At 35.0% G+C, this 106,614-nt stretch overlaps 9 protein-coding genes and 4 long non-coding RNA genes across 24 annotated transcripts; 4 read left to right on the top strand and 9 right to left on the bottom strand.

The window, feature by feature from the left end:
* Positions 1-5,444: 5,444 nt before the first annotated feature.
* Mitofilin (inner membrane mitochondrial protein mitofilin) lies at positions 5,445-47,042 on the bottom strand. 3 transcript variants are annotated; one of them, XM_085488629.1, is made up of 15 exons: positions 46,694-47,040; positions 46,258-46,340; positions 45,754-45,825; positions 45,291-45,503; positions 45,170-45,213; positions 44,788-44,895; positions 44,488-44,698; positions 43,992-44,403; positions 43,710-43,844; positions 35,026-35,254; positions 16,951-17,097; positions 14,640-14,743; positions 14,101-14,288; positions 7,112-7,307; positions 5,445-6,554 (listed from the first exon to the last, which is right to left on the bottom strand). In XM_085488629.1, exons 1-15 carry the CDS (start codon positions 46,736-46,738, stop codon positions 6,546-6,548), a joined length of 2,196 nt encoding a protein of 731 aa, XP_085344755.1. In that variant the 5' UTR covers positions 46,739-47,040; the 3' UTR covers positions 5,445-6,545. The 3 variants fall into 3 exon arrangements, with proteins under 3 accessions (XP_085344755.1, XP_085344756.1, XP_085344757.1); XM_085488630.1 differs by having other exon boundaries at positions 5,445-6,551; positions 46,694-47,039; XM_085488631.1 differs by lacking the exon at positions 44,788-44,895 and having other exon boundaries at positions 46,694-47,042.
* Positions 46,567-48,720, top strand: mRpL35 (mitochondrial ribosomal protein L35). Its single transcript, XM_029315591.2, has 4 exons — positions 46,567-46,906; positions 47,840-47,999; positions 48,131-48,271; positions 48,414-48,720. The coding sequence occupies exons 1-4, from the start codon at positions 46,849-46,851 to the stop codon at positions 48,643-48,645; spliced, it is 591 nt and encodes a 196-aa protein (XP_029171424.1). The 5' UTR covers positions 46,567-46,848; the 3' UTR covers positions 48,646-48,720.
* Positions 48,721-49,254: 534 nt separating this feature from the next.
* LOC114940859 (oxaloacetate tautomerase FAHD2B, mitochondrial-like) lies at positions 49,255-55,777 on the top strand. 3 transcript variants are annotated; one of them, XM_029315618.2, is made up of 8 exons: positions 49,255-49,324; positions 49,385-49,583; positions 50,704-50,865; positions 51,280-51,315; positions 54,141-54,357; positions 54,786-55,120; positions 55,205-55,292; positions 55,380-55,777. In XM_029315618.2, the coding sequence occupies exons 2-8, from the start codon at positions 49,435-49,437 to the stop codon at positions 55,440-55,442; spliced, it is 1,050 nt and encodes a 349-aa protein (XP_029171451.2). In that variant the 5' UTR covers positions 49,255-49,324; positions 49,385-49,434; the 3' UTR covers positions 55,443-55,777. The 3 variants fall into 3 exon arrangements, with proteins under 3 accessions (XP_029171451.2, XP_029171450.2, XP_029171453.2); XM_029315617.2 differs by having other exon boundaries at positions 49,295-49,583; XM_029315620.2 differs by lacking the exon at positions 51,280-51,315 and having other exon boundaries at positions 49,295-49,583.
* On the bottom strand, positions 53,438-56,129 carry LOC114940862 (uncharacterized). Its single transcript, XR_003821546.2, has 2 exons — positions 56,038-56,129; positions 53,438-54,443 (listed from the first exon to the last, which is right to left on the bottom strand). It is a non-coding gene; the product is annotated as an uncharacterized LOC114940862 (long non-coding RNA).
* A 522-nt stretch (positions 56,130-56,651) lies between these two features.
* LOC114940860 (oxaloacetate tautomerase FAHD2A, mitochondrial-like) lies at positions 56,652-61,450 on the top strand. The gene is given in 8 exon segments (XM_029315621.2): positions 56,652-57,227; positions 57,333-57,769; positions 58,311-58,472; positions 59,817-59,940; positions 59,942-60,034; positions 60,438-60,772; positions 60,872-60,959; positions 61,050-61,450. Coding segments are annotated over 7 exon segments (870 nt in total). The 5' UTR covers positions 56,652-57,227; positions 57,333-57,764; the 3' UTR covers positions 61,113-61,450.
* Positions 61,451-62,019: 569 nt separating this feature from the next.
* On the bottom strand, positions 62,020-63,504 carry LOC114940861 (nucleolar protein 16). Its single transcript, XM_029315622.2, has 3 exons — positions 63,276-63,504; positions 62,304-62,622; positions 62,020-62,234 (listed from the first exon to the last, which is right to left on the bottom strand). Exons 1-3 carry the CDS (start codon positions 63,386-63,388, stop codon positions 62,109-62,111), a joined length of 558 nt encoding a protein of 185 aa, XP_029171455.1. The 5' UTR covers positions 63,389-63,504; the 3' UTR covers positions 62,020-62,108.
* A 171-nt stretch (positions 63,505-63,675) lies between these two features.
* Ranbp16 (Ran-binding protein 16) lies at positions 63,676-75,215 on the top strand. Of its 5 annotated transcripts, none has more exons than XM_029315614.2 (15): positions 63,676-63,811; positions 65,720-65,975; positions 66,095-66,261; positions 66,352-66,576; positions 66,664-67,534; positions 67,630-67,915; positions 67,985-68,129; positions 68,258-68,405; positions 68,497-68,656; positions 68,797-69,199; positions 69,546-69,684; positions 70,913-70,990; positions 71,112-71,299; positions 71,442-71,569; positions 71,666-75,215. In XM_029315614.2, the coding sequence occupies exons 1-15, from the start codon at positions 63,797-63,799 to the stop codon at positions 71,760-71,762; spliced, it is 3,306 nt and encodes a 1,101-aa protein (XP_029171447.2). In that variant the 5' UTR covers positions 63,676-63,796; the 3' UTR covers positions 71,763-75,215. The 5 variants fall into 5 exon arrangements, with proteins under 5 accessions (XP_029171447.2, XP_029171446.2, XP_029171445.2 ...); XM_029315613.2 differs by having other exon boundaries at positions 65,540-65,975; XM_029315612.2 differs by having other exon boundaries at positions 65,510-65,975.
* A 587-nt stretch (positions 75,216-75,802) lies between these two features.
* On the bottom strand, positions 75,803-79,581 carry Rlip (Ral interacting protein). The gene is made up of 9 exons (XM_029315616.2): positions 79,257-79,581; positions 78,905-79,043; positions 78,153-78,403; positions 77,800-78,061; positions 77,533-77,713; positions 76,964-77,278; positions 76,497-76,872; positions 76,181-76,422; positions 75,803-76,092 (listed from the first exon to the last, which is right to left on the bottom strand). Exons 1-9 carry the CDS (start codon positions 79,339-79,341, stop codon positions 75,991-75,993), a joined length of 1,953 nt encoding a protein of 650 aa, XP_029171449.2. The 5' UTR covers positions 79,342-79,581; the 3' UTR covers positions 75,803-75,990.
* An 8,460-nt stretch (positions 79,582-88,041) lies between these two features.
* On the bottom strand, positions 88,042-98,993 carry LOC114933687 (odorant receptor 10-like). Its single transcript, XM_085488469.1, has 5 exons — positions 98,853-98,993; positions 98,253-98,607; positions 97,754-98,122; positions 97,351-97,485; positions 88,042-88,398 (listed from the first exon to the last, which is right to left on the bottom strand). The coding sequence occupies exons 1-5, from the start codon at positions 98,991-98,993 to the stop codon at positions 88,190-88,192; spliced, it is 1,209 nt and encodes a 402-aa protein (XP_085344595.1). The 3' UTR covers positions 88,042-88,189.
* Positions 89,135-91,042, bottom strand: LOC114934433 (uncharacterized). Of its 3 annotated transcripts, none has more exons than XR_014926065.1 (6): positions 90,634-91,042; positions 90,354-90,504; positions 90,008-90,206; positions 89,662-89,860; positions 89,316-89,514; positions 89,135-89,168 (listed from the first exon to the last, which is right to left on the bottom strand). It is a non-coding gene; the product is annotated as an uncharacterized LOC114934433 (long non-coding RNA). The 3 variants fall into 3 exon arrangements; XR_014926067.1 differs by having other exon boundaries at positions 90,651-91,042; XR_014926066.1 differs by having other exon boundaries at positions 90,721-91,042.
* Positions 91,528-93,251, bottom strand: LOC114933688 (uncharacterized). The gene is made up of 5 exons (XR_014926075.1): positions 93,186-93,251; positions 92,819-92,969; positions 92,473-92,671; positions 92,128-92,326; positions 91,528-91,981 (listed from the first exon to the last, which is right to left on the bottom strand). It is a non-coding gene; the product is annotated as an uncharacterized LOC114933688 (long non-coding RNA).
* On the bottom strand, positions 94,289-95,849 carry LOC114933690 (uncharacterized). Of its 2 annotated transcripts, XR_014926073.1 has the most exons (6): positions 95,693-95,849; positions 95,561-95,600; positions 95,281-95,431; positions 94,935-95,133; positions 94,589-94,787; positions 94,289-94,446 (listed from the first exon to the last, which is right to left on the bottom strand). It is a non-coding gene; the product is annotated as an uncharacterized LOC114933690 (long non-coding RNA). The 2 variants fall into 2 exon arrangements; XR_014926074.1 differs by lacking the exon at positions 95,561-95,600 and having other exon boundaries at positions 95,693-95,847.
* A 2,700-nt stretch (positions 98,994-101,693) lies between the features above and the next one.
* LOC114936180 (uncharacterized) lies at positions 101,694-103,232 on the bottom strand. Its single transcript, XM_029309282.2, has one exon. It carries the CDS (start codon positions 102,973-102,975, stop codon positions 101,950-101,952), a length of 1,026 nt encoding a protein of 341 aa, XP_029165115.1. The 5' UTR covers positions 102,976-103,232; the 3' UTR covers positions 101,694-101,949.
* Between the last annotated feature and the right edge of the window lie 3,382 nt (positions 103,233-106,614).

Here is a 106,614-nt window from a genome sequence, read left to right as displayed (position 1 = left end):
AAAAAAAAAAAAATTATTGAATTCGAATAAACATTTATTTCAATACTGCCTTATAAATCATTTATTTGAAACTGATAATATTGATTTAACGTAAAATATATTCAATTGATATAAAAAAAAATCCTTTTCAAAGCAGATAAATATTTATTAATTTAATAATTTTTTTCAGTGCAAGAATTATATCTTCAAAAAAAATTAGTTCAGCAGATGTGTCGAGAGATTTTCTTAATACAATAAAATCAAGTACCTTCCGCTGCCATAATAAAGACTCCGCGAGATTTTTGCGCGCGATGACAAAAGAGACTCCGATCGATCTTTCAAAGTATAGCACCGATTCCCGTAAAAACTCCTCTCTGCAACCCTCCGTTATTTCACACCTCCGTGGCGGCTGTCGCGTTGCGGTGCTATTATATATCCGGAAGCATGCCCCAGAATGATCGCGCGCGCGTGCATTTTCCGCAGCGTGTTCCGCAGCATATCGCGACTCCTTTATTACTTTACGGATCGGTGCATTCGACCCGCCGCAAACTACACCCCCGAGGAATTGTCGAGAGGGTGCACGTTCGTGTACTTGCACCCTCACTCGGCCTTCGTCGGTGTACGTTTACCTTGGCATCCGCAGAATGGACGCTTCGCCTGCGCGCTCGATCCGGGAATTCCAAACGGTCCGTTCGACAGACGCGAGAGACGTCTCTACGCGAGAGAGTCCTTCCGCTACAGTAATTATTCCTTGGACGATATATGACGCGCGCCTCGACACTACGCCGTTCCACCGTGAAATTGCGTCGTTGTTATTTCGATTTGTCGTCCTCGTCGTCGACCAGATAATATCTGTCGCTACGTGGAATGTCGAATGAAACGATTTTCTTACGGATAGATGTGATGAATGTACGCTAGAATCAGAAATGACGTAAGACTCGCTTGTTCGTTATTAAATAACGTATGAAATACGAGAGAGATCTTAAAATGCTGATTAATATTCTAGGACGTTTTTATTTTGACGACGTGGATGTAATGTGACGTTACGTGTTAAAAATGCTTCTGTGAAAAATGTGTAACCATTTTTTATGTATCTGTCTGGAAAGCTTTATTTGAGAGCGTATAATAGAATTTTTATTTTATCTTATACTGAAAAAAAAAATTATTGAATAAACATTTGTTTCGATACTGCCTTATAAATCATTTATTTGAAACTAATAATATTGATTTGATGCAATGTGACGTTGTTACGTGTTAAAAACGCTTCTATGAAAAATGTGTAACCATTTTTAATGTATCTGTCTGGAAAGCTTTATTTGAGCGTGCAATAGAATTTTTATTTTATCTTATACTGAAAAAAAATTATTGAATTCGAATAAACATTTGTTTCGATACTGTCTTATAAATCATTTATTATTGGAAACTAATAATATTGATTTGAGATGAAAACATATAATAAAAAAATTATTATATTTCATTACCTCCCTTTAGCAGAATTATTTCATCTTATACTAAAAAAAAAAAAAAAATATTGAATTCGAATAAGAAAATTCTTTTCAAAACAGATAAATATTTATTAATTTAATCATTTTTTCAGTGTAAGAATTGCATCTTCAAAAAAAATATTATTTCAGCATTATATAATATGTTTGAACTTTTCTCATAAAGTTCCATCTTAATATATAATAAGAAACAAATTCTTTTTGCACGAGTATCAAAAAAGATAATAAAACGCGAAAAAAATTATTACATATTAAAAAAATATACAAATTAAAAAATCTGAAAAAAAAAAACAATTTAAAAATTGCAAGAAAAAAATGATAAAATTCAGAGAAAAAAATGAACCAATTAAAATTGTAATCTTTAATCTTCCTAACACTTTGGAAATATTATTATCGCGTAAATGATTGCTTCCACAATCGAATCGCTCATTTGCGTGAATGTTCGAAAATGCACACTGCGATGATTTCGTTCGATGGGTGTGCCGATATTTTCCGGTGTCGAAGCAGTTCTATCGAAACAATCGTTGTAGCCTGGGTGTCACGGGTCACCTGGTGAATTCCTAATTCGGATTGGATCGACAGCGACCAGTTATGAATGTCAATGCAATTGTTGCCGACGATGGGTGTCACGAAAGCGCCCGCGACACAGATTAAATTCGCATCGAACTCGACATTACGGTGGCATTACAAAGCTATGGCTATTATCCTAAATACGCAAATGGCAAACTGATTTTATAAATTGACATCGGCGCAACCCGATACGCATCACCTCAATCTTACGAGATTACGCAACGTTAATCTGAATATCGCGTCCGGTAAAAAATTTTTTATATATTGTATAATTATATATAAATAATTATATAATTATACATATAATCATAAAATTATATGTGAAATATGTCCATTTTTATACATAATTGTATAAATTATAAGGGTTCATATATAATCATGTCAAATTATATATATTTACAATAAATTTATATAATTATATATAAAAAGCACTTATGTATGCCTAAACCTAATTATGTATGCACATATTTCATATATAATTTTGCGATTATATATATAATTTTATGTATTTCTATATATATTTTTATATTATTTCTATATATTTTTTATATATTTTTATATTATTTTTTATTTTATATTATTTCTATATATTTTTATATATTTCTATATATTTTCTTATCTAATTTTTATATTATATTATACAATTTTTTGGCGGGGCAGGAAAAATTTCCCAGAAAAATTTCGACGTGTCCGCTCCGAAACAATTCATCACCAATTCGAATTTGACATAAAATAATAAATATGTTTGCTAAACAAAAAATATATTTGTTTTCGCAAAAAAAAAAAAAAAAAAAAAAAAAATGTCACTGTTCGAATTCTAGGGCGCATTTTAATCCATTTGTCGAATCAAGTTCGCGATACACGGAGAAAGAATCGTGCAAATCTGTCGGTGATTTTTTTGCATGTTCCGAATGAAATTTACGACATAAAGAACCTGCATTGCGTCTTTATATGTCGGACGGTTTTTAATTGAACCACGCTTTGTGTCGCGCGATGAAACGTTCGTAGGAGCGCTCATTCGGCCGAGGTATAAATCTTTTTTTCCCTCCCTTTCCTCGACAGATTGGCGTTGCCCGAGGGACAAGCGGGATGATTATTCCTTTACAATGCGGACTACCCGTTATTAGATTAAAGTGGAGCGGCCGCGAGTGTCATTAACGTTCCCAATTAGCGCGACCCCTGGTTGTCTTTGCGCGCGCATTTTATCCGACCTGACCCCTCTAGATCTTTATTTGCCGCAGCAAAACAACGCAAAGCGATGTTTTACGCAAAAATACGTCGCTTGCGGTGGCTCTATTATCCCGCAGGGATACGAGGACCCAAAGGCGCATCCCTCTCTAAATTCGCATGTAACGCTCAAACGAGAGGAAATCATGCTTGTATATGTGCAGAGATGCGGTTTCAGGGTGCACGAATTTTTTTATTCCTCTTTAAAGCGCATTATTTCTGTTTTTTTTTTATTCTCCGTAAATTTGAGTTGCATTTAAATAATTAAAAAAAATATTTTCAATCAATTCCAGGTACAAATTAGTTGATCACGAATTTTTTATTCCTCTTTAAAGCGCATTATTTCTGTTTTTTTTTGTTCTCCGTAAATTTGAGTTGCATTTAAATAATTAAAAAAAATATTTTCAATCAATTCCAGGTACAAATTAGTTGATCACGAATTTTTTTATTCCTCTTTAAAGCGCATTATTTCTGTTTTTTTTTTGTTCTCCGTAAATTTGAGTTGCATTTAAATAATTAAAAAAATATTTTCAATCAATTCCAGGTACAAATTAGTTGATCACGATTTTTTTTATTCCTCTTTAAAGCGCATTATTTCTGTTTTTTTTTTGTTCTCCGTAAATTTGAGTTGCATTTAAATAATTAAAAAAAATATTTTCAATCAATTCCAGGTACAAATTAGTTGATCACGAATTTTTTTATTCCTCTTTAAAGCGCATTATTTCTGTTTTTTTTTGTTCTCCGTAAATTTGAGTTGCATTTAAATAATTAAAAAAAATATTTTCAATAAATTCCAGGTACGAATTAGTTGATCGTATCCACGTTTTTTACGCTCATCCTATATTCCACGTATATATGCGAGATCTCGGGTCATAGTTTGTACCTTGTTTCACCCCGACACATTCTGTAACGAAGCTCCAAGCCGTCGTGTTCTTCCACGAGTGCCATTAGCGCGTCGTTAGTTAGTTAACGCAATTATCCTTGCTCATTCGCGGTCACCGATCTCTCTCTCTATCTCTCTTTCTCGCTCTCTACCGCACGACCCAACCTCCAGAATTATTATTTGTATCACAAAACAAAGCTGGAGTGTGCTAAATACTTTGCGATAAAAACTTGGCGAAATCTTCGATATTCCAAGTGACAAGAAGTTTTTTCGCAGCACGGCTATTATACCAGAATATTATTATCGTTGTTAATTAACGTTATGGTCGCGAAATTATGGAATATATTATCACAGATAAATATATTATATACATACCTCTCTCTGTAAATGAGCATCGTTCGACCTAAATTAGCAACCAAATTAAATTATCACGTTGCAATATTATCTGACATTAATATCATATCAACAATTGTTGAAACAAAAAATCGCACTCAATTTACTACAAACAAGAGTTTCTAAAGTTTAAATCAATACGTGAATGGTAATTAATGTTGCTGGAAAAAATTTCAAAAGTTAGATTAAGATCGTTATTTACTTTCTCAACAGCAAAAAAAGTATTATTCGAAAATCGAACGTGGCTGCAGCGAACAAGATTACTCATCATTATACTTCGGATCCATCTTCGAGTTTTCCAGCGGATAGATGTATACTTCACCGTCGCGATGACCTATTAAACCTAGTCAGACGACTAATTACGAGCGACATAATAGCGGCCAATGATATTTCCGTGAACTGGCAAACGTTATTTCGAGGCCATTTACGACCTCTTTCCTCGAGCAAACGATTCAATATACCGATCTCTTCTTACATCGTTCGTTACTTCGGAATAATACCGTTGCTTTTTTTCAATTGAGACAAAATTCGAAGAAATGTATTGATCTGTTTTTAAAACAACAAGTAAAATATTTCTCCGAATGCTCGACTCGCGTCTATTCATCTTCATTCGCCCATTAATGTCACAGAGATATGCTAATTCGCTTTGCGACTGTGACTATAATAATCGTCCAATTTAAAATAGAAAAAAAAAAATTTTAATTATTAATCGAAAATATTGCACTTGGAACAAACCTATAGACCTATTGACAGAGGGTAATAATACGAATTAAGATACAATATTGTAAACATATAATTTTTCCGAAAATGCCGTATCTGACTTATTGTGGAAGGATTAGAACGGTGGAGGCGGTTACCTCGGTAATTCGCAGATCGATCAACACGACACATTCGTTACGTCACGAAACAACTTTATTTTCCAATTTTTACAATAATTCCTAGCACGCTTCCCCGTCCGAAATCGCGAAGGTTTCGTACGGGAGAAGCGAAAGTCGAGGTAACGGCACGTGACACCGATCGATGTGATTCGGGAGTTCGGGAGAGTAATATCCGGTTATAAAGTAAAAGGTACTATCGAGATGGATGGATGGCTGGATAGATGGGTGGGCAGATGGATGGATGGATGGATCAGGATGAGAAGAGCTCGGCTCAACAAGCCGTCGAACGTGATTATCGAAGTTGCAGGCACGACGCAATTCCGAACGAATGCGTGCACTGAACACAAATATGATAATATTTTGAACCTTGCATCTTTTCTTCACGCTGCAATAAACGTGGGACGCGCTTAAATGCTTTCTTACACCGCCTCCGATATTTACACTGCATGTATGTAAGGTAACTTTCTGTGTACTCACCTTCTCCCGGTCACACACGATTCGCTGTTGGACGGAACAGTGATATATGTATATACAAGTAAAAATTAAATTAATTTAATTTTTTTACCGATTTTTATATTTCTCAGTTTCCCTCTATATAAAAAGCTGCAATATAAAGAAACTGAATTTTGTTATGTAATCGAAAAAAATATTTATCGAATAAATTATTTCATATCACTGTCCCATTCAAACTCGCCCGAAATTTCTGCACACCCTGACAGATATTTAAAAAAAATGTTTAAAAAAGCGCACCGTTAATACATATAAAATTTGAGCGCGAGAGTATATATTTCCGTTCAAAGATCGCGTATGAGGATATGGGTGGTCTCCTCGAGGACTGGCAAAGAAAAGCACTGTATTGTGTGTATTGCCTCTCCCGGCACACAATATATTCCTATATATCTTTTAATTGCTAGAAAAGACATTGTTGTAACTATAGAAGGCTGGCAGCGATTTCTCTCGGCGTTCCTCCTTTTCTCGTTTTTCCCTTCGGTTCTCGTCGTCGGTGCGATCTGTCTCTCCCTATTCTCCTCTGTCACCCTCACCCCAGGTTCTTCCACGGACATTCCCTCGTGTGTGGCTCGAGACAGTCTCCTCTGCGATTTTCTGTCCGTTTTACTTCTGCTGGAACAATTCGAACAACGTCGCAAAGAAACGTAGAGACGCTCTCGCGAATCCCCAGATCACAATAAAGAACCATCAACAGCGAATGGATGCGCTTGCACGTGCGGATATAAGCATTGGAGTAGCATCAAATAAATTAATCGATATATGTACATATGATAAAAGAATGCATAAGATAAAAGAATTTCAAGAAAATTATAGCCAATCGACTTTTAGTAGCTGAAAGAAAAAAGAAAAGACATTCCGTTCTATATCGATATATCGTGTGCGCGCAATAAATAAATGTCTCGGTGACAAATAAATATAATCAATCTTGTTGCTGCAATTGCTATCAGATCACTATGTGCATAGAAGCTATTTGCTATACGGGAAACGTGCCGTTTAATAAGCGAGCTATCGCTTGTCCAGGGGAAAGAGAGACAGAAGCGAGAAGATAGATATTCGGGCCGGCTATTAATCAGTGGAAACGTGGCGGTTTGCGCCGCCACGTTCGTGGTCGTGAGACCGTATCTAATCGCGCAGCTTGTTTAAGAGGTTACGTAACTTAGTGCACTGACCTTGGGCGGATCTCCAGCGCCGAGATATACGAGGCCGGTCGCACCTGCGTACGCCAGCAGGGTGTCGATCGCCTGCTGCGTCTCCAGCAGGATCCTCGTCTCGTTCATCCAGTCCCTGGCGATGCTTCTGGGCGCGCCCTTCAGCAGATTCATGTATCGCAGGGTCATCTTGAAATCGCCGCGGTCCAACCAATATCTGAGACATATAGAAGCAAAGTGTCTGGTAGCGCGACGTACATGTATGTCAATATGTACATACATACATAATACATTTTAGTGATAGATAAAAAGGCCAACTTTTGTTCTGTCAAATAAAATTGATTAAACATTCTATATTCAAACTTAAGCGAAAATTACAATTATTATAAAATAAACGTTTCAACCGCACGCGGTCTTCCTCGGTATTATATTACGGTAATTATTAAAAAATACAAAATCATACAAAAATTCCACATAATATCGAAAATTAATGTTAGTTCTTCAATGAGAGTCGAGAATTTATAAGCAGTTAAAGTGTGTTTCAATCCGTCATATCCAATAAATGTTCGCCTCGATATGATCTTTGATTTTAATCAAATCTCGAAAAGTTTCATCGTTAATATGCGAGAAATTAATACGTTCCGTAGGCGTTGACATCGTCCTTCTTGACAATTTTAACCACGTTTTTTTGAAAAAGTTATTGAAGATGACACAAGACAAGACCAACAATATAAAAAGACACCTTATTTCAAACCTCATTGAGTTAATGTATAGAATGTTTGTAGCTTTTACATAATGTTTTATGTTTAGTTTATACATGGAATAAATTTTATTTGACAGAACTCTAATAATTGCTCGATAAGTTGGCCTTTTTATCTATCACTAGTTGTATTTACAATATACGAGCGAAACTTTGTATCAATTGATTTATAATACATTTTGTTATACATAGTAAAATCGAACATGTTTTATGTTTTATTGCGGTAGATTATTCATATTTTTTATTGTGATAAATACTGTTCAGAAAAATTCTTATAAAATTCTTCCAACATCATAATGTCCCACGATTACCATGATTTTCAGGGAGGAGAAAAGTATCACTGTAAATATATAGTCAATACGATGCATGTGGATTATATTTTCAAGTACTAATTTATATTTAATGTTTTCATAATCAGATGAGTTGTGGTCTATTTTTCTGAATATTTATTTAATATTCAAATTCGCGGAGTCAATATATCAAAAAATTTGACAACCAAAATCTTTCATTTTTATGCGTTTAAAAGATTATCTTTCAAGCGCATTTATAAAATTAAAATATATACGTAGATATCATTTACATACACACGCGCACACTCGTAAAAAATTTAATATCTACCACAACAAGATATAAAATACGTTCGATTAATTTTACTATACGCACATATCAATATTTTTTATTGCGATATAAATATTAATCGGATAAACTCTTATAAAATTCTCCCAATATATCATATTGTCCCACGATTACCATGATTATCATTTAAGAGAAAATTCTCTCCGTGTATTTTTTGATATATGTAAAAGGCGTGATTACCCTCTCTCTCTCTCTTCATTGAATAAATTTATATCGTTTATTAATTTCATCGCATAATAGAATGCTGGAGAAACAATGAAGGATGGTCGTTATTTGCGGGCAACAATCGAGACGCAGGGCAAGATTTGTCTATGACCGAACTTCTCTATGGTTATTCAACACGGATGTTGGCCACTTTGTTTCGGAGTTTCGAGACAAATGTCGAGAACATACCTCCCGTTCTCTCGTCGCTTTCGGAGAAATACCTTCGGGGAGACCGCGATAGTTGTATATAGAGAAATAGTTGGCGACATTGGATACACACAGTCGCCGGAAACCGCGATCTTCTTCCGAGAGGAAGACGCGAAACCGTTCGGTCGAGACATTTATTCACGTCCTTGGAATTAAGTTGGCGATATCCGGCGCGATATCGCTTCTCTCTTCCAGCCCGCGAAAATGCGAATCTCTTCGAGGGAAGAATCGCATGCGGGATATAACGTTCGATTGAAAACTTTACGTCAAGTGTACCTCACGTACACCGGAGTCTCTCGCCTCGCTCCGATACAGTAAAGAGAGATTAATGTTGTATCTCGGCTTACGGATGGAGTACGAGAAGAGAAAAAGATGACCGGTATTTTCGAAGTAATACGAGAGGATTTTCAAACGGATGTATTGTAAAGTATCTTTCCTTTTATGCGATTTCTTATATTGTACTGTGTTTCAAGCGTTTTATATATATATATATATATATGTATTTAAATATTTATATGTATAATAGTTAAATTGTTTCATTAATATTAACATTTGCAATAAATATAATATATAATGTATGTGTATTAATAAAACATTTAAAATATTTTATAATATATAATGTATATATATATACATTATTATACATTATATATTGTATATAATATATAATGTATGTGTATTCAATGTTTTTCAACTCGCTGATGATTGTTAATTAGCGCTCTTGTTGGGACACGCCCAAACGTATACCAAAACTAAAGCATGCAGCTTTTAAGGAAAATACAAAGATTAACGAGCCGCGGACAATATGTCCGGCGGAAACTGTACCGTCTGTCTCTACTACTGTCTACTTTTTCATTACGATAAATCCTACGAGACACGAGATGGAACGTAGAGAACGTTTATCTCTCCGCTCTCTCTCCATTCCCTCGTCTTATAAAATCAATCCTGCTACGTAGCAGTTCGCATAGTGGCCTAATTCGAAGCACGGACGCGCACTCGCGGATTTCAAAGTTTCTTGTTGCCTTCGGATTTCATATTCGACGATATCGCGTAACTTTCTCGCTCAGCTTTCGTCTCGCAGGAGAGCGAGACCTCTGTTAAGAAAATCCTACGCTTTTCTTGCACGTGTTCCTGCCGTATAAGATCGCTGGTAAGTTTAGTTTTCTTCCCGCTGATCGATCAATCGTGTGTGATATCGAACTTCTCGTAATAATTTTGATTAAACTATCACACACGAGGCGAGAAGTGATTTTGCACTTTCGTCTTTGTATCTACGAGTTTCTCAATCGATTTTATTAAATTAATTTTTCCTTAAGAAATACCTTTTTCTCTTTCTTCTTCTATTACAGAGAAAGATCAAACGTGAAAGGAAGTTTTAAGATTTTTTTTTTCTATGTAAATTATATATGAATTGAATATAATTTTTTTCAAGACATCTCTAATTTCCTCTTAAGATACATCTTAATAAGTTGAAAAAAATTTAGTATTTTTAATTTTAATTAAAAGAAACTCGATTCAAACTAGAGTGCCCATTCAAATCTTGTAAGGAAATTCCTTGAAATTTCTCTGCTCTTTCAGGTGTTTCTCTTCAAAATTCCAAGTAAAGACAATAGTTTCAAGGTTTTTTTTAATGCAACTCTCCAAATCTGTTTATGTTTTTCACCTATACAAAAGGCAAATGTCTACTTAAGTTTCAAGTGCTAGATTTGGAAATATACTAAAAAAACTTTTTAAAAAATAATATTCGTATACATATAAGATAATTTTTCACCTGATAACATTTTAATTTTTTTATCATTAAAAATTATCAACAAAAAATATACTTTATTCAATATTTTATTATGCCATTGAATATATGTATTGCATAAATAAAGATATGTATATATATATATATTTATATTTATAATACTTTGGCAGATTGTTGATTATTTCCAAATATAAGAACAAAATTATCAAAGAGAATTTTCTTTAATTTTCTGAGTCCCAAACACGAGAATTCTTCGATTTTTCAAGATAGAAAGAATCCTTGAAAATTCCAAATTTTTCAAAGACACCTTGACAAGGACATGATGATTGACGCTAGTTTATAATCTTTTCCTAATTTATCGCTTTCAAGACGATCTTTGACTATACTGAAGGCAGTATTATTAATAAAAGAGTTTCTCGTACAACTTGCTTGATTACGTTTCAAGTTTTTTCAGTATTACAAAGGAAAAAGTTCACTTATTATTGAATATATCCGCTAAAATAAAATATCGCGGAACAAAACCTGAACAAAGAACTTAAAGTTTTTCTTTCGACATAATGGAAAAAACCTCATTCTTGGAATAAATGTTACAGGTCAGTTCGCTGTCCGATATTTACGGACTCGTCAATAAGTTGAATTATTAGACTGACATGACAAGCAGGACTTATAGATTGTCGATCATTCTAAAAATGAGACACATTCGAGGAAAAAATTTGCCAAAGTTTTCAAAGTAACAAAAGAGAAAAGAATTTAATTTCCTTCTCTCCATTCTCTCGTATATACATATACGAGATATTTATTTAATCCTCGTTGAAACAATTAAAAGTTAACGAGCAAAACGAAACACGCCGTTAATGCATTTTACAAGCAACACCTAATTACATTTGCGCAACTAAACCGTGTTCGCGGCTAATAAACGCGCCCATCAAGGGGTCAAATTTTAGAGTGCATCCATCTTGACGATTAAATATTCATTTGCCGAGCGAGACAAAGGTTCCTCTTCTTAAATATCTCCGAGAAATCTCTTAAAGGTACATCTCTGCACGTGATATATCGACTATACGCCGCGGTGCACTCTCGAAAGCCCGAGAGTTTTATCCGCGGGCGTTAAAAGAGAGTATACGTGTGTTTGTCTGTGTGTGAGCGCGTATATGTGTGCATACCGCAGTGCGCCTCGAAATTAAAAATTCAGAAGGCTTACCAGTCCGCGCCACACTTCGGTTTACAAGTGTTCGTTCATAGACTGTGTCGAATCACCTACATGTAATATGTAAGTTATATTGCACAAATCGCCAATTATTATAAAGCCCGCGTTTTTTGTTTTTTTTTTTATTATTCTTGTTCTCGTAATAATACATAGGTCATGATTTGCATATGAGATTCCGAGTGTCGGAAGAAAATAAAAAGTATTCTGATAAAAATAATTAAATATTCATCGCGGGAAGTCGCTCTTATTCCGACAAGCGACAGAGGAAGAATGCAATTTGAAATTGCACCGTAGTTCTGATTAAAGGAGTAATTAAACGGTATATCTATACGAGTTTCCGTTTTATGTAATTAGGAAATTACGCGAAAACACGTTACGTGTTATTTGACAATCTCTTACGTACTAATTAAATAGTTGAATCACTAAGTTACATTTAATTTCGCAAATTGCGACCGCAAAACGGAGGCTGTTCGTGGGACTTTGCGCATCCTCTCCTGTTTTCGGGCACCTCGTCGCGTGTATCTCGAATAAAAATTAGATTTCACACGTCGATGATGAAATTTTGACGTGCATTTTTTGTGCGGAAAAACACTTTGTCGGTCTCTCTCTCTCTCTCTCTCTCTCGCGCGCGCGCGCAAAATACCCTAAATAATATATTTTTAATTTGCAGAAGAAGAGAAAAAGAGAGAGATAACGATAACGACGCGTGGTGGATAGCTAAGGGATCGTAAATTTTTACGTGCCGAGAATGTCTATTTTCGCGAAAGGGGGTGTCTATTTTTCTCTCGCAGCCGACACTCGATATCTCACGTGCCGGCGAAGAAGCTCGACGTGCGAAAACAACAAGGGATTGCGAGAGAAGAAAGCGCTTTTAAGTATGTAAAACTATCTTTCGCGGCAATCCCTCCAGATTATTCCTCGCAACATCTCGCGCCACCGCATTATCGCTCCTTATCCCTTTTTACCTCCTTGCGTTTTCACGGCCTTTCCGCTGCCGCGGCTTCTCGCGATTAAAGCGAAATATTAAGCATTGAATTTTTCACGGGAATGAAAACGCACGGCGCCACTTTTACGAATTTTTGAAAACGTCAAGTTCTCTCGGAAAGCAACGTGCCGCTTGCACCGGTACGTGCCGCGAAACTGTATTCTCCCTTGGAACTATAGAAGCTATTCTATCGTCAGGATGAAACTTTAACGACGGATTCTCCAGGGAATTTCAAAATCGCGCACCGATGTTTTGCTTTACACACATCGCTTTCAATATAAATATTTTAAACTGTAAGCAAATGTGTAATAAATATACAAAATGTCTCGTTAGAATGTGTAATGTATCTTTTCTAAAAAGAAAATGGTTCACAATATATAAAACGGGATATACTGGATATTCTTATTTAGCATTTCTCATAAATCGAGAGCGTCTTCAAGCAGGATTGTGAAAAACCAAACGAGTATGTGGTATGAGAAAAAGAGAGAACGAAGGGATAAGTGGGTAAAATGACTCGCTACCGGCGGATTTTGTCGGGGATAACCTGACGAGTAGTAAATGGCAGTGTTCTTTGTCAAAGTGTACAGGCGACGGATATTGTACGGCGGGTGTTTTCGTCTTTCTCGCTTCGTCGATGGTCGCCTTCTCTCTCCGGCCCTTAGAATCTCGTAAAGGATAATTTATAGAGTCGCTGAGAAAGAGAAAGACGAAAGGGCTTGCGTGACATGCGAAATTGGTGCTCGAGTACAAGAGAAGCGCATTTAAGACACGACAAACACCTGTGTCGACGCATCGACACTGTCGTTATATGCCGTAAAAAAATTTCGAGAGAGAGAGAAAAATATCACAGAATTCTTTGCAAAAGAAAAGGCATACGATCGATATTTTTTATGGAGATAAAACAAAGCACCCGTGAAAGAATTTTCTATTTCATTCGCGATCAGTTCCCGCACTGAAAAAATTTGTGTTATATTTCATTTAAATAATTTTATATGTTCAATTAACGAAATAATATTTAGGTTGAAAGGTTTAGTCAAGTTGACTTTTTTTCAGTGTGGTCAAAGGCAACAAGATTTCGGATTTCATCACATCACGGGAAAAAAGAATTAGCTACCATAAAAGCTAAAAAATATTAGCTGTCATAGCTAAAATTTAGGCATGATAACTAAATTTCATGTGTAATATATGGACAGCTAAAATTTAGCTATGGTAGCTAATTCTTTTTTTCCGTGTGGGATTTTCATGAACGAAATAGCGATCCTACCTGGCACGTTGAAGTATGTCGTACGTATTCAAAGAGTTTACATCGATTGGCTCGTCCTCCAGCTCCTTCTTCGGGATTGGATTGGCTGTTTTGATGATCAGGAAACTTTGAAGATAGCTAAGAAGATATATAGGCAAAGCTGCACCTTCCTCGGGCACCATGGCCAACCTCCTCGCCACGTTCTCTACCTAGCAACAGATAATGAACGAACAGACTTTGAAGAATTGAAGCTATCGATTATACGCGAGAGAAGTCCATCAGTCTCCACACGTGATACGCAATACGCTCCGTGTAAGCGGAAATTTCGTCGAATAATTTAGTCTCGCGATTTAACAATTTTCTATCATCATATACGTATATATTATATGTATATGTTACAAATGGAATTTTGTACGCGCACAATTGCAACATCTCGCTTATCCAAACCACATTCCGCCGCGAGAAGCAATTTAAAACCGCCAAGACTTGCCTCGTGAGTAGAATAAACGAATACGCGGGAGCAGTCAGATATTAAAGAATACCGGAAACGCAATAATTACCTTGAGGAATCTCTCGCGTAGGGCGTCCTCCGGGAATACTCCTCTCTTGGCCGCCTCTTCGGGAATACTCCGGATAGCTGCGCTCACCAAAGGATCTTCCTTCGCTGGAATCAAAGGAAACGGGAAAACTGAATCAATTGTTCTCTCATTTCGTCCCTTTTCCCTCTCGTTCCCAGTAGTTCTCGCCCAATTTGCTTAATTAATTAATTGAAATTCCGGTTAACGCGATTTTCTGTTCGCCCTCTCGTTCGACTCGACCAACTCTTTCTTCCTCCGATTTTCGACAAGCGAGATTAATCAGCGTATATGTTGTTCGAAATTATACCAATTTCGGCTGTAGCCCAATTTGCTTTGCGGCTAGCCTGCAGCCACAACATTCCGACTGTATGTTTTTCTCTCATTGAACGAATTTATGCTTTATATGCGGAACGTTGCGGGCGCACGTTTCGGGCTTTGCGGTCCGCATTCGGTTATCGCGATTATCGCGTGTACAAATTTATGGTGTATAATGAGCCGTTTTTATATGCGCTATGTATAATCGCTCGTTTACATTGGGGTGGTATTAACAATCGCTCCTCATTAAATATTAATAAGGAAGATATCTCGTCGCTCGATTTTGCGAACGCCTATATACAAGCAACGAACCGTCAACGTTGCTCTAAGTAACTCGATCAAGCATTTTTATTTAATTATAATTAAAAATAAATTATTGGCTAAAAATTTGCACTTCTATATATCTCCCTCTCCCTGAGATCGCATCGCGTTTTCGTCGATGCGTGCACTTCCGGCCGGAAAATTTTCCGCAAAAATTGCAGAAATTACGGCCGGGCCACGCCTCGACGAAGGAATTAAAACGCGCATTGAAGTGCGGCGGTCAACAAAAAATTTATAGACGCACTTCTCGCAATTAAGCGCGAGAGTTCGCGGTAAGGGAATAATTAATGAACACGAAGTGCGCGGCACTCCATCAGACCGACGCGAGCTCTTTGAAATGCCCAACTCTAGGGTCCTTTATATATGAACACTCGCTTCCGATTAAGCCGTAAATCTTCGACCGGGGTCTCTCTCGCTCTCTTCCGAGTCTACTCGCTCTCGGCTTTACTCTATACGCGCGCTCAGCTTCGAGGTTCCTGGTTCCTGTCGTCGTCGTCGACTCTATTGTCCCAGTCTTTAATAGTCGACTAGGCGGTCCACCTCCATAGGAATTAAGCGCGAGTCGCTGGACGACGATTAAAACGCAAAAAAAAAATCGTTCGTCGGATGAATATTCTTTGTCGGATTCCACAAAGCCGCGATCCAAATCAAATTAACGTCATAGCTCTTGTCAGAGAGCAAATCGATAAATCCGGAAAAATTGAGATTCCGAGATGCCGTATTTCACGTTGACCCAAAAGTATATCTAAATCGCGATAAACAAGATTCAAGATTCTAAATATGAATCTCGAACTATTTCAAATAATATCATGTAAATAATATAATAAAATATAATAAGAGTAATATAATAAAAACAAATTTTAAGGAATGAAACGCGCAGAAACATGCGTCCAATAATAATATTTTGCAACATCAAGATGAAATAATATTGTATAACAGAGATGCATAGGAATAAAACACTAAGCTTAAAAATTCAGATAAATTGCTCGACCGTCGCACAGCTGTTACACGGAAAATATGTGTGTGTTCTCAAGTTTTTATTCATCTACTATATATATGGTATATATATATATAGTTATACCGACTAGTTTGCGCTACTTTGCGAGCACGTGTACGTATTCGCGTGTATTTAATGTCCCGGAGATACATAAGGCGACGCGAGAGATTTCGCGCGATACATTTGTAGATTTAATTAATTCGACCCGATGTTCGCTGAATTAACTTACTTTGTTCGCGAATATAGTAATAACGATGTATATATACGAAGGCAAGTAATAATAATTACGAGCGACCGTAATGCGGAGAACTCCAGAGAGCTGCCGTAAAGTCCTGGCACACTCTGTTCTCCAAGTTTCTCGCGCACTTTAGAAGGTATTCGTTGTATTTTGTATGCAATGCGAACCGCATACCTGCCGCGCGAAATTACTTTAAAAGTCCATCGCGCTATTTCTTCGTTTATACGACGCGAGCTTTCTTTCGTACCTCAATGCGCATGCAAAATATTGTAATGCCACTTTCATATATAGTTGGCTAATATTTGATATAAAATGTCAAAAAAATTGAAAGAAATAATTTTTTTATTCTTCACGTTGATTCTCATTATGTTAATAAAACATCGATTTTTTCAATTTCAAAATCAATTAATCAAGAAACTTACGTGCTGCCTTGGAGACGGCCTTAATTTCATGATCCAGCGGTCTGATCGTCACATCCGGTGACGTGGTTTTCACTGCTCTAGCCAAGGCTTGACAGGCCGACCAAAGGATCTGCGCATTCGATGCACCTTTTTCCTCCTCCATCCGTGCTGAAACAGAAATATTTCGTTCGACCTTATTCGTAGGTTCTGGTGAAAATTTTTTTGCGGTCGACCTAGTGAGGGGGAGAAAAATACGACTCTCGACTGTCATTAAAAATTCAAATAGTTGTATTAACAGTCTCTCCAGAAGGAAAAAAGCTTATGTAGTGTTGATAATACCGAAAATCGCACGTTCTCACTCTTCGTTAACATAATTTTGCATTTTTACGACCATAAATTAGAGAGATAACTAACAAGATTTACATTCATAAAAGTTATTACGCGCTAGAGATTTAAACACATCGGTTCGCGGCATAAAAATATGAGAATTCAACAATTTATTTGACAAGTACACGTTGCTATTAAATTAATACGTGCGATAAAATGCGACGTCTTCTCGCTAATTAATTCAATCGCTGTTGAATCGTGGCACGTCGAATATCCGTCGAAAAAATTATCCAAAAAGAGAGAGAGAAAAAAGGGCAATTGTCAGGAGAAATATCGATTGGCAAAATTCACTTGTCTAATTTAATTTGCGCCGACATCGCGCGTTGAGGCTCCTCCGATCATTCGGGAATCCTCCGGGATATCGCTGTCGTGTTACAGTGACATGGCCAACATTTCCTATGCATTTTCAGTGACGCGGCCAAATTTTTCGATAACAACGCGTTCCTCGCGGAAAAAATCCCGCCCGGTTACGGTTGCATAACGAAACGGAGGCTTGACGAGAATTTTCGCGTGTTGCCCTGGAAAAGCCGCGCGTTATATATGCATAATTCCATTAAAAAAAAAAAAAAAAAAAAAAACGAGAGAAAAAAGACTTGTAGATACAAATACTATGTAGTTGACGCGTTATTTATCGAAATATTAAAAAGCCGCGTGCGATACAATTTATCAATTTATTCATACCTCGCGCGTGTTATAATACGTTTTCGCACAAAGCGCGCGACACACATTCATATACACATAACCAGCACAGATTTATGGAAACAACTGGCGGCGATGGCGTCGAAATAAACAACCGTGTAATAAACCAACTTCATATCGTCAATACGGTAGGATTAAAAGTACGTTTATTAGCGAGAGCGAGAAACACGGCGAGTTACATCGTTGTAAATATTTTCATGCGAGTTGGGTCGCACTAAATATTGTTTATATACATATTTTTTTTCTCTCTCCCCGAGAGAGTCAATTAAACAGCAATATAATTTTCCGTTGCCGCGATTTGTTTACTCCGCCGCGATTAAATGAATCGTTAAACCTGAATTAGCGCGGGAGATAATTGGAATTTGATCGACGAGCGCGATTCACCTGTCGACCTGGGCCGACGATGAAATTTGATGAACTGTACATCGGCCATGGTCGAGAGAGAAAGATGTTCGGCGTAGTGAGGAAAGACGAGGATCTATCTCGGGACTTTTTCGACCTTGCGCCTGCCATCCAAACTCGTGATTTATTACGCGTATCAATCCGGATAGGGTTTACGGAGTGATCTTGTTTAAGGAGAATTACTCCGTCGGGTTAGAGATTTTCCACGTGGCTTTACCCGGCAGCCTGTTTTCTCTCACGTCTACCAGAGACGAGTCAGCGCATTTTCATTCAAGGCGGCGACGTCACATCCCCTTTCGCGTACGAGATTTGAATCATTTCGAATTTGATTTGAGGCGAAGTTTTGATAAAAATAGGTCGATAAGTTTAATCCTGGATTTTTACGACACAATTTTTATCTCTCTGTATGAAAGTCGACGTCTATCTTGGAAATCCATCGTAAAATATGATCGTCCCTTTGCACGCGAGAGAATTATCGCAGAACAATCGAACGGTCAATTTTTTCACTCGTTCGGACTTTGCAAGAACACTGAGAGCAAATTACTTACGGTTTCGTAATAACTGCGCGATATCGTTCTTTATAATAACAATCGCGCTTTGAAAGCGCGAACAATTTCGCACGATTAATCTCTCGCAATAACAGAAGGGAATTCTCTCACCCCTGTAATTTTATACTCGTTACGGCGAATTACGAGAGATGACGCACACTTTTATCACCCAAATATCATTAGCATGCTTTCATAAAATATCCATAATACGTCCGAGGAGCAAGGAGAAAAAAAGGAACCCCGGGAAGGCTTAGTCAGCAGCTTATCCCCACAACTTCTGAAATTACTCGCCCAGATTTGGATAACCGAATCGTAATTCGCGGGCCGCGGCAATATCATCATTTCTCGCAATTCTGGCAATAAAGTCGAGCGCATATACGATCTCCTTCGCAATTAAATTAATCCTTCGTGAGGCGCGTATTATCGCGCTTCGGAAAAAAAAAACAGAGAAAATAAAGACTGTATTATTAATTTTGCTGCATAAGCTCTCGTGGATTACGTCGCAAATATTTTGCCGCCGTGATATATCCAGGTATATTCGAGGCGAATTACCGAATCTTTATTCTCGCTTTATTATCAATTAATGGCTTAATAACGTTACTTTAAGCTGTACATGACAAATTATTCGCGGTCGGTGTCATTCGTACAATCATCTGTCAAAATTGTGAGCGCCTGTCTGGTGCGCGAAAACAAAAAAATTCAATTCTCGGATTTCTAACGAATTGAATCTGACATTTTGCGGATAAATATGCAAATTCGTAATAAAACAATGAGATTCATGCATTTTCAATATTTGACCTCGTATTAAAATTTTACACCGCTTAACTCGCAACGCTCACAATATCATATACATAATCAGGGGAAAAAAGAGGAAATATAGAGAGTTAACTTTATCTATTAAAATGTAAAGCGTCTAAAAACAGTCACAGTGAACGCGAAGAAAAAGAAAGATTCGAAAACCCGGGAAAAAATTTTTTATATATATATCGATACAAAATTATATAGAAACATATAAAATTATACATATAATCGCAAAATTATATACGAGATATGTCCATAGGTACATAATTATAATTATGTATATATAATTATATAAATTGTGTATATATATATATATATATATATAATAAATATTTCTTCATATATATATAAATATTATATATAAAAATAGACATAATTTCACATATAATTTTACGACTATATGTATAATTATACAATTATTTATATATAATTATATATGAAAATTAGTTTCCCGGGAAGACGCGATATTTCGAGAAGAATATCAGCTTTTCGGTATTACTCCGTATTTCTCTACAAACGATCAATGTAAATTAATGTCTATATAGGAGCGCTCTTTCCCTCTTTTCACGCCACATCAAATCTCGCGTAGCATCAGCGAAACAAATCGATTTTACCGAGGACTTTAAGCGCCCCTTAAAGCCAAAATGACAGGCCGATTGCCCGCGCGACGTATATCTCGAATCAGTTTTCTCCCTCTTTCGCGCACCGTCTTTCCTGACCTTCTCGTTTTCTCCACCGCAATGCACCTTCTTCATGCTGGTTCTCACGCTCGAGCTAGTCCTGGGCATCGACGCGGAAAACGGAAAAGGTCGAAAAGCTCTCTCCCACACTGTTTCTAGCCACTCTTCATCTAACGCGCGCGCGTCGCTTTTACGTTCCTTCCTCTCTTCGCGGATGAAATCGCGTTATTATATTGTATATACGTGGGTGAAGCCGTCCGCGGCTGAACCGAATGCCGTCGAAAAGTTCAGTCCCCCGTGTATTCGTGGAAATTATCCAACTTCCGAACGCGTCCAATTATTCCAGATAATTACTAGTTTATCCGAGCGTACGCCGCGACGTATCGTCACTCGGACGAATTAAGTTCCATCCTATTTCGCCGGAATTAATTATCTCGTGAAAAAGGTTAAACCGTAGCCGTCTGCTGCAGAAACTTTTCTCGCGACACGTAAAAAAATAAACGTGATAGAATACAGGTGTAATAGCGTGCTAAAACATTTAGAAAAATGTGTTTCTGCGTTTCTTCGTTTACGATGCTGTTACAATAAAAGTATGTATAACTGATTCAATTCGATCATCGATCGGCGTTCTAAATTTTATCTCGATAAATATATAGTTAAATATATCGTTATATATTATATATATAAATAAATATGATTTGTTTATTTCGCAGCTCGATCTCTCGTATACGCATCAATTTTTCTAATTAGTTATCGGATGTCTCCGTGATTTTCGTGCTACTTAATAAGAGCGTAAAACGGATTATATTATTTACTGCATCGACCGATGTGTGTTTACGCGAGGTTAAATTTGTGAAAATGATGATCAACGTTAAATTGAATTACGAAGCGTGTATAGAAATGCATATATATATATATATATATATATATTTTAGAGTATTTATTTTCCCGGGGTATTTTTTTGCGCGCGATCTTCAGAGCATTAGCGATCGCTTCGTTTCCCATTGTCTCGCATATATTTTCTTAACTTTTCCATCCAATAATCATTTACACGCTCTCGTGACAAAAAATCCCGTACGTTACCCGCGATGGCATCGCGCCAGGTCACATACTGCCGTCTTCTTGTCCCTCCTTTTTCCTTTACTCTCCCTCTGTCCCGAGGTTTTAAATTCCGGCTAATCGATACCCGGAGAAAGCGCACACAAACGTTCGCGATTAATGTCGCGAGAGAATTTTCGCGACCATAACAATAACAACCTATCGATTTGGCCGCGAGTTCGGGCCACCTCTTTTCTCTCTTGGTCGATTCATCGTTTATGAGGCTGCGCGAAACAGACGAAAGTCAGCTCGGAAAATTATCAAGGGTCAGCGAGCCACATTTTACAGGTGACATTTTACGCTCCGAGAGTTTAGAGAGCCAAACCCCAGCTTTTATCCAACCCCTCTTGTTGCTCTTCGTCCTTTCTACGACCCTGTTTTCCGAACGCGCTCTCGCATTGACGATGCGCGCTCGACGCACGACAAAAGGGTGGAATTGCATACACACAACTGCAGCCCTCCGACATTGTCGACACGATTTTCATCCGATGACGCACACTGCGAACTGCGACACGAACCCGCCCGGCGCGATGGCCTACTGGCTAACCGCCATGTAAAACACGGGACCAACTTTTCCTCCCACGAGGATGCTGACCTTTGGACCCCGGCCGGGTTTAATCGCGAGATGAGATCCGTCCGCGACAGCAATTTTCTAGCAACGTCGACCCGAAAGCCTCAAGAGACTCTCGTAGGTATACGCATGATGCCATCAGCCTGATAAATAGTATTTACGTGCCCACGTGGAAAATTCTTAGGGCAACCTTCAAAAATCTCGGGGCCTTTAAAGACTTAAACGTGAACTTCCTATTAGGGATTTTCACATTACTGTCAGATTAGATCCTAGTAAGGTGATATCAGTTTTGAGTAGCTAATTTAATGTATGATCTGATGAATAAGGAAACCAATAAGGGTCCAAGTATCAAGGTCCTGATACTTGACCTTTAATGGAAAAGAGTGACCGATCTTAAAGGGTTCTTATTGAGCTTCCACATTAGGACCCTAACAAAATTAGGAAAAATTAACAGGGGTTCTTATCAAAGCCTTAACACAATTTCCATATTTTCGAGAACCTCATTTCTGAAAATGAATTTTATCGTTGATTTAAATTAAATTGCATAATTACATATTATAATAATCGGATAGAGAATCGGATGGGAATTAAAATATGAAGTACTAAATGCAACAAAGTTATTTAACTTACATTCAATTTTGAGATAAATTGAATTTCATGTTAAAGCTTGGCTCTTGGGATATTGATTCAATTTCGGGGGTCGATCTTAAAGGGTTCTTATTGGGCTTCCATATTAGGACCCTAACAAAATTAGGAAAAATTAACAGGGGCCTTATCAAAGCCTTAAAACAATTTCCATATGGGTACGTGATTCTGCTCTTTCTCTTTGCGTGCGCAAAATCCCCGAAATTCCAATTAAGCAAGTTTTAAATTGTTTTATTTTATTTTTTTTTTTTTTTTAGAAGACACGTATCAAGCCGCCAGCCGGAACGTTAACTTGGCTAAGCGAGATAAAAGCGATAAAACATATCGGTAGGAGCAAACTCTGTCGGAATTAAATTCCCAAACCGCAACGTTGCGGTGGTCAACGCAACGTAGAAAGGGAGATGGCTTTCCTTGTTTAATCGACTTGCAAATAGTTCCTCGCCCTTATTATTCGTTAAATTCTACAGTGACTATTTACATTAATTCCGTGTCACACATATGCTCCCTTGTCGAGTTGTCTATATTCTCTTTCCGCTATCCCACATTACTTTCACGCGCAGAACATGCAAATCGGTTTCTCCCAAATGAGATGGATATAGAATTTACATTCTAAAATGGAACTTACCGTCAATCGACCAATAATATAACCCCCGAAATTGAATCAATATCCCAAGAGCCAAGCTTTAACATAAAATTCAATTTATCTCAAAATTGAATGTAAGTTAAATAACTTTGTTGCATTTAGTACTTCATATTTTAATTCCCATCAGATTCTCTATCCGATTATTATAATATGTAATTATGCAATTTGATTTAAATCAACAATAAAATGAATTTTCAGAAATGAGGTTCTCGAAAAACGAGGTGTACATATATGGAAAAGCGCATCGAGGAGAAAATGTCAACGGTATGAGAGAAGAGAATGGACTGAAATTTTGCAGACGAACTTTGATGCGAAAATTTTATCATCGGGATGGGATAATGGATCGCTTGTCGTTCGAGATAAAAACAAAAAAAAATAAAAAAAAGATCTTTAGATCGGGGATCGCGAGCACATAATATAAAGCTCTAGTCGGTGGGAAAATTCGCTCAGGCAACGGCGAGGATAATTAATCGCCGCTGCAAATGCGATCCGCATGGCACAACATGGTTTATTGTCCGACACGTGAATTAATCGTAATTAGGAAACGAGTACATGCATACACATAAAACATATATAACAACCGTCCGACGATAAATAATACGATATTAATAAATTTACCGTACACGAGAGCTCTATTCATAGACGAGTCTTTTTTTTATCGGTCAGATTAAAATAGAGTTACAATTGCTCTTCATTTATTATTTTGCAAGCTTTAAATCACAATTAATGCTATTTTAAAGCTTTAATCATGTTAAGATAATCGATGCTATAAATTGTTCAAATTAAAAAGTAATTTAAATTTATAAAAATTGATGACAGATAATATTTTTCTTACCGTTGTTTTTTAAGATATCTGTTTTGGAAAGAAATTACCGGATGTAATTAATTATCCCGAATTGACGGCGTGTTTTTGATCAAACTAGAAACGCACCCAGATGTTTATTGCACGAGCTGGTGTTACAACATGTTACGTCAACAAAATGTGACCAAATCAAAGGCCATGTCTGGCACGCATGTTTATGAATAATGTACAATGTGTAATATATAAAAACAGCGTTACAAATCTCATAAATAAATGAAAAAAATTGATAATATGACGCAGATTATTAAACATGAATTCTGATTTAAAAAAAAACGAGAGAAGTAAATCATCGTCCGCTACCGTCCGTTAACGATCGTCATCCGGTGGGCTACACAAAATTCCGAAATATCACCAACAATATTCTCAGCAGGTTCCTTCTTCCCCTATCGATATTTCTTTCTCTCTCCTGTAAAATTGCTAACGACACTATTTCCCGGCTCCCGCAATTTCGCAAAATTTCGGCATTCCGAGAAAAACAACAGTTTTATAAACATTACTCTGTATACCCTTGTGCGAAACAACAAGCTCCGCCGATATGGGACAATCAATTTGCTGCTGCAGCACTGCGGATATTTTTCGATTTCGCTTGTCGACAGGCCGTCCCGTTATTCTCCCGCGACTGGCCAGATTATTTAAGCGTCCGTAAAAATACGAATGAAAGAGCGACGGCGTTGCACGGATTTCACATTTCTGCAGCTAGTTTTGAATTCGATTCTAATTGTAAAAGATGATATTTTTTTTCTAACATTTTTCATCATTCGCTCTATTAAATCTAAAATATTTGTGCTCATAATTTATACTTGCGCTTGTAAATTGTTACGCTATCTTGTGACGTACATACCCTGTTTAGAATATAAAGTAGTATACGCTTGTAATTAGAGCTTGATTAATTGAACGTTATTTAACAACAAATATTGTTAAATAAATGCTTAATTATCAGTCCTGCTAGAGATATTGATAGATAATAGATTCTTGATAAAACAGATCTACGGCTGTAATTAATCAAGCTTTCAATCAACGGGAGATTGAAATAACGTGTAATTATTTCGATCTCTCCCTTTCTCTCTTTCTCTATCTCCAATAATGCTCCGCCTGTAAATTTGTTGACTGCGCCATCGACATCTCTATCTTTAATTTCGATAAATTAACTCCTGTAGTTTCTCTCTCCTCAGCCTTTAGTTTCGTTATTATAAGGGCGAATATATATTAATTAGAACGATCGGGAAAAGTTTTAATTGCCGCGTTCAAGTAGTGGAACATTTGTTCTCTCCCTTTCCTATCCCTTGGTCTACAAAATTCGCCAAGTTGGGCTAACTCGACGACTCGATATAGAGGCGTCGACAATAGCCGATACCGACGTCCACCTAGGCACTTCTCTCATTAACACCGAGTTTTTCTATCGCAAAGAGAAAATTCCGGTAGGATTCAGAGCAACCGCCTGTTATTTGCGGCCGTTACGGAAACTCCGGACTTTATTTCCGCTCTCTGTCGTGTAGTTTCGAAGCGGTTGCGAGAGCATCCAGCAGCAGCGGGACCATTGAAATACGAGCGAGCCCTGGGTGTCTCTGTACTCGAGTACCGGCTGGGAGAACACGACTGCTTTTCCTTTTATCCTCGTATTCTGACGCCGAAACCGCACACGCCGCACGAGAAAAAGAGGAGAGAAAGAAACATTCTTCGGAGAGTTACCCATTGCATTTCGCAAGGCGACGTGCAAGAAACATGGTTAAGGTGCATTTCGGAACGGCGTGGCACCTCGACGATAATGCGCGGAAAAAGTCGCGAACGAATGTGAAAAGACGATCATTGCACGTCGAAAAGATGAATGCCTTTCGAAACGTATATCTGTCTTGACATTTTTGCAATCGACACACATTTAACGCGCAGGGTTAATTGAAAATTTACAAATTTAATATAAAACATTTTTGTTCACAAATTTTATATAATAATTGTATTATAAAATATATATTTAGAATATAAATATAATTATAATAATAAAATATGTATAATATAAAAAATAATATAAAATATATATTTTTTATATAATTATATTTCATTATATATATAATTAGAATTATATCATTATATTTTTGAAAATATAATTCTTACAGTATATTATAGTTTTTCTCAAACGTATGCTTTTTTTCGAGGAGAACTGCGAAAACAAATTAGCACGGAGTCTATCTAATTGTCACGATAAATATCTATAAGTGAGCTAATTTGATATAATGACATGCTTCAAAATGAGATTCTTTGTCATGCGGTCGGTAATATTTCCTCGCATAAGCCAAGTAGCAATTTTTCTTCCACATTACTCGCATTATCCCGAGTCTCGCGTAAACGAGTACCTTTCTTTCCGAAAAGCGTTTCCGCACGAGGGTCGTAGACATTGCAATCGAAGGACAAGAAGAAAGGGCCGACGTGGGAGTTCACACACCAGCTCGGCGACCTAATTTTTTTTCTTCCTTTTTCTTTTCCCCGATTTCGCCGAATCACTTTAGTCGGGACAAAAATCAACCGAGATAAAGTGCGGGTGATAAAACGTATACATATACATAAACACATTTCGAAAATGCGAATTTAATTAAAATACGCGCCTATGATCGGCATGCATGCGCATGCATACCGATCAAATATATATTTACGACGGCCATCAGTTTTATAAAAGAAAAATCGATATTTTAGAGAAAAATGTATCGAAAATATTCCCAAAGGGATATATAAAATTCATTATATTCCGCTTTGACAGAATTTTCGTTTACGCGAGATATTTAATATTATACATTAATTATTTCAAAAAGAAGGCATTAATACCATTCTTTTGGTAACATTATTTACATTCTCGCTACTACAAAGCGAATCTGCGCCTCGAAAATGTTTATATATCGGTGGGTTTTTCAAAATACTTGGCAAAATACGCGCGCGTTCCTATATCAATATTCTACCAACGTATCCTTTCTAGCTCGCGTTTGAAAAACTTTTACGCGTCTTCGCACGTTTATACTTCTCGGCAGCTGTTACGTTATTAATTTTGAGACGTTCGGCACTGAGGAAGGAACACGTACTGCCTGATTTACGAGGGAATTGCAACTCTCGCGCGTTCATGCGCGATCGAGAAAAATATGGAGTCGTAAAAACGCCGCCGCGATTAAACTCGTAAGACTCATCTTTTTGCAATTTTGCATTTAAAAAGTCACGATAAATATCATATATGTATATACAATAGACTTTAATGGATTCGCGAATCACGTATATACAGGATGTCCCAGATCTACCGTATTACACGTTAATGGGAGATTTCTGAAGCGATTCGGAGACGATTTTTCCTCAGCGAAAATGTCCAGGAACCAATAATTTTCGAGTTATAAACGATTGAAAATAAAAGCTTTTTTGTAAAGTAATAAGCCTTGTAAAAATAAATTATTAACAAAACTACACGGAGAGAATTTTCTCTTAGAATTTACCCTGAAAATCATGGTAATCATGGGATAATATGGTGTTGGGAGAATTTTATAAGAGTTGCTCTGATTAATATTTACCACAATAAAAAATATTAATATGTACATAGAAAATTAATCGAGTATATTTTCTATCTTATTGTGGTAGATATTAATATTTTTATTGTGGTAAATATTAATCAGAAAAAATCATAAAATTCTTCCAATACCATATTGTCCCACGATTACCATAATTTTTAGGATAAATTTCAAGAGAAAATTCTCTCTGTGTATTTTTTAATTAATTTCAGGTAAAGCTTACTTTAATAGGATTTTAATTTAAGATTTAGTTACAAAGATACACGATTTCAAAAATTGGGAACATTAAACAAATGATGGCCTTTCTCGACATTTTTACTGAGGAAAAATCGTCTCGAAATCATGTCCTATTAACGCGTGATACGGTAAATCTGGGATACCCTGTAAATTCCTCGAAAACACGACAGTAATCTTCTGCGCAGGAAGAAAATTTACGTTTTAGTAATGGCTTAAATTTATACGAAGGATCTGAAAATCTGTATCAAACGTAAAAAAAAAAATCGAAAGCTATACGCGATCCCATGTGCGAAAAAGGTTAATTCGCTAGGCAAACAATTGCGATAAAAGCACACGCCGTAAATTCAGCGAGAATATGACTCTCGTAAGCGACTAGAGGGATGATTTATTATCCTCGATTTAAATTTCAATCTCTCCGCGAGGATAACGAGCAACGCGGTTTAACCTCTCTGATTGAGCCAATTGATCGGACGAGATCGCGAAACTTCTTTCATCTCTCATCTCACCCTACACCCGCAACATGAGAGGAGCAAAAAAATATCGCGGCTTCCAGAGCGAGGTCGACAATGTCGACGGTCCCCTTTAAAGCTCGAGTTTACGCGAAGAGGATAAAAAAAGGAAAAAAAAAGAAACAAAATATAAGAAGAAGGAAGAAAGACGCCGCGAATCCCGTAGAAATATGGTTGACGCAATCATTTAAAATGTATAGCTCGAGTTTGAAAGTTCTTTCCTCCCGCGAGCTATCGTATCTTCAGAAACAGGATGCGAAAGGCGAGATTCGTCGAATCTGAGCGAAGCTAAAGATTTACCTCACGGGGGATGAATTTAACGCGACGTAATTGCGGTGGAAATATTCGACGACGGCGGTGGTGATTCATCCTGTATTTCCCGCGTGGAATCTCTTGCCAAAGCGGCAAGAGGTAAACCGCATCGACGTCGAGTGGAATAATGTAGGTATGTATGTATCTTTCCCGCCCTATCCGCAAGAATATTCCGTTCTGAACAATGCGCGGGTGAACAACGCGGCATCGCATTCGCGTTCAAGTATAGCTCTACGCGAAGGTTTAATTCGTTTCTCGTTAAATACGTGCCGCACTCTTGTTCGTAATTACAGATTCCTTGACGAATCGCTCGAGTCGTTCTCGACGACGGCTAGATTAGACATTCGCACGATTTTCGTTATGTATAATTGTATACGGGGTGTCCCCGAATTGGCGGAAAAGTTTTTAATGGTAGATTCCTGGTATCATTCGGAGACAATTTTTCCTCGGCAAAAATGTCGAGACACCGCACGAATTTTCGAATTATAAGCAGTTGAAAATAAAGGCTTTTTTGGAAACTTTAGATAGAGTTTGATTTACTAGAATTTTAATATAAGGCTTAGTTATTAAAGATACATAATAAAAACATGCTAAAAATGATGGGTTCCTTCAACATGTTCACTCGTCTCCAAATGGTACCAGGACTCTGCCATTAAAAACTTCCGCCAGTTCTGGGACACCCTATATATATACATACATATATATATGTTTGTAAATTGCAGTTGTATCATTTTAAGGACATTTCGCAGAAATCACGAGAAATTACTCGGTTATTACAATTTCGCGAAATAATGTTCCATCTCATCCTCTTAAGCGTAAATTTTACACGTGCAAATCACGAGTGAAGAATCGCTCTCCTCGTCGTTTGAATCTGTCGCTTATCGTGAGCGCGATAAAGGTCCGAGTGCAAACTCGCGGAGATGCAAAACGCAGCCGTGTTTTTCGTGCTGACCCTTAATAGCGCCCGCGAGAAAGAGAGACGTATGGCGAAAGTTCTAATTGGGCCATATGGCCGTACATGTTAGTCGATTTGTCGAGCTTGTAAAACCGCGACCTACGATCTTGCTCGATCCCCCATCCCCTATTCTCGTCGTTTTATTACCCTGTCGTCCCGCGCATATGGCTGTGGGGAATTTTTTTCTCTCGCATTCAAATTCTCAAAAATATATATCTTAAATAAATAATATACATAATAAATATAAATATATTTTTAAAAATATATAAATATGTATATGCAAGGTGTATCTGAATAAGTGCGAAACATTTTTGGCCGAAAATTAAAGGGGGTTTCTTATATAAACACGCACTCTTATATCCCTCCCGCAAATTTCAGACAAATTAAAAAAACTTGGTGGATATTTTCTGTTTTATTTTTTTAATTTGTTTGAAATTTGAGGAAAAAATTAAAATTAATTTTTACCTGCCTCTTTAGAAAAATGTAACTCCTCAAGGAGGGATATAAGAGTATATAAAAAAACCTCTCATTTTCGACAAAAAAATTTTTTGCACTTGTTTAGATACATCTTGTATTCATACTATCAGAATGTCTATTGAAATTTTGTAAAAAATTCCCTGAGAATTCCCTAATAAAAATAATAATATATAAAATAAAATAATTTATTATAAACGTCTCAAGGAATATTAATTTATTAAATTATTATCTATTAAAAAATTAAACAACTTTCTATGAAATTTATAATTTATAAAGCCAATATTAGACATATGTTTCTTAAGTGCTAAATAAGAATAAAATTAACAAAAGGACAATTTTTTAGAAAATTTCAATCAAATTTCATAATTCCCTGATGTTTCAAGGTTGAACAAAATTCCCCAAATTTTCAAGGTTTTCAAGGGATTTTCCCGGGAATATACAGGCTGGCTGTATTAAATTCCACATTACTCAATATTTAAATTAATTAATAAATGTCGTCATAATTTTCTATCGAGAGAGAAAGAGATGGAGCTGAAATATGTGCTTGTTTCGTAATTTACATAGAGTGTAATACGTAACAGAGTGTTGACACTTTCTACTTAGAGACAGGATCGTAAAATAACTGTTCTAACAAGTCATCAAGGTGGAACAAAGTTATGATTGCGTCGCAGTACTTACGCCATTTCACGATCGCGAAGTTAGTATCCCTCGTACTAAGACCATAATCGAAAGTCGCCACTTTTATGAAGCACCGCGGAAATCTCTTTCGTCTCTCTCGCAGAGAAAGATATTCCCGATACCAACCAAGTGTCACCCGCCTACGTTGAAAACCAGAAGTTCGCGCTTCGGCGCCTCTATCCTCATCTTTTTTCATGCCATCTTTTTATTGCTAATTTCTATTCATGAAATATGCGTTCCTGCCGCAGGTAGGTACGATCAGCGAGAAAAGTCTCTCTTTTTCTCTCTTTCTCTCTCTCTCGTCTCGTTACGTCCTTGTTACGACGCTTTTTCCTTCAGCGAGATGTTTACGAAAGGGCAATAATGCCTTTATTTTCATCGCGCCATTATAACGCGGACTTATAAATCACGTCCCCGCTCGAGACTCCCGTTTCCATCTCTCTGACGACCCTTCGGGACGAGCGTTTTATTAACTTCTGGTAAAGCTGCGAGTATGCCGCGCCGTCTCAGGGAATGCGCCGGAAAAACGACGTAATTCACCAAATTAAACGCTCAGGACTCCTCTTCTCTCTCTGTTTCTCTCGCCGGATAATGGATATTATACACCGGTGAGCACCGTATTCTGCGCTTCTTTCCTCGTCCTTCTCTCGCTCTTTGTCGGCCGGAAACCTCCAGCCACCTACACTTCCATCCGCTTGTTGGACCAAGTTAATTAACGAGCGACAAGCGACTTCGACCAGAAATATCCCGAATTCGGTGACACTATTTCGACCGAGACAATCCGCAATTAGGACAATAATTATAAGCGTCGGTAAACCACGAGAAATTAGAAGGTTTTAATCGAGAAACTCGATGGGAGACGACACGCTGATGAGAGTATCACAATTTGTATAAAATTATATAGACGCGGGAAGGTCGTTTATTTTCCCGTTGAAGTAAACCGTTTGTCAGAAATCGCAATGAATTCCAAGAGAGACACGTTTTACGAGCACTACTCGTCGTATACGGAATATTAAAGGAATGACAGTCATTTCGAAAAATCCTTTCTTGCATTTTAAAAGGCGCTTTTTCTCTCTCTCTTTCTCTTTCCCTCGACGATTAATGTATATATAAACGTGGAACGAGCGAGAAATATTAAACAGATTATTAAAATGCGCGGCAATAATTGATAAGGATAGAGAGACATAATAAACTCGCGAGCTTGTTTAAAAGGACAAGGGCTATTGAATAGGATGGAAAAAGCGCGTTTACACGAGCGCGAACAAGGATTTTCAATAAAGTAACACATTTTCTGGTGTCGAGGGTCGCGAAGAGCACGAAATACATACAAACACACATATCTATATATCCGGATACGTCCATGTCGCGTTCGTAATCCGTTTAGTGACCGGAAAATTACTCGAACGGAAACTAATTAAAGATAGTTATCGGCCGGCTGGCGCAACGAGTGTACGAGATTTGTTAATCGGGAATTAATCTCTCCGGGCGATAAGAGAGAGAGAGAGAGAGAGGAGAGAAGCCGGTTGAAAGTGCCATCGCTGTGTTGAACTCGAACAGGGTTAATCCGGATTAAATTCCTGAGTCCCTCTGCTACCAATAAAACCAGAAAGGGCAAACACACTCCGCGGAATATCTCGGGACAGGTGCATTTCAGCGTGTCCCACGCGTGGATTACGAAACTACCGCAAGATAATAGGGCTTGTATGCTGTGTACACGTGTATACGAGATAAAACCCTTCCCGCATTGACGTTGCGGTGCTTTCTCGACCAAGAAACTTCGTTCGATAATCGTTAGACCATTCGATAAATGTCATCGAACGACGCCTTTATCCTTTCCAAATTTAGGAAATATGTTGTACCGAAATATTCGAATCGATAAGCAAATCATTTCCGGAAACTCGCGTTATATATTTCGAGAAAATAATTTAATATCCTTTTTTCAGGGATTTTTTTTTTATTATATAATATACCATGTGATAGCACATAGTAATTTAAAGATACCTGGACACTTTTATTATTTAGCAATATTTTGTAGAAGATGGGAATTCAAAAATTCTATTAACTATTGTGATGTTATTATTACTATTATGACAGGACAAAATGTAATATTGTGGAGAATGTGAAAAACAGTTTCGACGAAAAGTAAAAGATGCGGAAGAATTAGATTTTAGATGCCGAAAATGTGTTTAAATAACGTTATTTATCCATACAAAAATATTCGCATTTTTCATCTCTCAAAGTTATAATTTTTTTCAAAAATTATATCTTCAAAAAATATATTATTTTACACGGAGAGAATAAATGCTACACAAAGAGAATTCTCTCTTAGAATTTATCCTCAAAATCATAGTAATCATGGGACAATGATATGATATTGAAAGAATTTTATAAGAATTTCTCTGATTAATACTTATCACAATAAAATATTTTTTATTGTGGTAAGCGGTAAATATTAATCAGAAAAACTCTTACCATATTGTCCCACGATTACCATGTGATTTTCAAAGTAAATTCTAAGAGAAAATTCTCTTTGTGTAGCATTATACAGAATGTCTGAATTTTTTGCATGAATAATCAAATTTTTCTCAATATAATAAGAACTTTCATGACTATCAAGCAAAATTTTGCAATGTGAAATTTATATTTCACGATCTTCATTTTTATATATTATTTTATATACATGTATAAGATCAAGATTGAGATATTTATTTCAATTTGTAAAACATTGAAAAAAACTGTTTAATTTAGAATTATTATTTTTATATAACAGATAGTAAAACTAAATCATTTAACACCGCAATTTAAAGTCTATATAAATATATAAATATATCACATAATAAAATTTTATAAAAATGTGCGTCAATTTCTCTTTTTATCAAATATGATCCCCCTAATCGGCTTGATACACGATACCTTCATATCACGCTATTAGGTATTATCCTTCTTTCGCGAACAATTATAGGATCTTTCCTCCTTTGTAAACATCCGCGGCTAAGTAACATGTCCGGTTCGATGAGAGACAGAGGGTTGCAAGTCGCAAACAATACTGCGATCATCACGAAACGCTATACGTACGTTGACGAAATTCGACTTAAAATCCGGGTATTCGAATCTAGGGACACAAGAGGTCCATTATCGTCCGAAAGGACAGAGAGGGATCGAAAAAAAGACAAACAATGGAGGAGATCAAGCGTCTGAAAATGTCGCCGACACTTTCTCGTCGCGGACGTGCGGCCTTTTATGGAGGCCCGGGCTTCGTGTTTTTGCTCGTGTAATTAAACGCCAGGACACGGTACAATGACGGACACGACAAAGGCGAAGGCATTTCCCCGAAAGATGATTTGTTCGTTCAACGGCACAATAGATGTTACGTGTCGGACATTTACTTATTGTGGAGCGACGCGGACGAGCTCCCTATCATGAGGGTTTTTTTATCAAACTTATTTTATCGAAAATTCTTTGCATACGCGATTGTGGAAAAAATTAATGACGAAATTTAGCTTATATTTAATTAGATGTCTTCTATATACAGGGTATATCTAAATAAGTGCAACAAATTTTAGGAGATAATTCTTTGTCGAAAATTAAGGGAGGTTTCTTATATAAACATAATATACTCTTATATCCCTCTCTTTAAAGTTATATCTTTCCTATTTTTCTAAAGAAATAGGTAAAAATTAAGTTTTTATATTTTTTAATACTAATAAATATCCTTTTTATTAGTAGAAAATATCCACCAAGTTTCATTTTTTAAATTTAACTGAAAAAAAGTGTAACTCCTCAAAAAGGGATGTACAGAAACCCCCCTTAATTTTCGACAAAGGATTATCTCCTAAAATTGTTCACACTTATTTAGATACACCCTGTATAACCCACATAGTTTATAATCGGAATATTGATAGCGCAAATATTTGATAACATAATATTTCTTTGGGCGTGTATAAACTGTATGCGACCACGAGAGAGATTGCATTTGGTTTTTTGGTGCAAAAGAAAATATGCTTTCGTTCAAGAGGTTCGAAGGAGCAAGATATAAAGAGACGATAGGGTACTTACCTTTAAGAGCCACTGTGAGGGCGCGTAACCTTCCCGTCATCGCCGCGAGCTGTGTCTTGTGCTTTATGGAGTCGGCGTCGGCCTGCTCGGTGAGAGTACGCTGCAGCAACCTTTGCGTTTCCTGCTCTTTGACCGAAAGTGCCTCTCGAAGATGATCGGCGTGTATCTCCGACTGCAATTTCAGCTGCCGCCGCATCTCGTCGTCCAGTTTCTTCTGCTCCGCCAGCAGCTGAAACACGAGGATGAATGTCGCTCGTAAACATGAACAACGCATTTCGTTCTCGCATTTTACGTTTTATTTCTTTTTTTTTTGTCAAAATAATCAGAAAACGAAAAAATACGGTTTTGTATACATATATATGTATAAATATAATAGAAACGAGAGAGAAATATATTTTTCTAAGTAAAAGTTTTATTCTAAGAACGCCGTCAATTTTTTTAAGATTTTTCCACCTCCGCTGATAAATGTTATCATGTTGATTTATATACATTAGTTAACTTTTATCTCGTTTATTAAATTTAAGCATGACTTGTGACTTATAAATTTATAACACATCGCGTCTTTTTCCTTCAGTTCTTTTCACGGAGATAGGAGGAAATAAACGTCACCCGGAGGATAAGGCAAAGTCTCCGGAGACTAGATAACACGATGCATATCAGTGCTTTAAAGTCTAAGATAGCTGTCTGTCGACAGCTTGGTGACACATTATTGCAAAGTACAAAAAAGTGCACCAAGTCATCTCGGGGCGTTCCGAGAATCTCACAAAATGACAAAAAGTATATATTTCTTCGTGGTTTGCACGTGGCTCTTTGTCCGCAAACAGACAAGAGAGACGGAAAGAATGCCCTTATTTTTACAATATACACTATATCACAAAAGAAATGTACAAGGTATCCTAAATTAGAGAGAAATTCTTAATCGAGAAAAAGAGAAAGAGAATCGATTTTAGCAAAACTTTTCCATTTCATATTCTTCGCAATTTTAAGTGTGTACAGATTAATATATAATTTTGTATAGATTGTGTTATAAATTTTATTTTAAATATATCTTGATAAAATTATATAGCAATTCATCTAGATACTTCAGATAATATTGTAGTTTAAACCGCTTATGTAAACACAGTTATAAAAAAATATAAATTATAAAAGAAATATAAAAATATATTCATACTTTTATTTATAAGTTTTAAGCACTGCTTATTGTTAGTTCTACTACTTAAGTATTTTTATGCGCTATGACCCTCAACCAAATTAACTGACTATTATTCTAGATAATTTAGCAAAATCGATACTCTTTTCCATCTAACATAAGATGCAGATATATTATAGATAATGCATATTTTTATTATCTATATAAAGATAAGAAGACGCGAAAAAATTTCATCTGGATGATCATATCTATATAATTTTATTGAGATAGCAGCAAACACTGTTGACAAGTTTGATAAAAAAATCAAGATGCAAAATTTAATTACCGATGTATAAGAAGAGAGCTTTCGTCCCGCAAACATTAGGTACCACCCTCAAAAGGCGATAATGCCGTTCAAGGTACACAAGCCTCGAGGCATTAGCCTAATGAGACTTTGATGAATTATCCACACTTAAGACATCACACCCGGAGAACCGCCCTCAATGGGTAGCGATCCACGCCAGGAAAATCTGGCTCGTCCCTATTTCTCGCGTCCTCTGTTTCCCGTCTGACGATCTCGATCGACCTCACTCTGGGACTCTCGGCTCCTCTTACCTCACCCTGACCGACACGTCGTGTTTCAAGCAACGTCTCCGTGTTCCGTGGACATGCATCGGCCCGTCATCGCCGTCGGAACTCCATGTACCCGTGTCAATAATTAACGCCCGGCTGACCCGACAACTCGACCGACCCGTTTGACTCAAGGATGCACAAGAGGGATCTCTCTCGCTATCGTTGCCACACGAGACGTGGGTCTTCCAGATCGTAACTTATCAGTTACCCCGTTGTCTACGAGAACGGCAAATGGATAGGTTGAGATATATAGTTAATAATATCGATTGCCGATATAAAACCGAAGACGAAGGGGAAGCAAAAGGGGTTGGAAGAGATGCCGTTACAAAATATGATGCGGAATCCAGAACAAGAAGAAAAACAACTCGCGATCTCTTAAAATAGCGATGCATTTTTCACGTTGTTGTGCAACAATCGATGTGCCGCGATGACAGCGACGTTAAAAGAGGAAGAAAAAAATGTTATTATATAATAAAATAATATAAAGACGAATAAAACAGAGGAGGCAGAGAGGACTATTATTTCATCCGAGCGAAGTTTAAGCTCCGCGTTCCAACGCGTCGCTCCATATAACCCATTTTTCAAAAAAAAAAAAAAAAAAAAAGAAAAAGAAAAAGAGAAAAAACCAAAGCACTTCACTAACACCGGTCGCATACCGCAATTGCGCCAAGCCGGATTAATTAAATGCGGTAGAAGAAAAACGCGCGTGCCGCTTATATTCGCCAATTCATGCGAAAATCGTTTTGCTCGCAACAAACATCGCGACAGATGTTTTTATATCCTCTATCTTTTCGTAATGCTACAACCACACGATTAATGGTATTACAATATTTACGCACTTATTATATTTGTAATTACTCCAATTTAACCTAACCATATTGTCCCACAATTACCATGATTTTTATGGTAAATAATGTTTTAATACACAGAGAGAATTTTTTCTTAAAATTTATCATAAAAATTATAATATGATAATCGCGGGACATTATGGCATTAAAATAATTTTAAAAAATATTAATAATATCTATCATAATAAAATATAAAATATGTTCGATTAATAATAAAATTTATTAATGCATATATTACTATTTTTTATTGTGGTAAATATTAATCAGAGAAACTCTTATAAAATTCTTTCAATACCATATTGTCCCACGATTATCATGATTTTCAGGGTATAAATTCTACACTGACAAAATTATTAAATTAATAAATATTTATTTCAATACTGCCTAATAAATCATTTATTTGAAACAAATAAATATTTATTAGTTTTGAAAAGAATTTTCTTATATCAAATACATATTTTTCACATATCAAATCAATATTATTAGTTTCAAATAAATGATTTATTTGACAGTATTGAAATAAATGCATTCAAATTCATTGAATAAATTTTGTTTCAGTGTAAGAAAAAATTCTCTCTGTGTACATATGTATATATTAATTAATCAAACAATTTTTCAGTTTCGTCAAAAAACAAGAATGAATGGTATATGGTATATTGGCGCGTTTTTCTTGTGCGACTTAAAACGTGTAAAATATTTTTTTAAACAATGTAATTCCGTGCCTTTTCGTACGTGGCATTTATCTTTCCCTCGCTTGCTCTCCTTCGAATGCTGACGATAACGAATTCCGTTCGGTTCTCGCGTTTATCTCTCGCGAAGACGAATTCGACGAACAAAATCGCGACGGTTCTTCTCGGGGTTGCGCAACTAATTTAATGACGACAATTTGTACAGCGATCTACCTAGGGATCGCGACCAACGTGCGACGGTGAAAATCCCTTCCCGAAAGAAAGGAAAACGTATTTGAGGCTATTAACTCGCGCGCGCACAGATCGCGCCTCGCCGACTTCGTCGACCGATCGAAAGTTTGCCGATGGAAAAACTTGGAGCTTTTTCTAAATGTCGTGAACAGGAACTCGTAAAGTTCGCGTCTGCGTTCAACGATTACGCCGTGCTCGGTTTGATAATCGACGAGAACGGATGGAAAGATCCGCCTCGCCTTTTTTCTTTCACGACGAAATCGTGATCGATTCTTTCGTACTTACAAGAAAAATGACAGTAATAAAGAATCCGTGAAATTTTTACGAGTAATCAAAAATTTTTTTAATATATATTTCGATGAGATTTCGATAGAATTTCGTTCGCAGCTTTTTTTTCTTCGTGTGAGATAGATAGAGCAGGGAAAAGTCCTTCGTTTCCATCACTTTTATTTTGCGTTGACGGCAAGTCATACATACGAGAGAAGATTCAAATGGAACTGTATGATTTACGTATATTTTTTTCAAGTCACGAGATTTAGACTAGACTTTACGATAATGAGTCTCAACTTTTCGGCCGTTTCGATAAAAATATTATTCCTTTGACAGAAACATGTATCTTGCAATAAGTTATAAGTTCCTTCTTAAACGCGCGTCCTCAAATAAAATGCTAAAGCACGAATAGTTTTAGAGTTGTAATACTTTGCCAATCGAAAATCGATAGTTCCCTATTGGAAATGAAGGGCTTTTCACTAAACTTTTCGAATGCAGTTAAACGAAGAAAAATAATCTTATTGTTCATATTCAATCAAATTTTACTTCTTATTCAATTTCAATTCGTGATTTAATTCCCATATTTATAATGTCGGATTAAGAAATTCTATGACACAAATGACATCCTACGCACGATATTTTTTTCAAGAAAAAATTCTCACAAAATTTGTCGTTCAAGATTGAAGATTTTTAAAATATTTTATCTCAATAAAGATTCCTTGAAAATTAGCTACGACACTTCGTCTTTAAATTATTTCGGAATCTCGGATACAGAGAGAAAGAATGGGAACGCTACTTATCCACGTGATTCATGGGTGTAAACAGGAAAAATCAATGTTCCAGAAAGGAAACCACGTGATCGATTGCATCACGTTGGCGTTAATGCAAAGAATTTCTCGATTTACAGGAAAGTACATCGCGCCTTAATATTTAACGCCTGTTCGTTCCGCGAGGCCGATTTAGTCGCCCTGTACACGTCGTGTAATATTTTTCCTACCGACCAGGGTACTTCCGTTTAAAAGCAGATATACGACTGTCGAGCACGTGCGCTAAACGCTCGTCCGAGTATTCTGGAGAACCGCATGTCGGAAAGGATTCCCGAGGATTTTAAACTTGCGCGCGCATTCCGTATTTATAAAAAACAAGAGGAAAATATTAAATATAGAGAGAATATTGGAATTTTAGAGGATATATTAAAGCAACACGGAGTGGTTTCTCTCCGCAGAGCTTGAATTAATATACGAGTCATTTTATCCACTGAGAACAAAATTAGTGGGTATTCTTTTTACAAAAACCAACTCCATTAAATTAAATTAAATTTATTAACTTTTGTGTGCAAAAGCTCTTAGTACAAATAACTTCTGTACCGTAAATTTTAATTGCGTAATGTGTATCGTATGGTCGATTGTTTCGCGCTTCGTAAAATTATATTATCGGCGATACTTTGGTAAAGCGATGAGCTTTAAAAGCTACATAGAAAATGGATCGGACTGAGTTTCTCTCGCGATTCGCCTTTCTTCCCACGATGGGAAGAAAGAAGATAAGCTTCGCTCGCTCGTTCGCTCGCTCACGAGCGGGATAAAACAAATCGCGGTAAAAAGTTTCATCGATAATTCACGTCTGTCGCGGTAAATAACTTTCAGGTGTACTGCCATAAAGATACCTCGCGACCAGGCCACGGCTGAAATCCCAAACGGCGGCTGCAGATAAGGAACCTTGAATTTTTCAAGCTCTCCTCCATACGGATCGTATGGGAATACGTTGTGTATTCTTACTACTCTTTTATGACTTTTACACGAAATTTCATTTATTCATTACGAACGCACAACAAACAATAACCGTGTTATTAATTTTTATCATTTTTTTATATTTATAAGATATATATACATATATATATATATATATATATATATATATATATATATATATACACAGAGAAGAATTTCCTCTTAGAATTTACCTTAGTATATATATACCTTAATATATTTACTTTATATACATATATATATATATACACAGAGAAGAATTTTCTCTTAAAATTCACCCTAAAAATCATGATAATCATGGAATATGGTATTGTAAGAATTTTAAAGTTTCTCTGATTAAATATTTACCACAATAAAAAAAATTAATATCTATCACAATAAGATGTAAATTATGTTCGACTAATTTTACTACTCTGAAAAAGAAATTGATTAATTTCGAATAAATATTTATTTCAATACTGCCTAATGAATCATGTATTTGAAACTAATATTATTGATTTCATGTGAAAAATATTTATTTTAATATAAGAAAATCCTTTTCAAAGCAAGTAAATATTTATTTCAAATAAATGATTTATTAGGCAGTATTGAAATAATTTTTTTTCAGTGCATATACATAGTAAAATTTACTATGTACATATTAATATTTTCTATTAAATCTGGTAAATATATTAATCAGAAAAACTCTTATAAAATTCTTCCAATATTATATTACCTTATAATTACCATAATTTTCAGGATTTAAATTCTAAGTAAAGATCTCTCTGTGTATCTATTCGAAAGAAAAAAATTCTGAGAAGTAACTATTAATTATAATTATACAAATTGCAAAAAACTGTAAAAAAAACTTTCTTAAAAGGAACTAATAATTGTCACCGTATAGCTTCTATTCGTTTCCACTCGAAAAATTTTTGCAACGTGGCTACAAACCGGTCTCTCTCTCTCTCTTTCTCTCTTCGGATAAAATCAACAATAATAATAATAAATTTTTTCCGAGTTGATTCTGAAATGTTAACTCTTTTTACCATTTTTCCCGATAATTTGCAGCGCAACTTCGCGTCTCGACTTTCGGGGCGAAAACATTCGAAGTCGTTCGAGTAAACGGGGACAAGCAGTTGTTTTTTCGTGACAAAATTACGTTAATTAAATCACGCAAGAGAGCATCACCGTAAGTGATTCGTGATTCACCGTCTCATCTATGATTATAGGACGATGACGACACTTTCGTCGCTTTTATTATCCGCCTCCTCCTCGGTGATCCATATATCGATTGTCGTGTCGCGAAATGAACGGTCGTTTGTTAGCGACAACAAATGAACAAATTATACAATGATTTCCATTAATTAATTCCACTCTCATATATGTAATTTAATGGATGACACAGGGATATCGCCACGAGCGACGCCCGTCCACGATGCATTAACGGTGAAATATTCGGCCGGACATTAACGAGCGGTACCGGAAGCTCGTAGACAAATAGCAATTAGAGGACACCGCTGTTCCCGTCCTGAAACGAGAACAAAAGGTCGTCCTCGCCGCGTTGGATCGATCCGACAAGATTTATATTCCGCCTAAAAGAGAGAGAGAGAGAAGGACGACAGGAATATAAAGAAAAGGGGCCCGGAAAAGAGCTGTCGGACAACTATGAGGACACTAAGTCATAATGGTTCCTCGACGAATACCTCGCCGGTGGCATACGGTGGCTACTCTAAGGGAATAATATTGCCGAGCTGCCGTCGAAATATTGGCGTCCGGCCAAATGGAAATAAATAAAACGGCCGAAGGGAGGCTGCAGGCTGCGCTGCGCCCAAGAGACCGTGCCGCATTCGGATATATCGCATTATATATACATATATATGTATTTTTTATTTAAAAATTCATATGCAAGTAAAATGTAACGCGCCGATCTGATCCGAACGCGATTTCTCCCTCGGAAATCGATCCAGTCTCGTTTGATTCGCAAAATTCGCATATGCGCGAGTTTAAAAGAAGGATGTGACAAAGGATTGTTGAAAAAAATCCTGGGAAAAAAGCGGCAGAATTTTACAAAATGCAATACCTTATTCCTTTGCTAAATGACACCCAAATATTATTTTATGCGCGATGCAACCGGCTCGAGAGAGTCTTAAAAAGGTATTAAAGCGGCTACGAATCATTTTCACCCGTTGTTACTTTCTTTTTTCCGTTATTTTCCGACGCTTTTTAATGAAGGTCTGTTTTATCACCGCGATCTCTATTTTTTCACCTTACAACTCAAGCACTTTCAATTCCCACCGAGGTGAGTTTTTAACTGTCCCTCCTTTATCATTTTTTCTTTTTTTTTTTTTTGCTTTTTTCCGCAGAATAAATTGTCATCTCTCAATTACATACATCATTATCGTCGCGAAGAACGATTTAATAATAAAAGCACCCTGCGTTATTCCCTCTTTTAATTCATGTGCCTCTCTGCATATCGTAATGGCAGAGTTGAACTTCTCGACGCATGAATGCGCAAACTCATGACATTAGGGCAACATTGTGACATAATGATGCTCAAGCTTACCTCTATTCACATTTATGTATATCAGAAAAAAACGGAAGCGTGAAAGCACGCGGACATCAATGAACGATTCGCATCACAACAAACATCACGCTTTAAAGTCGTTTCTGATCGTATCTCCCGAATACATTGATTTTGCAGTACTTTTTTTGCAGAATTCATATAAGCAGAAATGCGATAAAACGCGTCGCGTGTATATAAAACTTATTTTAAAACGTTCTTAAATTTAAAAATTTAATATTCTTCTATAGATCTATATATTTATGATTTATACACAAAAACAAATTAATTTTTATAGCTAAATTTTAGCTGTCCTTATATTGCAATTTGAATTTTAGTTATCATGCCTAAATTTTATAACTATGATAACTAATATTTTTTCGCTATAGTTTAACGGAGAATAATATAGCTAAAAATATTAGCTATCATAGCTAAACTTTAGGCATGATAACTAAATTTCATATTTAATAAAGGGATAGCTCAAATTTAGCTATAATAGTTATGATAGTTGATTTTTTTCCGTGTACATATATAAAAACCGATAAAGAGAATTTAAAACACGGGGAAAAATTTTCCTACCTTTTTCGCGTGTTTGTCTTCGAGCTCGAGTCTCTCCTGCTCGACTGCGAGAACGATCAACGCATCCAACTTTTCTTGAGTCGCATCTTCACCCGCCGCTCTCAATGCCGCTTTCACTTTAGTTTCGCTGACTGTCTGCAATCAAATAATTATCTTATGAAAATACTGTTGATAATATTAATCTCATATAAAAATGGCGCTTTAATAATATGAGAATTTTAAAGATATGTATGTATTTACAAGCCATGAAAGATTTCCATAAAAAAAATATTGACAACGTACCCTTAGCTTCTCCAGCTCCTTCTGCAAGTTGTTAACTTTATGATACATATGTAAAACGAATAAATCGAAGGCTCCTTCGCTGACAGATAATTTCTTGTCATGAATATTTATATTGGGGAACAGAATTTGCAATTCTTCGTTAAAATCTTCCCGCGCCGTTTTAATTTGCTGCCAGTAACGCTCGGCAAGATTACTATTCTGCAGCTCTTCGGTGTATTTCTTTTTCGCCTCGTCCACATCGTCCATAATTTTTCTAACGTTTCGCCTCGCGGCTGTTTTCATGTGTGCGGGTGCTTCGAGCACGGATTCATCAATTAAATTGTACATGCGCTTGAGCGAATTTAACGCGTCTTTCGCGTGCTCCTCTGCTTGCTGTACCAGCTCTTTCCTCTTTTCCGTTGCCTCTTTCAACCTGCAAAATCACAAAGTAAATCTGATTATATAATCGATACAAAGATGAGGCGTGAAACGATTACATAAGCATAACGATGATCACCTTTGCCAAACGTTTCCGCTTATTGTACTGCCAGTACTCTCGATCACTTTGACAACATCCTGATTGTAATTTTTAAGTGCGTCCACCGCCTTATGATAAGCCGCGATAGCTTTAGTAGCTGCTTCGCCGCAGTACGTTTCTAATTCGACAAGATTTTGCGGCATCAACTCTTTGGGTACATTTTTGGAAGGGGGTGTTGGTTTTTCAACCACTGTAAAAAAACAAAATACAATTACAATTTAATAATCTGTATAGAAATGCTTCATATGCGAAATAATTTCGAAAAATATGCAAACGTACCAACGTCTACTTTTTCACCCTTCTCTTTACTAACACGAATTTCGGCATAGTTCTCGTTAATAGGCGCTTCTTTCTTCTCGACCAATGGTTTAAAAACTGGCTTGGGTGCTACAGTACACATATACGATTGTCAAGGATTAGTGGGAATATTATTTTAACATATATGTACGATTTAGTAATTAATTATGCTCTATGTATTATATCTAATTCTATTATATTGAATTTTGTAATATAAAAAATTATAGATAGGAGTTAGGTTATTACAAAGGAATAAAGATAAAAAAAAGAATAAAGCACGAAAATAGGATTAAAGAAATTAGGAATTAGGGATAGGACTCACGTATGTATTCTATAAGTTTTGTGTGATTTAATCTTTTCTGACCTGGTTCTGGTTTTGATGTTTCCTGGATGAACAAGTCCAGTATTCTGTAAAAAATATTTATTTTAAAAACCAATAATTATTAACAATTTTAAACATTATAGTATATATTATATTTTATTACGTCTGTTTCAATGTTTTGAAGAATGTAAGTACAAAGTCGAAGTAGTTGGAATCTTCTTGAAAAATAATCCGAATAGTTTTGTCCGTGCCAGGAATCCATCCTTCAAGAGTAGCTCGAGTTTCTGGATTTTGCTTTACATACGTTAATATTCCTAAGGTACCTATTGTTACAGCTCCTAAAGTTATCAGCGTTCCTGATCCTCGACTCTTCTCACTATTACAAACCAAAAGCATAATTATTTTTTATCCAAATCAGTTTATCTTCTCTCTTATAATATAGTACACAGCCAAAATTATATAAACAGTCAACACAAATAATGGGAAAGTAATTGAAACATGCATTAATTCACTAAAAATATAATAATATATAATATATAATATATAATTATATTTCTTATATAATATATAATATATAATTATATTTCTTTAGCATACTAAATATTTTTAGTTTATATTTTGTGTACCTTTTTGGCGGTGTGGTCGAATAGGACTTGGGTCCAGCAAACCTGGACATAAGTCTGACATCCTTGCGCAATCTAAAAAAAATATAATAAAATAAATTAAACAATACACAATTATTTAAAACAAATTATTAAATAAAAATATTTATATTGCTTGTCAAAAATGAAAATTTCATGCAATCGATAACTATGTAATTCCAAGTCATTTGAATACAGTAAGAAAAGCGCGTAAATATTTTTTCCGACATACACACGTTTATAAAGTTCTTACTACTATTTATCACTATATTATTTTTATTCACTAGAGAATGCTCACATGCTCAAACATAACCTCACCGCGATTTACGATTTAACGCGCGAAATCACACTCGTAAATAAAAAATAGAACCAAGTAAAGCCCGTCGCATTTCAAAGCTGATACGAAATGCGAATGCAATCTTAATACCGAAATGACACTTTTGACAAGCGTTGACAATCCGTCAATGAGAATTCTCGCCGGGAACTCACCTCCCGTCCGGTTCGTATTTGACGCGCGTTCGCTCATGATACCTGGCCGTCAATTGCAATCTGGAGCAGCCGTGTTTCTTGATCTGAAACAGCAACGACGAACGGTCAATCAAGTGCTTCCGAAATTATGTAAGATCTTCGTAATCGTGCCATCTTCGTCACGCGCGCGAGACGCGCGAAATCGCGAGTTCGCGGCGACGAGATTTTATCTGTCACCGATCCTCGAAGAGGATCTTGTCACAGATCCATCCGCGAGTCTCGTCGCCGGGTCCGCGACAGCCGACGAAGGAGGAAAGAATCGTCGGAGCGATGCACGTCGCGCGCGACACTGCTCGGACTCCCGTCGTCGCGGGCGACGTTTTTTCACCTTTCCTCGTGTTTATCCCTCGGAAACAGATAATTCGACGTCTCACTCGCGAAACTCGTTTCTACGTACCCGAGTTAGACCGTTGCACGGAAATTTTAATCCAATTCGGAGCATCTTTCGAGTGGCCGGTTTCGGGCAGCCCAGTGGGGGAGAAAGGGACGACGGCACAAAACAGCTGGTCACGTCAGTGACGTGACGTCACGTCACGTCGCACGCCGGATCGGATGGAACTGCGCGAACCGAAAAGAAGAATGTTGCGTGTCGTGAGCGCGACGCTGCGAGGTGGGTAAACGCGCGTTTCGCGACCGATTCCGCGATCGGGGAACGCGTGCCGGGGATCTGTCGAATCGTGATTTCGCGCGGCACTGTTCGTTCGTCGCCGATTTCGCGATCTGTCGCGACGAGAACGACGAGAGCGCGACGTTGAGAGGTTAGGTCCGCCGTCTCGCGACGTCCGCCATGACACGTGCGACTGACGCAGGGAACAGCGCGGAATCCGAAACGTGGCGCGCAGATTTGAACGCGATATTTTCGAGTTTGAAGTTTTCATCTCGAACGATCGAGATTTTTTTATTTTCAATCTATTTAATTATTTAATTTATTTGTTTATTCTAGTATTGCAGTTAATTACATTTGATAAATGTGTGTGAAAAGATCTGTAACAGATAAAGTATTTATATATATCTCAGAAAAATATAAAGAAAAAATCAATTTCATTATTTAATTTATTTGTTTATTCTAATACTGCAGTTAATTGTATTTGATAAATGTGTGTGAATTGTGTGAAAAGATCTGTAACAGATAAAGTATTTATATATATCTCAGAAAAATATAAAGAAAAAATCAATTTCATTATTTAATTTATTTGTTTATTTTAGTACTGCAGTTAATTGCATTTGATAAATGTGTGTGAATTATGTTTGAAAAGATACCTAACAGATACAATATTTATATATATATATATATATATCTCAGAAAAATATAAAAAGAAAAAATTTAATTATTTAATTTATTTGTTTATTCTAATATTGCAGTTAATTGCATTTGATAAATGTGTGTGAATTGTGTGAAAAGATCTGTAACAGATAAAGTATTTATATATATCTCAGAAAAATATTTAAAAAAAAATTTTTTAATTAAAATATAAAGATAAAAAATATGAAAAGATTTTTACAAATATATCCTATAAGCACATGTTTTACTTTGTTGTTTCAGGAATTGCAGCGAGAGCAACAAATATTAATGTGACAAGTTCTGTTGCTTCAAAATGTAATCTCATTTTCAATTCTACACAGCAGAGAAACTTTGGAGCATTATCAATCGCTGTCCAAAACTGGACTACTACTAATCCAGTGCAACATAAATCATTATTAAAGTAATGTATAATATTGCTAAAGTAATTCATGTGCTAGAATATAATGTTTTTTACAAGAATAGAATGATTTCTATGTGAAATAATATAATATCGTGCAAACATTTATATAACAAAAATAATATCTTTTTCAGTAATGCAATAACAGAAAATCGTCTAGCATTGCCAACAGACCCTATTAATGTACCAGTAAGAACACTAATCAAGTTTTCTATGAAAAAAGGAAAACGAAAAACAGTAAAGACAGTCCTAAAACGTTTTTATAGATTACACTGGTAAGATTTCATGGATATTTAGTGATTACAATAATCCTGAAAAAAGTATTGCTTATATTAAAATGCCTGATAAACATATAGTAAACTAGAAACAAAATAAATTTGAATTAATATACATAAATAACACGATAAAATATTACAGGGGTATCTGGATTAGAACAAGAACTGGTCGAAAGAAGCATCTGTGGAGGAAAACGTACGACAGAAGGAAGAGATTGCAACAGCATGTATTCTGCAATGCCACGCAGTGCACAATGCTAGACAAAATGGTAACCAAATATTGGCGTAGACGACATTATTATGTTGACGATCCATATGAACCGTATCATAATCGAGAAGAATTTATTTTCACTCGAAAAAGACCACTTCCTTAATTATTTCTATATATTAATTATTATGTAATTGTAAGTGCAGATTGAAATAGTAATAAAAATGTAATCTAATTGTAAGTTGTAAATTGCATTTCTTTAATGATATATATAATAAATATTTTTTAATTAATTATATTCTACTATGCACTTAAAATTAGTATAGATTAAATATTGACAAAATCGCATATAAGTATTGTAAACTAATTAAAACTTATAAACATGGATTCTATTAATCTTTGCAAAAATAATTGATTAAGATACGTGAAATACTGTTTTCACAGATTCTATTAAAAGTTTACAAGTACTTTTAATTAGAGTGCAAAATGTCAATATCCAAGATATATGTGATTCATTTCTCGCAGCAGATGTCGGAGTTTTTTTAATTCGATTTTTTGATGTCGCTGCAAAATGATAAGAGATATCACAATATGTCACGTTCAATATTTCATGAAATATATATTACATTCTGTTCATGAAATACATACTTTTATCACTTTTATTTCTTGTATTTTTATCCTCTTCTCTAATCCGCCGAAATTGCATTGATCAACACTCACTTTTGAAAGCGGAATTATATAACCTAACCCAACCTAACCAAACGTCACGTAGACAGTCGCCACTACGAGGTGTTCGAGAGAGCTACGGAGTAGATGCCTGTTAGTCGCGATTTGTCCTTCGCGAGGTGCGTATCTTGTTGAAACCATTGTGATCGTATGACTTTTTGCTCGTCTTTCGTTATCAGGTGACTGCGTATTTTTACTCCAAGCGGCGATAACGCGATAATAAATAAAGATGACTTATCGCGGAAAGCTGCGACTGCTCGGCAGAACGTGTCTGGCATTCAGCAATTCGTGCGGGAAGAAAACCCAGGATAACCTGAATCTCGCAATCGTCGTCGCCAGCAGCAGAAATTTTACCACGAGTCGCGCGCTCGATATGAGGTAAGCATAATCCCCACCCACGATTTCAATGTCGTAACATTTGTGTCGGGCTATTATTTTACCGCCGAATCTTTATATATATATATGTACGCAAAAAAACGCAATACGGTGTCCATCAATAACAAGTTTCACTAAGGTAATAGATGTTCCTCGAAACTTTTGCTGCCGACGTTAGACATATCATTTTTTGAGAACAATTTTTGGGCTTTTATTGTGTACAATTCGACTCTTGGTTGATTATTTGTTCGATTATATAAAGTCAGAATAAATGTAATATTATTTAGTATTTTTTTCATATAACTTATATTTAGGATGAAAACTTGTACTTTATTGTTTTTTTTATTGCATTTTAATTAGTTGTTCAAGTCATAATTAAAAGCCTTAAAGAATTCATTGTCGAGATGCGAGAATGTCATTTAAATTTATCGAAAATCAGATTGAGCCTGTTAATTTTTTTAATACTAATATTTTAATAATTATATCTTAATAATTTTTTAATAATTTAAAAATATTTTTTTAGCACGTAATAATATATCTAATAGTTTCGACTTTTGTGTCTCAACGGTTATTAATTTACATATGTATTTTGAAAAACTTTTCTATACACAATACATACATACGTAAGGACATGCTAATGTTAAGTGAATTATTTTTATTTTTTTCTGATTGATATAGCAATGTTTTACGATATAAGAAAACAGTTGTATGTCAAAATTTATCAAAAAGATAAATAAAATTTTTATAAAATAAAATATATGACAAAAAGAATATTATGAGAATTATTTCTTGGATAGCAGATAATTATTAAATGTTTTTTTTTAATCAGAACGCGTATAAGTCCAAAAATATGCATAAAAAAGAATTCTGATTTATGCATACTGATAATAAATGATAATAAATGTTATATTGTAGACAATTTCTTTACATTTTACATCATTTCTGTATGCTAACTGTCTGCTTTAGTGGAAATAACAGAGTTACAAAAACACGTATATATAATATTTAGAAAGTAGATTATACATAACTCGACTGATTTTATTAATCCTTATTAACCGCGCCTATCGCGATTTTTTATTGCGATAACAGGTTGATTACGATTTACGATACGATATTTTCGCAGGTTCGTTCAATTCACAAACAAAAACGGGGGCCCCCAGCATCTCGGGGTCCAGCTGAAACAGGGAGGCGACATCATCGCCGTGTCAGCGGTCGACTCCAGGATCCCGAACTCGCTAAAAAAATTTCTCGAGGGCGGCGACGACCTTCTCAAGAAGGCTAAAAGGTAGGAGAGCGATTTGAACAGCTGTGAGAGACCTGGGGCCTTCGTATATGAGAGTCACATTACAAATATGTCTACGCGCGAAAGATAAGCGAGAGTTCATGCATCTGTATTGAAAATATTTACTGTTCGCTGTGATTTATAATCATGACACCAGATAGCCAGTTTTTTTTATTACTCGGAATTATAATACAAATTATGCTAACCAAACCGATTTAGAGTATAAGTGACGAAATAATCACGTTACGCTCATTTCTAATACTGAAATTAGCATTAAAAAATAATTAGGACTTTAACTTGTCTGAATTATTTCGCAAGCTTTTCTTTTATCTTATACTGTAATAGTATAGTAATAAACAGATGTAATGCGAAAAGATAAAGATTACTTGATCTTATCGTGAACATTTGTTTCACTAGGGAAGACGATATCGACCTAAGGAAGACAGTAGAAAGGTTGGTGCTTTGGTCATTCAATTCATGTGACATAAATAAGTAGTTATGTCCCTTGTTTCTCCCGTATAGTAATATGTACATATTTATGTGTACATACACTCACATTTACATACACATACATGTGATTATCCCTTTTCGATTGAAATATATCAAAAGCCGCATCTTCGTTAGATTAATTAAACTATATTTATCCTGCTCTCGAATTAGCTTCATCAAAATTCACTCACTTTTTATTTTAATTTAATTTTTCATTGTAAGTATAATGTTCATTTTCTTTAAGCAAATATTTAGATAAATTATTTGCATAATGAAGATGCTACACTGAAAAAAAATTATTAAATTAATAAATACTTATTTCAATAATGTCTAATAAATCATTTACTTGAAACACATATTATTAGTTTTGAAAAGGATTTTCTTATATCTAATAAATATTTTTCATATCAATCAATATTATTATTTTCAAATAAATTATTTATTTTATTGGTTATTGAAATAAATATTTATTCGAATTCAATAAATTGTTTTTCAGTGTATGAATATTTAAAGATATATTTAAAGTGTTCAAGTAAGCTGTCATCATTTATCCTAGACGGATAATGTGCATAATTAGTTTCTATTCGAAGAAACGCTTATGATTACGAGAGTTAGCTCTGAAATACTTGAATGTGTAATCACAGTGTAATGCTACAATGTAATTAACATTTTACGCAATAACGAAATTTTAATCGCACGTAAATCAGATAGCTATTGTATTATATCAATCATTTGACAGTCACTCTATTTGCGATTTCGATTTAATTTATTAACGGGGAAAACCCATTAATGGATTGAATTTAAACGTAATCGAATATTAAACCGTAAATGACAATCGAATGAAAAAATCGATTTAAAATTGATTCACTCGAATCTCGTTACCAATTTGCACATCTCCAATTTAATATAACGATTGAAGAACCAGACATATCTTTCGTGACGAATAATCCTACACATAAGTGTGTGTACGGATTATTTTCGATCATTAGTAGAAAATTGCTATGTGTCACGCGCGTCGCCACGTGGCGTTTTATAAATTATTATTATGCATTGCATGTTTTCTACTGTGTTTGGATTTATCGATCTCGGTTTAAGTCTTGCAAACCACCGTCTTTATCGATTGGATCTGTTATCTCGTTCTAACTATGTGCCACTGTAACTTTTGAATTTTTTCAGAACGTATCGTATCTTTGAAAAATTGATTCTTATTTCAATTTGCAACCTATTCTTGATAGATGCACACTTATAATATTATAAGACCTTGTCTCCCTGCCAATTGGCGAACTTTCAAGTTTTCTTTGGTACGGTTAAAAAATTGTTGGTGAAAACAATAGCTCTGAATGGAGCAGCATTTATAATTGTTTATTTTTATACAAACTACCATTTTAAAAAAAATTAATGATTGTGATTTTATTTTTTACTTTTAATTTAATAGTTGCGATGATATTTAGCGATCAATGCAACTAGGACAAACGATAAAAATGCTAATTAATTTGCTGACTTATGCAATATCGCTTTTGTTATTTGTAGAAGTCGTAGTTTGCGCGCGTCACATGCAAGCATGGCATTTCTGTGCAAGAAATTCTATTTTATCTATATAATAGATAAAATTTATTTTTACTAGAAAATCGCATATGTTATATTTTCCATAAGTAATGTTATAATAATGTAATAAGCTTTGCAAAAGCTGTTGTTTTGCAATATACATTATATGACGAGCTGTATAATTTTCCTGAATTACTGGTTACAAATTATAAAGGCTAATAAATCGTTAAAAAATCGTGTACACATTATTACATTTGTAAATTAAACTTTTCTATATTTATTTTTTGCGTCAATCAAATTTTCCTCAGAACTTTCTCTCTCAAATTTCCATAAAGAGATTTAAGATTATAATAATCTTTTAAAAAGTAAATTGAAAAAACACATAGAAAAAAAACAGAGGCAAAAAATATTGTATTATTATCATTAGTGTTAAAATGCGATGCCTTTATATTAAACACTGTATGCATACGCTTAATTATCTCGAACTGATTATTTTTACACATATATTAAGAAAAATTGAAGGAAAATGATTTCAACAATAGAATCTGTACATGATATATTAACTATGTAAATACTTCAGTTAAATGAGAAATATTACTCATACAACACGTCACAACACGTCATATTTTACGAAAACTTAAAACCACACGCAACGTTTCTGTTATGTAATTTTGACCATGAGCAGATTAATCGGCAAGAAACACATTTGTAAAAAAATCTATCACGCGCATGTTGGGATTGACCAGAATAACACAATTTATCGGAAATGATAAGCTACGACAAATACGCAAACCGCAAGCTCGTGCTTTATCGATCAACAATACAAAATTAATGACGAAAAAAATTAACTGCAAAAGCTTTAAACTGGTGCTGTTATACGGCTTACTATTGTGAGTCTTCACTTTTTCTCTAAAAATTCGTTTGTTAAGCGCACATAAAACCGCATGTTGCCTATTATTGGGCAATAACAAACTTACAAAAAAGAAAATGCAAGCAAATTTGTGTGCCTGCAAATATATTAAAAAAATGTTTTCCTTTGTATCTTCTACCGTATTTCTGCATACGATCGTATTTGTTTTTTCTAACATCGTAAAATTCTATCGTAAGGATCTATACTTTTATCGCGCAAAAAAGAAAAAAGAAAAATATACTTAATTAGCTAGAGTTCACCTCGCGTGCGAGTTGATTAACTTTCATGAAACGATTTCAAGGTCTATTCTTGACTCGACTGACGATGGTTACAGAATAGTCGCCGAGGGACGGAGCATCACACCCGAGAATGACGTGAACTTCTTGGCGCCAGTTACACGAATGGACAAACTCGCCTGCATCGGTCTCAACTATAGCGGTCATTGTAAAGAGCAGGGTGTACCGACTCCGGAGAGTCCGATAATCTTTAGCAAATTTCCCAGCAACATCATCGGGCCACGCGATAACATCCTGCTGCCGCAGATCTCGGATGTAAGTCGACATGAAACGAGATAATCCTCGCCACGGGTTATCCTTGAAAGAAATTGCAATGATTCCCTTCGCCTATTTTCTTATGCCTGGAACCATATATTTTTAGATTATCGAGATTACGTCACGATCCCCTCCCTTATGTCCATGTTCCACTTTCATTTTCATTCCATTCACGTTTAAAGACGTGTGATACTATTGTGATATTTTTTTTACACGATAGCTTCGCGAGGTTCGCAGCTTAAATGTCTTGTCGACTCGCTTAGAAATTGTATATCCACGTGTCCGCCACGTCAAATTACTTAATTACGTAACTTGTCTTTGATAGAAGAATTTTAAAGTAAAGCAAAATGTGACAAATGATGTTATGTATAGGAATGACGTACCGGGAATCTGATTAAAGTGTGTAATATCTATTTTTTAATTTATAGAAAGTCGATTGGGAGGCCGAGTTGGCGATAGTGATCGGCAAGAGAGGTAAGTGCCTCAGCAATGAGAACGTCGAGGATTGTATCTTCGGTTATACAATAGCCCAGGATATAACAGCGCGTGATTGGCAAAAGTCAAACCGAAATGGCGGTCAATTTCTGCTCGGCAAAGCGATGGACACGTTCTGTCCACTGGGTCCGGCGGTCATTACCAAAGAGGCGATATGTGATATCAATAATCTATCTGTGAGGACATGGGTGAATGGTGAATTGAAGCAGGACGGCAACACTAGCGAACTTATCTTCAAGCCCCACGAAATCGTCATTTATCTTTCGCAGTTCGTACTTTCGTCAATAACATATCAATAATAATAATACGCGATTGTAGCTACACGTATTAACGATATTGATCGAACTTTTAGATTTATGACACTGTTACCAGGCGATGTAATCCTTACCGGCACACCGGCCGGTGTAGGATTCACACGTAAGCCACCAGAATATCTACAGGTACGTCATTCTAATAATATTAAGTTAAATTATGTATAAATATAAATATTTGAAATTATTTTTATATAAATAAAAACTGTCTTTCAGCGTGGCGACGTTTTGGAAACCGAGATCGAGAGTCTGGGACGTTTGAGAAACAAAGTAATCTGATCTACGAAACCGAGTATGCCTTTGGAAAGCGATATTAGAACTTCTTGATTTTCACAAGACTGGATGTTCTTTCGGGTATCGATATCCGCGATGACGTTGGATCATCTCAAAAGCTGTGTCTGATCCGGATCAGATATATATATATATATATATATACATACTCGAACGTCAACGATTTCAACGCGATTGCAAATGTTTATGCCAGAGATAACAGTATCGCCATTCTTCGCTCAGGGCACAAACACGCCTAGCAATATTGATAACACGGCAACGCTAATTTTCTATGTGTCACACATATTTTACGTACTTATATAATTAAAATTAGATTGTTTCTACTGTGTGTCTACTTTATTTCATCCAATCCAATCCACATAATTTTCATAGTTTTACATGTTTCAATGAAACGCATATTAAATTTAATCATGTGAAATTTCTATATATTCAATTGTTATGAAATAATTTAATATAAAAATTGACACATAATATCAATGTATGAATAATTTTTACTATTTTTAGAAAATTTGAAAGTTTAAGAATGAATACTTTCTAATATTTAATTGTGTATGTATATATGTAATATAGTTTCAATATTTACCATGTAAAAATTACCATGTAAAAACTTAATCTTCATACTCAATATTCACGCAGCACGTACACTAATTTACTTATTCAAACGCAGAACTTGAATCAAACACACCATAGAGAGAGAAACGCAAGACGTGAATCTCGCTAGCTGTCATTGCCACCTGTCAAAGTCCAGGCGGCCCGCATCGCGCGCGCTGATTGGCTAACGCGGCGAAGAGACTCCCGTCCGTCCAATCGGCGCGCTTGCTTGCAAGGCGCGTCTCCATGTGCCTAATGCACCTCGCGAAACAAAGATGGCGCCGATCGCAGCTCAACTGTGGGTATTTTAAGTAAAATAACTAGACTTCTGATGTACTTTTTAAAATATCTTTATAAATCGAGAAATGTTTTTAGAGAACAGGGGGTCGATTGTGTAACTTTTTCGAAAGTGAAAAATTTACACTAATCACGCATTAATTTTAAAATAAAATCGATGTGTGATTGGAAGAAAATTTTTACTTTTCACATTTTTACTTTAAAAAAAGTTATACAATCGACTCCCAGTTTATTAAAGAATAATATATAATTGAATGATGTTATAAATAAAACATAATCTGTTGTTAAGAATAATTAATATATCATTTGTTTTAATAAATATTTAATTAACAAGAAGTTGGTAACAAATAATAGTTCCTAAGAAGGCGGATAATGGAACAGAAACGTCACAAAACGCGGTACGTGAAGCGTAGATCGTTGACGTAAACATATGTATGTGATCCTGGATTCATCGTAGATAATACGGGACTCTGAAAATGACGGACGCCGATGAGGAGAAATTTACAGTGCAGAGTTTGCAAATGTGTACCCAACAATTTGCACAATCTTTTGACTCTCTGGCAGAAAATGGTATCGTCTATGCTGTATGTCAAGGCGAAAGAACCACAAAGTTACAAATTCGTATATTACGTCGAGACTTGAATCGATAGCAGTAGTAGTCAGAGAATGTCTGGAAGATCCGTTGAACAATCTAGGAGTGGTTCATCATCAGTTGGAGCAGATATCAGTCATTGACAGATATCAAAAAACGTGCACTCTTTTAGTTCAGTTATTTGATCAAGCAGCGAACCTATCAAGAATTAATGGCACAAACAGTCTCACTGTCACAACAGATTGATATTACAATCCAAGAGGGACAGGTCATATGGCTTGTTTATATAATTGGTACATGAATATATCTAATCTTGATTTTTATTATTAATAATATCTTTATAATATCTACAAATCTACACATTTATCTTTTTCTCATTTTTTTATTGGTGTTATCAGAGGAAGAGTTGCATTTAATAGCAACGAGGAGTTTGACGTTATGAACGGAGAATTAGTCTGTAGAGTTCTTCAATTGATGAATCTGACCGATTCGAGGCTTGCACAGGGTGACTGTGAGAAACTAGAACTGGCGATGTTGAGTAGGTCTCAGTAAGTGCCTGTTAGTCGCAATTTGTCCTTCATGAGGTGCATATCTTATTGAAACTGTTGTGATCGTATGACTTTTTTATCATCGTTCATTATCATGTGACTGCGTATTTTTACTCCAAGCGGCGATACCGTGATAATAAATAAGGATGACTTGTCGAGGAAAGCTACGACTCGGCAGAGCGTGTCTGGCATTCGAGAATTCGTGCGGGAAAAAAACGAGAGTAACCCAAATATTTAGTCGTCGCCAGCAGCAGAAATTTCTCCACAAACCGCGCGTTTGATATGAGGTAAGCATAAACCCAATTCACGATTCCAGTATATATATATATATATTACAATACGCAACACGGCCCTTCATTGATAACAAGTGTCATTGAAGTAATAGATGTTCTCCGAAACTTTGTTGCCGATCTTAGACATCATTTTTTTCAGCAGATAAATAAAATTTTTATAAAATAAAATATATGACAAAAAGAATATTATGAGAATTATTTCTTGCATAGCAGATAATTATTAAATGTTTTTTTTAATCAGAACGCGTATAAGTCCAAAAATATGCATAAAAAAGAATTCTGATTTATGCATACTGATAATAAATGATAATAAATGTTATATTGTAGACAATTTCTTTACATTTTACATCATTTCTGTATGCTAATTGTCTGCTTTAGTGGAAATAACAGAGTTACAAAAACACGTATATATAATATTTAGAAAGTAGATTATACATAACTCAACTGATTTTATTAATCCTTATTAACCGCGCCTATCGCGATTTTTTATTGCGATAACAGGTTGATTACGATTTACGATACGATATTTTCGCAGGTTCGTTCAATTCACAAACAAAAACGGGGGCCCCCAGCATCTCGGGGTCCAGCTGAAACAGGGAGGCGACATCATCGCCGTGTCAGCGGTCGACTCCAGGATCCCGAACTCGCTAAAAAAATTTCTCGAGGGCGGCGACGATCTTCTCAAGGAGGCTAAAAGGTAGGAGAGCGATTTGAACAGCTGTGAGAGACCTGGGGTCTTCGTATATGAGAGTCACATATTACAAATATGTCTACGCGCGAAAGATAAGCGAGAGTTCATGCATCTGCATTGAAAATATTTACTGTTCGCTATGATTTATAATCATGACACCAGATAGCCAGTTTTTTTTATTAGCTTGGAATTATAATACAAATTATGCTAACCGAACCGATTTAGAGTATAAGTGACGAAATAATCACGTTACGCTCATTTCTAATACTGAAATTGGCCTTAAAAAATAATTAGGACTTTAACTTGTCTGAATAATTTCGCAAGTTTTTATTTTAATCATATACTTCAGTAGTATAGTAATAAACAGATGCAATGCGAAAAGATAAATATTATTTGATCTCATCGTGAACATTTGTTTCACCAGGAAAGACGATATCGACTTAAAGAAGACAGTAGAAAGATTGGTACTTCCGGCATTCAATTCATGTGACTTAAATAAGTAGTTATGTCCCTTTTCTTGCTCCACTATAGTAATATGTACATATTTATGTGTACATACACTCACATTTACACACATACACATACATGTAATTATGTATCTTTCGTGGCGAATAATCCTACACAAAAGAATTGGGGAAAAATGATTTCAACAATCGAGTCAAGAATCTGTACATGACATATTAATTATCTAAATTCTTCAGTTAAATGAGAAATATTACTCATACAGCACGTTATATTTTACAAAAACTTAAAACCACACGCAACGTTTCTGTTGCGTAATTTAACCATGAGCAGATTAATCGATAAGAAACATATTTGTAAAAAAATATTTCATGAACATGTTCCGACTGACCAGAATAACACAATTTATCAGAATGACAAGCTACGACAAATACGCAAACCGCGAAGCCCGTGCTTTATCGATCAACAATACAAAATTAATGACGAACGAAATTAACCGCAAGAGCTTTAAACTGGTGTTGTTATACGGCTTACTATTGTGAGTCTCTATTTTTTCTCTGAAAACTCGTTTGTTAGCGCACATAAAACCGCATGTTGCCTATTATTGGGCAATAACATACTTATACAAAATAGAAAATGCAAGCAAATTTTTGTGCCTGTAAATATATTTAAAAAATTTTTGTATCTACCATATTTCTGTATACGATCGCATTTGATTTTTTTGTTTAACATTGTAAAGTTGTATCTTAAGACTCTATACTTTTATCACGCAAGAAAGAAAAGAGAAAAATATACTTAATTAGCTACATTTCACCTCGCGTACGAATTGATTAACTTCTATGAAACAATTTCAAGGTCTATTCTTGACTCGACTGACGATGGTTACAGAATAGTCGCCGAGAGACGGAGCATCATACCCGAGGATGACGTGAACTTCTTGGCGCCAGTTACGCGAATGGACAAACTCGCCTGTATCGGCCTCAACTATAGTGGCCACATTAAAGAACAAGGATGTACCGACTCCGGAGAGTCCGATAATCTTTAACAAATTTCCCAGCAACATCATCGGGCCACGGGATAACATCCTGCTGCCGCAAATGTCGGATGTAAGTCGACATGAGGCGAGATAATCATCGCCACGGGTTATCCTTGAGAGAAATTGCGATGATTCCCTTCGCCTATTTTCTTATGCCTGGAACTATGTATTTTTAGATTATCGAGATTACGTCACAATCTCCCTCATGTTCACGTTCCACTTTCATTTTCATTCTATTCACGGTTCAAGACGTGTGATACTATTATGATACTTTTTTTTACACGATAACTTCGCGAGGTTCGCAAATAAATTGTATCCATGTGTCCGTCATGTAAAATTACTTAATTTTGTAACTTGTTTTTGATAGAAGAATTTTAAAGTAAAGCAAAACGTGACAAATGATGTTATGTATATAAATGACGTACCAAGAATTTAATCATTAAAGTGTATAATATCTATTTTTTAATTTATAGAAAGTCGATTGGGAGGCCGAATTGGCGATAGTGATCGGCAAGAGAGGTAAATGCCTCAACAATGAGAACGTCGAGGATTGTATCTTCGGTTATACAATAGCCCAGGATATAACAGCGCGTGATTGGGCAAATTCAAACCGAAATGGCAATCAATTTTTGCTCGGCAAAGCGATGGACACGTTCTGTCCACTGGGTCCGGCAGTCATTACCAAAGAGGCGATAAGCGATATTAATAATCTGTCTGTAAGAACATGGGTGAATGGTGAATTAAAGCAGGACGGCAACACCAGCGAACTTGTCTTCAAACCCCACGACATCGTCATTTATCTTTCGCAGTTCGTACTTTTGTCAATAACATGTCAATAATATTATATGTCGATAATAATAATACGCGATTGTAGATACGTGTAATAACGATATTGATCGAACTTTAGATTTATGACGCTGTTACCCGGTGATGTGATCCTTACCGGCACACCGGCCGGTGTAGGATTCACACGTAAGCCACCAGAATATCTAAAGGTACGTCATTATAATAATATTAAGATAAAATTATGTATAAATATAAATATATATGAAATTATTTTTATATAAATTAAAACTGTCTTTTAGCATGGCGACCTTTTGGAAACCGAGATCGAGAGTCTGGGACGTTTGAGAAACAAAGTAATCTGATCTAAGAAATTGAGTATGCCTTTGGGAAGCGATGTGAAAACTTCTTGATCTTCACAAAACCGGACATTCCTTCGGGTATCGACATCCACGATGACGTTGAATCATCTCAAAAGTTGTGTCTGATCCGGATCAGATATATATATATATATGTATATATATATACACACACACTCAAACAATGTCAACAATTTCAACGCAATTACAAATGTTTATGCCAGAGGTAACAGTATTCTTCGTTTAAGGCACAAACGCGCCTAGCAACATTGATAACGCGGCAACGCTAATTTTTTGTGTCACACATTTTACGTACTTATATAATTAAAATCAGATTGTTTCTACTGCGTGTCTACTTTATCTTATTCAATCCAATCCACATAATTTTACATGTTTCAATGGATTATATATTAAATTTAATCATGTAAAGCTTCTATATATTCAATTGTTATGAAATAATTTAATATAAAAATTGAGACATAATACCAATAATGCATGAATAGTTTTTACTATTCTTAGAAAATTTGAAAGTTTAAGGATGAATACTTTGTAATATTTAATTGTGTGTGTGTAGATATGAAATATAATTTGAATATTTATCCAAGTAAAAATCAGATAAATATGTTTGCAAGTTAGGAAAAGTGATGACATATGATAAAACTTTCTCAAATTAATATTATCAAGTAATCTTTATCAAAATCATGATTTAGACAGTTATTTAGATGAAAGAATAATTACAAGATACCAACATATTACCTACCATTTTTCCTAGTCATCTAATATAAATACTAATTATAATATGCATTATTTTTAAATAATGTACATAGTATGTTTGTATACTCCAAAAATATGTTAAATTTTTATGTATAATAATCTTATTTTTGTTTTTATCGAATTAATGCAGATTATAATATTTAGTATATTCAAATCATTGTTTTTATTTGTACATATAGCATTAAATTTAATCTAAAGGTATAAGTTACATTTATTTAAATTATGACTTCAATTATCGCTGTCATTTTGAAGATATTCGTTATACTGTTCGGGAATACCTTTAAACATTTTTATTTTCGCTCGTATTTGTTTCCAGGTTAATTGATAATGGTTCTTCTTATCTCTCGACATTGCCTGCACAAGAAATATATATATATATATAATTTTATATTATAAAAGTAACTTTCCCAAGAAGCATCTTACCTTGTAATCTTCGCCGTATTGTTTTATCAAGTAAGTAAAAAATTCAGCTTGTCCTTTCGGTAACCTTAAGAGATGCACTCGAGGTGCTTTTGCTCCGGCTTCCAATTTCTTTGCCACGTGACTTTTCACCGGAGTTGTAACTTCAGTTTCCTGATCCGACGAGCTTTCATCTTCCCGAATTACTCTCTTAGCCTCCTCTAACATCTCGTGCTTCGAATTAGGAATTTGTATCGCTTCATTCGGATTGTACGCCAAACCCATGTCTTTCAAATTGACTCGCATGGATTTCGTTTCCGACCATTCTTTTTTTATCTCATCGCTAATAATCAGGATTGGGTAAGTTATTAATTAATTTTTTAAACTAAGTTAAAGTTAACGTCTTATAATATTAATTTAGTTATGTTAAAAGTTGCACGAACAAAAACGTAACTCACAATCAGTTAAAGTTAAATTAAGTTAAATAAAAAATTAATTTAAAAAAATATTATCTATATTAAATTAAAATGTCATAACTTTAAATTTTTTTAATTTAATATTTTAATTATTTAAAATTTATATAAAATAACAAAAATTTTGTTTTTATATAGGAACGTATTTTTTTGTAATTATAGTTATGAAAAAAAATAACTAATAGTATATAAAACTTATTTATTTCATAATGCTTATAAAAATGACATATATTATAGAATGATTATGATATCTTATTAATATCGTTATTAAAAATTTAATTGTCTAAGTCTAATGTTTACGATTTTATTAAAAAACTTTAACTTAGAAAAAAAGGTTTGTTAAAAATTGTTTCATTTTAAATTTACTAAGTTATTAACTTTTTAACTTGTTTATTTAATTATTAACTAATTAAATAGTTACTACTCAACTTTGCTAATAACATATTGAAACAGTGATATTTTAATCCATTGAAATCTATTGTCACGTTCGGAAATTAAACTATATTTAGGTTAGGAAATTTACCATTCGATTGTCGGCAGATACTTCTTTCGTAATTTATTACGTAGCCTCTTGCGATTTACATTCGCATTGTATGTCTTCCTACGCTTCAGCTTCCTAATTCGCTTGATCTTCATCTTCAATATTCACGTTGCACGTGCACGAATATTTACTAAATTTACTTATTCAAACACAGAACTTGAATCAAACGCACCATAGAGAGAGAAACGCGAGACGTGAATCTCGCTAGCTGTCATTGCCAGCTGTCAAAGTCCAGACGGCCCGCGTCGCGCGCGCTCATTGGCTGACGCGGCGAAGAGACTCCCGTCCGTCCGCCAATCGGCGCGCTCGCTCGCAAGGCGCGTCTCCATGTGCCTAGTGTGCCTCGCGGAACAAAGATGGCGCCGATCGCGGCGAAACGCCGACGCGCGCGGCGCGTGAAGCGTAGATCGTCGGCGTAAACATGCGCCGGCAACGGAACGGCCGCCGCAGACGAGACTGGCATGTGATCCTGGCTTCACCGTAGATAATACGAGGCTCCGAAAATGGCGGACGAACAGGTGAGTCGCCGATGAGGAGGGCAACACTTGCCGCGTCCCGCGTGCGCGTCGACGGGCGACATTATTAATTCGCGACGCGGCCCAGCCGCCGCGGCGCGGATCCGCCGGCGGAATCCGCGCCGGATTTCCGCGCGTGTCGTCACGTCGGTACGTACTTAAGGTAGTAGTGCGCGCGTTGCGTATATATATATATATATATATATATATGTATATATATATATATATAGATTTGTATGTATATACGCGGTGAGATAGGATGGTGGGTGACGGTGTCGCGCGCACCACGTTCGTAAAATCGCCGCACTTTCTCCCCAGGAGGGTGCTCCGACCCGTAGGGAGGAAGAGGGATGGGTGTCTCGCGCATTTCCCTCCCCCCCCTTCCCCCTCGAGACTGACAACGAAAACACACAGCACAGCGCTTGGATGTAAAATCGAAATATCCTCCCTCCCGGAATTACGATATACCTACCCCTCGAGTGCTCGAGTCGATCCGCGCCGAGTCGAGTCGCTCCGCCCGTCTGTCACACCGGGGGGTTGCGAAAGGTTTCCTCTCCACGGTGCCTCCTCCTCCCCCCCCCCGTCCGGGATTCCAGGGAGATAATTACACGGCCGGTTACATCGATCACCTGATCGGGTTCGTCGTCGGAGGTGCGATGTGCCGTTGTATACGTAAATAACCGCGTGTCTCTCTGTGATAAAAGCGTCACGTGAAACCTTCTCCTCTGCGTGTCATGTATCGGAAAGTACGGTAACTCTCTTCTCTCGTGTGTGTGTGTGTGTGTGTGTATATATATATATGTATGTATGTGTGTTACAAACGCCGTGTGTCTGCGGATACGTCATATCGCGCCTTGTGTTTATCTCGTCAGCGTGTTTCTCTCTCGCCGGGGGAGAGATTCCTCGTTTGCGCCTCCCTTTTTCTCGCGGAACGAAGAAAGGGTAAAAAAGGAACGAGTGCGAAAAACGCCCCCGTTCCTGGTGACCACGTTTCGACTCAGCTTTTTCCCTGACGGGATCGCGCGACCGTTATTTACATCGTACATAATATAACCTGTCGCTCGTAAAATGTTTTACAATAATATCTTCGTCTCGTAATGATATCTCGTGCGGTTAAATAAACGTGACGAGATTCATCCAGACATCATAAGACACTTTTTTTCCGCCTGACTATTCTGTGATTGTTTTATGTAGTGTGCATGTGTATATATATATATGTGTGTGTGTGTGTGTGTGTGTGTATAAAGGGTATAAATAATAATACATCTTGTCATTTAAATAATTGTTATGATTTTTAAGTCGTCATTTTCATTGTAGTTACTTTTTTACATTTGGCATATTCCTTTTTGAAAATTTTCTACATGCACTGGCTATTTTGTACAATATTTTTCTTCAAAGTAATTGTTTCATCATGCAACACAATTCTTGTTTACTTTATATGGTTCATGAACGTTTGTAAACTGTATTACAATAAAACATGTTAATATGTTACTATTGAATTTTCCAATTGAATGAAACTTATTATTTAACCGCAGAGTTATGCATAAAATATGTCTCATGTTTATGTTTTGTCATATTTAATGTAACAAGCTCTGTTTTGTCTCGTGAGACATTTTGGAGCATACATTCTTGAACTAAAGAATATTTTATTATGCATAAGAAATTAAAACTATTCAGATTTCTTTTTTAATTTTATCCAAGTTTAATGCTGAACAAACTGTGATTCACCAGGCATAATGGGACTATATTGTAAACTTGTAAATACTTTGGACAGTAATGCCAAACTATTAATAAAGATTTGCGAAACACCATAAAAAGTGAAAACATTGTTATGAAACTTTTGGACTTTACCTAAATGGAAGTATTAAGGAACAACTTTGAGCAATGTCATTAAGAATGGATCCTATACAGGAAGTACAGCAGCTGGAATTGCTATGCAAGCAATTGTATGAGTCACAAGATTCGGCGCATCGTGCAGAGGCAGAGAAAGCCCTCGTCGCTTTTCAAAATGCACCGGATACGCTTACAAAGTGCCAGCTTCTCTTGGATCGTGGAGATTCTGCGTATGCTCAATTACTGGCCGCCACCACTCTGACAAAATTGGTGTCACGGTCTGCACAGGGACAGCTTACAACAACACTCAGCTTACAACAGAGACTTGATATACGTAAGCGTTATTCATTTTTTATTTTGCTGCACCAGTTGAAAAAGAATTAAAGAATTACTTCTTGAAATATTTCAAGCAAAGATTATATATTTTATTTGTAATCAAATGTATGTTTGTAGGAAATTACGTACTCAACTACTTAGCAACGCAACCAAAGTTACCAAATTTTGTGATACAGGCTTTGGTTACACTTTTTGCTAGGATATCAAAGCTTGGGTGGTTCGATTCTGACAAAGAAGAATTTGTCTTCAGAAATGTAGTTAGTGATGTAGCCAAGTTTCTTCAGGTATTTTTATCAATGCTATTGCATACATATTATACAATTGTACACTTTGTTCTGTGATCAATAATATTTTATATTTTTTAATAAAAAAAGGGGTCAGTGGAACACTGTATGATAGGAGTACAATTGCTCTCTCAGTTGACATGTGAGATGAATCAAGTATCGGAAGCTGATGCGAATAGATCTCTGACAAAACATAGAAGAATAGCGAGTAGTTTTAGAGACACGCAACTATTTGAAATATTTAGGTTATCGTGTACTTTATTAAGTACAGCCCGTGAAAATTGTAAAAGTTTAAACTTCAATGATGAGGCACAGGTATAGTATAATGTCAATTGATCACAACTTTACGAATTCTTAATGTATGAATAATTAATGTAGCATTCATATCCTTGTTTCTTTCAGCATGGTTTGATAAGACAATTGTTGAAACTTGCACAAAACTGTTTAACATTTGATTTTATCGGCACTTCGACTGATGAGAGTTCTGACGATCTTAATACAGTACAAATTCCTACAAGTTGGCGACCTGCATTCTTGGATTTCACTTCGTTGAAACTGTTCTTTGATCTATATCACAGTTTACCTAATACGTTATCGTGCTTAGCACTTTCATGTCTGGTACAGATAGCATCTGTCAGAAGAAGTCTGTTCTCTAATACTGAAAGGGCAAAATTCTTGACACATTTAGTCAACGGTATTAAACATATACTACAAAATCCTCAAGGTCTCAGTGATCCAGGGAACTATCACGAGTTTTGTAGATTATTATCTCGACTGAAGAGCAATTTCCAGCTTGGCGAGTTGGTTCTAGTGGAAGATTATCCTGAAGCAATACAGCTAATCGCAAAATTTACAGTGCAGAGTTTGCAAATGTGGCAATTTGCACCCAACAGTTTGCACTATCTTTTGACCCTCTGGCAGAGAATGGTATCATCTATGCCGTATGTCAAGGCGGGAGATCCACATCTATTAAATACATACACTCCGGAAGTTACGAATGCGTATATTACATCGAGTCTCGAATCGGTAGCGGTAGTAGTCAGGGAACGTCTGGAAGATCCGTTGGACGATCTAGGAGTGGTTCATCATCAGTTGGAGCAGATATCGGTCATTGGCAGATGCGAGTATCAAAAAACGTGCACTCTTTTAGTTCAGTTATTTGATCAAGCAGCGAGAACCTATCAAGAATTAATGGCACAAACAGTCTCACCGTCACAACAGATTGATATTGCAATCCAGGAGGGACAGCTCACATGGCTTGTTTATATAATTGGTACATGAATATATCTATTCTTGATTTTTATCATCAATAATATCTTTATAATATTTACAAATCTACATATTTATCTTTTTCTCATTTTTTTATAGGTGGTGTTATCGGAGGAAGAGTTGCGTTCAATAGCAACGAAGAGTTTGACGCTATGGACGGAGAATTAGTCTGTAGAGTTCTTCAATTGATGAATCTGACCGATTCGAGGCTTGCACAGGGTGGCTGTGAGAAACTGGAACTGGCGATGTTGAGTTTCTTCGAACAATTTCGAAAGATTTACGTAGGCGATCAAGTTCAAAAGAATTCTAAAGTCTATAGGAGATTATCCGATGTGTTGGGTCTTAATGATGAAGCTATGGTACTCAGTATTTTCATTCGAAAGATGTAAGTAAAGCGTATGATATTTGCAAGATTAAATAAAATACGAATATTAATACCTCTCATAATTTGCAGAATAACAAATTTGAAGTATTGGGGTAGAAGCGAACAAATAATTTCCAAGACACTACAACTTTTAAATGATTTATCCGTGGGTTATAGTTGTGTTCGCAAACTTGTCAAATTAGAAGAAGTACAATTTATGCTCAACAATCATACAGTACGTATATTAAAATTTATTGTATTTTATATACATATTTAATGTAAATGCAATAATAATGGTAATGAAATGATATATGCAGATATATATATATATATAAAGTTTCTTTTTTCCTTTTCTCTCAACAGCGAGAACACTTTCCATTTTTGGGAAACAATGTTGCTGTAACAGAAATGCGCTGTAGATCCATGTTTTACACATCTCTTGGTAGATTATTAATGGTAGATTTAGGCGAAGATGAGGAGAGGTTTCATACGTTTATGTTACCTCTTACAGGTAACAAAATTTTCAACATATATTTATATAATCGTAATTTTTTATTAGAAATATAAGTTATGCAAGAAATAAATATTTAATATTATTTTAGGTGCATTGGAGAGCCTCGGTCAATTAATGGGTGCCGCAGATACACCCCTTTTCGCGGCAGAAGAAGCGAAAAAAGCGTTAATTGGTCTAGCGCGAGATCTTAGAGGCTTAGCTTACGCATTCAACACCAAGACATCCTATATGATGCTTTTCGATTGGATGTAAGTAAAATATATATCCACAAATATCTGTTGGATCTTCAGATATTTTCTGCAAGTTTACAATATATAAGAAAAAAAATTTACAATATATAAGAAAAAAACATTTTTGTTATCTGGATATTTTTCTCCACATTTTTTAGATATCCGAATTACACGCCGATTTTATTACACGCTGTGGAACTATGGCATCATGAGCCGCAAGTGACAACGCCCGTCCTAAAGTTATTCGCTGAGTTAGTACAAAACAGAAGTCAACGATTACAATTCGATGCATCGTCTCCGAATGGGATCTTGTTATTTCGTGAGGCCAGCAAAATAATATGTAGCTATGGCAACCACATATTAAATGTTGAAGTACCCAAGGATCAAATTTATCCTCTAAAACTCAAAGGAATAAGTATATGCTTTAGCATGCTAAAGGCAGCCTTATGCGGAAGTTATGTAAACTTTGGAGTGTTTAGGCTATACGGCGACGAGGCATTAGATAATGCCCTTAATACATTTGTCAAACTGCTCCTTAGTATTCCACAGAGTGATTTATTGGTAAGTATATGTATCAATTACAAGATTGACATTTTATTCATTATCTAGATAAAATTATTTTTTTATAATCAAATTAAATCATTAATCTGAATTATATAAATGTACTATAAGAATATTACTACATACAATTTATGAGATGAGCAAAATTGAAATAGAGTACTAGACTAAAACATTTGAAACAAGAAACTTTTATTGATATAAAACATCCATGAAAAAAAGACAATTCTACATTTTTATTGAAATTAAAATTTGAATTACAAAGTAAAAGCAAATATTAATGGATATGATAAAAGTATTGTATTATTTATCTTTTGTATGTTATACTTTAACCCACTGTTTCTAATAGCATTATCCGAAGCTGTCGGCAACATATTACTTGCTGCTTGAATGTCTGGCCCAAGATCACATGGTCTTTTTATCCACCTTGGAACCTAGGGTTTTTCTCTATATCCTCTCCAGCATCAGCGAAGGCCTTACAGCACTAGGTGCGCAAAAAGACTTCTATACAGGTCTGTGCGGCTGATTCTATCCTGCTACTACTATCCTCAATGCCATACCTTGATGCTGAAATCATTCTAAATTGTTTAGACATTTTTACAAGTTGAAAGAGTCTTAAAGAAAATTTTCTGTTATTGTTCCTGGTTAATACTTCTACAATATTTTTCCTATATAGATTTTCAAGAAAAGAAAAGATTAACATCAATAAATATTTATTATGAATCGTAATCAAACAGTTGCACAAGCATGTTAATAATTTATTTTGAAGACTTAAAAGGCATTTAGCTTAATAGAATACATCTCTACATTAGGACTAAATTATATACACAAAACTAAAAAACTTGCTGCAAATTTTTATATAATAGCTTTTTTAAATTGTTTAGAATTATTTTTTAAACACAATATTCCCCATGTCACATTTATTTCACTTATGTAAGCATAATAACTTAAAACTTTATCTTTTTTATTTATATATTTTGAAACTATTATATTGGTTTTACTATTTCTTGCTTTCTGCATTATTGCTTGGAATGTAAATCTGCCTATAGATATTAGCTACTGCATTCAAAGAACAAGGAACAAACGCATATATAAAATTATCATACATAATGATAAAACTCGAGAACATCCCTATAAATAACATTGGCTGTAAGAGGATTGAAGTGCGTGGAGCCTGGATCCTAGACACAATAAAGTTTGACACGAAAACACATAGCTTGTATTCTCTACAATGGCATATGTGTTAATGCAATTTTTCTCTATTTAAATTGAAACAAAATTGTGTGAAATAATGGATCTAGCACAGATAATCAGCCGCACAGCTGACATATTATTACTAACATTAATACTATAAGTTAAGGATTGTTGTGCTTTATAATTACTAATTAATTAATCATAATTGCATGTGTTTTTTTTATTAAGGGATACAATGAGAGAAAAAATTTTGTATCCTTATAATTTAAATTTACATATAATAATCTTTTTCTCGTTAGCTTATCTATTTCTTTATTAATAAAATAAAGTGATTAAATTTTATTTAAGTTTGTGAAATATTATTATATAAAGGAAGATAGGTAGGTCCTAGTGAACTTGCAATGAACAAAAATGCTGTTATTTTGGTTGGATGTATTCTTTTATTGCACTGTGATTTGAATTATAAATATACATATCGCCTTTTTCTGGCGATAAACTGGAAAAAAAATTTTCTGATTTCAGATACCATGGTATGTACTGGTTGTTGTGCAACTTTGGATCATATTGTCACGTATTTGTTTAAGCAACTTTATCAAAAAGGTGTGTTTAATAGATATTTTGTTGATAACAAGGCAAAATCTTTTTAACAAAACTATATCACAAAAAAAATTATAGGAGATATATTATTACATCAATATTATTGTATTGTATGTATTTACAGGATATCCAGGAAGAAAAAATGCAGTTGTTCCAGGAGGAGGGGAGTTATTTTTGCAAGTTTTGAAGCAACATCCTGAAATACTTCAACAAATCCTAAGTACTGTTTTAAATGTGATAATGTTTGAGGATTGTAGGAATCAATGGAGCATGTCTCGTCCTTTGTTAGGTCTCATATTGTTGAACGAAGAAGTAAGTGTTTGTATTTGCAATAATAATTCAATGATATAATAATTATATTTTTCTTAATAATAATCATACTTTTATTTCTTAATGTCTGTATGCTTTCTGACAATTTTTATTAATATATTCCTGCATATTTACATATTTGCAGTATTTTAATCAATTAAGGGAAAATATTATTAGAAGTCAACCTGTTGACAAACAAGCAGCAATGGCGCAGTGGTTTGAAAATTTAATGAACGGCATTGAAAGAAATTTACTCACAAAAAATAGGGATAGGTAAGAGAAAAAGATATATATACATAAAATATATTTCAATATATTTTAACATCTATTTTGAGTATATCATTATGATATTTTTGTGTTCTCTTATAGGTTTACACAAAATTTATCAATGTTTAGAAGAGACATAAATGACGCCCTAAAAGGACCTAATATATCAAATTCAGTCACTGACATGATGACGTCGTAGTAATACTGCTCTCTCTCTCTCTCTGAGTTAGATTCTTCTAGGTTCTTGCCTGCCAAATGCTTGAATGTGTGTGCGAGTGAAACTCTAAATTAATGATGAAATTAAAATTATGGCTTTAGATGAGTATAAAGATAATAAATACTACCTTTTTGTACACATGAGCATTATTGCTTGGCTTCCTATTCTGCTTAATTTAATTTTCTTAGTTGCTGAATTAGTTATACTCACCACATATTGGTTTACATTCGTGATAACAATAAAATTTGCATTATTGTTTTCTTTCCCATATACACAGCTCATTATAATTTTACACTCATAATTTTATTGTATTCTGAACAAAAATTAGAATAAAAATTAGATTCTCTTTTGATTACCTTTATACTCGAATTTTTTCAACTACTTTCAAAATAAATATTCCAATATTTTTATAACTAAGTACATATTAATACTAAAAATTGACAATTTTTCTATGACATTTTATAGTCATATAAAAAGTATACATTTGAATCTTTCAACGCAAAACATTCTTACATTTTTCATTCAATTTCTTTTTACAATCTTATGGAAATATATGGATTAAAGATTAATTAGTAGAAGTGTTTCTTTTATTTTAATTTTACATACCGATATATAATATTTTTATATGCATATTTATTTGCCATATAATTTTTTATTTCTACAAGGAGCTTTAACATTTTTGTGTATCATAATCAATTTATGCCTTTTGCATCTAAAACTATATAAGTAAGCACTAAGATACATACAACTTTTTCAAGTTATTATTATCTTAATTATCATTAACTTATTTCAAATTTTTTGACATTTTTTACATAAATAATATAATGTCTTATAGGAATTTAATCTCATATTCTTTGTATTCAATTATATTTTCGAAGAAATCAAACATTTTTAAGTAATTTTATATAGTTTTTAGAAAAGATTAGCATTATTATTTACAATTATGTATCAAATCTTGCCATGCGACATTTATTCTGTCAACAAAATTTCCGACATATGTACATTTTAGAATAGGAAGCCAATAATCTCTTTTTTATTTTAAATGACATCTTCCATTTAATTTTCAGTGCATAACATCCATTTTTAAAATCCCAAACGTGCAGTTTAGAGACGTTTATAACATTACAGATTCTTGTATTGGCATAGCATTGTAGAAGAAAAAGAGAGAAGCAAGAGCAGAGAGGCAAATCGCGATACATTTATTACTTAAAATTTATTCAAGTAAAAACTGCTAAAAAATTATTATTTATTCGTAAAAAACTTATTCAGTCAGTTACGAATGATATGATGAACAATGTACACATGAGGATATCATTAAATTTATTATACGAGGATTCACACTTAAGAATATAATCATTATTATATTAAGTTATCGCGTTGGCATTGCATATTTCATTGAGAAGACAACTAAAAGAAATGTGAAATAGATATATTACGAGGAGTTAAATAACATTTGTTGATTTTACAACATAGTAACTTTAAAATTGATTGTATACTGTAAAGCAAATCGCATTTTGAGCAATTGTATCTAAACAGCATTGTCTCATTATTGATACATCACAAACTTCTATATTTATTGATATTTATTGATTTATAATTGTCCCAAATGTTCAAATTTTTATCTCGATAAATATAGAGATAAATATCAAATACTTGATATATTTTATAACAAAACACACGCAGGTGATTTGAAAAATGAGAATACGAGAAGAATCAAATAATTGCGAAATATATACAGAATAAGATATTAAGATTCCCCTATATTGAAACGTCTTTAATCATCCTCTTTTGTTGTAAATATGGTTGCAAAATTTATTAGCCATATAGGAGAGATAGAAAACATTCCATTATTTTTTTATACATATATATAAATATATATTCCATCTTTTTTATAACATTTTGTAAATTATTTTTATAGGCTTCGAAAAAGAGAACTTCTACCTACTCATCGTAAACAGACTATTGCGGAAAAGTAAGAAATATTCCTTAAATTTGGTAATCATACTATAATTTCTGATATTTTTTTGCTTTCTTTGAAATAAAGGTACAGTAGAATTTGTTATTTGCTTAACGTTATATCTTCGTAAAGTAGTAGTGTTCCATATAAAGCTCATCACATCAGTGCTTTATTATTATATTAGTAAAACGCAATCAAACAAATATGGAACGCAAAAATCTGATTCTCAACTGTCTCTCCTTGTAATAATTATGTAATGAAGAATAATTTCTATAATTGCGAATTGTTATAGGCGAAACTGGCATAGTTTCATGATTTCGGTAGTTAAACTACCCTCACTACTCGCGTAGGTATGCTATTATTCTTAGCGAATTGTTGTACTACACACTGTGATAGTGACGCTGTAAGAGAGTACGTTATTGTATTATCTATCGCTCGATCTTTATTCGGCGAAACGAAAAGAGAAGGAAAAGTATCGCATTGAATATATAAGATGTACCTGTGTAAAATCACCATTTCCCACGAAACACGCAATATTACGTTGCAATAGTCGGATTCTACGATTTCCAGCTGAGATAATAACACAGGTCGACAAAAAAATTTTTGTCAAGTAACTAATCAGAATATAGATTAGATAGTTTCTTATAGATTTTCGACTAGAAAAAAATGCGCTGTCCAAATTGCTCCATCACGTCAGGTTTTAAAGTTATTTTGAATTTTAAAGATGAGAAATTAGATTTATTGAAAAAATGAATAATAAATTACTATTTTTAACAGCAAAAATATGTGTAGTTAAATATATTTTATATTATATATTTTTTCCTCTACATCGTTGAATTTCTAATCTCAAAATTCAAAATAATTTTAAAATCTGATATGATGGAGCAATTTGGATAGGCATGGTTTTTTATAGTGAAAATCTAAAAGAAAAACCTACTCTGATTAGAATTACTTAACAAAAAAATTTTTTGTTAACTTGTGTACGTCGTCGTCTCCGGTATGCAATTCATATTTAATAATTTAAAAAATTGTTTTGAAAAAAGAAGCCGTTTCTCTGAGAGTTGCACGACTTATTTGACAATACTGAGAGAGAATATACTCATCAGCGTTGCGTTGTGTTGCGTTTTGCGAAACTTTAATAACGCAAAAGAGCTTATTCTCATTCGTATATGATAGCTACCGTGCGTCCTCTCTTTCTGCTAATAAACGAGAGAATATATCTATATCAATCAATCTGTTCAGTACAATCTCAGTTTCTACGTGATGGACGTTCATTAATAGATTTTTATACAGATACAGCATACGTAAAATCTACCTATCTACGCGACGAAAGATAGAATATAATAAATCGGGCGTATAAATTTTTCCTACAAAGTACACAAACAAAGCAGCATTACCAAGATAAATAATCTATATACGGGTCGATATTCAACGCTGTACCTTGACCAGATGATATTGTAAATATACATTGAATACAATGCAATTGTTCCCTCAATCTCCTGCGAATTGCCTTATTCTATATTGTTCATTTATCTTGTCTTCGTATAGTCTTGTCGAAATCGTTAATGCGCGAATATTATGAAATATTATAAAGATTTTATACGATATCGAGCTATATTATTTTCATATTTTTTTTTTGTTTTGTTTGCTTATATACCTTTTAGTCTTGAAAATTTTCACTTATTCCAATTTCTTGTTTTTCTACCTACTAATTAATGAATATCCTCTGTTTATAAGCTTCTTTTATTTAGTTTTCTTGTTTAGATTGATATTTTTTATGAAAAAGGATACAGTATTAAGACTTTAAGAAGTATTAAATATGTGACTTTTTATTGGCATCTCAATCTGACATTTTTTTAGTATGATTAAATATATAAAAAATAAGAATTTTAAATTATATATATATATATTTTAAAAAAGATAATTGTCACAATATAGTATTACTCTAAATTTATCTTATTATGTTTAAATATTTAACAGTGTTCTTTCCCCTCCCTCTCTTTTCAAACACATACACATTAGGCATTTAAAAAGGAACTCAAGTAAACACATACAAATTTGAAGCTGCATTTTGTACAGTTTAGTTTTATTACTTCACGGAAGAATAGAACGAGTTAATGATACATGGTATAATTGCAACATGTTATAAACTATATATGGTCATTATGTGCAAAAACGTAATGTCAGATTGTATCTTTATAGTGTATAGATGCTCTGTATTGTAATCTCGAAGCGTCACTAGCAGGTCTGTGGTCAAGTTTTGGCCATTAGTTGATGCACCGCTAATTGAACGCGCAATTCTACGCAAGCGTCTTTCTCCTCGATTATACTGCGTATCAACGTCGTCATCTTTTTCTGAAAATCAAGAGTGTAAGTGTATATGAGTATACAGAAATGGATTGAAAAATCCCTTCTCCTTTCCAGCGTTTAAAAAAAAACATACTTCGAGTAACTGATTCTCCTTGACTAACTGTATCATAGCTGTCATTTCGGCTTCGTTAGGAGAGTGTATCCTTTCTTTGGGCTTCTTCTTTTCTGTGCCGCGTTCTGCCAGCATTTCCATTAATCGTTTGATCTCGTTTCTTTCCTGGCTGATGCGAGACTTTAATAACGCTTGCATATTCAACAGTTCCTCATGGATCAGCTTCTCTCGCAACTTATCTATAACATCCTCCTCTTCAGGCTCTGTATATAAATTAATGTTATACTGATTGAAAGTATTAGAAATTATATAATTATAGCATTATGTGTGTATGTACCGTTTACTTTGTCGTTTGGTGTTACATTTTCAGTTTCTTTCGATTGTGTAACCATAACATTATCCACAGAATCAACCGCGTCTTTTTCTTGTACATTTATGCTCTGTCCGTTCTGCGCGACGTTTGAACTACTGGTTCCTGCCAAACAAGAACATTTTTCTTTCCCTTCTTCTGCGCTTTGTAGTTTACTGTCCTTTTTCAGTAATGTTGTGTTGTTCGATGATTGACTATCGGGTTTTACTTGCCCAAGTTCTTCGTCCACCGGTTTTGATTTTTGCGTGGTAGATTCTATCGGAACATTATCGGTCGATTTGATTTCTTCGTCTAAACTCTTTTGTGTAGCACCTTCCAATTTTTGAACAGACTTGTATTTTCGCTATAAAAAAAAATGTGCATTTTATGTTAGCCTTTTCTTTGCATGGATTTATATGATATTTATAATAATGAATTCTTAAAAAATATAGTACCTTTAATTGTGTTATCATTCGTTGCACTTCCCACAGTTGTTCTTCACGAGACTTTGTTACAAAACCAGCGTTCATTTGCATGTGAATTTGAGATAGTAATGATTCTTGTTTAGATAATTCCGCAGCTATACCTTCCACAGAATCAGGCAGATTAGTACTACCAGATGACAATGGTGGCACATATTTTGTCAATTGTACATTTGGAAATAAAGCCTTGCAGTGACACAACAGAGCCAATAACAATCTGTGACTCATTTGTAGAACCGGACTTAACGTCATCGAAATTGTTTGTGCGTTCATTTTCGTCGTTTTCTCCTATAGTAAGATATCATTAAAAATCAAATGTAATTATGTAAAGAAATTTTGTTTCTTTCTCGATAAATTTTTATTTTAAATAAGATTGGAGAGGAGTTCAAAATCAGATTAACGAATCTCTTTTTTTTTTAATAGTAGAAATGCATAAATATCATATTTTTTATATTTTGATATAAGAAAGATTATTATATACTGCATATGTTTTTGTTTTCAGATAGACTTGATGCATCGAGCTGATAATACTTGGAACATACTCGCACTGTGACATGATCCAAATGCAGTATGACCCATGCCAGGAGAATCCTGTTGCATTCCGGTAACTGCTGCATCAATTGAGCCAATTGCGCTTCCCGTTGCGCGACATCCTTGGTCGATGCGGCCTGTTCGAAGCGTGATATTGTTTCACTATTCTCCAACACGGATTCTGGCAGTTCTCTACATCACCACAATGCGCACCACAATTTTTCGTTTGATCTTAAAACACATGGTGAGTGGAGGATAGAGAAGTCTCAAATACAAACCTAAGAAAGAGTATCAATAAGCTCGTAGCTACCGTGGGTTCGAATTCAGATATGTTCACCGGTTCTCGGTGATTGTACAATTTTTTCAAGTACTGAACTTTTGACTTCACTCCGGGAACTTTGTACAGACCCTCCACATTCATTCCATGTTCCTCTACATAATCGATACAGTCTCGTACCACTAATGGCAATTCGATTCCATCGTGACAACAGCTTCTTTCAACTGCTAAATGAAGACTAACACCGAAAACCGGTTGTTCCTCTGAGAAACGTAATGTATATATATCAAAAAAGGTATTAATGGAACAGCAAATAAAAATACTTATATTTATATATACAACAATCAATCTTACCACCAATATCTGAGCCTTCACCACCAGTATGTTTTCCTTTCTTACGATCTTTCAATTTTTGCTTAGATTTGTCTTTATCTTTATCCTTCCGTTTTTCTTTGTCTACATCCTTCTCATCTTTATCTTTCTTCTTTTTATCTTTTTCCTTCTCAGTATCTTTTTCCTTTGCTTCCTTTTCTCGTGATTTTTCTCGCTTCTCTTTCTTAGAAGGAAATTTAAAGGCTTTGGTCTTTTTTGATTTTGAGGGACTTCTGTGCAATAAATTATGCAAAAATTATACATTAGTTTATATATATTACAAGACATTAAAAAAAAACCAAAATTACCTCAAGCAATAGATAGTAAAATTAATTGTCATTTTGTATGTATATTATAAAGTCTTTGTTGATAAAATATATACTAGCAAAGAGCAAATTAAAATCAGTATAAGTAGAAGTATCAAATCATGAATACTTGAAACAAGCTTGTTTTCCATTAAAAAAAAATCAGAAATACTTTAGAATTTCAAAAATCAGAAAAATTGAGTTGTGCAAGTGTATGAAAACTAATATCATGCAGACAAAAAATATGGATCAATGACAGATGGATGGCCATTATTTGTAATTATCATGCATTTGTTAATAGTAATATAATTTAATTCATGTATCTCCGACAAATATGAACCAGAAAGATCTGTTAATTGTGTGTTACATTAGCACTTATGTACGTTACTGGAGATGTCACACAACCAAAAAAAGTAGAATAGATCTTACTTGGTTTCTTGATCTTCGTCTGGTGAACTTTCGCCCTCTAACGTTGCATAGCCCCTGTCCTTTCTATCCTTTTTGTCCTTACGTTTTCCACCCAAGAGCTCCTTTTTGGAATGCTTGTCGTGGCTGCCTTCATCACTAACTACATTATAAAAATTATTAATGACCTTATGATATCATAAATATTTAGAATTAATATGAGAGACAGTGAGAGAAGGAGAAAAGAAGGGAAAAAGAGGTACAAATCTATATTTCCGACTAAACGGACTCTGACAGATGCATAACCTCTCTTTCGCAGTGTCTACTGTCTGAAACGTCAAACGTAGATATAATACGATGATGTCTTGTTACGTACAATCGCTCTCATTGCTCTTCCTCGCCGATTCGGAGGCGTACAAACCGGGAAATTCTTTCTCGACATCCGGACTCTCGAAGTCCATTCTCTCCCTCAACAGATGTGCATTTGACACTTGCTTGTTGTGTCAACTCGAAATCTCGAATTTGTTCAAGATAAATCGATTATCGATATCTCTCGCCCCTATCGATTCAGTACAACAGCACTAACCGTTTATAAATTCGCGAGATACTACACGCTGCATACGCTACGTAAAGTTGAGATCTTTTTATATATAAAATAACATGAAATATATATTTAAGATGCGACAAGTAAGTGTCAAATGCACACCTGTCAAGAGGAGATGGACTTCGAGAGAGAATGGACATCGAAAGAAAATATGGACGACGAGATGAGAGTCTGCGGATGCCGAAAAAAAATTTTATTGAGGTTTGTACACGAATTTTGGCAAGGAGAGATAGCAATATTTTATTTTTATATACATACGATATTAAATATTAAACAGTTTTGTATAGCAAAAATTCGCATATAATAATATAAATAAAAGAAGAAAAATAATAAGTATAATAAAAATTGCTTTATAACAAATAAAATACTAAAAAAATACTTTGATTTAATCATCTGTGCGTAAAAGGTTGACACTTGCTGTAATATTTTAATGAATTTATGAATTTTAATAAATATATATAATACTTTCTACTTGATGTAAGATCCAATATCACATAAATATAAGCAAAATATGTTATCGATATAAGACTATTGATGCAACTAAATAATTTTAAAATATTTAAATTACTGCATGGAGAAGTATATGTCTCAAAATACTTTAATTAAATATTTGCATTCTTAATGAATATGAATTTTTATATAATATTGCTTTCTGCATACTTTAAATCCTATCATATACATACAAACATATTCACACACAAACTGACACATATTGAGATGTACGCATCGCATTTTCACTCGAATTCAAAATTATTTTGTTAGTAGTGCTACTCGTAGAACAGAAATATAAAAATATGTTGTCTTGAGGATGTTCATCATTGTTTCGCGATTAACGTAGAAAAATTTTCCACCAGTTAACCGAAACGGAATGCTTAAATTCATTATTGCGAAGTGCATGTCCTTTATCAGCGTTAAAGGAAGCGTAAACCAGGAAGTTGCGTATATCGCATAAAATATACCTTCACTTTCCCTTTGCAACAAATCACCACCATAAGTAAAGGAGTAATTATTATGTCGCTGTCAAGGGAATGTTTCTGAATATATATTAACAATATTAACAATATTAATAATTTTAAATTAGATTAGCTAAATCTATCCTAGTCTTGCTTAAGTAAGCAATTTGATTGGCAGTGTCTGATTTACATTGTGCGCAACTGAAACATCTTTTTATAAAGCAATGCCTACCTCAAAATTAAGAGCGGCAGTGTGGCTCAGTGGTAGAGCGCCAGACTCGTAACTCGCAGATCGTGGGTTCGAGTCCACTGAAGTCACGGAAATATTTTTCCGCGCTGCGCTCACCATTGGGATCGGAGAGATCTCGGTTGGAAAACTGGGCTCACGTCTTTCGGAAGAGACGTTAAACAGTGGGTCCAAAAAGGTTAGTTGTAGGGAGGAGGAAAGGATAAAATTGGAGAAAAAATCTGTAAACCTCGAGAAGGGGGACACAGTAAAAATTCCCTAATTTCTACCTCTGGGAACTGATTTGCGAATGAACAATAGCATTTCTTCACAGAAATGCCCAAGGGCGTCCGCAGGGGGGCAAACCGGGCACTTGCCCCCCCCCCCTGGAAAAGCAAATTTTTTCACAAATTTATGTTTTTGAAGCTTGTTTGAAATTTCTGCTTAACAAATTAAATCATGTATTATTTTGTGAAAAATTATTAAAATTTGTTATAACAATAAAGCTGCCCTTTCATACAGCGAATTTTTCATTGCGTGAATTTGCACTTTAATTTGTTATTCGCTAGCAGAGTTGCAAGATTCCAACCTGAGAGTCACAGAGTCATGGCGATGGGGGAGCACGCACACAGCGAGAAGGCATGTCCGTAGATGCCGGAGCGCTCACGGACACGTCTTCTCACTGTGTGCGTGCTCCCCCACCGCTATGACTCTATGACTCTCGAGTTGGAATCTTGCAACTCTGGTCGCTAGGCGTCACATACTTACAGCGCTTTACTCGTATGCAAAGTACAGCCATAAATATTATAAGTAGACAGCTCTAGAAGCTGTTTGTTTACGCAGTGTGAGTTACGTTACGTGGCTCTCCTTTCTCTTACGCTGATTTTTAAGGCCCCGCGACTATTTGCGAATATTAAAATTTTATACATTGATTAATTGTTTAATCCTTGAAAATGAATAAAGATATAAGATCGTTTTTTAAAAAACCCAGACTTGAAAAATGATAGTTCTCAAGAAGAATCTTTTCCTTCCACCTCCATGCCATCAGTTAGTGTTTGCTCTTTCAATGATCTTTCCACATCAGTTCAAGATACTCTTACTGCCGATATAATCGTTTCTCAAAATTTTGAAAAATACGACATAGGACATTATATTAATTTAAAATTATCTAACGAGCAGAAATATGACGTAATGACTAATATTTGGGTTCCTTCGGAAAAATATAATTTTAAAAATGAAGGGCAACAGCGAAATTTTCGTGCCAATTGGTTAAAATTATATTCATGATTAGCATACTCTGAAATTTCTGGAGGTGGTTTGTGCAAATTTTGCGTTATTTTTAAACAAAATGTACATAGAGGTTTTCAAGGTGCTTTTATTATAAAAGCGTTTAACAAATATAAGAAATTCCACGAAGCTGCACATAATCACGAAAAATCACAATGGCATATAAGTGCCGTTGAAGATGGTACGAATTTTCTTCATATTATGCAAAATAAAAAAGTAAGCATTATTAATCTAATTTCCGATTCCAGAGCTAAATTAATTGAAATAAATCGAAAGAAACTAGAGCCCATTATATCTACAATTGTCTTTTGTGGTACACATGATTTTCCATTGCGCGGTAAAAAATCGGATGAAGGAAATTTCAGAGATTTGCTGAAGTTTCGAATTGAATCTGGCGATAATATTTTAAAAGAGCACTTGGAAGGGCCAAAGAATGCTCAATACACTTCAGTGAGAATTGAGCATGAGTTAATCAACATTTGCGAAAAAGTTATTACTAAAGATATAGTGAAATTAGCTAATGCATCCGAAGGCTTCTCGATTTTAGCCGATGAAACAGCAGATATCGCTGGAGTTGAACAACTTTCATTTGGAATCAGATTTGCTTTTTTTCAGAACGAAAAATTGTCCTTGCATGAAGAATTTTTGGGATATGTTGCATTAAAAAAATTTGACGCTCATTCCATTGCAAATGTGATTTTGGAAAAATGCCAAAAATTAAATTTAAATATGGAAAAATGTGTGGATCAAGGCTATGATGGGTGTTCAACCATGGCAGGAAAAGAAAATGGAGTAAAAGCCATTATTCAATGCAAGTACCCAAATATTAATTTTATTCATTGTGCCTCACATAGATTAAATTTAGTAATCAATGACTTGAATGCACTACCAGAAATTCGAAACGCAATTGGAATAATCAAAGAAATAATTAAATTTTTCAGGGAGAGTAACATTCGAAGACAGTTAGTTCCTTCAATTCCAATGCTTTGTCAAACACAATGGTGTGAACAACATAAATCTATTCGTAAATTTAAAGAGGGATTTATAAAAATTTTGGACGAACTTGATAAAATTTCGAATAGTACAAGCGATGCTAAAACTAAGTCCTATATGCTCTATTGTGCTGCCACAAAGCCATCGTTTGTGATATGTTTATTTATTATTTCCAAATATTCAACTTTATTGGAACCAATTACACTTAAATTGCAAGATAAAGACATCAATTTAATTGATGCTCAAAATCATATTAAACAATTGGTTACAATATTAGACCACGATCGACAGAGTGATGTCTTTACACATATTTACAAAGAATGTGAGGATTTGTGCACCGAGCTTGATATTCAATTAAAAATACCTCGAACTGCTATTCACCAAACGAAAAGAGCAAATTATAATACAAATGACCCACATACTTATTATAAATTATCAGTATTTTTATCATATATTGACTCAATTAAAACTTCATTAAATACGAGATTTTCAGAAGAAATACCACCGTTTTTCAGCTCTTTAATATCTATCCACAAGAACTACGTAAAGTTGATCACGATCAATGTAACAATATATTTCAATTTATCGAAAAGACTTACAAATGTAATTTAAACGAAGAAAAACGTGTTTGGTATCAAATAGTAAATTCAAACCCTGATTTATCTACAGCTGAAGATATGATTAAAGCTGCAAAATTTGTACCTAAGATACAAACTTTGCTTCTTAAACTTTAGCTTTACCGGTAACTACAGCCACCATTAAACGATCCTTCAGTACGTTACAGCGAGTAAAAAACTTGGCTACGATCAACCATGTGCCAAGATCGTATCAGCGGTCTTTGCATGCTAAGTGTACACAGAGAACAAATAAAAAAGGAAGGTCAAGAATTTATTAAAAAAATAATAGATGATTTTGCTCTCGATGATAGGAGAATTGCACTTGCATTTCCTAACACAAATATAACAAAATTAAAATATAATTTTAAGATCAAAACGTATAATATATAATATATAAAAAAAAATTAAAATTATTAAAAATAATTTAAAAACATTAATACATTTTTGTTAATTGTTAAAATTAAAAATAAACAACAAAATTTAAAAAAAAGTATAAAATATGTATAAATTACTAAAAAAAATTTCAATAAAATTTAAAAAATTAAATAAAAAACAATAAAAAAATATATATATAATTAAAAAAAAATAAAAAAAAATAAATCTTTCTCTGCATACACCTACCTTGTCGCGGTGAGAAAGCTTCTTAACGAAAAGGTGTATATCAATAAAGAAACAAAGACATGTATAAAATTCTTAAAACTTTGGGATGGAAAAATTGCCCCCTCTTGAAAAAAATTCTGCGGACGCCCTTGGGAATGCCAGACATTCCACTGGCACGTCCAGGTGTTAAAAATTCTAATAAATCTTCTCGCACAAGGGCTTGCATCCAAAATTATTGGTGGTCCTCCACCAGTACTTCTTGCATAACTTTTTTATGTATCTACCCTTTTTAATAAATTAGATTTCCAGTCACGCCATGTCTGTAATACAAAAAATAATAACAATAATATGAAATTATGTAAAATTAGACAAGAGCTCCTTTTTGGAATGCTTGTCGTGGATGCCTTCATCACTAACTACATTATAAAAATTATTAATGACCTTGTGGTATCATAAATATTTAGAATTAATATGAGAGATAGTGAGAGAAGGAGGAAGAAAGAGAAAAAGAGGTACAAATCTATAATATTTCCGACTAAACGGACTCTGACAGATGCATAATCTCTCTTTCGCAGTGTCTACTGTCTGAAACGTCAAACGTAGATATAATACGATGATGTCTTGTTACGTACAATCGCTCTCATTGCTCTTCCTCGCCGATTCGGAGGCGTACAAACCGGGAAATTCTTTCTCGACATCCGGACTCTCGAAGTCCATTCTCTCCCTCAACAGATGTGCATTTGACACTTTCTTGTTGTGTCAACTCGAAATCTCGAATTTGTTCAAGATAAATCGATTATCGATATCTCTCGCCCCTATCGATTCAGTACAACAGCACTAACCGTTTATAAATTCGCGAGATACTACACGCTGCATACGCTACGTAAAGTTGAGATCTTTTTATATATAAAATAACATGAAACATATATTTAAGGGTCGGCAGTACACCCAGGCAAACTCCGAATTGATATTGGAGACCTCGTGCGGTGACAACGCGAAACTCCGGTTTCAGTGTTGCCAACGCCGAGAAACCAATTCTCGGGTTTTATGTAGTGGTGTATGTCTGTACACGTACATACACCAACTGCATCGCTCACACGGACGCACGTAAGAGAGACAAGGACCGATAATCACGTGTTCTCCTTGTTCATCTACCGTGCCGGTATACGCGAGATGCCGCCTGAAAATGCTTTCTGGCCTTCCGTAGCAGAAAGCAGTAACGTAGCAAGACTAATAAACACCCACTTTTTGGAAATTGTATATATGGTTATGCACATATGTGCATAACGTATATATATAACATATATATATATATATATATATATATTATATAAGGGATATGTTGATATATTCTTGATTTCTTTTTGATTATTGATACTATTGTATAATTTGCTCCAAATACTTATAACGTGAAAGAACGTTGAGTAATGTATAATCAATGCAAGGATGTTCAGTATATCATCCAGTATATAAATTAGAGTTCAAATATATCAATATCAATTTTTTTATAATATATATATATATATATATATATATATATATTAGAATATAGAAAAATGATAAAAAAATATATTTCGGCGATTTAAAAATTTTTTAATATATTGAAAATATTTTTACTACATACACTATATATAAGTGTAAAATAATTCAGAAAATAAATTTAATAAAAATCTACATACCAGCTGTGTGCATGTGTGCAATTGATTTATTACTTGAAATTTATTTACGGAATTATTTTGCATTATATATTTATAGTATGTGTAGTTGTAAAATGATTAAAATATTTTCAATATCAAATTTTTAAGTTTATCGCCTATATAAAAAATATATTTCTATGATTTTCTATATTCCAATATATTATAAAAAAATTGATATTGATATATTTGAACTCAAGTTTTTTACGTGATTAATATTCTTGCATTGAGCCATCATACGTTACTCGTAAGTTCTTTCACGTCATAAGAACTTATGTAGCAGAGAGGAAGAAATGAGAGTTATACAATGTAACATCAATAATCTTATATATTATAATCTTATATATTATATATATATAATATTTCATTTATTTATAAAAAACATTTTATAAATAAGTAAATATTATACAGACAATGTACAAGATGTTCAGTTTGTGCCATAACAAGCTTCAATCAATAATTATTACTCCAATGAGTATAATTCACAATAATTTTTATATAATATAATAAGTATTTGAATATATAAAAATATTTTTAAAAATTTGTTTTAAAATTAATTGAAAAAGAATATTTAAATATTTTTTTATATTTAAAATATTCTTTTCCTCAATTAATCTTAAAAAAAATATTTTTAAATATTTAAAATATTTAAAAATACTATATATTATATAAAAATAATGTTGATTATTATATTGGATTATTAATTGAATGAAGCTAGAGCTTTTAATATGGCTTTTAATACTGCTTGACAAGGAGAGAGCATCATTCCATCTTTGTCTCTCTTACATCGCATATGTAGTAGCGTCCATGTAGGTACAAACACTAAAAAATATTAAATTTAATTTTTTTATTGTTTTGAATAATTTTATCATTAATATACTTATTTCAGAACTATTTCAATTTTTATTTCATACTTATGTTTATATAAATTATAAATTAAAAACATATCAAAAATGTAATACATATTAATAAAATGCAAATACATATAGAAAATTAATTATAAAATGTCATCTTAAAATAGTTTTTATTTTTGTTCTTTATTTACATATGCATACATATACAAAAAAATAAAAATAATATGATAGCCTTTTTGCTAACATTATCTCTCAATATTTGCATCCGTGTGCTCACGTATTAGTGTTTGTACCTACATGGACGCTACTACATATGCGATGTAAGAGAGACAAAGATGGAATGATGCTCTCTCCTTGTCAAGCAGTCAGCATGTTACCACAGAAATTTCCCCTGCTCCTTATGAATCTAGTGAGAATCTTATCGTCCAGATATTTCATAAAATAAGTGACATAACTTCGTGAATTTTTTTTTAATATATTCTTTATATAATAAAGCAGTCCTCTAAAAGGCCGGATTTTACATTTTCGCTCTTAAAAATTTATAATAAATAAAATACGGACTCGCGGCTAACCCAACCTTACCCGTTCCTAGCTGTGCATTCCCCCAAGTTTATTAAAAATTTTTATTTTTATCTTTTTTTCATAAAATAGCTCTTTAGAGGACTACAAATGAGCTTACTGATTAAGAATATCCTAAATTAATAAGATTCATTCAATATTTTCGCTAATATCTGGAAAATAAGAATCCGTAATTCCCGGCCGGCCGATAGGCGTCTCCACCATGTCGCCTGCCGACCCTTAAGATGCGACAAGTAAATGTCAAATGCACACCTGTCAAGAGGAGATGGACTTCGAGAGAGAATGGACATCGAAAGAAAATATGGACGACGAGATGAGAGTCTGCGGATGCCGAAAAAAAATTTTATTGAGATTTGTACACGAATTTTGGCAAGGAGAGATAGCAATATTTTATTTTTATATACATACGATATTAAATATTAAACAGTTTTGTATAGCAAAAATTCGCATATAATAATATAAATAAAAGAAGAAAAATAATAAGTATAATAAAAATTGCTTTATAACAAATAAAATACTAAAAAAATACTTTGATTTAATCATCTGTGCGTAAAAGGTTGACATTGCTGTAATATTTTAATGAATTTATTAATTTTAATAAATATATATAATACTTTCTACTTGATGTAAGATCCAATATCATAAATATAGGCAAAATACGTTATCGATATAAGACTATTGATGCAACTAAATAATTTTAAAATATTTAAATTACTGCATGGAGAAGTGTATGTCTCAAAATATTATACTTTAATTAAATATTTGCATTCTTTATGAATATGAATTTTTATATAATATTGCTTTCTGCATACTTTAAATCTTATCATATACATACAAACATATTCACACACAAACTGACACATATTGAGATGTACGCATCGCATTTTCACTCGAATTCAAAATTATTTTGTTAGTAGTGCTATTCGTAGAACAGAAATATAAGAATATGTTGTCTTGAGGATGTTCATCATTGTTTCGCGATTAACGTAGAAAAATTTTCCACCAGTTAACCGAAACGGAATGCTTGACTTCATTATTGCGAAGTGAATGTCCTTCATCAGCGTTAAAGGAAGCGTAAACCAGGAAGTTGCGTATATCGCATAAAATATACCTTCACTTTCCCTTTGCAACAAATCACCACCATAAGTAAAGGAGTAATTATTATGTCGCTGTCAAGGGAATGTTTCTGAAATTTATATATATTAACAATATTAATAATTTTAAATTAGATTAGCTAAATCTATCTTAGTCTTGCTTAAGTAAGCAATTTGATTGGCAGTGTCTGATTTATATTGTGCGCAACTGAGACATCTTTTTATAAAGCAATGCTTACCTCAAAATTAATCCCTCTTGAAAAATCTTGCACTCTCGGTGAACTGATTTGCGAATGATCAATAGCACATCCTTCAGGAATGCCAGACATTCCACTAGCATCAGGGGTTAAAAATTCTAATAAATCTACTATCTATCAGTGAGCTAACTGACAATCTTGAAGAAGGAGTAATCATTATGTCGCTGTCAAGGGAATGTTTCTGAAATTTATATATATTAACAATAATTAATAATTTTAAATTAGATTAGCTAAATCTATCCTTAGTCTTGCTTAAGTAAGCAATTTGAATTGGCAGTGTCTGATTTATATTGTGCGCAACTGAGACATCTTTTTATAAAGCAATGCTTACCTCAAAATTAATCCCTCTTGAGAAATCTTGCACTCTCGGTGAACTGAATTGCGAATGATCAATAGCTCATCCTTCAGGAATGCCAGACATTCCACTAGCATCAGGGGTTAAAAATTCTAATAAATCTACTATCTATCAGTGAGCTAACTGACAATCTTGAAGAAGGAGTAATTATTATGTCGCTGTTAAGGGAATGTTTCTGAAATTTATATATATTAACAATAATAATAATTTTAAATTAGATTAGCTAAATCTATCTTAGTTTTGCTTAAGTAAGCATTTTGATTGGCAGTGTCTGATTTATATTGTGTGCAACTGAGANATCTTTTTATAAAGCAATGCTTACCTCAAAATTAATCCCTCTTGAGAAATCTTGCACTCTCGGTGAACTGAATTGCGAATGATCAATAGCACATCCTTCAGGAATGCCAGACATTCCACTAGCATCAGGGGTTAAAAATTCTAATAAATCTACTATCTATCAGTGAGCTAACTGACAATCTTGAAGAAGGAGTAATTATTATGTCGCTGTCAAGGGAATGTTTCTGAAATTTATATATATTTACAATATTAATAATTTTAAATTAGATTAGCTAAATCTATCCTAGTCTTGCTTAAGTAAACAATTTGATTGGCAGTGTCTGATTTATATTGTGCGCAACTGAGACATCTTTTTATAAAGCAATGCTTACCTCAAAATTAATCCCTCTTGAGAAATCTTGCACTCTCGGTGAACTGATTTGCGAATGATCAATAGCACATCCTTCAGGAATGCCAGACATTCCACTAGCATCAGGGGTTAAAAATTCTAATAAATCTACTATCTATCAGTGAGCTAACTGACAATCTTGAAGAAGGAGTAATTATTATGTCGCTGTCAAGGGAATGTTTCTGAAATTTATATATATTAACAATAATAATAATTTTAAATTAGATTAGCTAAATCTATCCTAGTCTTGCTTAAGTAAGCAATTTGATTGGCAGTGTCTGATTTATATTGTGCGCAACTGAGACATCTTTTTATAAAGCAATGCTTACCTCAAAATTAATCCCTCTTGAGAAATCTTGCACTCTCGGTGAACTGATTTGCGAATGATCAATAGCACATCCTTCAGGAATGCCAGACATTCCACTAGCATCAGGGGTTAAAAATTCTAATAAATCTACTATCTATCAGTGAGCTAACTGACAATCTTGAAGAAGGAGTAATTATTATGTCGCTGTCAAGGGAATGTTTCTGAAATTTATATATATTAACAATAATAATAATTTTAAATTAGATTAGCTAAATCTATCCTAGTCTTGCTTAAGTAAGCAATTTGATTGGCAGTGTCTGATTTATATTGTGCGCAACTGAGACATCTTTTTATAAAGCAATGCTTACCTCAAAATTAATCCCTCTTGAGAAATCTTGCACTCTCGGTGAACTGATTTGCGAATGATCAATAGCACATCCTTCAGGAATGCCAGAAATTATGTAAAATTAGACAAGAGCTCCTTTTTGGAATGCTTGTCGTGGATGCCTTCATCACTAACTACATTATAAAAATTATTAATGACCTTGTGGTATCATAAATATTTAGAATTAATATGAGAGACAGTGAGAGAAGGAGGAAGGAAGAGAAAAAGAGGTACAAATCTATAATATTTCCGACTAAACGGACCCTGATAGATGCATAACCTCTCTTTCGCAGTGTCTACTGTCTGAAACGTCAAACGTAGATATAATACGATGATGTCTTGTTACGTACAATCGCTCTCATTGCTCTTTCTCGCCGATTCGGAAGCGTACAAACCGGGAAATTCTTTCTCGACATCCGGACTCTCGAAGTCCATTCTCTCCCTCAACAGATGTGCATTTGACACTTGCTTGTTGTGTCAACTCGAAATCTCGAATTTGTTCGAAATAATTCGATTATCGATATCTCTCGCCCCTATCGATTCAGTACAACAGCACTAACCGTTTATAAATTCGCGAGATACTACACGCTGCATACGCTACGTAAAGTTGAGATCTTTTTATATATAAAATAACATGAAACATATATTTAAGATGCGACAAGTAAGTGTCAAATGCACACCTGTCAAGAGGAGATGGACTTCGAGAGAGAATGGACATCGAAAGAAAATATGGACGACGAGATGAGAGTCGGCGGATGCCGAAAAAAAATTATATTGAGATTTGTACACGAATTTTGGCAAGGAGAGATAGCAATATTTTATTTTTATATACATACGATATTAAATATTAAACAGTTTTGTATAGCAAAAATTCGCATATAATAATATAAATAAAAGAAGAAAAATAATAAGTATAATAAAAATTGCTTTATAACAAATAAAATACTAAAAAAATACTTTGATTTAATCATCTGTGCGTAAAAGGTTGACATTGCTGTAATATTTTAATGAATTTATTAATTTTAATAAATATATATAATACTTTCTACTTGATGTAAGATCCAATATCACATAAATATAAGCAAAATACGTTATCGATATAAGACTATTGATGCAACTAAATAATTTTAAAATATTTAAATTACTGCATGGAGAAGTGTATGTCTCAAAATACTTTAATTAAATATTTGCATTCTTTATGAATATGAATTTTTATATAATATTGCTTTCTGCATACTTTAAATCTTATCATATACATACAAACATATTCACACACAAACTGACACATATTGAAATGTACGCATCGCATTTTCACTCGAATTCAAAATTATTTTGTTAGTAGTGCTATACGTAGAACAGAAATATAAGAATATGTTGTCTTGAGGATGTTCATCATTGTTTCGCGATTAACGTAGAAAAATTTTCCACCAGTTAACCGAAACGGAATGCTTAAATTCATTATTGCGAAGTGCATGTCCTTCTTCAGCGTTAAAGGAAGCGTAAACCAGGAAGTTGCGTATATCGCATAAAATATACCTTCACTTTCCCTTTGCAACAAATCACCACCATTAGTAAAGGAGTAATTATTATGTCGCTGTCAAGGGAATGTTTCTGAAATTTATATATATTAACAATATTAATAATTTTAAATTAGATTAGCTAAATCTATCTAGTCTTGCTTAAGTAAGCAATTTGATTGGCAGTGTCTGATTTATATTGTGCGCAACTGAGACATCTTTTTATAAAGCAATGCTTACCTCAAAATTAATCCCTCTTGAAAAATCTTGCACTCTCGGTGAACTGATTTGCGAATGATCAATAGCACATCCTTCAGGAATGCCAGACATTCCACTAGCATCAGGGGTTAAAAATTCTAATAAATCTACTATCTATCAGTGAGCTAACTGACAATCTTGAAGAAGGAGTAATTATTATGTCGCTGTCAAGGGAATGTTTCTGAAATTTATATATATTAACAATATTAATAATTTTAAATTAGATTAGCTAAATCTATCTAGTCTTGCTTAAGTAAGCAATTTGATTGGCAGTGTCTGATTTATATTGTGCGCAACTGAGACATCTTTTTATAAAGCAATGCTTACCTCAAAATTAATCCCTCTTGAGAAATCTTGCACTCTCGGTGAACTGAATTGCGAATGATCAATAGCACATCCTTCAGGAATGCCAGACATTCCACTAGCATCAGGGGTTAAAAATTCTAATAAATCTGCTATCTATCAGTGAGCTAACTGACAATCTTGAAGAAGGAGTAATTATTATGTCGCTGTCAAGGGAATGTTTCTGAAATTTATATATATTAACAATAATAATAATTTTAAATTAGATTAGCTAAATCTATCCTAGTCTTGCTTAAGTAAGCAATTTGATTGGCAGTGTCTGATTTATATTGTGCGCAACTGAGACATCTTTTTATAAAGCAATGCTTACCTCAAAATTAATCCCTCTTGAGAAATCTTGCACTCTCGGTGAACTGATTTGCGAATGATCAATAGCACATCCTTCAGGAATGCCAGAAATTATGTAAAATTAGACAAGAGCTCCTTTTTGGAATGCTTGTCGTGGATGCCTTCATCACTAACTACATTATAAAAATTATTAATGACCTTGTGGTATCATAAATATTTAGAATTAATATGAGAGATAGTGAGAGAAGGAGGAAGGAAGAGAAAAAGAGGTACAAATCTATAATATTTCCGACTAAACGGACTCTGACAGATGCATAATCTCTCTTTCGCAGTGTCTACTGTCTGAAACGTCAAACGTAGATATAATACGATGATGTCTTGTTACGTACAATCGCTCTCATTGCTCTTCCTCGCCGATTCGGAGGCGTACAAACCGGGAAATTCTTTCTCGACATCTGGACTCTCGAAGTCCATTCTCTCCCTCAACAGATGTGCATTTGACACTTGCTTGTTGTGTCAACTCGAAATCTCGAATTTGTTCTAGATAAATCGATTATCGATATCTCTCGCCCCTATCGATTCAGTACAACAGCACTAACCGTTTATAAATTCGCGAGATACTACACGCTGCATACGCTACGTAAAGTTGAGATCTTTTTATATATAAAATAACATGAAATATATATTTAAGATGCGACAAGTAAGTGTCAAATGCCCACCTGTCAAGAGAAGATGGACTTCGAGAGAGAATGGACATCGAAAGAAAATATGGACGACGAGATGAGAGTCTGCGGATGCCGAAAAAAAATTTTATTGAGGTTTGTACACGAATTTTGGCAAGGAGAGATAGCAATATTTTATTTTTATATACATACGATATTAAATATTAAACAGTTTTGTATAGCAAAAATTTGCATATAATAATATAAATAAAAGAAGAAAAATAATAAGTATAATAAAAATTGCTTTATAACAAATAAAATACTAAAAAAATACTTTGATTTAATCATCTGTGCGTAAAAGGTTGACATTGCTGTAATATTTTAATGAATTTATGAATTTTAATAAATATATATAATACTTTCTACTTGATGTAAGATCCAATATCACATAAATATAAGCAAAATATGTTATCGATATAAGACTATTGATGCAACTAAATAATTTTAAAATATTTAAATTACTGCATGGAGAAGTGTATGTCTCAAAATACTTTAATTAAATATTTGCATTCTTTATGATTATGAATTTTTATATAATATTGCTTTCTGCATACTTTAAATCTTATCATATACATACAAACATATTCACACACAAACTGACACATATTGAGATGTACGCATCGCATTTTCACTCGAATTCAAAATTATTTTGTTAGTAGTGCTACTCGTAGAACAGAAATATAAGAATATGTTGTCTTGAGGATGTTCATCATTGTTTCGCGATTAACGTAAAAAAATTTTCCACCAGTTAACCGAAACGGAATGCTTAAATTCATTATTGCGAAGTGCATGTCCTTTATCAGCGTTAAAGGAAGCGTAAACCAGGAAGTTGCGTATATCGCATAAAATATACCTTCACTTTCCCTTTGCAACAAATCACCACCATAAGTAAAGGAGTAATTATTATGTCGCTGTCAAGGGAATGTTTCTGAATATATATTAACAATATTAATAATTTTAAATTAGATTAGCTAAATCTATCCTAGTCTTGCTTAAGTAAGCAATTTGATTGGCAGTGTCTGATTTACATTGTGCGCAACTGAAACATCTTTTTATAAAGCAATGCCTACCTCAAAATTAATCCCTCTTGAAAAATCTTGCACTCTCGGTGAACTGATTTGCGAATGATCAATAGCACATCCTTCAGGAATGCCAGACATTCCACTAGCATCAGGGGTTAAAAATTCTAATAAATCTACTATCTATCAGTGAGCTAACTGACAATCTTGAAGAAGGAGTAATCATTATGTCGCTGTCAAGGGAATGTTTCTGAAATTTATATATATTAACAATATTAATAATTTTAAATTAGATTAGCTAAATCTATCTTAGTCTTGCTTAAGTAAGCAATTTGATTGGCAGTGTCTGATTTATATTGTGCGCAACTGAGACATCTTTTTATAAAGCAATGCTTACCTCAAAATTAATCCCTCTTGAGAAATCTTGCACTCTCGGTGAACTGAATTGCGAATGATCAATAGCACATCCTTCAGGAATGCCAGACATTCCACTAGCATCAGGGGTTAAAAATTCTAATAAATCTACTATCTATCAGTGAGCTAACTGACAATCTTGAAGAAGGAGTAATTATTATGTCGCTGTCAAGGGAATGTTTCTGAAATTTATATATATTAACAATAATAATAATTTTAAATTAGATTAGCTAAATCTATCCTAGTCTTGCTTAAGTAAGCAATTTGATTGGCAGTGTCTGATTTATATTGTGCGCAACTGAGACATCTTTTTATAAAGCAATGCTTACCTCAAAATTAATCCCTCTTGAGAAATCTTGCACTCTCGGTGAACTGATTTGCGAATGATCAATAGCACATCCTTCAGGAATGCCAGAAATTATGTAAAATTAGACAAGAGCTCCTTTTTGGAATGCTTGTCGTGGATGCCTTCATCACTAACTACATTATAAAAATTATTAATGACCTTGTGGTATCATAAATATTTAGAATTAATATGAGAGACAGTGAGAGAAGGAGGAAGGAAGAGAAAAAGAGGTACAAATCTATAATATTTCCGACTAAACGGACCCTGACAGATGCATAACCTCTCTTTCGCAGTGTCTACTGTCTGAAACGTCAAACGTAGATGTAGTACGATGATGTCTTGTTACGTACAATCGCTCGCATTGCTCTTTCTCGCCGATTCGGAAGCGTACAAACCGGGAAATTCTTTCTCGACATCCGGACTCTCGAAGTCCATTCTCTCCCTCAACAGATGTGCATTTGACACTTGCTTGTTGTGTCAACTCGAAATCTCGAATTTGTTCGAAATAATTCGATTATCGATATCTCTCGCCCCTATCGATTCAGTACAACAGCACTAACCGTTTATAAATTCGCGAGATACAGGGTTTTCCGGAAAGTAATGCGTCGCATTTTTTTGTGACGCGACTATACATCGCAGAGCGATGGGACCGGTTGGGGAGGAAGGGGGGTACCCTTAGCTTTCCAACGGTAGGTCGCTCAATTGTTTCCATGCGCTTGGAGGGTTAGGACGGCTTATTCTGTGAACCTCTGCTTAGTGGTCGCGTCGAACTTGTGATGGAGAGAACGATAGAGCAACGCTATGCGATAAAGTTTTGCGTGAAGCTGGACAAGACGCCGCTGGAAACTTTTGAAATGCTCAAGAAAGTTTTCGGGGACGATTGCCTTTCCAAATCGCAGTCAAACAGATGGCACAAGATGTTTAGAGAAGGTCGGAAGGAGGTCGCCGACGAGGCCCGCGCAGGACGCCCGTCAACATCGCGAACGGACGACAATGTGACTCGTGTGCGCCAATTATTGAATTCAGACCGTCGAATTCAACAATCGTTTTCGGCAAGTTCAATAATTCCGACATTAAGCGAACATTCATTCGACGGTACTACACGCTGCATACGCTACGTAAAGTTGAGATCTTTTTATATATAAAATAACATGAAATATATATTTAAGATGCGACAAGTAAGTGTCAAATGCACACCTGTCAAGAGGAGATGGACTTCGAGAGAGAATGGACATCGAAAAAAAATATGGACGACGAGATGAGAGTCTGCGGATGCCGAAAAAAAATTTTATTGAGATTTGTACACGAATTTTGGCAAGGAGAGATAGCAATATTTTATTTTTATATACATACGATATTAAATATTAAACAGTTTTGTATAGCAAAAATTCGCATATAATAATATAAATAAAAGAAGAAAAATAATAAGTATAATAAAAATTACTTTATAACAAATAAAATACTAAAAAAATACTTTGATTTAATCATCTGTGTGTAAAAGGTTGACATTGCTGTAATATTTTAATGAATTTATTAATTTTAATAAATATATATAATACTTTCTACTTGATGTAAGATCCAATATCACATAAATATAAGCAAAATACGTTATCGATATAAGACTATTGATGCAACTAAATAATTTTAAAATATTTAAATTACTGCATGGAGAAGTGTATGTCTCAAAATACTTTAATTAAATATTTGCATTCTTTATGAATATGAATTTTTATATAATATTGCTTTCTGCATACTTTAAATCTTATCATATACATACAAACATGTTCACACACAAACTGACACATATTGAGATGTACGCATCGCATTTTCACTCGAATTCAAAATTATTTTGTTAGTAGTGCTACTCGTAGAACAGAAATATAAGAATATGTTGTCTTAAGGATGTTCATCATTGTTTTGCGATTAACGTAGAAAAATTTTCCACCAGTTAACCGAAACGGAATGCTTGACTTCATCATTGCGAAGTGAATGTCCTTCATCAGCGTTAAAGGAAGCGTATACCAAGACGATGCGTATATCGCATCAAATATACCTTCACTTTCCCTTTGCAACAAATCACCACCATAAGTAAATATCATTGCTTCTATTAAATAAAAGATTACATCTAGAGCATTTTTCACTACTTCAATGTAATTGTTTTCCATTAGGCAGCAAATTATACGTAATCCTAAATGTAAATCTTTGTTTTAGAAATAGAATAGGCGACAAAATATATTTAATGTAACATGTACGATTAATTTTATAAATAAAATAAAAAAAAAGTATATATATATATATATATATATAATATTTATATATTTATTATAAATATATATCTATTTTTAAATATATATATTTTTTATATAAGTTAATTACATTATATTTACATTATGCAGTATATTTACATTTTAAATAAATTCATGCCATAAAAAAAATAAAATTTTTTCATATATTACCTATGAATGCAAGCACAATCGTCACCGTCACGAGTTCGATTAGTATAAAAAGATTGAAGGAGTCTTCCAAATTTTGATAAAATTCTATTAGCTTGCTGTGCCTGTTAATCAGGCCAATGAATTCTTTTCGATAATTTGCCTCTGTGTTTGGCTTGTTTGCGAATGTCTGAAATTTGTTTTTGAGCACCTCGAGCTGACCAGCGAGATGCATGGTGACGTTAAAGAAAAAACTACTTTCGATAAATAGCGCCGAACACCCTATAACTCCTTGCACAAGTTGAATGGCAAGGATTATAACATATTGCGAACCAGTAATCGATTTACTCAATTGGTCACATGGAATCAAGAATATCCAATTTGTTGTATTAGCTGCCACCATGATAATACAAAATATAAAAATAATGTTGCTTATGTAACATCTCAATATACAATTGAATTTAAGAAATTGAGCAAATGAAAAATAATAATATACCGATAAATATAGAAACAATTTTTATACCATTCAATAAATTCGAATCCGTGAAGAATATCTGCTTCAGATTTTTAAATAGGACTACTAATGTGTAAACAGAAAAACGTCCAGCGATCGAATATAGTAACATAAAAGTCAGTACTCTGGCTATATAAGCATATTTTTTCATAATCTTTCGAGTTTCCTTGTCATTCTTAACAGACAGCCAATCGTCGATAGCACCATTAATGTTTATATTTAGTTTTTTTTGACTGAGACCGATACACAGATATTTCATGATTGCAAGCATCACGCCCACGCCAAATAGTAGATTTTCTATGCCTGTATTTACGTTCTGATTGCTCGATGTAAGATCCAACATCATATAGGGTATTATCATAATCTAAATAATAATTTTTTGACTTAAAAGTTTATGTACGTGTGCGTAAATATTGATAAGCATAACAATAAGAAACAACTTTTGTAGTTTATAATAAAGCATAAAATAGCAGATAGAAATTAAAATGAAAATTAGTAAAAAAAGAAATCTATTTTTTCACTATTATAAATAAAATCTTGAAACTATTTTGCATATGTCAATTCTCTTTTCTTATATATATTTCATTCAGCTGACATGCATTAACGTACCAGCGCAATAAGACAGAAGCCCCATCGTGTCCTCGTGAATAGCGTCTGCGTTTGCAGTGGCCACATGCCGTGTATTCGTGAGAATATTCTATCAATGGAGAAGACATAGGCGATGTCGTCGTTCCAACGTTCGGTCGACATGATGGGATAGAAACACCTCGAATGACTGCCCCATTCGAAAGCACTTTGTTCAGTAGTTGTAAATAAAATTTTGTCAATTTAATGTCATTCAATTTATAGTTATTTCATCAAGCATTCTCGTGAATTATCAACCGTGTGTCGTTAACTTATTACCTCGATTAACTTAATATTTTATAGTCTGTACTGTGAACTAATTACCTCGATGAACCTAATATTTATTAAGGGAGGGGTATGCTAATTTCGATGGAAAAAAAGCATGTTTTTTACGATTTTTTTTGGCGAAACAGATAATGTTACTTTATTTATTCAATTTCCATGTAATAATACAACATTTGAAGAGTAACTTGCTAAATTTTCATCGAAAAATATCGAAAAATACGCGAGTGACAACGAATTTCCGGAGGCGCTCCTAAAAAAAGTGGTTTGGCGGTGATATCATAACTCGTAGTAGAATTATCTGAAACCAAAAAATAAAACTGCATTCGTTAAAGGAGATGTTTTTCGAGGGTAACGCTGGGAGAAATTTTTTTTTTTTTATTTTCCCCCCCTTTAATTTTTCCCCAAAAACCCCCCAAATTTTTTTAAAAAAAATTAAAAAAAAATTTTTTTAAAAAAATTTTTTCCTATTAAAATTTTTTTTCCTTTTTTTCCCCCCCCAAAAAAAAATTTTTTTTAAAATTTTTTCCCCCCCCCCCCCCCCCCCTTTTTTTTTTTTTTTTTTTTTTCCCCCAAAAAAAAAGGGGGTTTGGGGGGGTTTTTGGGGGGGTTTTTTAAAAAAAAACCCCCTTTTCCCAATTTGAAATTTTTTTTAAAAATTTTTTTTTTTTAAAAAACTTTTTTTTAAAAAAAAAAGGGGGGAAAAACCGGGGAAAACCCCTTTTTTTTAAAAAAATTTTAAGGGGGGGAAAAAAAAAAAAATTTTTTTTGGGGGGGGGGGAAAAAAAATTTGGAAAAAAAAATTTTGGGGGTTTTTTTTCCCCCCCCCCTTTTTTTTTTTCCCCCCCCCCCCCCTTTAAAAAAAGGGGAAAAAATTTTTTTTCCCCCCCCCCCCTTTTCCCAAAAAAAAAAAAAACCCCCCCCCCCAAAAAGTTTTCCCTAATTTCCCCCTTTTTTTTTAAAAAAAAAAAATTTTTTTTTTTTGGGGGGGTTTTTTTTTTTTTTTTTTTTTTTTGGGGGGTTTTTTTTTGGGGCCCCCAATTTTTTTTTTTAAAATTTAAAATTTTCCCCCCAAAAAAAAATTTTTTTCCCCCCCCCTTTTTTTTTTCCCCCCTTCCCCAAACCCCCTTTTTTCCCCCTTTTTTTTTTTTTTTTCCCCCCCCGGGGGGGGCCCCCCCTTTTTTCCCTTTTTTTTAAAAAAATTTTTTTTTCCCCTTTTTTTTAAAAAAAAATTTTCCCAAAACCCAAAACCCAAAAACCCCCATTTTTTTTTTTTTCCCAAAAACCCCCTTTTTTTAATTTGGGGCCCCTTTTCCCCCCCAAAAAAATTTTTTCCCCCCCCCTTTTTTTTGGGGGGGGGTTTTTTTTTTAAAAAAAAAAAAATTTTTTTTAAAAAAAAAGGAAAAAAAAAAAATTTTTGGGTTTTGGGGGGCCCTTTTTTGGGAAAATTTTCCCAAAAAGGGGGGGGGTTTTTTTTTTTTTTTTCCCCCAAAAAAATCGCTGCAACACCCCCCAACCCTTTTTTTTTCCCCCTTTAAAAAGGGGGGGGTTTTTTTTTTTCCCGCGGCCCCTTTTTGGCCCCCCCCAAAACCCCCCGGGGGGGCCCGGGGGGGGGGGGTTTTTTTTTGGGTTTTAAGGGTGGGGGGTTTTTTTTTCATTTTTTAAAAAATTGGGGGCCAATTTTTTTTTTTTTTAATTTTTTTTTTTTTTTCCCCAAAAATTTTTTTTTTTTTTTGGGGGGGGGGTTTTAACTTTTTTTAAAAAAAAAAAAGGGAAAAAAAAAAGAAAAAAAAAAAAAAAAAAAAAAAGGACGAGACGTTTTTACAAAAAAGCCCTCGAGACAGAAAAAAGAATAATAACACGTGTGAAAAAGATTAGGTGAGAAGATTCTCGAATGTCAAGAAGATAGGCGACAAGAGATGCAGCGGGAGATGGCGGAGCAGTTGACGGCCATACGGAGATCGATCGAGGCGATCGGGAGTGACCGATATGGAGAAGACCGTGACGACGATCGGCGCCGCCCGCGTTCGCGCCAGCGTTCGCGTTCGCGCCCGCGAGCGCGCTCGGCAAGCCGTGATCCGCCGGCCAGTGGAATATGTTGGTATCACTGGCGATTCGGACCGAGCGCTCGACAATGCAGGCCGCCCTGCTCGATGCAACAACCGGGAAACGCGGGGGCCGGTCGCTAGTGGCGGCGAGTGACTCAGGCCACGGGGCGCGTCGCCTGTTCGTGACCGACGCGAACACAAAAGTGAGTTTTCTAATTGACACGGGCGCGGATCTCTGCGTGTATCCTCGGAAAATGGTTCGGGGACCGCGACAGAGATCGACCTACGAGCTTTCGGCCGCGAACGGCACACCAATATGTACATACGGGACAGAAACATTAGTTTTAAATTTTGGATTACGACGTGCATTTTTGTGGCGATTCGTGATCGCGGACGTTTCGCGACCTATAATCGGCGCCGATTTTCTGGCGCATTACGGACTCCTCGTCGATCTGCGAAATGCGCCAGAAAATCGGCGCCGATTATAGGTCGCGAAACGTCCGCGATCACGAATCGCCACAAAAATGCACGTCGTAATCCAAAATTTAAAACTAATGTTTCTGTCCCGTATGTACATATTGGTGTGCCGTTCGCGGCCGAAAGCTCGTAGGTCGATCTCTGTCGCGGTCCCCGAACCATTTTCCGAGGATACACGCAGAGATCCGCGCCCGTGTCAATTAGAAAACTCACTTTTGTGTTCGCGTCGGTCACGAACAGGCGACGCGCCCCGTGGCCTGAGTCACTCGCCGCCACTAGCGACCGGCCCCCGCGTTTCCCGGTTGTTGCATCGAGCAGGGCGGCCTGCATTGTCGAGCGCTCGGTCCGAATCGCCAGTGATACCAACATATTCCACTGGCCGGCGGATCACGGCTTGCCGAGCGCGCTCGCGGGCGCGAACGCGAACGCTGGCGCGAACGCGGGCGGCGCCGATCGTCGTCACGGTCTTCTCCATATCGGTCACTCCCGATCGCCTCGATCGATCTCCGTATGGCCGTCAACTGCTCCGCCATCTCCCGCTGCATCTCTAGTCGCATCTGCGTCATTCGCAGCTCCATTTTCGCCTCCAGAGACATCGGGTCGCACGCGCTCTGACCCTGAGGAGCGGCGAATCTCGTCGTCTCCGCCACCTGGAACACCGGCGCCCGGGAAGCCTCCACGATCGCGTCCGCGATATCCGCCAGTTGCTCGGGCGTATCCGCCGTACGCGTTATTAAATGCGGCTGAAGGTGAGCTGGCAACCGACTCAGCCAGATCGTCCGCAACACCTGGTCGCCAACCACGTTCCCGGCAAGACCGCGAAGGTGGCGTAAAAATTGCGATGGCTTTCGATCGCCAATCTCCTCGTGTTCAAGGAGCCTTCGAGTCTTGTGCTCCTGCGACAGACTTAGTCGCTTAACAAGCTCGGTTTTCAACGTCTCGTACGCGCGCTCCGGGGGCGGATTCATAATTATATCGCGCACTTCGGTGGTATAACGCGGTCCGAGGGCACTCAACGCGTACCCGAACTTCGTCGCGTCGACCGTAATTCCGGCGGCCTGGAAACTCCGGTCGACGATGTTAAACCAGAGCTCCGGATCCGTCGGCGTGAACTCTGGCATTCGCATGCCCACTCGACTCACCTCGGGGGCAGGCAAATAATACCCCGGTGGCTGCTCCGCCCGGGCCGACTGCATCGCACTCAGGTGCGAATTCGGCGCCTGAATCCCCGGCCGCTCGAGTGCCCGCGCCTCCGGCTCCACGCGTGGAATAGCGTCTTCGCCGTCTCGCATCACCGGCATGTCACTCCTTTTCCGTCCTCACACACTAGACACTCGATCGCGAAACTATCCCTGCACTTCGCGTATGCACGATCACGTCGGGGTCACCACTTTAATATTCGTTTATGTCCCGAGTTCTTATGCACCGGTGCAGGCGAGGATCTGTGTGTCAGTGGGTTAATGATCAAAATCGGTTTTTTATGAGAACTGTTATAATTGCTGCGTTTGAGTTCGCTACAGAATATTCGCGGTATACGTCCGCACGCGACAGCAGTCGGAAACCGAATCTTCTGATCACGCGTTACATTTTCTCTTGTCGCCTATCTTCTTGACATTCGAGAATCTTCTCACCTAATCTTTTTCACACGTGTTATTATTCTTTTTTCTGTCTCGATGCTAGTTGTCAAACGTCTCGTCTGTTATGTTTTCTCTTTACTGGTTTATTTTGTCTCGTTTCTGTTTTCGTCCTTTTGTATGTCTCTAATTATACCCGGGGAATATGTGACGATATTATCGCCACACGGTTTTGGTCGTTGTAACAACTACTGTCTTGTTTACCAGATCACGCAGACGCGTTCCCATGCGTTTCTGCACATGTCCTACGCATTCCTTTTTATTTATTACAAAATCTTCACCATAAGGGTTTGCGTCAATAACGCCGCTGTACGTCTTCGAATCGCCATCTCCAATGTAATTACGATATTTCACCCCAAGAGTTTCCAAAGATCGTTGGAACATTTCTACGATTGCTGCTACCTCCATGTTTCCAGACGGTCCGACGTGGTTGGCTTTGCATTCTCCGCTACTAACATGTTCTTTGTGCCACTCTTCATATTCAGCAGTACTGGATTTATTTTCCCAAGTTTTACATCGTTGGCAGAAGCTGCTTTTTACTAAAATGTCAAATACTTTGCCAGTATGAAATCCAATGAGAGAAGCAACGCCAAATAACGAAGCAAACCCTCTTTTCTTCCATGTGCCGTCGCCTGATACAGTAACTTCTGTTGTTTCTTCTAAATTATGCGTTTTACACATTTCTTTTTTTCCTTCTTCTACGGCCGATGCAAAAAACTTCTTGGCAACATTTGTTGTATATTCACACATTTCATCTACATACTTATTATATACTCTTTTCGTTAAAAAAGCACTAGCCAAGTCCATTAGTCCACACAATTTATTGTACCCGGCTAAGCCTAAGCCTAATACTCGCATTGCAAAAGCGAATCTTAAATTGACATCGTATTTTCCAGAATCTATTGTAGAAGATGGAATATAATGAGGCGATGCACAGCTTTTGCATGTCATTTTGATATTAAAACCGAGTCCTTCTTTTTTGCATGATGTGAAATTGACTTCTCCATCACACTTTTTACATTTCACTATAGTAGAGATTGTTGAAAAAACCAAAACAAAATCTACTATCCTATAATGTTTTTGGAGATCTTCTTCTATTTCAATAGCGGGACGATTTTTAATTTTTTTCGACGACGAGATGCCAGCTGTTACTTCATCGTTTTTACGCTTTTGTGGCTGTATTATTTTTTTTACTCGGTTCAAATACTTTTTACCGTATTTACGATCATCTCTAGTCACTTTTCGAGGCATTTTTAATAATAATAAATACACTCAGTAACAGTTCAAACACAAACACAGTTCAAAATGCCCGAAAATTCAACGAACTCGAACGATAACAGTCAAATTTTTCGACTCACTTTCTACCGTTTAACACGACATACAGCGAGCAACTGATGTATATACCATGTTTTCAATGCACACAAGGCTGCCTAAAAAGACGCTTTCAGCAATAAAGGAATTTAGGGGTTAGGAATGAATACAATAGCGTGCCACGTCAGCGCGCCGCACACCGGTCGAGGAGGTAGAGAAATACGGCTCGGAGCAACGGTCCTTTAAACGTTCATAACTTCTTTACTTTTGCTCCGATCGACTTGAAATTTTGACTGAATATTCTTCAGATGTTGCGCATTCATTTAAAAAAATTAAAAAAAATGTCCAAAAAATATTTTAAATAGCATACCCCCCCCTTAACCTGTACTTTGTACTCTTTTTAGGCAGGTAAGATAAGTGTGAAAAAATATCGATGTCTCTACACTGCCAATTCATGCGTAACAGCAAAGAATTTGATAAGAAACGTATATATTTTTATCCACGTGTCGATTAGTGCTCGGAATTAGTTGCTCTTTTCGAGCCGATTTCGCGAGCGACGGGGTAGATCCCCCCACTACCGTCGAGGCTCGACGGCGGAGTCGTCGTTACTCCGGGCAACGCTATATCTCAGGAGCGTCGCTAAACATGTTAAGTTGTACCTTCCGCCAAATCGTCATTATTATTACACAATTTATATTTTTGTTAAATAATAACTGAATATTTTTTAATCATTTTAATCATTAAAATGTAGAAATATGCCTATTGACATTGATTTGGTTACAATGGTGGTAAATATAAACATTCATTCTTCGATTATGCTATATTCTTTTCTAATGTTTGGCAAAAAACATTATCGATATATCATACAAGTTTGTTGATGCGTATACAAAATGAAATAAATAATGAAAAGAAAATTATGCGCACAATCGAAGATACCTCAGTCACAATTTAAAACCGTGTGTGATCAACCGTATTATTCCTTATTCTTTCATCTTTACTCTGAGGACGAAGAGGTAGGAGCCTGTAGCTTTCAAGATCTCTTTGAAGGAAAATTAATTTATAGGTAGGCATTTTCCGGTTGTTATTTGATGAGAAATCATTCCTCGAAACATTACCATTGGCAGATTTTTCATTATTTTCACGTCGAAATCGTACCACTGATTGTCGTAAGCACTATACGCGATTTTTTCTACTTATAGATTTCAATTGATGCCAGCGTAGCAATAGAAGTACAGTCGCACTAGAATATTCAAAATCAAGACATGTTTGATCACTGCGATTTTATTATTTATTGTAATGTTAACGAAATTAACAATTGCATGCCTGAAAGTAAATCTTAAAATATTATATATAAATATGTTGGCATTTATTTGTTGGGCTCGACTTATTTAGTTATCCGTCGTCCGTCTTGTTATTGCGGGCATGTATTAGTATAAGGCATTGTCTCGGTATTTACATTCTTTTGTATTGTATGTCTTCCGTACATGTTCATCCGTTCGTCGTCTGAGATTTTTGTCGAATTCGTGTCCTCGCGTGATTGGCGCGATTTGAAGCGTCGGTTATTTTGACGACGGTATATAAGACGACCGCCCGATCGAGAGGCGCGCTTATTATTGATTCTTCTCCGCGTAATAAACAGTTTTCAACGCATCAAGAGTATTTTATTTCAAATATCACTCGCCCAACAGTTTATCAGAAGTGGGATTCGTTCACGTGTCAATTACTTGGAAAAAAAAAGGAGAAAAGTGCATAATGAGTACGCCGGGTAATAATTTCACGGTGATGGAATTGAAATCGGCTTTACGGGCGAAAGGGCTGCCGTCGGGAGGAGCGAAAGCGGAGTTGATCCAGAGGCTCGAGAAGATCGGCGATCCGGGCGTGTGGGCCGAATTGAACAAGCAACCAGAGGGGCGGCGTTCAGCGGGTGCCTCGCGTTTGGAAATGGAGAGTGAGATGGGAGAGACCCTTGCGGAGGACGACCTTCTGGAGGAGTTT

The sequence above is a fragment of the Nylanderia fulva genome, unplaced genomic scaffold (assembly GCF_048542155.1).
Source record: "Nylanderia fulva isolate GAGA-0341 unplaced genomic scaffold, ASM4854215v1 Scaffold7, whole genome shotgun sequence".
In the NCBI taxonomy this organism is placed as follows: Eukaryota; Metazoa; Arthropoda; class Insecta; order Hymenoptera; family Formicidae; genus Nylanderia; species Nylanderia fulva.
The sequence above is the reverse complement of the archived record's forward strand: the minus strand, read 5'-3'. Positions and strand labels throughout refer to the sequence as shown.

What these genes read in the sequence shown, in the direction of transcription:
- LOC114940859 (XM_029315618.2), top strand. Translation starts at nt 49,435, where the DNA reads ATGACTTATCGCGGAAAGCTGCGACTGCTCGGCAGAACGTGTCTGGCA. An exon ending in CTAAGGAAGACAGTAGAAAG is followed by an intron (nt 51,316 to 54,140) that starts GTTGGTGCTTTG and finishes CGATGGTTACAG; the next exon opens with AATAGTCGCCGAGGGACGGA. An exon ending in AGCCACCAGAATATCTACAG is followed by an intron (nt 55,293 to 55,379) that starts GTACGTCATTCT and finishes ACTGTCTTTCAG; the next exon opens with CGTGGCGACGTTTTGGAAAC.
- LOC114940861 (XM_029315622.2), bottom strand. Translation starts at nt 63,388, where the DNA reads ATGAAGATCAAGCGAATTAGGAAGCTGAAGCGTAGGAAGACATACAAT. An exon ending in TATCTGCCGACAATCGAATG is followed by an intron (nt 62,623 to 63,275) that starts GTAAATTTCCTA and finishes CCTGATTATTAG; the next exon opens with CGATGAGATAAAAAAAGAAT. An exon ending in AATACGGCGAAGATTACAAG is followed by an intron (nt 62,235 to 62,303) that starts GTAAGATGCTTC and finishes TTTCTTGTGCAG; the next exon opens with GCAATGTCGAGAGATAAGAA.
- Rlip (XM_029315616.2), bottom strand. Translation starts at nt 79,341, where the DNA reads ATGGACTTCGAGAGTCCGGATGTCGAGAAAGAATTTCCCGGTTTGTAC. An exon ending in GAAGAGCAATGAGAGCGATT is followed by an intron (nt 79,044 to 79,256) that starts GTACGTAACAAG and finishes TTTATAATGTAG; the next exon opens with TTAGTGATGAAGGCAGCCAC. An exon ending in TGAAGGCTCAGATATTGGTG is followed by an intron (nt 78,062 to 78,152) that starts GTAAGATTGATT and finishes TACGTTTCTCAG; the next exon opens with AGGAACAACCGGTTTTCGGT.
- LOC114936180 (XM_029309282.2), bottom strand. Translation starts at nt 102,975, where the DNA reads ATGCCGGTGATGCGAGACGGCGAAGACGCTATTCCACGCGTGGAGCCG.
- Mitofilin (XM_085488629.1), bottom strand. Translation starts at nt 46,738, where the DNA reads ATGCTCCGAATTGGATTAAAATTTCCGTGCAACGGTCTAACTCGG. An exon ending in CGTGCAACGGTCTAACTCGG is followed by an intron (nt 46,341 to 46,693) that starts GTACGTAGAAAC and finishes TTGCTGTTTCAG; the next exon opens with ATCAAGAAACACGGCTGCTC. An exon ending in CCTCACAGTGGCTCTTAAAG is followed by an intron (nt 17,098 to 35,025) that starts GTAAGTACCCTA and finishes TTTCTGTTTCAG; the next exon opens with CACGGATGGAGGAGGAAAAA.
- LOC114933687 (XM_085488469.1), bottom strand. Translation starts at nt 98,993, where the DNA reads ATGTCGACCGAACGTTGGAACGACGACATCGCCTATGTCTTCTCCATT. An exon ending in GCTTCTGTCTTATTGCGCTG is followed by an intron (nt 98,608 to 98,852) that starts GTACGTTAATGC and finishes ATTATTATTTAG; the next exon opens with ATTATGATAATACCCTATAT. An exon ending in GATTGTGCTTGCATTCATAG is followed by an intron (nt 97,486 to 97,753) that starts GTAATATATGAA and finishes ATTTACATTTAG; the next exon opens with GATTACGTATAATTTGCTGC.
- mRpL35 (XM_029315591.2), top strand. Translation starts at nt 46,849, where the DNA reads ATGGAACTGCGCGAACCGAAAAGAAGAATGTTGCGTGTCGTGAGCGCG. An exon ending in CAACATAAATCATTATTAAA is followed by an intron (nt 48,000 to 48,130) that starts GTAATGTATAAT and finishes TATCTTTTTCAG; the next exon opens with TAATGCAATAACAGAAAATC. An exon ending in CGTTTTTATAGATTACACTG is followed by an intron (nt 48,272 to 48,413) that starts GTAAGATTTCAT and finishes AAAATATTACAG; the next exon opens with GGGTATCTGGATTAGAACAA.
- Ranbp16 (XM_029315613.2), top strand. Translation starts at nt 65,693, where the DNA reads ATGTCATTAAGAATGGATCCTATACAGGAAGTACAGCAGCTGGAATTG. An exon ending in AGTATTTTCATTCGAAAGAT is followed by an intron (nt 67,916 to 67,984) that starts GTAAGTAAAGCG and finishes CATAATTTGCAG; the next exon opens with AATAACAAATTTGAAGTATT. An exon ending in TTATGCTCAACAATCATACA is followed by an intron (nt 68,130 to 68,257) that starts GTACGTATATTA and finishes TTCTCTCAACAG; the next exon opens with CGAGAACACTTTCCATTTTT.